Source organism: Bidens hawaiensis, unplaced genomic scaffold (assembly GCF_021521415.1).
Source record: "Bidens hawaiensis isolate Kalapana, Puna unplaced genomic scaffold, B.hawaiensis_p1.1 tig00010577_1, whole genome shotgun sequence".
Lineage (NCBI taxonomy): Eukaryota > Viridiplantae > Streptophyta > Magnoliopsida > Asterales > Asteraceae > Bidens > Bidens hawaiensis.
In genome coordinates, this window is record NW_027491810.1 from 276,529 (window position 1) to 420,707 (window position 144,179).

General features: G+C 36.4%; 2 protein-coding genes and 2 pseudogenes across 2 annotated transcripts; 3 read left to right on the forward strand and 1 right to left on the reverse strand.

The window, feature by feature from the left end:
• The first annotated feature begins 63,273 nt into the window (after positions 1-63,273).
• LOC143535729 (uncharacterized) lies at positions 63,274-65,749 on the forward strand. Its single transcript, XM_077029905.1, has 7 exons — positions 63,274-63,617; positions 63,688-63,769; positions 63,857-63,983; positions 64,074-64,333; positions 64,738-64,941; positions 65,031-65,201; positions 65,372-65,749. The coding sequence occupies exons 1-7, from the start codon at positions 63,274-63,276 to the stop codon at positions 65,747-65,749; spliced, it is 1,566 nt and encodes a 521-aa protein (XP_076886020.1).
• A 4,194-nt stretch (positions 65,750-69,943) lies between these two features.
• On the forward strand, positions 69,944-71,993 carry LOC143535720 (transcription factor MYC2 pseudogene; annotated as a pseudogene).
• Positions 71,994-87,251: 15,258 nt separating this feature from the next.
• LOC143535730 (uncharacterized) lies at positions 87,252-113,757 on the reverse strand. Its single transcript, XM_077029906.1, has 2 exons — positions 113,630-113,757; positions 87,252-87,630 (listed from the first exon to the last, which is right to left on the reverse strand). Exons 1-2 carry the CDS (start codon positions 113,755-113,757, stop codon positions 87,252-87,254), a joined length of 507 nt encoding a protein of 168 aa, XP_076886021.1.
• Positions 113,758-132,556: 18,799 nt separating this feature from the next.
• LOC143535731 (flavonol 3-O-glucosyltransferase UGT89B1 pseudogene) overlaps positions 132,557-144,179 on the forward strand; it is a 13,925-nt pseudogene continuing 2,302 nt past the window's right edge.

Here is a 144,179-nt window from a genome sequence, read left to right on the forward strand (position 1 = left end):
ACATCACCTGTTAAAGGTTCAAGGTATCTTATGATGGAAGATGTTTCATATCCAACATATATTCCCAACCTTCTTTGGGGACCCATTTTTGTGCGTTGTGGTGGTGCAATAGGAACATACACAGCACAACCAAAAATTCTAAGATGAGAGATATTTGGCTCATTTCCAGAAACAAGTTGTGTGGGAGAGTATTTATGATTTGCACTTGGTCTCACGCGGATTAATGATCCAGCACGCATAATTGCATGACCCCAAATAGAAACAGGGAGTTTTGTCCTCATTATTAATGGTCTAGCTATTAGCTGTAGGCGTTTGATCAACGACTCGCCTAAGCCATTTTGTGTGTGTACATGAGCAACAGGGTGTTCTACAACAATCCCCACAGACATGCAATAATCATCAAAAGCATGTGATGTAAATTCTCCCGCATTATCAAGCCTTACTCTTTTAATGGTATAATCCGGAAAATGTGCACGTAATTTGATAATTTGAGCAAGAAATTTTGCAAAAGCAACATTACGAGTCGATAATAAAGAGATATTAGACCATCTGCTGGATGCGTCTATTAAGACCATGAAGTATCTAAATGGTCCACATGGTGGATGAATTGGTCCACATATGTCACCTTGAATTCTTTCAAGAAACATTGGTGTTTCTTTATCGACTTTTAATGGCGAAGGCCTTGTAATTAATTTTCCAAGAGAACAAGATGTACATTGAGGCATTTTATATATTTTGTGGATCTTTTGACCTTTCAGTGGATGCCCATGTGTATTTTCAATGATCATTTTCATCATTGTGGATCCTGGATGGCCTAATCTGTCATGCCATAAGTTTATGATACCAGAATCGCAACAATTTTCTTTGACTGCCATATGTGCTTGAGGCACATTTATATATGTATAATGCAAACCAGAATGGAGCATTGGCAATTTTTCCAATATTTGATCTTTGCTTATAATATGCAAATATTTTTCATTACTAACAGTCCTTGACTGAGTATCATTTCCATTATGATATATGTTTCTGAAACTCAACAAATTTCTTGTTGATTTCGGGGAAAATAAAGCATTTTCTATTTTGAGCTTTGTACCATTTGGTAATGCTAAATTAGCTTTTCCCACTCCTTCTATCAAGTTTGTAGGACCTGATATTGTATTGATGCTCCCTTTTGTTGGTTTCAGTTTATAAAAATATTTTTTAGATCTAAGTATAGTATTCGTGGCTCCACTATCCGCTATACATATATCTTCTTCATTTGTTTGATCTTGTGCTCCGGTGATTTTCATTTTAAATCTTGAAAAATATTAAGAAAAAAAAATAAGTTTATAACGAAGACATATGATATTTTAATAAGAACTTTATCTAATTGAAACACAAGTAGTACATGAAAGAGAAACTACATAATTAAAGATAATGAGAACACACTTAATAATTGCATCTAATTATAGTAGTCAAGCAACTTTGTTTCAAAGTTCTACCCCAAAGTCTTCAACGCTCAGCTCAGCATTGATATTATTAAAGTTATCAACATGGTTCACTTCTTTCTCTTTTCCTTTTAGAGAGGCTTGGTACAGTTCACACAGATGTGGAGCTGTGCGACAAGCCTTTGCCCAGTGGTTTGTACTTCCACATCTAAAACATGAAATGCCATTGTTTTCGGACCTACCAGCTTCATTCCATTTATTTTGGTGGTTGGAATTGGTATTGTGTGTGACATGATAATTATTGGCTCTCTGGTTACGACCACGACCACGGCCACGACCACGACCGTAAGAGTTATTGTTCCATTTGAATGGATGCTTACGATCATTAAAATGCCTTTTGTCAAAATGACCACGTCCACGTCCACGGCCTCGTCCTCGACTTTGTTCCCATTTATGATCAGAATTTTTAAGAGAACTTTTGTGAGCAACATGTGCTTCTGGTATTGCCAATGAACCTGTGGGACGAGATTGATGATTTTTCATCAATAATTCATTATTTTTCTCTGCTACAAGGAGTAATGCATTTAGATCAGAGTATCTCTTAAAATTCTGCAAACGATAATGTGTTTGCAAGTTTAAATTTGATGCATGAAACGTGGAGAAAGTTTTCGCTAACTTTTCTTCCTCTGTTACGGGATACCCACAAAATTCTAGCTTTGAACAAATTCGGTATAAAGTAGAGGTGTAATCATTTACCCTCTTAAAATCTTGGAACCTAAGACTTTTCCATTCATCTCTAGAAGTAGGAAGTAAAACTTCCTTTAGATGACCGAATCTACTTTTCAAATCTTCCCATATCATATATGGGTTATCATAATTAAAATACTCATGCTGTAGTAATTCATCAATATGTTTATGGATGAAAACATCAGCTCTTGCTTTATCCTGGTCAGAGCAATCATTGTATTCTTGGATTGCGTCTAACACATCCATAGACTTTAAATGTCTTTTGACATTTGCTGTCCAAGACATATAATTTTCTCCAGAAATGTTGAGTGCTGGGAATTCGAGTTTTGCTATATTTGACATTTTTGTTGCTAAACATAATAGAGCAAATAATAAGATAAATATTAGAATCCATATATATCAATCAACAATGAGATACAATACATTGGTAGAGCTATAAACATATAAAAGAAAAAGAAAATGCCGAAATCTTCAGATGGGAGATTAAAAATTAGAATGAGAAGTAGTATAAGCATTATAGTGACCAACATCAAAACCGGGTGAATCATTTTGAGAATTTTATCTTGGATAAATTTAATAAGAAGAATGTTTGTTGTAAATGAAATGGGGTTAATGGTTGGTTATTTATAGTGAAAATTTATAACCCTTTTATAACGGTTATATTACCGTTTATAACGGTAACATTACCGTTTGTGTGTGTGTATATATATAATATATAATATTAATTATTTTAAAGTAAGATAATAAATAAGATATTAAATACAGTTTATTTTATAAAATATATATAATTAGTATGCACAATAATAAGAATAGAATTGTTAGTGTAAATAAATCTAACTTCTAAATGAGATATTAGTGTGCATATATAAATAAAAGTTAGAATAGTTATCAAATTTTAGTAACAATGTTTATACACATTATTGCTATTACTCAGTATATTAGTTAGTATATGTATATGCATAGATATATATCTAATGTACATAATTAAAGAAGTGTTTATGATGCTTATGTAGATACCTTTGTGTCTATTACCTTTCTTGGTTAGGATATAAGCGGCTCGTGCTGATAACGTGTTATAATATTAGCCCTAACTATAACAAGATTATTAGGGTAATGTGAGAATTTGAATAAAGAAACAAGAGGCTAAAGGGAAAGTGAGAATGTAAATTCTTCTGGATATCTTTACTCGTTATAGATACATCATATTTATAATGTCAAAACATTATTGAAGAAACACTATTTTGGGGGACAAAGCCATTTAATTGCTTTGAAAAAACGGTCATCCAAAAACATGGATAAAATTATTGTTGAAAAAGTGGTCATCCAAAAAGTGAAAGCGTCGGTGGATTCATAACAAATTTAATAATATTTGCGGATAAAAAAAACAAATTAAATGATAAACAATGATCACCCATTGGATTGGCCCATTTATTTATTTATTTATAGAAGAGGCATGCATAACCAAACCCCCACGGCCCATTTCTTTATTTACAGAGTCAATATAAACATATTCCAACTCTTCAAGTGTATAGTGCACAATTCCCTGGTCCTTCTTGAAAGATTATTCATAATCCAAATATCCCAACTTGATTCGTGTTACAGCTGCCGGCCACCAACAAAATTCACGTGAACATTTACATTTTATTCGATTTTTATACAAAGAAAAACAATTTGTATGAACACAAAATGATATGCTCATCTATCTATTTGTAACTTTTACGATATTCTTGTAGAAGTGTTATTAAAATTACACTTCACGTAAAAGATATGGCCTAGTGGTAGGAAGGCTTGGTTCTTCAGTAGAGACCCAAGTTTGATCCTTACTTGTGCCACTTTAAGTGGATATTGCCAATGAAGGATTTGTGGTAGGCCTTGTTTAAGGTTGTCAGTTCGGATTCCGAGCCCACTTGGGTTTTCGTCCCACTATGTGTTACGCTAAACTGCTAAAGAATTCTGCTCTTGTGGCAGCACAACAACTGTAAAGTGCCAACCGACAGTATGGTTTCCTGGGGAAATGACCAAGTCAAACTCTGAAGCCAACATGAGCCTGATTAAGACAACATAGTCTGGCCAGAGTGAGGTCCTCTCCAAATTTGGAGAGTGTGGTTGTCTAAATATAAGAAAGTCTTCGTTCTAAAAAAAATAAAGATATCATTTTAAAGGATTAAGATTGTTGAAGATGTGACATTTTCTTTAATTGCAATTCAGTATTTTATAAAAGGTTTTTACGTTTAATTGTTTTTATTTTCTTTGGCATGTGTTACGATTTTCTATCGAGTTGGGTGAATGATGACCGTCGTTTGACTCATGCAAAAACCTAATTAACCTAAGTAGCTAGGGTAAGTCAGGTATCGTATCCACCAGGAGTATGTGGTCAGTGTAATGTGCAACTAGTTTCTAGAATTATGAAGTGACTGTCAACAGTGCTGATCACACTAGCAATTGATTGGGTTTTAATAATAAAAGATTAACTTAAGCAAATATTCAATCAAACAAAACAAAGCAAATCACACCCGGGAATTCAAGTAAGTAACTAACAACAATCTCATGCAACCTAACAGATTAATTATCTCGTATCAACTACAGACTGACTAACCGGTTAAACCTTAGGCATCCACGCTCGCTAACACACGACACTGGTTATCAAACTGTCCCTGCCAGTGTGACTCAACTAAGGGCAAACGTATGCTTTATTGCAATTAACAGGTCAAACAATCCTATGAGCAATTATTATAGCAATCGACAAACTAATCGTTCTAATCGAAATAAACCTAAACCGACTGATTGTACGAACATACTAAACATCAATACTCATAGATTAACATCAAAACAATTACAATTAGTTGTTCTAGTACATGAGAAATAAACTGAAAGATTACAAACTATACATACCGGGTATGACTCGAAGGAACTAGCCATGCATCGGCATCTCTCGGGCTTCGGTTATGATCTGGTAGGCCATGTATGATGCTTAGAGATGATTGGAAGTGATGATGGCTCTCTCTTCTGCTCTGAAAATCGTCTGGAAGGTGTTGAATGGCGTCTCGGGTCGTCAAAACGTAATATAAAACAAAACCCTAACTTTCACGATTCTGGGGACCATCGCGTAGCGCGATGGTCCTCTCTCCTGGTCCATCGCGCTACGCGATGGACCAAAGTCAACGCCAGTGAAATACAGGGCATCGCGTAGCGCGATGCCCCACCTTCAACACCCATCGCGCTACGCGATGGGTCTCTTTTCTCAGCAATTCCATATCGATGTCTCGATTCTTATGCTGGACATCTCGGGTCTTCATTCCATGCTCGTACAGGTCCAAATTAAGCGCGTTAAGTACCTGTGACCTGAAACACGATAAACATATATGAAGTACCATAGTTCCTAAACTAAACAAGTAAAATGACTAAGTTAACATACTAAAATATGTACAAATAACCCGAACATCACATCCCCACACTTATCTTTTGCTTGCCCTCAAGAAAAACTCTAAAGTAAACATCAACCGCCATCATAGGTCAACCAATTATCACCACTAATATTAGCAAGGTTTAAGGTCATACCCAGTTTCCCAGACTGACACTTCCTAGATTGACAATCCACAAATAAAGTTAATGCTACCATAAAACTCTAGAATCGCCCAGGCAAGTGTACTTTGTTTCCGGTTAGGGCATACATGTTCACACCCCTCACACTATCAACACTCCACTCAGTTAAATATCTGGACTGACAAAAGATGTGCCAGTATATGTCTCTACCCTCAATATACCTAATAAGAGTTACAACTTAATATGCTTGCAGGTCAGTCTTATCTCCACCCATTAACCACCGGTTGCATAAAGACTCGGACTAAGGTTTTGCTGAGGCTTAGGTTTGGGTGCGGATTAGGCTTATTTAGTGACTCAGGTGGATGAAACTCCGTTAAATAAACCAATATACAGACTCACGAATACAAACAACTAATTACACAATCGACTGCTATTTACATACTCGACTGCTAATAATAACTGAAATACCAAACTGATAACTTCTTTTTGTCTTTTTACTGATTTTTCAATTTTTTTTAGACATCAATAACTGATATTTACAACTCTGAACTTTGCAACTCATCTGACTAAGTATAACTCGAAATATATACAACTCGATAACAAACTGGATTTCATCACACGGGTAAAAATAAAATAAAGGCCAAGGCTGAAATGGTGTGTAATGTTCAGTTTAACAAACAAAAAAGGAATATGGTCCAAACGGACTCCTAGGGGATAATGTTGGGTAAGGAATTTATTTAGTGAGGAAAATATGTACGGAATGGGATTTCTAAAGTCCTAATCTCCATACAGGTGGTGGTATTAAGATCTCGAAAAGCATGTGACAAGCAAGTTCTAATTCTGTAAAACATACCGGTTTCCCTCAATAAATGACATGACATGTTTTATATCTATTATATAATATGTGTATTAAGTGTAGGGGCCAATCTCACAATATGTATGGAAATATGGGCTGCCGATATGAAACATGTATACCCGTCCCCCTGACTTGTTATCCTGGCCTAAACGATTCCATTTTCAAACTTCTCATTTTAAAAACATTTGTCGGGATGACTATCGAGAAGCTGAAAAACCAACCATGACCAAAAACCTCTAACTTGGCATTAATAGCAATAAGTGACAGTTAACAACTTAAGTTTCTGAATACTGTTCGAGGTACTATCGGGCTAAAAATTTTCAATTTTCCCCCATCCCCACACTTGAGGTTGACATTGTCCTTAATGTTAAAATAATAAAATAATTAATAACCATTTGGGGGACGGGGTTGAACTGACAGTTTGACTACTTAAAAACTCTGGGAACAAATGTGATGACTAAAGCAAACTATACAATTACAATTCTAAAAACTAATATACAAATAACAAAATAGTTTATAAAACCGAAATCACCTGATAATAATGATAATGCAATGCAAACTCGGCCCACAACTCTCAACACACTTGTGACACGCGTCTCCACCCTAACCAATACTGTCTAACCAAATCTGCACAATTCTCGAGACATGTATAAGCAACCACTCACAAGTATAAGACTTAGGTCTTTCAAGAGTTAATATTATTATATTATAAAAATCATTACCGAGCCGAGTTAGTCAGTTTCATAAAAAATTTTGTTAACCAATTAAAAATAATAAAAGACCTAACTCACTTTCATAGGAATCACGGTTGCATTTAGCGTATACAACAAGCCCTTTAAACCCCCCGGTAGCCCGGGTGGACGAGTGAGGTCTTGTGAGGATTTATAGTGAACACACCCCACAAAGTTTCAAAAGAAACGCTAACAAATATACAAATATACAGATCAAATACAACAGATAAGGTGGGAGGGCTGTTATATATAAATATCATTATTATTACTTATTTATTTTAAATATTTTTCGTGTTTTTTTTAGAGATCCGTGGACCCATCGCGTAGTGCAATGGGTCAGGTAAGCACACGTCGCGCTACGCGACCCAATTAATTCAAATTAAGGTTTGGACCCCATCGCGTAGCGTGATGGGGTTGGTCTTGGCGTCATCGCGCTATGCGATGACGTCAGATGTCTGGGAAGTCCCAGCCAGCATCGCGTAGCGCGATGGTGAGCTGTCCAGGGCCATCACGTAGCGCGATGTTCCCCAGTGAACAGAAAGTTTTTGCCTATTTGGGGTCGGGCATTTTCCGACCCAGTCACTTTTCGACATCCCGACAAAACCCTGAATATGTTTCCGAAGTCGGAATTTGCAATACTTACCTGGAAAGCCGTGAAATTAACCTATTCCTTACCGAACCTCCAAGAGGCACACTGCATCAAAAGCCTCCCCACACTTGAGATATGCTGCACAGAGCTCGAGACCAAAGTCAAACAACGACTCAACGAAAAGAAAATAAAATGGAACACACTTACAAACCCCGGGTTGCCTCCCGGTCAGCGCTGAATTGTGTGTCTACAGCTCGACAATGCCCCGAATGCTTCAAGTAGCTTCATAAACCGGTGAGGTCACCATAGAACTCACCGATTTCTTTCCTCTCATTCCTTTCCTTGCTGTCGGTTTCTCTCCATCTTTCGTTTTAACGCCTCTCTCATTCCAACCTTTCTTCTCACTGCTACCCTTCAGGTCGTTCCTGTTAGTTACAAAACATCTCTCTCTTGTATGATTTGTGCACGATGGTACGCACTTGTCAACAAGAGGGTTAGTAGCATTTTCGAACAATAATAACCGCTTAACTCGGTTCCCACACTTAATGCCCAAAAATCCCTCAGCACAATCAATTACCGCATGTGCTATGGCAAGGAACGGCCTGCCCAGTATGACTTCAGATTGTTTAATATTACCCTTATCTTAATCAACAACTGGGTAGCTAAAATCGTCCACTTGAACCATTACATTAGTGACCATGCCCCGGGGGTGTGTATGAGTTTGATTCGCCAACACCACGGTGGTGTTTACACTCTCTAACAGGCCAAACTCATACTGATCATATAAACTGCCGGGCATGACACTAACACATGCTCCAAGACCTAGAAGTGCCCGATCAGTTTTGAAATCTCCAATTTGAATTGATAAAAGTGGCACTCCCGGGTCTTGGAGTTTACTTGAGGTGGTATTATCCTCCACCTCCTCATCATCCGTGTTGGTCAATTTGGCATTTAAACATTTTTCACAAATTCATTTTTCACAAAAAGTTGATTCATTAGAGTTCGATTTCAATTCATTTTGAGAAATTGTTTTCTTTTGACCAACACATTCATTATCATCATTAACATCATTCACCGCCTCAACAAACTGCGGTGGTGACTCAACTTCAACACAAGTAATTTCAAAATGAGGTACAAGACTTACCGCGTTAATGTGCATACCGTTACTCTTCTTCGAGCTTGAGCTGGCATGTTGCGGGTTTACTGTGGTATCGCTTGGTAGCTGACCCACGTTCTTCTGAAATCTCGCCACATCTGCTGCGAGCTAACCAATATGCTTTGACATTGCTTCTGCTGACTTGTCTCTCAACTCGAAATGTCTCTGCGTTTCCTTCTGATTATCAGTCACGAGCTTCAACAACGCATCGAGTTTCGAATGAATTGACTCGTCTGAATTTCCTGAACTACCCTTCTGCTGGTCCAGATTCTGATTACCCGACGAACTGTTACCCCGGTAACCATCTCTGTTATACCCCCGACTGTTATATTGACTGTTCGAACCACCCTAACGGTAGTTGTTCTACTGTCGGTTCTGACTGGACCCCTGAAAGTTCGGGTTCGATTGATTCGACGCATTCCTGTATTTGAATTCGGGTGATTCCTTAGGCCCGGGTGATAAGTATTCTAATTAAACTCTTGGTCCTTGGACTCCCCGTACGCATAACTGACTTCCTCCTCATCGGTATACTCGTCATCATCAACCCTGGGGCAATCTCTAACCTTATGCCTCAACTCGCCATAATCTGAACAAACCAGGAATTTAACCCCGACTTTACCAACCTATTTCTTCTTCTCTTTCCGATAACTCGCGAGTTCGTGTTCCAATTCTGCAATTCTGACTGACTCGCTCGAAGCTGATTTAACTGTTCGGGTAACTCCGACTTTTTGTCTTCGTTCAGCTGCTGCTTCTGACTTGGAATCCTCACACATAAACTCAAGGAAATCCCAATCATCCTCTTCTGGTTGGTTCAACAACATCCCATTACATGACGATTTCAAGTATTTTCTGTCCTCGTAAGTCAACCCGTCAACAAAACACTTCACTAACTCCCACAACTCAATCTGGTGGTGCGGGCATTTCCTGATCATCTCCTTATAACGAATAAATGCCTCATGAAATAACTCACCCGGTGACTGTGCAAAATGTCGAATGGCTTCGTTAGTCTTTGACTGCGAATAATACTCGTTAAGGAAAACCTGCTGTATCTCGGCCCAGCTCTCAATACTTGTGCATCGGTAGCGAGTTGAACCAGTGTTTTGCTTTGTCTTTTAATGAAAACTGGAACAAACGCAACCGAACCTCATCTTGATCATAAGTACCATCACTAATAGACCCGCAAATAGCTGACAAATTTGACAAGTGTGAATACGGGTCTTCTGATCCTAGTCCGTGAAAATGGGGAACTATGTTGATGTAGGACGGACGGGATTTAAATGTCGGCTGTCCCTGAACACGCACCTGTGGGACAATCGGTGATGCACCATCTGAAATTGCCGGTCTGAACTAACTGTTAACACCCTGAACCGGAGGCCTGTAATTCCTTTGTCTAGCCCTTGGTTCCTCAAAACCTCCCCGATTAACCTGAATCGTCTGTCTCTTTTCCTCCCGATACCTGCCTATACCACCTCGATCAAGATTCCTGTTCCTCCACTTGTTACCTCTCACCCTAACTGGTTCCTCAACCTCTTCAACACGCAAACCCGCATTGTCATTTCTCGGCTCAAATTCCTCCTCATCTCCATCTTCTTCGTCTTCAGTGTGAATACTGACATGGTCAAAATCTTGAATAATCGGCTGTCGGTGACGAGGGGTATTGTTCAGGGCTGATGGTCCGGGTCTGTCATGGTTTCGGTTTCGGTTTCTGTAGTGTCGAGCTGAATTTTGGGGTTGTTGGTTGGTTTGTATTGGTGGTGGTAGGTCATTATTTGGTGGGTTTTGATTATTCGGTGGGTTTGGTTCGGGTTGGAAAACATTAATTTCTGGTGGTGGGTCTTGGTTTTGGTTTTGGTTCTGGTTCTGGTTCTGACCTTCCATATCTGGCTGTCTGATCTAAGCTCGGTTCTTCCAAGCTAACCGTTCAATTTCTGGCTCGTAAATCAATGGAGAATTTCTTCCTGAATAGCGGGTGTGTATAAACCTGTTACCTGCACAAATAACACACCCCGCGTAAAATGTGAAAATAAAACTAAACTAAAAATAAAAACAAAAACTAAATTAAACTAAACTAAACAAAGAAATCAATTAATCACAAAAACACTAAGCGAACTAACTCCTTGGCAACGGCGCCATTTTGACGACCGTCGTTTGAGTCATGCAAAAACCTAATTAACCTAAGTAGCTAGGGTAAGTCAGGTATCGTATCCACCAGGAGTATGTGGTCAGTGTAATGTGCAACTAGTTTCTAGAATTATGAAGTAACTATCAACAGTTCTGATCACGCTAGCAATTGGTTGGGTTTAATAATAAACGATTAACTTAAGCAAATATTCAATCAAACAAAACAAAGCAAATCACACCCGGGAATTCAAGTAAGTAACTAACAGCAATCTCATGCAACCTAACCGATTAATTATCTCGTATCAACTACAGACTGACTAACCGGTTAAACCTTAGGCATCCACGCTCGCTAACACACGGCACTGGTTATCAAACTGTCCCTGCCAGTGTGACTCAACTAATGGCAACGTATGCTTTATTGCAATTAACAGGTCAAACAATCTTATTAGAAATTATTATAGCAATCGACAAACTAATCGTTCTGATCGAAATAAACCTAAACCGACTGATTGTATGAACATACTAAACATCAATACTCATAGATTAACATCAAAACAATTACAATTAGTTTTTCTAGTACATGAGAAATAAACTGAAAGATTACAAACTATACATCCTGGGTATGACTCGAAGGAACTAGCCGCGCATCGGCATCTCTTGGGCTTCGGTTATGATCTGGTAGGCCATGTATGATGCTTAGAGATGTTTGGAAGTGATGGGGGCTCTCTCTTATGCTCTGAAAATCGCCTGGAAGGTGTTGAATGGCGTCTCGGGTTGTCAAAACTTAATATAAAACAAAACCCTAACTTTCACGATTCTGGGGACCATCGCGTAGCGCGATGGTCCTCTCTCCTGGTCCATCGCGCTATGCGATGGACCAAAGTCAATGCCAGTGAAATACAGGGCATCGCGTAGTGCGATGCCCCACCTTCAACACCCATCGCGCTACGCGATGGGTCTCTTTTCTCAGCAATTCCATATCGATGTCTCGATTCTCGTGCTGGACATCCCAGGTCTTCATTCCATGCTCGTACAGGTCCAAATTAAGCGCGTTAAGTACCTGTAACCTGAAACACGATAAACATGTATGCAGTACCATAGTTCCTAAACTAAATATGTAAAACGACTAAGTTAACATACTAAAATTGTAACATCCATATTACGAGATTACCAAATAAAAGAAAAATATTGTTTCGTGTGAGTCGCTCGTTTAAATGTGTGCATGTTTTTATTTGGATAATGATTAGGATTGGTGAAGGAAGTGGGTGGTGGGGTCCATAGCTTTCTATATAAAGCCATCCCCCCATCCCCTCACCATTTCTTTCCACAACACACACACAAACACACACTCCCTAGAACACACACATACTCTCTCTCAAGATCCGAATCCGATTCCGGGCTAAAGTAAGGAAGATCTTGGTGATCAAGTGTCTTCAAACAATAAGAATCACGTCCAGATCTTCGAGTTCCCAGATCCGAACCAAACCTGAAGCCAAAGGTGAGTTTTAGCCAACAAGGTTAAGTTTTGTGGTTGAGTTCGACATGGAAATCGATATCTTCGTAGATCGGGTTGTAGGATGTAAGAAAAACATAAACTTGGTGAGTCTTTGCCTCACGAGTATGAAATAGGACAAAAAGGTGATGTTCGTACATCATAAAACACGGGTATACAAAGTGGGTACGACTCAAAACCCATAAAAAGGGTAAACCCGGGTCCTAATGAGGAAATAAGGAGAAAAATGGCTTTAAAATGGTAAAAACGAAGAAAAGGAGAAATTTCGCATAGCCATGCGAAGCGAAAAAGGTTATTTCGCATCGCATGACCATGCGAAGCGAAAAAGGTAATTTCGCATCCACAGCCATGCGAAGCGAAAAAGGTTATTTCGCATCGCCTGACCATGCGAAGCGAAAAAGTTCCATGCGAAGCGAAAAAGCATGCGAAGCGAAATTCCATGCGAAATTTCATGAAATTATATTTCTGATGCGTTTTTGTTAAAGGAACGTTCATGAAATTAATTTTCTCAACCCCAGCCAGGAGCTCTGCCCCTTGGACCCTGCTAGGGGCTGCCGCCCCTAGACCCCGCTACCAGGGGCGCTGCCTTCGGACCCCCGTTAGTTATGGGTTTCATTAACTTATATGTAAGAAGTAGTAGTAATGGTTAATTGACACGCATAATGTATTGTACAGTTAGCCACGCGCAGCTAAGGAAGGACATTACCATTAACGGCGAGAGAAATCATCTCCAGGTGAGTTCTAGCCCCATTTCTCTTTGAGATGGTTTCGGGGCTGTGTGCATACTTGTAAGAATAGTAACCTATATACTTATGTGCTTAACGTGAATGATTAATGCAAGAATGAAAGAAATATATATATCTATGTGATTAACACAAATGATTAATGTACGAATGAAAGAAAGAGGTTAGAACTTGTATATGTTAGTTGTTTAACTTAACATGTTTGTAAGAATCTAGAAGGAATGTGAAGTAAAAGTCAGGGTGGCAGGCCCTTCTAATACCTAGGCAAGAATAGTAAGAGTCAGGGTGGCAGGCCCTTCTAATACCTGGGCAAGAACAGAGTGGCCGACTCTACGATATCGGTGCAAGAAGTCGGGTGGCAGACCCTTAAAATATCTGTGCAAGAATGTATGAATAGTTGTATGTTTGTAAGAATGTGTAAGAATAATCTTGTAAACTGTTAAACTAGAACTCACTCAGCGTAGCTGACCTTTAGTATGCATGCAGGCAAATAGGCTAAGGCAGCTGGCGTGAGGTGGTAATGTGGTGTTATGTTAAGACAAGAATTATTGTTTTTTGTAATGTGATGGTGAATGTTTAATATTATGTATTCCGCGAAAAGTTTTTAATTAACTCTGATTTTAAGAACTATGTTTATGAGTAAATCCAACGCCAAGATAGGGCTTCCGGGAACGAGGCCTTACAAAAATATGTACAAATAACCCGAACATCAGTGAATGAGGCTAGCTGGGTTTATTCTGGAATTTGGGCTTGTAGCTGCACAATAAAGGTTGGACTTGTGGCTGTGCAATTAGGAGTCCAAGGTGTTGAAGTTTCTGAGCCTAAAGCCCAATATTCAATATTGGTGGTGTTGGGGTATTTTTTGCCCATAAGAAAACCCAACAAATATTATTCTACATGGGTTTATTATTATATTATTATTTAATAATTATGAAAAAAAATTATATATGTGGATTTATTTTTGTTGCTTACGGCAAAAAACCAAAAATTTGGTTTATTTTTGTTTGGTGAAATATTGGGGCCCACATGATAAAAATAATAATTTGAGCTTTGACCCAAACATGAGAAACAAGACAGAACAACAAATATAAAAGGTTTTTGGTTGTTGTTCGGCATAGATTGCAATTCATACGAAAATTAGAGAACCTTTTTCTTTGGAGTATTCTCTACTGCCGAAACAGATATTACGAAGGGAAGTTCTATGCTACAAGTTTTTGGTGTTTTTTTGAAGAGAGAAGAGACGTTCTAGAGACCGGTATTTTCTCATTGGTGGTGCCTCTTACTCGTTACTCTTTTGTATTTGGTTCAATATACTTGATGTTAGTTTGTGCCAAGTATATGATGATTTGTGTATGCCTCTAGTTTTACCTAGAGAAGACTTTGTATTGCTATCACTGGTGATAGTGGATTTGAAGCGGCTTAAGTAATCCCGTGGTTTTTACTCTCATCTTGAGAGGTTTTCCACGTTAAATTTTTTGTGTCCTTGTAACTTTTTAATTTTACCCTATTTGTTTGCATTCTCATTGGTTCATTTGGGTCGGGAAAAAGTTTAGCCAAACGAAGATTAATTCCGCAATTTTTGTTTACCGTTCGTGGCTAGATGGTCGTTTTTCCCAACAGAGTTGTATAAGAGCTTCGGCTCTTGTTCTTGGGTTAAGACTTGTTTGAACGATGGAAGCTAATACAAGTAGGATGGTGAATTTGAATGGTTCTAATTATCATGTTTGGAAAGGCAAGATGGAAGACCTTCTTTATGTGAAGGATTATTATTTGCCTGTGTTCACTACCGATAAACTTGAAGATAAAAGTGATGAAGAGTGGAATATTTTGCAAAGAAAGGTTTGTGGGTATATTCGGCAGTGGGTTGATGATAATGTTTTGAACCATATTAGTGGGGAGACTCATGCTCGTACTTTATGGACCAAGCTTGAAGAGTTGTATGCTTGGAAGACCGGGAACAATAAGTTGTTTTTGATTAAACACTTGATAAACTTGAAGTACCGTGAAGGTACGCCTGTTACTGATCATTTGAATGCTTTTCAGGGTGTTATTAATCAGATTGCAGTTATGGGTATTAAGTTTGAAGACGAGATACAAGGTTTATGGCTTCTTGGTACGTTACCGGATTCTTGGGAGACTTTTAGGACATCGTTGTCCAACTCCGCAGCAAACGATATTATTACTTATGGAATTGGCTAAAGGTAGTATTATAAATGAAGAGATGAGAAGAAAGTCACAAGGTCCCTCTTCACATTCAGATGCCTTAGTTACCGAAAGTAGGGGGAGAAGCCATAGTAGAGGTCCAAGTAATAGAGCAAGGCACCGCAGTAAGTCCAAAGGGAAGTTTGAAGAATTTGAATGCTATCATTGTGGTAGAAAAGGGCACACAGTAAAATTCTGTAGGCAATTGAAAAAGGAGAACAAGAAGGCTAATTACAACAATAAAAAGAACAACAACAAGAAAGACGACGGTGATGAAGGTACTTCTGAAACTAATACTGCCACCGAAGAGTTTCATATTTGTTTTGATTATGGTAGGATGAACATTGCACGTGATGATTCGAGTTGGGTTGTTAACAGTGGTGCTACTTGTCATGTGACATCACAAATGGATTTTTATTCATCTTATACTCCTGGTGATTTTGGGAATGTTAAGATGGGTAATAATGGGATATCAAAAATCGTTGGTGTTGGAGATGTTTGCTTGAAGTTTGATACTGGGATGGAGTTGGTTTTACACAATGTAAAACATGTTCCCGATATTATACTTAATTTGATCTCCGCAGGCACATTAGATGATGATGGTTTTCACAGTACCTTTGATGGTGGAATTTGGAAACTCACTCGTGGTTCGTTGATCGTGGCAAGAGGTGAAAGAACTTCAAACTTATACATGGCACATCCAAAAATTTCCAGGGACTCAGTTCATTCGTTGACGAGTTCTGATGTAACCGATATGTGGCATAAGAGACTTGCTCATATGAGTGAAAAAGGGATGTCTATTTTATTGAAGAAAGATGCCTTGTCTAGTGTGAAAGATGTTATTTAAAGAAGTGTTCTCATTGTATGAATGGTAAGCAAAAGAGAGTTTCTTTTCATAGTCATCCACCTCATAGAAAAGAAAGTATACTTGACTTGGTGCATTCAGACGTATGTGGTCCTATGAAGACTAGAACACTTGGGGGCTGCTTATATTTTGTTACATTTATTGATGATCATTCGAGGAAGGTATGGGTTTATACTTTGAAGTCTAAAGATCAAGTATTTGATGTGTTTAAGCAGTATCATGCCTTAGTTGAAAGACAAATTGGGAATAAGCTCAAGTGTATTTGAACAGACAATGGAGGTGAATATATTGGTCCTTTTAATGCTTATTGTAGAGAGAAAGGTATTCGACATCAAAGGCTACCTCCAAAGACACCACAGTTGAAAGGTTTAGCAGAACGGATGAACAGAACATTGGTTGAAAGGTTTAAGTGTTTGCTTTCACATGCAGGGTTGCCTAATCCGTTTTGGGGTGAAGCTTTAAATACAGCGGTACAAGTTATTGATCTTACTCCTTGTATTCCTTTGCATATTGATGTTCTAGACAGGGTTTGGAGTGGCAAAGATGTTTCATATCTTCATTTACGGGTCTTTGGATGCAAAGCATTTGTTCATATTCCCAAAGATGAAAGATCAAAGCTTGATGTGAAGTCCAAACAGTGTATATTCCTTGGTTATGGGCAAGACGAGTTTGGATACAAGCTATATGATCCGGTTTCAAAGAAGCTTGTAAGAAGTCGTGATGTTGTGTGTTGGTGCATTTTGTGACCGTCGCTATGCAATTCTGATCAGCGGAAACGAAGTACGAAGTTATAACAACTTCGCCATAGGCGAAGTTATAACAACTTCTGCCATAGGCGAAGTTAGAACAACTTCGCCATAGGCGAAGTTATAACAACTTCGCCTACTGGCCCAAGCCCAAGCCCGCGAAGTTGTTTTGTCCATATATATGTGTCTTGTTTAGGTTTGAGGATCCAGAAAAAATTAGAGTGTTTTGTGATCAGTTTAATTGTCTAAAGAGAAACCGAGAGGGAGAGTTGTGTGGGACGGCCCGAGGTAGAGCTCACCTCGGGTCGGCCGTCATTTGTTTTCGTGTTTGGTATGTAATGTGTTTCGGTTATTATATAAAAGATCTGCAGATGTGTTTATCCCATTCGTGTGTTTGTATGTGTGTAATCGTGTTCTTCGTCTTCTACACCAATAAACGAGTCTAGGAGGATTCCGCACTCCTAGACATCGTGCGGATCTCGTATCGATCGGCAACGCCCCGGGGGGACTTACAAGTGGTATCAGAGCCTTAGGCTCTTATGCTATGGTTCGAGATCTGCGTTTTGGTGTTTCTGGCACGTTTCTGATGCGTTTTTGGCCGAACAGCCGCCGTAGGCGGAGTTATGGGGTTCAGGCGAAGTTGTCGCTTAAATTTTAGGGTTTTGGCGAAGTTATCAGTCAGGCGAAGTTATGGACAGGCGAAGTTATGGAGGGGCGAAGTTAAGTAGGGGCGAAGTTGACTTTTAGGCGAAGTTGACTTTAGGCGAAGTTAAAAAAAAAATTAAAAAAAAAAAAATTGTTTGGAGTTTTCGTCTGTATGGCCAGGTGTACACGATTATTGTGAGACCTAAGACGTTGTTCCGTCAACGAGTCAAACTTGTTATCTCTTGGTCTTACGTGTGAACAAATACGTGTCAACTCTGGATTTGGAGTTGAGGTTGTGAATGGGATATTGATTAAACTGGATATTGACACATATTTGGGTGTTTGTGGGCAATGAAATAGTTGTTGTTCGAGGTTGACCAACTGAAGAAAGTCAAATTGAACTGAAGGTTTTCTTCATTACTGGATTGCGGTCAGAGCATATTATTTATGTTATTTTCAAGGCGTTCGAGAATTGGATTCTGAAACGTGATGCTTATTTATTAAAGTGAAAATTCTGGAACAAGTTGTATTTAATCGGGAATTAAAGTGTTTATGTTCTTGATCTTTATCCCTGGTGATTGAAGATGCTTCGGATTAATTAATGGTCATGTGTGTTAGATTCTGTTAAGGTGGTTTTGTGATGAAATTGATCACTTGATGTTGAGTAGTTGAAGATTAAACCTTATCGTATGCCGACGTGTTGGTGAAGTTGTGGAGGGAGCCCAACTTCACGTGTTGGTGAAGTTAGAAGAACTTCACGTGTTGGTGAAGTCAGAAGGACTCACGTGATTGGTTGAGATGATCAATTAGGCACGGGGATGCATGCATTTCAAAGACCTCAATCTATATAGTCGGAGAAGATTACACTGAAGGGGAGATCTGATATGGAAGACGCCGGGTGATTGGTAGATTTGTGAAGCTACAAGACAGTTTCAGACACGGCTGGTTGAAGGGCAAACAGAAGATCATCAGTTAAGAGGGAGTCTGTTGGTGCATGTTTTGTAACAGATGATCATTTGTGTTTGTTAGAATTGAGAGCAACGGTCAAAGGGGAGTCTGTTGGTGCATTTTGTGACCGTCGCTATGCAATTCTGATCAGCGGAAACGAAGTACGAAGTTATAACAACTTCGCCATAGGCGAAGTTGTAACAACTTCGCCATAGGCGAAGTTGTAACAACTTCTGCCATAGGCGAAGTTAGAACAACTTCGCCTACTGGCCCAAGCCCAAGCCCGCGAAGTTGTTTTGTCCATATATATGTGTCTTGTTTAGGTTTGAGGATCCAGAAAAAATTAGAGTGTTTTGTGATCAGTTTAATTGTCTAGAGAGAAACCGAGAGGGAGAGTTGTGTGGGACCGCCCGAGGTAGAGCTCACCTCGGGTCGGCCGTCATTTATTTTCGTGTTTGGTATGTAATGTGTTTCGGTTATTATATAAAAGATCTGCAGATGTGTTTATCCCATTCGTGTGTTTGTTCGTGTGTTTGTATGTGTGTAATCGTGTTCTTCGTCTTCTACACCAATAAACGAGTCTAGGAGGATTCCGCACTCCTAGACATCGTGCGGATCTCGTACGATCGGCAACGGCCTGGGGGGACTTACATTGTGTTTGTGGAAGATCAGAGTTTGAAAGATATAGAGAAGACACAGGTAGTTCCTCAGTACACTGATGATCTCATTGATTTGGATCCTATTCCTACTCAGCAATCTGAGCCACATCACGAAGATGGTATTCAAAATGACGAACAACATGGTACCGAAAATGTTGATAATCAAGTGCAGGCAGAGTTGGATGAGGATATTCATCCCGAGTTACCAGTAGATATGCCTGCATTTGTCCCACTTTGGCGGTCTACTAGAGACCGTCAACATTTTACTCGTTATTCGATTGGTGAGTACGTTTTACTCACCGATGGGGGAGAGCCCGAGTATTACAGAGAGGCTATGGAAGATAAGAATAAAAGAGAGTGGGTTGAAGCCATGCAAGATGAGATGGATTCCTTGTATGAGAACAATACCTTTCAGTTGGTGAAGTTGCCTAAGTGTAAAAAAGCTTTGAAGAATAAGTGGGTTTACAAAGTGAAGACTGAAGAACATACATCACAGCCTAGGTACACGGCAAGATTGGTGGTCAAAGGGTTCAGTCAAAGAAAAGGTATTGATTTTGGTGAGATTTTTTCTCCAGTTGTGAAGATTAGTTCCATTAGGGTGATTCTTGGTTTAGCTGCTACTCTTGATCTTGAGGTTGAGCAAATGGATGTCAAGACAACATTCCTTCATGGTGATTTGGATAAAGAAATTTATATGGAGCAACCTGAAGGTTTTCAGGTTAAGGGTAAAGAAGATTATGTTTGTAAACTTCAGAAAAGTCTTTATGGGTTGAAGCAAGCACCGAGACAGTGGTACAAGAAGTTTGAGTCAGTTATGGGGAAGCAAGGCTACCGAAAGACCGCGTCTGATCACCGTGTTTTCTTTAAGAGGTTTAGTGATGATGATTTCATAATTTTATTGCTTTATGTTGATGATATGTTGATTGTTGGCAAGAATGCGGAAAGAATTGTTCAGCTGAAGAAAGAGTTAAGCAAGTTGTTTTCTATGAAAGACTTGGGGCCAGCTAAGAATATTCTTGGCATTAGGATTACTAAAGATAGAGCTTCAAAGAAGGTGCACATGTCACAAGAGCAATACATTGAAAAGGTGCTTAGCAGATTCAAGATGTCTAAAGTTAATGTGGTTAGTACACCTCTTACTCCCAACTTTAAGTTAACTGAAAAAGATTGCCCTACTTCTGGGAAAGAGATTGAAGAGATGGATGGTGTTCCATATGCATCAGCGGTTGGAAGCTTGATGTATGCAATGGTATGTACACGGCCTGATATTGCCCATGCAGTAGGTGCTGTTAGTCGGTTCTTGTCAAATCCGGGTAAGAAGCATTGGGAAGCAGTTGAGTGGATCCTTAGATATCTACGAGGTACTTCCAAATTGGGTATAACATTTGGAAACGGGGAGTCGATGCTTGTTGGTTACCCGGATTCCGATATGGCAGGAAATAAGGACAACATGAAATCCACTTCTGGATATTTGATGTTATTTGCAGGGGGAGCCGTGTCATGGCAGTCAAGACTGTAAAAGTGTGTTGCTTTGTCTACTACTGAGGCAGAGTATATGGCAGCAACAGAAGTAAGCAAAGAATTATTGTGATTGAAAAGATTTATGCAAGAGCTTGACTTTATTCAACAGCGCTACGTGGTATTTTGTGACAATCAAAGTGCTATTCACCTTGCTAAGAATTCTATGTATTATAGAAGAACAAAACATATTAATGTGAGGTATCATTGGATTAGAGATGCTATTGAAGACAAGTTTTTTGAACTTGATAAAGTTCACACCGATGATAATTGTTCCGATATGTTGACCAAAGCTTTGGCAAGGGAGAAGCTGAAGATATGTTGTTTGCTCGCTGGGGTGGTGAGTTCTTTCTCATAGACAAAAAGGGAGAGATTTGTTGGGATATTTTTTGCCCATAAGAAAACCCAACAAATATTATTCTACATGGGTTTATTACTATATTATTATTTAATAATTATGAAAAAAAAATTATATATGTGGATTAATTTTTGTTGCTTACGGCAAAAAACCAAAAATTTGGTTTATTTTTGTTTGGTGAATTATTAGGGCCCACATGACAAAAATAATAATTTGGGCTTTGACCCAAACGTGAGAAACAAGACAGAACAACAAATATAAAAGGTTTTTGATTGTTGTTCGGCATGGATTGCAATTCATACGAAAATTAGAGAACCTTTTTCTTTGGAGTATTCTCTTCTGCTGAAACAGATATTACGAAGGGAAGTTCTATGATCCAAGTTTTTGGTGTTTTTTGAAGAGAGAAGAGACGTTCCAGAGACCGGTATTTTCTCGTTGGTGGTGCCTCTTACTCGTTACTCTTTTGTATTTGGTTCAATATACTTGATGTTAGTTTGTGCCAAGTATATGATGATTTGTGTATGCCTCTAGTTTTACCTAGAGAAGACTTTGTATTGCTATCATTGGTGATAGTGGATTTGAAGCGGCTCTAGTAGTCCCATGGTTTTTACTCTCGCATTGAGAGGTTTTCCACGCTTATTTTTTGTGTCCTTGTAACTTTTTAATTATACCCTATTTGTTTGCATCCTCATTGGTTCATTCGGGTCAGGAAAAAGTTTAGCTAGACGAAGATTAATTCCACAATTTTTGTTTACCGTTCGTGGCTAGGTGGTCGTTTTTCCAACATGTGGTTATTTGAGGGGAAAGAACTGATCAGTTTATTATGGAAGATATTTTTTTTTGTAACAAGCACTCGTTTTCACCTTTGTTTTACGATCTAGGGTTTGAGTCGTTTCGGTTTGTTCTTGAGCGATCAGTTTTTAGTCATCACATTGATGATTAATTTGTTACATCTTGTTGTCTAGATTGATTACTTTGATTTTATAGTTCTTCAGTTTATTTTAAACTGAAGATTTGGTTGTATTCTGGTTGTTTTTTTAGTTGAATAAAAAGATCTTAGTTTGTGACAAAGATATGTATTAAAATATAGTTGAAGTTACTTATGTTGGATATATATACTTTTTTTGAATGGAAATTTATTAGGTTTTTAGATAAACTAGTTGATACATAGGCTGTTTATTAGCTTCTAATAATAATAAACTCATTACATATTTCAGAGAAGAGTAGTTTGCAATCTATAGTTATGTTAGTTTGAGTCTTTGAGAAGCTACTGTTTTCTCAAGCGGGTCAAGCCCAAGTAATTGAGCCAATATTACACACAAACGGGCTAGATCAAGCCACAACTCAAAAACAAAACCCCATGTTATTTCGGTACGTGAGTTGTAGTCTAGCGGTGCACAAATAGGGTATATATAGTTATTGGTACTCGTTCAGTCGCTGACTTGCGTAACCGGTTTTGGACTTCTGGGTAGGAAACGCTATGGGTAGCGTAGTTAATAATTGGGTAAGGTATGTAACGGATGGCAATGGGTCGGGTTTAGGTATTCTCAAACCCATGCCCGATTATTGAATCTCGTCCCAAACCCTTCGGTTTAAATCGGGTAATTAACTGACAGGTTTCGGGTTATCCCATCGGGTTTCGTGTTTCTTATTAGTTTTGACAAAAAACACGTTGGGTATACCCAACTCAAAACCTATCGAGTTTCTATCGGGTTTTGACAAAGTATGACTAAACAATTACAACCAATTACCAAAAAAATAAAATGTCTCAAATAATTGTCATAATCAAGTTTCGATAAATAATATAATAAAAATATACTATATATAAATGTGTGTGTGTGTGTATAGATATATAATATAAAAAAAAGTTAAGTTAGGTGCATCGGGTATATAATCGGGTAAATGGGTCAATGTTATTGGGTAATCGGGCATATTACAAATCTCAAACTCGTCTCAAACCTACACACACAAAAAAAAATTTTAACTAACCCCAAACTCGTCCCTAACCCTAATGGGTCGAGCATTACCTGTTCTACTTATGTCGGGTTTTGGGTTTTCCGATCAGGTTCGAGTTTCACTATCATCCCGGTAACCGGATAGGACAGGGTATGAAATCTGATACGGGTATAATCAGGCATTGCTTACTAGTTTCAAAGAAACAAATAAAAAACTATGTTTTATATTAAAAAAAAGAACATTTGAATTTGCTTTAATCTTGTGGGAAAAAAATAATTGAAATTAAATTACCTTATATACTCACTTTTTATTTATTTTTAAATTTAGAAATTACAAAAACATAACAATGACAAATGCATTGCATTTAGGGTTTATTGGTGATTAATTGCTGTCTTTGTTGTTTTTGGTTGAATCGTCGCCCTCGTTGTTTGGCATCTATTTGTCACGTAGTACTTCATATAAGGTGATTTCTTCATCGCTTAGTGGAATCGGCATTACGTCCACTACCTCGTCCTTGTGCATTTCTTCCTTACACAATTTTCGCATTCAAGTGAAGAAACATTTTGTCTCTTCCACGCATCCAAGTGGTCTTTTAAAAAAATGCATTTCCTTTGATTCGGGAGTGAGCCTTGTGTATCTTAAATAATAGAATAGGCGAATTCTGAAACTACAGTAGAAGCTTAGACAGTTAGTAGATTGGGAATCATATCAAAGTTTTAAAATTCTTATTCGAAGACATTGTAAAATAATATGTTCCTACACATCTGCCGAGCTCGCTGATTGGGGTGTTGCCTCGGCCCACTTTACGTTGTCGCTGTTTAAAGTATTAAATAAACATAAATTTCTATTTCTACTACGGCTGCCACTTGAAATTGCGTTATCAATTAACTTATGTATGTGTGATCCGAACAATTTTTGAATTGATAAACCTCAAATAAATTGTATAGATGTTTGTTAAATTCGGCAATTGCGTTGATAAATTCGGTAAGGTATGTAACGGATGGCAATGGGTCGGGTTTAGGTATTCTCAAACCCATGCCCGATTATTGAATCTCGTCCCAAACCCTTCGGCTTTAATCGGGTACTTAACTGACGGGTTTCGGGTTATCCCATCAGGTTTCATGTTTCTTATCAGTTTTGACAAAAAACACGTTGGGTATACCCAACTCAAAACCTATCGAGTTTCTATCGGGTTTTGACAAAGTATGACTAAACAATTACAAACAATTACCATAAAAATAAAATGTCTCAAATAATTGTCATAATCAAGTTTCGAGAAATAATATAATAAAAATATACTATATATAAATGTGTGTGTGTGTTTAGATATATGATATAGAAAAAAGTTAAGTTAGGTGCATCGTGTATATAATCGGGTAAATGGGTCAATGTTATCGGGTAATCGGGCATATTACAAATCTCAAACTCATCTCAAACCCACACACAAAAAAAAAAATTTAACTAACCCCAAACTCGTCCCTAACCCTAATGGGTCGAGCATTACTTGTTCTACTTATGTCGGGTTTTGGGTTTTCCCATCAGGTTCGAGTTTCACTATCATCCTAGTAACCGGATAGGACAGGGTATGAAATCTGATACGGGTATAATCAGGCATTACTTACTAGTTTCAAAGAAACAAATAAAAAACTATGTTTTATATTAAAAAAAAAAGAACATTTGAATTTGCTTTAATCTTGTGGGAAAAAAAATAATTGAAATTAAATTACCTTGTATACTCACTTTTTATTTATTTTTAAATTTTAGAAATTACAAAAACATAACAAATGACAAATGCATTGCATTTAGGGTTTATTGGTGATTAATTACTGTCTTTGTTGTTTTTGGTTGAATCGTCGCCCTCGTTGTTTGGCATCTATTTGTCACGTAGTACTTCATATAAGGTGATTTCTTCATCGCTTAGTGGAATCGGCATTACGTCCACTACCTCGTCCTTGTGCATTTCTTCCTTACACAATTTTCGCATTCAAGTGAAGAAACATTTTGTCTCTTCCACGCATCCAAGTGGTCTTTTAAAAAAATGCATTTCCTTTGATTAGGGAGTGAGCCTTGTGTATCTTAAATAATAGAATAGGCGAATTCTGAAACTACCGTAGAAGCTTAGACAGTTAGTAGATTGGGAATCATATCAAAGTTTTAAAATTCTTATTCGAAGACATTGTAAAATAACATGTTCCTACACATCTGCCAAGCTCGCTGATTGGGGTGTTGCCTCGGCCCACTTTACGTTGTCGTTGTTTAAAGTATTAAATAAACATACATTTCTATTTCTACTACGGCTACCACTTGAAATTGCGTTATCAATTAACTTATGTATGTGTGATCCGAACAATTTTTGAATTGATAAACCTCAAATAAATTGTATAGATGTTTGTTAAATTCGGCAATTGCGTTGATATAACAAGGACGACCTTTTCTTGTAATTCCATACCAATTTTTTTTCTCATTTTACTTTCAACATTGCTCGTATTTATGCACGAGTTTAATGCGGATGAACAATTAACAATGGGGTGTTGTAAGACTCCCTAGACCCAAAAGGAAAACCTTGAATGAAAAGGGTATTGATTGCATCTTACTAGATATGCTAAGTGTCAAATGCATACAGGTTTTATGTTTTAGAACCGAATGACCATGAGATGCAATATTTGATGAAGAGAGGTTTTTATCAATACCTAGACCAAAGGACATGGTTCTAAGTTTAAACGAATCTCAGACAACAAACCATAAGAGTGGACACACCAACACCCGCTTTGTTATAATAAAGCCCTAAGTTGCAATATTTGACGAAGAGAAATTTATTTTATTAATCCCTAGACCAAAGGATGTGGCTTCAGGTTTGAAGAATTCTCAAATAGCAAATCACGAGTGGAGCACACACACCAAACTTAGGAGAGGTACTAGAGCTAGAGTAGTTAAATCACACAGTTCTGATTTTCAACTATACCTCGTTGAAAGATCAAGAATGGAGATTGAATCTCAATATCAGTAATTCTGTAATATTGAGGAGGATCTTTGAACCAATCATGAAGTTATATCTCATCTGGAAATAAACAATACAATACGAGATAAGATGCATTCAATTATGTAGAATAACACCTGGAAACTAACAAATCTACCTCCTTCTTGTAAACTTGTATGTTGTAAATGGATCATCAAGAGAAAGATGAAACTAGATGGTGCAATAGATAAGTTTAAGGTTGGAATTATTATCCAAGGTTTTATAGACAATAGGAAGTAGCTGACTACTTTGATACATATGCTCTTATGGACAGAATATCTTAGGGTGTTGATTGCTCTAGCAGCAATACACAACCTTGTGATTCACCAAATAAATGTGAAAATTGCATTCTTCAACGGTAAATTAGATGAAGAGATATATATGCAACAACCTAGGGATGAGCTTGGTACAGTACCTGTATATGTATCTGATTGTACATGTACCGAAAATCAATAAAAACGTGTACCACTACTGTAAAAATAAATATTTATATATTTATTTATATGGACATCATTATCATTTATATAATATTAGATCAAAATATTAATTATATCTTATTATATATTAGTTTGACAATTATTGATAGACCATATTACCTTTAATTAACTAATAAAGGGTTTCCCCTTGGGTGCATATAAAGAGAGATATAGATTAATATCATGACCTAATCACACACACATAACAATTTTATGTGTCTCCTCTCTCCTAAAGCGGGTTTCTCTTAAGAACCCTAATCTCCATCCTGAATTATACATCCTAAGGGGGAACAAGACAAGCTGACAACCATATCTCTACATCCTTCTCTGTTGCGGTTACTACTCTCCCTGCTGTAACAGGTTCATAGGTTTATTATTTATCATGTTTTCTATTGCTTACACTAAGAACTGATCAACATGTGGTATCAGAGCGATGCTAATTAATCAGTTCTTCATGTTTTCCTTAAATCTGGAATTAAAATCGAAAAACATGAATATTAATTAAAACCTTAACTTTTTTCTATTTTCATGTTTTGTTGAGAAAGCTAGTTATAATTGCTGAAATTCATATTTAAAACTTTAATATACTCGAAATCTGTTAAAAATATGCTTAAAATTTGATTCTAAAGAAAACTGACTAAAAATTCTTTGAATATGTTCTTCATGTTCATCATAAAATTCGAAGAATCATCATTATTTTGGATAAATCATAGGATTAAAACGTGTTGTTCCAATTTTGATTGATTTTTATCTATTAAAAATATTTGAAACATGATATAGTTTATCAATAAAATATTTCCAAATATAGGATACTATAATTAAAACATTTAAATTAGAAAACAAGATAATCCATAAAATTCGAATTCCATCGTTATCATAAATTAGCTTATGGATTTCAACAATAATTTATGGAATGAAATAGTTTATGTGTTAAAAACAGTTTATGGGTGATGCATATTAAAATATACATCTTTTAAGCATAAAATAATCTCCAAAATACCATCTTTTAGTATATTATCTAGTTCAAATAGCTACTTATTATGTTAATTTCTATTTTCAAGTTTATTCCAGCCTCAAACGAAGAAACAAGTGGATACACGAAGAAAAATGAAGAAATTGTGTATCAGCCAATTTAACGCACCCCCATGTACAGGAAGCACACCCCTATGGTCACATTTCCAAGAAAAGACAAAATTTGTTGAAGCCAACATAGGGCCGTGTCTCACCTAGCACACCCCCGTGGTCACCTTTGATAGAAAAGACCAAATTTGATGAAGCTGACGGGGTCGTGCCAAGAAAAGACAAAAATATAAGAATCTGGCATCAAAACACACCCCCGTGTCTCACCCAACACGCCTCCGTGCTAAAGTATCATATGTACGATCTGAAAAGCAATTAGTGCACCTGGATAGTTGGACATGGGGTGTGCCCATCTGACACGGGGCCGTGCCCAGTCACCCAGACAACCTATAAATAGATTGCATGTTCCATTGAAATGGATGTGCTTGGAGAGGGTTTGGATGAGTTTCTCACTTAAAACACTCATTTTACACTTGAATTGAAGATCCATTGAAGAGTTTGAAGGATTGGAGGCATCCATCATCCACCACCACCATCATCATCATCCATTACCATTAAAGATCGATATTCATCCCAATTTGGTTAGATTATTCTAGTTCAGTCATCATGTATTTGATATCTTCATCTTCTTTGATGTTCATTGTCATGTTCATCATGAGCTAAACTCCATTTACCATCTAAATCTATGAAGAAACTTAACTTTATTTGATGATTAATTGAATATGTGATTTAGTTTTTGTTAAGTACATGATTATTTTCCTATTATCCTTTGATGAAATACGTTTTGTCAGCATAATCCGTTAATTCAAGATTGGTGATTAAAATATATAATCTTTATAATCGTTCATGATTCACTAATGTTCTTGAAAACTAGGAATGGTAAAAAGAAAATATTGATATTTTATCCAAAAAATAATTCCTTGTGTTGGACTTTGAAAAGATGAGGTTGCCATGCTAGTTAAAGAAATCATATGTTAAAGAAATGTGTAATTATAGTCTACTTAAATCAACTAAGGGGAGGTTATCTGACTAAACCATAATCACCCGAAGATGTTAGAATTGGTATTTGAGAAATCGAAGCCAATCCTAATCGTTATACTTCACTAAAACTACTTGCTTACTTAAATTGACATTTTCGTGGTAGACATGAAGTTATGAGAGAACTTAATTGAGCCTTGTGGATCTAGTTCTTAGATGACAACATGTGATTCAGATTCAATACAATTAGATTGATTACGATTATGATGGAGATATTACGTATAGTGTGTGTAGTTGGAGAGAATTTGGCAGAGTAACAGTATGTTCATACAATTAGGAAAATTCTCATTATTTAGTGATAATGTACAAGGTATATACAGAAGATGAGTACATTCGTTAAACATACTTTAACGAATGACTCATTCGTTACATTAACATATACGAATGACCTTTAGTCATTAGTCCCTATTACATAAGACGAATAACCTTCATTCGCTATCACATTCATTATTCTGGGATAACGAATGTGACTTACATTATGCGAAAGGATACATTCCTTACAGGGTAACGAATGAGCCTTAAAATTAGGCGAATGGGCTTAATGCATTAATGACCAAAATACCCTTGATACATTAAACTAATATAATAATCAATATAAAGACCGAGACACTAAATCATGTATCAGCAAACTCCCCCTCGTCTCGTGCTCTTTATAATATGCAAAATACTTTATTTCTTGAACATCTTTGTAGTCCAATCATTGTAGCTATGAATCTTGAATGCGTAGCATACACGTACGACTCTCTGGAATTGCAAGATCATAGTCCTTAATGTCTACAAATCGGATCTGATTATGGAATAACGCGTCGTTATCAGACTCTGATAAGTTAACCAACCACATAGGATCGATCATGCGAATGAACTCGGTATTCATTCCTGATCCTAATACGATTACCGCTTCACTAATTCGATTATCGTAATACCAACGATTGAATGTAATGAACAGACTCTGAGGGAATGTTTTCATTGGAACCCTTTTCATTGTCTTAGGCGGTTTAACTTTTAGTATCATCTTTCTCCAGCCTGTGCGTGGATCGATCTCGTCGATGTATTTGTGTGTCGGCACCTGGGGCTTGAAGAATTTGAAACCACAATGAGCTTCATGTTGTAGATGCTCATATAACTAATTGGCCAATTGGTCTTTACCCTGATTAACAAACGGTCGGTTGGCCAAGGTTCTCACATCCCAATGCAGCATGGTTAATACATCACGAATACGCTTAAAATAATATATACCATGTTCCCACTTAACCACAGATACCTTAAGCTCCGAATCGTAAAGCTGTTGGGACCGAGATCATTGATCCTCAGCTCTCGTAAATGTCTGCCGCCAGGATCAAGGATCCAGTAAAGCTCAAGGATCCTTAACAGTTGTCTCCAAAAATATTATTTATCCTATTTGCAGGTGTTTGAACGTGTCTACCAACTACCCTATTTTCACGAAAAATATTTTTACTGAGTTATTTCACTGATCTCCCATTAAGCAATGGTCACTAAGAGATAGTGGAAGATCATGGCCTAAAAGATAGGAAAATTAGTTAATAGCCATTTGTAATTTCTCTTATATAATCGAACAAAGGCTGAAAACACACACAAGACACCTAGTTTACTTGAATTTAGCACCCCATATTTCCTAAGTCAAAAGTATCCAGGATCCTCTTATCATCAGCAGGGATCCTTGGATATCTTCCAAAGAGGATCCTATGTCCAGCATTCACAAGGATCTTCCATCCTTCAGCATGGATCCTCGAGTCATCACTTAAGATCCTTCGGCCAGTTCTCTCAAGGATCCTCCATCTTCCAGTATGGATCCTCGGGTCACCAATTACAAGGATCCTCAGTCTTTCAACTAGGATCCTTGGGTTTCCAGACAGAATCCATTGTTCATCATCAGCCAGGGTCCTACAACCCTTATGGAAAAGAACCTTTGAAGAAGCCACAATCATCATCATAGATCCTCGAGTCATCACTTAAGATCCTCCAGCCAGTTCTCTCAAGGATCCTCCATCTTCCAGTATGGATCCTCAGGTCACCAACTACAAGGATCCTCAGTCTTTCAACCAGTATCCTTGGGATTCCAGACATAATCCATCGTTCATCATCAACCAGGGTCCTACAACCCTTATGGAAAAGAACCTTTGAAGGAGCCACAATCAAGGCCAACTGTGGTTCATGAAGGGGACTTCATACCCATGCAGACCAGTGCTCCTGCTGGACCGACTCTCAATACTAAGACAACATATCCTGGATATAGCTATGGAATGGGATCTTTTGATCACACAAGAGGTAAAACTTGCAATAACGTATCTTTTGGCACTAATCATGGTAGTATGCAGGATACAGGAATCAATCAAGCGATAGCCAGAGAATTACAAAAACTCAATGATATCCAGTGTATCAGGAGTTGAGATGCCAGTGAGGAGTCATAACGTATCCAGATTCACTCCTCCAATCTATGATGCTGAAATACCAAAGCCCTTCACCACCCCTAGCAAGAAATTATACGATGGGCCTACTGATCATGAGGAACATGTAGCCTTGTACCGAGAGACGATGGAAACAAATCTTCTTCAAAAAAAGCTGAAAGAAGCTTGTTTGTGCAAAGGCTTCGGATCAACACTTATAGGATCTACCCTCAAATGGCTGCCAAGTATTCCTCCCTATTCGATTATATCTTTCTCTTATTTGATTAACCTATTTAATAGCCAATTTTCAAAAAGTAGATCCTTCGAAAAATTGATTAATGATTTTTATAGGATTTTCCAAGCTTGTGGGGAACCCCTTAGACAATTCCTCACTAAGTTTGGGCGAGAGGCCTTGGAGATCCCAAACCTGGATATCCCGACTGCTGTTGAGGCATTCAAAATGGGATTGCAAAAGGACTCTCCATTATATCAAGATCTTTTTATGACCCCTTGCAGGAACCTAGACGAAGTTCGGAATAGAGCTCTAAGGTTCATCAGATTAGAGGAAGATCAGAGGATACAAGATCAGCTGAACACTCCAAAGAAAAATGAAGCTCAAGACAAGAAACAAGGACCTACTTGTTGGGGCTCGGATTTTCAGTATCCTCAGCAAATATTATATTCAGAATGAATCCAGGATGCGGTATCCTCCAAGATAACAGGTATCCTAAATATGTTATATAACTAACAATTTGTTCGCAGACTTTCCTTGTTTACCAGGTCAAAGACCGCTGCTGTGATCTCCCGAAGACTCGCACTTGCCGTTATTAGAACGTGGCCGATAAGGAACACGTGTTAGATTGAATGATTAACGGCTAATTGGATTCGGCCTCTTGTTTCCTAAATTATAGGCCATATTGTTAGCTTTATATTTGTATAAATAGAGCCGAACTCGGATCACAAAACACACACTTTTTAGCACTTGAGACTTACTAGTACTCGCTTTCATTGTAATCACGATCCGATTAAGCTCCACCACTTGTAATCACATTATTATTAATAAATCGGTGATGATAGTTTTCACCATCCGGGGATTTTTTCTTGTTATCCTAAGGATAACAGGCTTTTTTCTCGCAACAAATCTCTGTGTTCAAGCCATGTTTACAAGCACCTAGTCTCATTTTACTAATTTGGTTGTAAAAACACACTTGTCAATTTTTGACCAAAACAATTTGGTGCCCACCGTGGTGCTACGGTGCTTCAATCCTTGAAATCTGTTTATCTCATTTTCAATCACTTTCATCTCTTTACAATGACCTCACAACCAAAAACCAGTTCAGCCTTTGCTCCGGTGGTCACCGCTGCTTCAAATGTCAGCCCAGGACCTCCACCAGTGCCGACGAAGAACACTCAGCCCAGAGGAGAACTTCCACCATTCGCGGGATCCTCTACACGGGGAGACTCGGTTATTTCTAACAATGACATTTTTGCTTTGATGAAACAGGTCAAAACACACATGGAGCAGCAAGAAAAGACCAACTCAAGGCTATTTTAGGTGATTGAAGCGATCAAAAAGAAGCCAGGGCAGGAGGCCACTCCAATCATGCCCAGGGTCCTTGATTTTGGTTCTCTAGGATCATTTATCCTTCAGAATCCCGGATCCTTGGGGACATAATCAGCAAGGATTCCGCCCCAGCAGCACTCAGGATACTGGGGAACCTACCCTTCGGTATCCTCGGAAATATCCAGACCTACGAGGCCAGTCTCCGTGAACATGCAGCCTCGTTCAACCATGCCAGCTGGCATATTCTCGTCAGGACCTCCTATGGTGTCCTCTGAAGTGCATATTGGAGATGACATCCCTATGCAGACGTCACCTTATCCTGAAGATACCCTATTTGGAGGAACTAGCCGTCAAGGCTCAGGATACCAGAGACCTAACCACGACCTCGGTAATAGTTTACTTAATGTCAATTTATACACTAACCGTGGACATGTGCAGGATATGGGGATATCCCCCGAGATAGCCAGGGAATTGCATAAAATGAAGGATATGATTTCCAATATCCCGGGGATAATAAGTCCCATAGCTGAAGTTCCCGCATGTAGCCAAAGGTTATCCAGGTTCACTTGACCTATATGTGACGTGGAGATCCCCAAGAAATTCCAAACACCCAGCATGAAGCTGTATGACGGTACTACGGATCCTGAGGAACACGTAGCTCAGTACCGAGAAAGGATGGAGATCAACCCCATACCCATTGACATCAAAGAAGCTTGTCTATGCAAGGGATTTGGTTCAACATTGATGGGGCCAGCCCTCAAATGGTTATTGAGTATTCCTTCCAACACTATTACCTCATTTTCCTATTTGATTAACTTGTTCAATAATCAATTTTCTTGTAGCAGATCTTTTGAGAAAATGACAGGTGATTTATACAGAATTGTTCAGCATAACAATGAATCCTTAAGGGATTACATAACCAGATTTAGCAGGGAAGCTTTGGAAATCCCCAACCTTGACATGGCAGCTGCTGTCGAAGCCTTCAAGATGGGACTAAGGAAGGATTCTCCTTTCTATGACGACCTTTTCATGACTCCATGCAGGAATCTTGATGAAGTCAGAAATAGGGCATTAAGATATATTCGGCTACAGGATGACAAGAAAGCTCATGGAAGCTCGGTTATCCCGAAGTATGAGTCCACCAACAGAAAGTCAGACATTCCACAGAAATTCTCTAGGCCCAAGCCTTATTCCAAGTAGGATAATCCCAGGATAAATGTTGTAGAAGAAGACGAAGATGACGAAGAGTATCCTAAAATATCCGAATATTGTTTTAACATTGATATTAGTGGTGTGATATGTGTCATGCATGATTTAGGTGACAAGGCCAGATGGCCTAAGAAAAATGAAAAGCCCGGATCCATCAAAGACAAGTCCAAATGGTGTGCATTCCATGAAGTCTTTGGCCATCGCACTGAAGATTGCATAGCACTTCGGAAAGAAATATGATACCTTATTAGCAAAGGATACCTGAAGGAACTGTTTGGAAGAAACAAGAACAAGAGTCAGGATCCTGTCAAGATACCTGAAAGGGCACCTTGTCCTCCACTCGGAGCTAAGGTGTATCCTTTATCTCCGGAGGATCCGACATCTGTGGAACCTCATATTCAGCAGCTAAGAAGCATTCGAAAGAAACAAAGATGGACAATGAAGAAAGACCACTCCGCACTTCCACTCTGACAACTCAAAGGATCATATCTTTCGACGAAGAGGATCGATGTGATCTTGTGGATCCCAACCATGATGGTTTGGTAATCACTTTATGTATAGCTAACTGTTTTGTGCGCATGATACTCGTTGATGGAGGAAGATCTGTGAACATTATCCAAATGGATGCCTTGAAGAAGATGGATATCCCAGAAACGGAGATTATTCCAAAATCCTCAGTTCTCGTAGGATTCAGTGGCAAGACCAAGAACACTTTGGGAGAAATCAAACTTCCAATATATATTGAGGGAACTAACTCTCTACAAAAATTTTGTGTTATTGACTCATTATCTTGTTGTAATGTGATATTAGGCAGGCCCTAGATCCACAGCAAGAAGGTAGTACCCTCAACTTATTATCAATGTGTGAAACTTCCAAGTCCATGGGGAGTCATCAAGATCGAAAGTGATCAACAAGATGCCAAGGAATGCTATGCTTCATCAATGAAGTGGACTACAAAGCCCACTCAGGCATAGCAATTACAGAAACAACCAGGGAAGGTCCTGCAGGCTAGAGATCAAGAAGCGAAGGAAGTATCCCTGGATCCTCAAGATACCGAGATCAAAGTATTATTAGGATCAGGTATGCCTGAGGATATTGAACAAGAATTGATATCCTTCTTAAAGAAAAGGAGCCTCTACCTTCTCCTAGAAGCTTGAAGATATGACAGGTATCTCTAAATCCATAATTACTCATATAATTGGTATAGATAAATCTTTCAGGCCGGTGCATCAAAAGCGAAGAAAATTTGCTCCTGAGAGAAACGTTATCATACAAGAAGAAGTGTAGAGACTGCTCAAGACCAAAATGATAAGAGAAGTCCAGCATCCTACATGGTTGGCCAATATGGTTGTAGTTCAGAAGAAAAATGAAAAGTGGAGAGTGTGTGTGGACTTCACAGACCTAAATAAGGCCTGCCCAAAAGACCCATTTCAATCCCACACATTGACTCAATGGTGGATGCAACTGCTGGCCATGAACTGCTAACCTTCATGGATGCATCCTCAGGATTTCAACAAATTCAAATGGAACCATCAGACCAAGAAGACACAGCCTTCATGACTCCCACAGGTATATACGGTTATACTGCAATGTCATTTGGACTTAAAAATGCAGGTGCAACATACCAGAGGCTAGTCAACATGATGTTCAAAGACCAACTAGGGGACACGATGAAAGTCTACATAGACGACATGGTGGTAAAGTCAAGAAAGGCCGAGGATCATCTCAAAGACTTGGCAACAGCATTTGATATCCTGGATGAATACAACATGAAGTTGAATCCAGCCAAGTTTCACTTTGGGGTCAAAGTAGGAAAATTCCTTGGATACATGGTCGCCAAGAGAGGAATAGAAGCAAGCCCTGAGCAGATCAAGGCCATCCTAGATATCAAATCACCAAGAAACGTTAAAGATGTCCAAAGATTGACCGAAAGAATAGCTGCACTCAACAGATTCATCTCAAGATCTTCAGAGAAGTGTAAAGACTTCTATGATATCCCGAGGAAGAATCAAAAGTTTGAATGGGGAGAAAAGCAAGAAAGGGCATTGGTATCCTTGAAGGAATACTTATCCTCAGCACCACTCCTGATGAAGCAAGTTGACGGTGAACCATTATCCTTGTACTTAGCTGTTTCTGGAAGTGCAATAAGCGCTATCTTAGTCAAAGATCATGAAGGTAAAAAACATCTAATATATTATGTAAGTAAAAGTCTACTAGATGCTGAATCCAGGTATTCTTATCTTGAAAAGTTAATTTTAGCACTTATAATGGCTTCAACTAAACTAAGACATTACTTTGAAACTCATGATATACATGTAAAAACTAACTATCCTATTAAAGTTGTTTTGAGAAAACCAGAAATGTCAGGTATGATGGCAAAATGGGCTGTAAAACTTAGTGCATACGATATCTTGTATGAGCCAAGGACAGCCATCAAATCTCAAGCACTTGCCGACTTTATGACTGATTTTTGCCAGGATATACTTGGAGAAGTAGAAAAAGAAGTTCAGCAATTGGAGGTCAAGGAAAGTTGGACCTTGCATACGGATGGTGCCTCCAACATAAGAGGAACAGGTCTAGGTATCCTGCTAAAATCGCCACAGGGGGACATTATACCTCTATCTATATCTTGTGAATTTTAGGCTACTAATAATGAGGCTGAATGTAAGGCCCCGTTCCCGGTAACCCTACTTTGGTGTTGGATTTACTCATAAACACAGTTCTAAAATCAGAGTTAATTAAAACTTTCGCGGAATAATTTAAAACTTCAAACATCACATTATAAAACATTCATTTTTGTCTTAACATACAAATTGTCTTTCCATAAACATTAATTAAAACATTCATGACACTTCTTCGTAGATGCCAGTCTCTTCCGTTCATGCCATGTGTCCCTCCTCAAGCCAGCTGCCTCAACCTATTTGCCTACGTGCATACTAAAAGTCAGCTACGCTGAGTGAATTCTGGTTATTCAATTAACATACATAACATTCATACTATACTCATACGTGTCCGGAGATACGTGTTCATACGTTATTTACTATTACTTCTTTCATACATACACACGTTCTTAAATACTTCCTTTCATAAAACCCTATGGTATACCATAAGCTATTATATCTTAAATGTCACAAATATTATAAGGGTCTGGTCCCTAACATGACAGATATTATGAGGGTCTGGTCCCTATCATCTCAGATATTAAGAGGGTCTGGTCCCTATCATCTCAGATATTTTGAGGGTCTGGTCCATTCTGTCTCGAATAACCATACCTTTATCACACATGCATACTTTACCTATCTTCTAGTTATAAATATATATATACATACTCATTCATACAATAATTATGTAAAAATACATTCAATACACCATCTTACACGTATCATTCACTTTACTAATCAAGTAAGTTTATTATCTACCACATAGGAGTATGCACACAGCCCCGAAAACATAACAGATAAAGGGGGCTAGAACTCACCTGGAGTCGGTTTCTCTCGCTGTTAATGGTAATGCCCTTCCTTAGTTGTGCACGACTAACTGTACAACACATTACGCGTGTCAATTATCCATTACAACTACTTCCTACATCTAAGTTAGTGAAACCCTCAACTAACAGGGGTCCGGGGGCAGCGCCCCTAGTAGCGGGGTCTAGGGATGGAAGCCCCTAGCAGGGTCCAAAGGGCAGAGCCCCTGGCTGGGGTTGAGCTGCTAGGTTAGCTCGGAAAAATTTTATTTTCACTAACAGTCCTTTAACAAAAATGCATCAGAAAATGAATTTCATGAAATTTCGCATGGAATAATTTCGCATGGAATTTCGCTTCGCATAACGGTGCGATGCGAAATTATTGATTTCGCTTCGCATGGCTGTGCGATGCGAAATTCCTGCCTTTCGTCGTTTTTACCATTTTAAACCCATTTTTCTCCTTGTTTCCTCCTTAAGACCCGTAGAATGGGTTTTGGGTTGTACCAACTTTGTATACCCGTGTTTCTCATAGTCCAGACGTCACCTTTTTTTGTTCTATAATACACCCGTGAGGCTAAAACTCACCAAGTTCATGTTTTTCTTACATTTCACAACCCGATCTATCATTACATCGGTTTGCATGTCGATTCTAACCGTAAAACTTAACCCTTTGGCCAAAGCTTACCTTTTTGGCTCCGGGTTCGGTTCAGATCTGGACAACCCCGAAGATCTGGACGTTTTCTTGATGTTTGCGATACTCGAACACCAAGATCTTCCTTGCTTTAGCCCGGATTCGGATTTGGGTCTTGAGAGAAAATGTGTGTGTTCTTGAGTGTGTGTGTGGTGGAAGGGAAGAAAGTGGTGAAAGGAATGAGGGGTTGGGTTTATATAGGGGACTATGGGCCCCACAACCCACTCACACTTCTAATTCCATTTATTATCCAAACATTAACACACCCAATTAGTTAACAACACAAAGTTAATCATAGAACTTTCTGTTACTTATAATTTAGCACAAGTTGGATGTAACACTGAATATGAAGCCTTAATAGCTGGTTTGCAATTAGCTAAGGATATGAAGGTCAGGTATCTTCAAGTTTATGTTGATTCTTTGTTATAAGCTAACCATTTCAATGGTTCTTATGCAGTAAATGCAGAAAACTTAGCAAAATATTTTGAAATAGTTAAGAAATTAACTATATGTTTCGAAACATTTGATATAGTACAGGTACCAAGGGAAGAGAACACTGAAGTAGATGCCTTAGCAAATTTAGCATCAGCTCTCAAGATACCAGATGATATCAAGATACCCATCGTTCGTATCTTGACTCCAGCAACAAAGGGGAACCACGAGGTCATGGAGACTTCAATGCCTGAAGACGATTCAGTATCCTGGACCCGTCCCATAATACGGTATCTTCAGGATAATGAGGTCCCAGAAGGAGAAAATCCCAGTGCTTTCCGAATAAAGGTAACCCATTATATTATCCTAAATGATATTTTGTATAGAAAATCACTTGCAGGTCCATACTTGAGATGCTTGGAATATCAAGAAGCACAAGAAGTTCTCAAAGACATACATGAAGGTGATTGTGGAAACCACACTGGGGGCAGAGCCTTAGTATCCAGAATACTGAGGACAGGATACTTCTGGCCAACAATGAAGAAAGACACAATGAATTTCTCCAAGAAGTGTGATGCTTGCCGAAGACACAGCAACATCTTGCATCAACCAGCTGAACCATTATATCCTATCATATCCCCGTGGCCATTTATGAAATGGGGAATGGATGTTGTGGGAAAGCTGCCCAAGGCTCCTGGTGGAAGGTCTTTATGCTGGCCATGATAAATTACTTCTCCAAGTGGATCAAAGCAGAGGAATTTGTCCAAGTTAAAGAAAAGGATGTGATCTCATTCATCAAACGCAATATCCTGACAAGGTTTGGTATCCCAGCGCAGATTGTTTGTGACAATGGATCACAGTTCATCAGTAGTAGAACAACCAACTTTTGTGAAAGTTGGGGAATCAAGATGGTGACTTCAACTCCAGTACATCCTCAAGCCAACGGTCAAGCAGAATCAAGTAATAAGATCATCATCAACAATTTGAAGAAAAAGTTGGGGTCCAAGAAAGGAAAATGGACTGAAGAACCACCATTTGTTCTTTGGGCTGATAGAATCACTTCAAAAAATACAACGGGAGAAAGACATTTCTCCTTGGTGTTTGGGGCCGAAGCTGTTATCCCTACAGAGATGGTGATCCCCACAACAAGAACCAGCATCCAAGATACTGAGTCCAACAACCAAAGCCTTACTGAAGACCTGGATACCATCGATGAACTCAGAGATCTCGCCAGGATCAGAATGGCAGCATACCAACAAAGAATAGCCAAGTCCTGCAACAAGAATATCAGGATTCGAAGATTCCAAGTAGGAGATATGGTATTAAGAAAGGCATTTCAGAATACCACTAACCCAACAGATGGAAAGCTAGCTCCAAACTGGGAAGGTCCTTACTTGATCGATTTAGAAGCAGGAAAAGAGGCCTACAGATTAATCACTATGGAAAGAGTCCCTATACCAAGAGCTTGGAATGCTATCCCTCTCAAGGAATATTTTTGTTAGTATCCTTAACTGGTATGTTCATATCCTCAACATCTTAGGATAAAGGTATGTTCCCTGATCTACTTTTACATTGTTTCATATTTAAACTTTATTATCTCTTTATCAAGTTTACTGACTTAAGCATCGGAGGGGTGTTAGCCAGGCTAACACCCACCCCTCATTAAGAGCTTAGTGTTTTGCACTTATCCCAAGAATATGTTATCTTCACAACAGTCAGAGGCTGATCACCTCACACACGAATAAGATATCCTTGATATCTTCTATGGTTTCAAGGTCTTCACCTTGCTAACGAACGCCTGGAGCGCACGAATAAGATATCCTTGATATCTTCTAAGGTTTAAAGTTCTTCACCTTTCCAATGAACGCCTGGAGCGCACGAATAAGATATCCTTGATATCTTCTAAGGTTTAAAGGTCTTCACCTTTCTAACGCCGCCTGGAGCGCATGATGATTCGGATATAGTTCGAGGCAGGCGGACCAGACCAGCTGATAATCCATTTGTTGTTGGCTATATACCAAATCCTTAAGATAAGTGGCAGACGTGTCACACATATGGTTTATAACATTTTCATGTTATCTAAGGTTATATAACATTTTCATTTTATCTAAAGTTTTGGCATTATCATGTCCATACGTTTGGGACTTTCCTCAGTTTTATCTCAAGTTTAGACATTTTCATGTCTCTCAAGTAAAGGCCTAGTCGTCAGAGAAAAGGCTTTATCGCCAGTACAAAGGCTTTGTCGCCAATAAATGGGCTTTATCGCCAGAATTATCTAACTTTGTTTTAACAGATCGGAAATCGGCCAGGTCGCTAAGTATAGAGATATTAACAATTTGTTTCTTAACTTAGCAAATCTCAAAAGCATGGTGAATAAAAAGACCAGCAATTGGGGACATCGTGTGTAAGTTTGTCAATTTATTATCATCTGCGCAGGTACATTTTTATGCCTGATCTTTCCTTTGCATTTTATTTGAAATATGATCTTTCAGCTCAATTGTGTCAAATCTCAATCATAGAGGTTTTAAACATATATTTTCTGGATGTGTTATCCTTAAAGTATTTTTCTAAATGTATTAAGGACATGTTCTCTACAATACACCAACCTCAAATATTGTATTTTTTAATATGATAAGTTTTGGGAATTTATTTCATAGATATATTATACTTAACATATCTTACTTTAGGAAGTTAAAACCATTTTGGATGTGTTATGTTAAAAACATATCAAATTGATTTTCTTAGAAATATTTGTCAACACTTTATATTCAAGGATATATTGTCCTTAAAATATTTTATCTCAATGCATGATTGAACTTAAAAAACATATTTTTTAGATATAATCCTTAGAATATTTTACCCTAAAGTATAAAGAGTTTAAGAAATATGTTTAGGATATATTATCCTCAAGATAGTATATTTCAAAAACTTAAAAATATTTTACAAGACATGTTCTAATTAAAGCATATTCGGATAAATTATCTAAAATGACATACAAAACACAATGATAAAGCCACAAGATCATATCATTACTAATAATAAGTGCAGGAGATTAAAAAGGCAACATCCGGGTTTCGTCTTGAAAAGCCAAGATCCCTCCACCCGAATATTGCTAGATGTCCAAAAGTCAAGATAACATGGGCTTCGTCTTAGAAAGTCAAGATCTCTCCACCCATGTATCCTAATATCCTAAGCATAATATTGTTTCTAGACAGAAAAGTAAATTGTTCAACAACCATTACAACCCAACATCAGACCAACAAACGCAAACACATAAAAAATTGGGCTCAAGCCTTTTCTTTACCGCTATCATCGCCCAATTGCACCTCGCCACCGACCGCCTTCACTACGTCCTTGATCGCCACCTCCATAGCCTCCTCCGCAGCCTTCTCCACTCCACTCGGACCAGCTCCCTCCACAGTTTCCCCATTAAGCTCAGCCAAGACTCTCTCCCAGCTAGCTATCCTGAGCCGAGACTGGAATACAAAGACAGCAGCCGACTTCTAAGCCCCCTCCATGGCCTTACGGACCTTTAAAAAGCACTCCGCTTCCTGGTGAATCAGCTCCTTCTTGGCCACTGACAGCTCTTGTTTCACGTCATCGAGCTCTTTGATCTTCTTGTCAAGAAGACTGGTCTTTGTGGTCCCTATCTTCACCAATTCAGAAATGCGGGTCTGGGCTTCATGAAGTTCAAGGCTCATGGCGGTAAACCGGGAGGAAAGAAACTCAAGGCCCTACAAGGATAAGGAATCCTCAATATATATTATCTTCAGGATATAGGAAATCATGACGAAAGGGAAAGATACCTGTTGAGTCTTACTCATAGCATCATGGAAATCAATGTCATGCACAGGAATAGAGTCACTGGTCTCTTGACTCTTCCGTTTCTTAGAACCTTTCGCACGCTGCCTTCTGGACGAGGGATAAAGCTAGGGACGGGTTCCTTCTTGATAGTGCTTCGGGTGGATACCATGCTATCAATATCGTCAAGAGCAAAAGCAGGAGCAGACTTGCCTACAAATATACAGGTTAGTATCTCTGATCCTAAAATTTCCTACTAATATCTCAGTATTTCTTACCAGATATTAACGGAGCTGGCGGACGGAGATGGTTCTTGAAGTCCAGACTAGAAATAAAATCTCCACTCTTCCTCGTCAATAAGAAAGAAATAAGCAAGCTTATCCTCGGTTTCTCTAGTGGGAGGGGCAATCTCGAAGAACTTCAAAGCTGCAAAAAAAATATCCGTTACAAAGATATCATCATATATCTTCAAGATAAAGTATCCTACTTTTGGAAACCCAGAGATAAGGAAGAGTATCAGGCCGTGGGAGAGAATCTCTCCTAACAAAGAAAAATTGTTTCTTCCACTGGTCGTTATTCTGGGTGTTTCTCAAAACGAGTGGGGTTCGGCCGGATTTGGTTTTAAGAAGATATCTTGAAGATCCGTGGTTGCGAATGTCATATACAGAAGCAAGCTCTGAAAGGGTAAAATCGAGGGCATGGTCAGCAATTAACCTCCCCAAAACGAACAAGGTCCTCCAAACCATGGGCATGGTTTGGGCAAAACTGAGACCGGTTCTGATAAAGAACTTGGTAGTAAAAGCAGGAAATGGATAGGAAAAGCCGATTTTAAACGGCAAAAACGGAAAGCAAACCCAGGTCTTAGAGACAAGGTCTGATAAGACGGCCATATCGAAGGGTCGGAAAACGGCTCCCAGAGGGAAGCAGCCTCAGGACTGTAAGCCTGCAATATCGTTGTTGTTGAACGTGCATATCTCGTTCACGGGGTTGGCCAGAAGATTTTGGGAAACGAAATCTTCAATACCAGAATCACGGAGCTTCGGACTCATAGTTTCCAGAAGATAAAGGAAAGAAATTAAGAAGAGATTACCTGGATGGAAGAACAAGTGACTGAAAATGTTATTTATCCAAGTGGCTATAAGGATGGCCTAGGGTTTACTCAAAGGGCGGACGACTGACACGAGCATCAAAGATCCACCACGCATGCGAAGATTCAAAATTCAAATTTCAAAAATTTTACAGCTGTAAACCATATCTACAGCTATTAAATTTGGGGACAATTGTTGGGGCTCGGATTTTCCGTATCCTCAGCAAATATTATATTCAGAACGAATCCAGGATGCGGTATCCTCCAAGATAACAGGTATCCTAAATATGTTATATAACTAACAATTTGTTCGCAGACTTTCCTTGTTTACCAGGTCAAAGACCGTTGCTGTGATCTCCCGAAGACTCGCACTTGCCGTTATTAGAATGTGGCCGATAAGGAAAACGTGTTAGATTGAATGATTAATGGCTAATTGGATTCGGTCTCTTGTTTCCTAAATTATAGGCCATATTGTTAGCTTTATATTTGTATAAATAGAGCCGAACTCGGATCACAACACACACAATTTTTAGCACTCGAGACTTACTAGTACTCGTTTTCATTGTAATCACGATTCGATTAAGCTTCACCACTTGTAATCACATTATTATTAATAAATCGGTGGTGATAGTTTTCACCATCCGGGGTTTTTTTCTTGTTATCCTAAGGATAACAGGTTTTTTCCACGCAACAAATCTCTGTGTTCAAACCATATTTACAAGCACCTAGTCCCATTTTACTAATTTGGTTGTAAAAACAAACTTGTCAATTTTTGACCAAAACACTACTATAGAAACAACAATTCCAAGCCATATTCCAAACCAAACAATTAGAGGGTCAATGATGTGAAGGAAGAGGAGGACGATGAAGATTGTCCAAATATATCCGATTACTGCTTCTCTGTGGATATGGGAGGAGTAATTCTCGCTATTAGAAACTTGGGTGATAAAGCAAGATGGTCGAGGAAAAATGAGAAGGCACCTGCCCCTAAAGATAAATCAAAATGGTGTGCTTTTCATGAAGATTTCGGTCACATGACAGAAGAATGTATTGCCTTAAGGAAGAAAATCAGTTACCTCCTCGGCAAAAGGTTATCTTAAGGAGCTATTTGAAAGAAAGAAATCGAGGACCCAGGATCCTAAGCCAGTTCCGGAAAAAGCTGCTCCACTCCACCAGATGACCAAGTTATCAACGTGATCTTCGGAGGCTCTGACATATGTGGAACTTCTTATTCTGTGGCGAAAAAGCACGCTAAGGAATGTAAATTGGAGAATGGTGAAAGGCCAATCAGAACTTCCACAACAACTGAGGAAAAAGTCATTTCCTTTGACGAAGACGATCGAGTCAATGTCCAATATCCTCACCACAACGGTTTGGTCATTACCTTTCGAAGGATCCTCATTGACGGCGGGAGCTCAGTCAATATCATCCACTGGAAGTGCTAAAAAATATGAATATCCCAGAATCCGAAATCGTCCCAAGATCCTCAGTCCTTGTAGGGTTCAGCGGAGAGACAAAGAACACACTGGGGGACATTAAGCTTCCCATCTACATCGAGGGAGTAAACTCTGTCAAAAAACTTTGTGTTATTGATACTTTGTCTTGTTGCAATGTCATTCTTGGCAGGCCTTGGATTCATGAAATGAAGGTAGTCCCCTCTAACTTGTAACACCCGTTAATTCCGGTTTCAAGAACTAAAGCTTGTAGAGTATGTATAACTCTCGGGACTTAACCAACGTTTCTCGAAAGCCTTCACGCCATCCCGGTACATTAAGAACCTAACTCTTCCTTCCATTTTGCCTTACACTCCAATCTAGAGGGACTAGAGTGTAACATATTATGTTATAACACAACCTAACCCTAGCCCCCATCTCTTTCTGCGATCGGCAGGTAGGAGCAGCCCCTAGACCCACGATTTTCTTTTTTGCAGCCAGTTATAAGCCTTAGAACTTCAATTCAAGGTATGTACTACGATTCCCCAAGTCTTTTACACGTTGATTGATCCTTATATTGCGCGTATTGATCGAAAAACGTCGTGTTGTAGGCTAACCGGGTGGCTGCCCAATTGAGCTTTTCCAGGGCTGTTTCGAGTGAGGTTTTTGTATCAACATCCTGCTAGGTATGACATGTACATCATATTATAATTTCATGGCCAATGGAGGTGTTTAGGTCGGTCAATCGATTTTAGTTCGAAAACTATGGTTTATCGGGTGTAGAATTGCAAATTGTTGAGTTGGATGCGTTAATTAATCGGGTGACCGACCGAATCAGTTTGTACAGCCCTAGGGGGTTTAAGGGCTGTGGAAAAATTATTTTTTTTGATGCTCGGGGCTGTTGGGGTTAGGGCTTCGTCAATCGAGTAGGCGGTTCGCGAAATTTCGTTTAAACGTTAAAGTAAGAGTTTTAAAAAGGAACCGTCAACCCTATCAACTCGGGTGCCATAATCTTGATGAATGAAAAGAGTTAAAATGGAATTTGGTCCATTCGGTGCTGGTTCGTTAATAAATGGTTTTAAGGTTTATTGCACGCGCATTCGCTCGATTTGACTATCTTTGGGCCTTGGGCCAAGTGTTGGGCCTTGGGCCAAGTTGTTGGGCCTCGGGCCAATTGGGCCAGGTTGTTGGGCCTTGGGCCAAGTTGTTGGGCCAAGCTTTTAGGCCTTGGGCCAAGTGTTGGCCTTGGGCGGCCCATTAGGCAAGAGTGTTCTTACGGTCTAATTTAGTAACGTGTTGTGTATAATTTACAGGCCCTTGCTTGTGATTTTGCACTTAGGGATTCCTAGCTCGTTGCAGGTGTTCGATTGATTTCAGGTGAGTTCATGATGCCCTTTTTACTCTTTTTACTTTTAGGCTAGCATGCACACCTAAGTGTTTTCTTACATGATGAAAGGTTTTAAACGAATTTATATAGGCTTGCTAGCATATGGTAGGCCTTGGATGTTATATATATATATATATATATATGTATGTATATACATTATTTCTTGGCCTATATCTGGCGATGTTGTCGTCGTTTCGACTACTGATGTTATGTATGCCTACTTTGTGTTTGCATGCACTGATGTTACGTGTTTGGGTTGTACGTTTGCTCGACCCTGATGTTATACGTGGATGTTATATATATAATGTGATATATATAGAGATGAAATTAAAAGGATGTTTACATATGCCTGTTTGCATATGTATGTATGAGGATGTTTAGTTCTCGGTAATGAGGACTTGATAGATGTACCCCTTTTACTTTTAAAACTTTTGGTTTGACTATCTTATCTATTACTACTGATGTCATTTACAAAAAACTTGAACTCACTCAGCTCAAGCTGACTTTGTGTGCATGTTAGTGTGAGTTTCAGGTTAGGAAGAGGATGCCTTATCGCTTGGACGTGCACGAAGCTACTTGGACGGTGAAGGGCATACGGGAATTGAAGTTTTACCATTAAACATTTATTTTTGAAAGTTTTTAATTAAAGATAACTATGTTGATTTTGGGCAAAATTCCCGGGTTTTGGGAACTTATTTTATTATTTATGTTTTCCGCTGAATTATACTATGAATTTCTTATTTTAATGAAAATAATTGTTTTTAAGTTTAATTATTTTATTAGTGTTTTGAATGTATACCAACTGTGGGGTTCCCGGGGTTCGGGGCCTTACATACATACCATCAATGTGTGAAGTTTCCTACTCCATGGGGGATAGCAAAGATTGAGAGTGACTAGCAAGATGCCAAAGATTGCTATACTTCTTAAATGAAGGCAACAAAGAAGCTAAGGGAAGCATAGCAATTACAGAAAACAAGGAGAAACGTCATGGAGACAAGGGAACAAGATTCCAAAGAAGTAGTCTTAGACCCGGAGGATCCTGATTGGAGTCGAAATTCAAGAATCTGTCGAGAAGGATCTAATATCCTTCCCTCAACGAAGAAGGACAAATTTTGCATGGAAACACAAGGATATGACAGGTATTTCTAAGAACATTATAACACATAAATTGGGAATTGATCATTCTTTCAGGCCAGTCCATCAAAAAAGAAGGAAGTTTGCCCCAGAGAGGAATGCAATAATCCAGGAAAAGGTATAGAAACTCTTGAAGGCAGGTATGATTAGAGAGGTAAAGTATCCAAAATGGTTAGCCAATGTGGTTGTTGTTCAAAAGAAAAATGGAAAGTGGAGGGTATGTGTCGATTTTACTGATTTGAGTAAGGCATGTCCCAAGGATCCTTTCAATCTCCCCCACATTGACTCTATGGTGGATGCTACCACAGGGCATGAAATGCTGACTTTTATGGATGCTTCATCTGGATTTCAACAAATCGAGATGGAACCATCTGACCAAGAGGGCCCAACATTTATAACCCCTACGGGCATATATTGTTATATTGCTATGTCGTTCGGTCTTAGAAATGCAAATGCTCCATATCAAAGATTGGTCAACATGATGTTCAAGGATCAACTAGGTGATACCATAGAAGTGCAGTCTTAGTAAAGGATCATGAAGTAGCCAGCACCCTATCTACTATGTAAGTAAAAGTTTCGTTGATGCAAAAACCAGGTATTCTACTTAGAAAAACTTATAATTGCTTTAATTATGGCTTCCAATAAGTTGAGACATTATTTTGAGACTCATACTATTATTGTGAAAACTAACTATCCTATCAACAGTGTTCTTAGAAAACCAGAATATATCATGTAGAATGGCTAAGTGGGCTGTCAAACTAAGTGCTTATGATATTTAGTATGAGCCTAGAAACGCCATCAAGTCACAGGCTCTAGCAGACTTTGTGGCTGATTTTAGTAGTGACTTAGAGGAACAAGCCAATCTTGAAGTTCAACAGCTTGAGGAGACCAAGGATCCTTGGACACTATTCACTGATGGAGCCTCAAATGTTAAAGCGACAGGATTGGGAAACTACTAAAATCGCCACAAGGAGACATACTACCCCACTCGATAGCTAGTGAATTCCAGGCTACCAACAATGAAGCAGAGTATAAAGCACTAACTGCAGGTATATAGTTAGCCAAAGGTATGAGAATCAGGTATCTTCAAATCTATGTGGATTCCATATTGATTGCTAATCACTTTAACGGCTCATACGCAGTCAAAGATGAGAAATTAATTAAGTATTTAGATATAGTAAAGTATCTTGCAGGGTCCTTCGATTATTTAAACATTACACAGGTACCAAGAGAAGAAAATGCAGGGGCTGATGCCATAGCAAACCTAGCTTCAGCTTTGAAGCTCCCCGAGGACATAAAAATTCCTATCATTCATGTCTTGTCTCCTGCAATATGAAGAATGCAAGGCAATGGAGGTAGATGAGAATCTACCTACAGATCATGAGGATCACCCTCATGACGATCCATCTTGGATCCTTCCAATAAGTAACTACATCAAAGATGGAGAGATCCCAAAAGGATAAAAACCCCAAAGCTTTTAAAGCCAAGGTATCTCAATTTACTATTATACATGATATGTCGTATAAGAAATTCCTTGCAAGTCCATACTTAAGGTGCATCGAAGAACCCGAGATCCAGGAAGTGCTAAGGATCGGGTACTTTTGGTCTACCATGAAAAAGGATGTTGTGGAATAATCAAAGAAATGCGACGCTTGTCAAAGGCTTGGTAACATCCTAAATCAACCGGTAGAGCCCTTGTACCCCATTATCTCCTCATGGCCATATATGAAGTGGGGAATGGAGATAGTTGGCAAACTCCCCAAAGCTCCAGGAGGGAATGTCTTTATGCTAGAAATGACCGACTACTTCTCCAAATGGATAGAAACTGAAGCATTTCCTCAAGTCAGGGAGAAGGAAGTTATATCCTTTATTAAACGAAATATTATTACTAGATTTGGTATTCCTTTCAAAATTATTTGTGATAATGGTTCCCAATTTATTGGGAAAAGAACAATTAACTTTTGTGACAGTTAGGGAATTAAGATGATCACTTCACAACCAGTTCATCCACAAGTAAATGGCTAGGCAGAATCAAGAAACAAAATCATCATCAACAACTTAAAAAAGAAGCTTGGACAAAGAAAGGCAAATGGGCTGAGGAACTACCCTATGTGCTTTGGACAGATAGAACAACTCCAAAGAATGCTACAGGACAGACACCATTCTCGTTAGTCTTTGGAGCCGAAGTAGTAATTCCTACAAAAATGGTCTATCCAACTGCTAGAACGAGCATCCGTGATCCTCAGACGAATGACGAAAATCTTATCAAAGACCTAGATACTGTTGAGGAACTTAGAAATCAAGCAAGGTTCAGAATGGCTGCTTACCAACAAAAAATAGCTGGGGCATACAATAAGAACATCAGGATCAGAAGATTTGAAATTAGAAATTTAGTTCAACGAAAGGCTTTCCAAAATACAATCAACCCAGCCGATGGAAAGTTAGCACCTAAGTGGGAAGGTCCCTACTTAATCGAATCTGAGGATGGAAAGGGGGCATATAGTTTACTGAATATGGAAGGTGACATGAATGTCATTCATCTCAAGAAATATTTTTGTTAATTAGGATCCTGGATCCTAATCGGTTTCATCAACTCGTTATTCGGTAAAACTTTACTTTATACTCATATTTATATTAACTATGTTGAACACTCGTTTTTGTCAAATACATCAAGTTTGCATAAATGCCGAGCAACAAGGCCCTCAAGTAGAAAAATGGGTTGGCCAACTCTCTCCTATGCTTAATTGGGCTTATCCCCAGGTTTATAAAGTTTTCACCTTATCGCGTGAATTTAGGGTTTTGACACCCTCTCCTAGAGCGCATGATTATCTAGGTATGGTTGGAGGCTGTGGGACCAGTGCACTATATGTGGCTGACAATCTCACGGCTAAAGATCATATCCTGGATCCTAAGAATTAGATGGTAGACGTACCATATACACAAGCTAAGGCCAACGCCAGAGTAGGCTCATCGTCACGTTTAACTGGGCCAACGCCAAGGATCAGTTCGTCTCCCGTATTATTGGGCTTCTCCCCACGTATTATTGGGCGTATCCCCACGTATCATTAGGCTTGTCCCCACGTATCATTGGGCTTGTCCCCACGTTTTAATGGGCATGTTCCCATGTTTTATTGGGTTTGTCCCCACGTTTTATTGGGCTTGTACCCAAGCTAATTGAACTTAAATCCAACTTTTCTAATTGATATGTTGTTTTCTTTTGGTTAATTATCTTAACAGGAAAGCAATTCAAGACAAAGCAATAAGGATCGAGGATCGTCTAATCTAGAACACAGATGTTGATTCAAAAGCATAAATAGTTACGTCATTACTAGCATTCAAAAGGGTTTGTCCCGGGCTTCACCAGCTAAACAGGGACCATCCACCTGGTTCAAACAGAGTCAAAGTTATAATATGTTCATGCAGGAAATTAAAAAAAAAGATGGCTAAGGCTTCATCCACAAAACAGAGGATCCCTCCACCAAAGCCAACTTTCATATTGTCTTAAGGATCTCAGATCCGGAGAAATACATTAGATATTGTTCAACAAAAACCACCATCAGCAAACACCAACCTAAACCTTCTAAAAAGTGGGCTCCGGCCTAGTCAGCATCATCCATCATCGCCCACTGACCTGCCACTCCTTCCCCGCAGCACCATCGCCACCATCCTTGATCACCACTGTATCATCCTTAGCCCCGCTAGTTCCAGAATCCTCATCCTTATTCTCAGCCCAACATCCTCACCTTCATCACCAAATCCAGCAAGAGTCTTTTTCCAAAGGGCCACATCGCAGTTAGATCTGTCGATGTTAGCATCTTCAGCCTCCTCCATTATCTTGATCCTCGCCATCAACACCGCTTTGCAGGCCAAACCTTGGCTTGTTCTGTGGCCTCCATCACCTGCTCTTGAGTTCGGACGTTGGAAAGGGTAAGTAAATCCTCCAGGATATCCTTTTGTACCTGAACCTCAGAGATCAAGTTATCCGTAAGGACAATGCCAGTACGGTACTTGGCCAACTCCTTCACAAGATTAACCACAGTCTCCACATGGAAAGCCTTGATACTGGCCAAACCCTATAAACATATGACAAACTTAGAAAACATATAAAGCTTTGCACCAGTAAATGAAGGATTTTTACCTCATACATTTGGTCAAACAGTTGTTGGGCATTGTTGACATCAGCTTCAGGATCCCTCTTCCTTTTTCTACTTGCCTTTGAGCGGGTAACCACAGTCTTAGGTGGGACGAGGCCTGAACTTTTCACGGACTTCTTGTCTGTAGAGCGGGAAGAGATCAAACTATCCACATCCTCTAGCTGAAACTGGGTGATGAGATTCTTAGCAGGCTTGCTTCCAGACTTGTGAACACCTGTACAAACAGAGAAGAAAAAGATAAGTTCTTTATAATCTATTCTCTTCTTCTTTATTTACTCCTTTCTATTTATTCAATTTGCTTAACTAAATTACTTGACATTTGTGAATGAGGAGGTCGCGGTTTCTTCCTCTGACTCCACAAAGGATTCTTCACCTGTAATCCTGAACGTCCGATCAAAAGGATCCAATGCAAGAAAACTCTTCGCCCTCTTAACTCCCCTAAGGTCCACAATAAGATCCGCGAAGTTGGAAACTGCATAAACAAAAATAAACTTCAAGTCAATAAACCATCAGTCGAAGAATCATTTATTCTCTGGATCCACTATCCTACCCTTAAGGATCCAATGAGTGGGTAAAGTCTTCCCATTTGGGATGGAGTCCCTCCTGACAAAGAAAAATTGGTTCTTCCAGCTTTGGTCGTTATGGGTGGTTTTGTTCACCGGAAGGGGTTGAGACGGTTTGCTTTTGAACACAAACCTGTTAGAACCATGGGTAACTAGGGTGTAAAGGCAAGAAAGGGCTGAAATAGTGAAATCAAGATTTTTCTCGACAATCAATCGCTCGATAGTATGCAAAGTTCTCCACATCATTGGCATGGCTTGAATGTTACTCATGTCGGTGAAGGAAAATAAAGTCTCAGTCAGATCATGGAAGGGATAAGAAAAGCTGAGCAAGAAAGGAAGTGCAGGGAAACAGACCCAAACTCTGGAAATATTGTCGCTTCTTACTTGAGGATCGTAAAGTCTAAAAACGGTTCCAGTGGGAAAACGGTGAGATATAATCTCAATTTCCTCATCGGTAAATTTGCAGATTTCGGAAACGGGATATTTCAAAAGATTATGGCTTCTAAGTTCATAAACGATCTCCCAAGGGCTCGAACTAAAAGTGGGTCTAGAGTTTTTCTTCGACATCGTCAAGGATTACGAGAGGAGATATAAAATAATGAAAGAAAGATGCGAGAGAGTAAAGAAGATACCTGAGGATTATCGCCGGAAAAATAGTTTTAATCTGGAGGAAAGATAATTATAAGGTGCCTTCGGTCTAGAAAATAGGGATAATAATGAGCCTGCAAATGACGGTCACATCACTTTCTTATCAACGGTTACAATTTGAATTTCTTGGGATAAAATATGATAGCTATTCTCCATTCACAACCATCATATTTGGGGGCAATTGTTGGGACCGAGATCATTGATCCTCAGCGCTCTTAAATGTCTGCCGCCAGGATCGAGGATCCAGTAAAGCTCAAGGATCCTTAACAGTTGTCTCCAAAAATATTTTTTATCCAATTTTTAGGTGTTTGAACGTGTCTACCAACTACCCTACTTTCACGGAAGATATTTTTACAGAGTTATTTCAGCTGATCTCCCATTAAGCAACGGTCACGAAGAGCTAGTGGAAGATCATGGCCTAAAAGATAGGAAAATTAGTTAATAGTCGTTTGCAATTTCTCTTATATAATCGAACAAAGGCTGAAAACACACACAAGACACCTAGTTTACTTTGAATTCTATGCAACTTACTATCGAATAGCTTATACATTGTACTCGTTTCAGCCAAAAGTTCTTATTTTTGTAATCAATCTTTGAGTATAATACAATCGGTAGTGATAGTTTTCACTACCCAAGGTTTTTATGCCGGAGATATACTAGTTACCAAGGGCTTTTCCTCGTATAAATCTTGTTGTTCATCATTTGCATTTATTACTTTTATCATTTCATTCATACAAGCATCAAACCTCACATATGGATTTGGTTACTTGATCCTTAAACCTATTTTTGACCAAAACAAAAGTCACGACATAATGTTACCTTTTACCAATCTCGGGCTCTTGTACTTCTTCATTTGGTATGCTGATGCTTGAGTCTTCGCTTGTATGATCTCTTCTTGTTCATTGTAGTGAAGGGTCTCGATCATCTTATTCATCTTATCGACATTATTCTCAAACATACCATCCAAAGCACGTTTCCTCTTTCTTTCCTTCACGGTCTCTATGCTCGTTTCAGCTTGCTTATTCCACTGATCTCATTCTTGCCTGAAACGTTCTTCTGCTGCGTCAAACTGTTCAGTAGTGAAAACGAAATACCAGAAGTTGAGTTGTTTGTCGTATACATATCTGGATATTCCTCAGCAGTCACGTCTTCAACCTCCACCTCATCATAATCTGGCACATTCCCACGTGGAATGCCATTATTCGTACTTTCCTCAAATTCAAACTCAACATCCACAATTTTTCCCAACTCTTCTACCTCATCCCCGTTCAAATCCAGAAGCAGAACGATTTGTTCTTTCGTTAACAAATGGTCAACAAACTCGCCCTCTTCAATCTCGTCCGCATTCACCATGCTACCATCAATCCCATCCATACCGACAAACAAAACCATATTAGCCGTAATTGTGTTGGTTGGCTTAACACTTGTATAGTCCTTGTACGGTATTATCTGCATCTTATTGCCACCACTACCACTAGCATATGACATCTAGGAAAAACCCATATTTATTTTGGACTAAAGTTGTCAATTTTGAAAGTTGAAAGATTAGAATAATCTCAAAAACAAGTAATGGGAAAATGAGATAAGAAAAATAAAACATCTCATAAGAAAATTCATCCCACATGAAAAGATGGAAGAAAATGGAAGCATTCCATGGAGGTATAAATAAGGAATGAAACTTTCATCCTACAAGGAAGGATGAAAAGAAATGGAAGCTCTTTATAAGAAGCAAGTTTCCATAGAAATGTTTTAATATGGCTAACCACTCTCCATAGTCCTAGCGGAGGGTGCGAAGCACCCGACGCGCACGGACACAGGCTTGGGCGATGGGCGATAGGCGTAATGTGGCGTTTTGATGGCACACTTTGCACTTCGCAGGCTCGCATCGCCGCATAAGGGCCACTTTAGTATTTTTGGATAGTAGAAGGACTGGAAATGAAGAATATAAAATTCATCCTTCGTGAGATGCGAAGGATTAGGCTTCAAAATCTTCACATTACGCGAAAGACAAAATGGTTAAACCGACTTTGAGCATCTTCGCGCGACGCGAAGTAGCAGGATCAGGATTCTTCGCGCGACGCGAAGTTGCATTTCTGCATGCGTGACACGTGGGGACGTGTGGAGACACGTGGCAGCGCTTGGTGACACGTGGCAACCCTACCGATGACTCAGCAAACCTATGACAACTTCGCGCGGCACGAAGATGCAGAATTTCAGCTATAAATAGAGGGGTGATCGGCATATCATAATTCACACCAACCACTTCACTTTTCACACGTTTTGCATCGTTTTGCGTGCCGCATCTTGTAGTACGTGTCTAGCCCCAAAGCTTTGAAGGTTTAATCTTTAGTACACGATATAGAGTAGAAGTGTCGCTCGATCAGTCATAGGAATTTAACTCCAAACACCCATACGAGGTAGGGGTTCTGATTAAGTTATTATTTTATTATTATAATAGCTTAGAACATAGTCGGGGGTATAGCCCGAACCTTGATCATTGTTAAGTATAATATAACTTTTCATAAGCAAAGGTTAGAGTCAAATTATAGTTTTTCATAATTAAGAAACGTAATCATTACATGCAAAGGGTATAGTTGAATATAGTATTTCGTAAATGATTAAGAAATACACTATTCATTCACACAGGTAATAGTTAAAGTAATGTTTCTTCTTGAAGAAGAAACCTGGTATAAATGTTTCTTCCTGAAGAAGAAACCTGACATATAATTGATTATTAAACAAAAGGACTAAAGGTCCAAATGTTTTATACAAACAAACGAATTGTCAAGGTTAAAGCTATACAAAACAGATTACAGGTCTGAAGCTAGATCGTTGATCTAGATATTTATACAAAGTTTATTCTCGTACTATAGGTCCAAGATAACAGACAATCAATCAATCAGATTTCAGATATAGGAATCAGTAACAGAAACTGGTTTACAGACAGGGTACAGTAACCGAAATTGATCAATATACATGAATCAGTGTCATAAACTGATTAAAATCATAAAAAGGTGAATACGCCCCAAACTTTTACAACTCTTATAGAGTCTGAACTATTTACATAGGATTTACAAATCCTTATAATTTTGTGTTATAATAATAAGAAACGGGCATACTCAGATTAAGAGTATACATGTGTCTGGATCCATATATACATGGTGACTCGGAGTTTCCCGAGGCCATGCATATCATCAAGCATGCCTCTGGAAGTCTACAGGACTATTCAGAGAAATGATACTGTGTATATGATTAATTATACATGTACTTAGGGTAATTTTAACCCAATTGAGTTGGGTGCCTAATGAGTATTGTTACAAAGGTATTACTATTGTTTATACAATGGTATTACATAAAGTCAGCGTTATTCACCGGCTGTGTGCTGACGTATTTCCCCCCCTCACATTTCAGGGAAACTGTAAAGAATAAAACTGACAAGCAAGACAGACTAGAAAATTGGAGATGTAGTCATTAGAGATAATCTGATGGCTCGGATATTTTAATCAAAGTATTATAAAGAAATATAATTTGTACTGACAAGTATTTGAATTATTAAAATGGGTATTCAACTCCCGAATTTTCAATATAACAATATTTCATCTAAAAAGACTTCCACTGAAATTTTATACAAAATTCAACGGGTATTCTAACCCGACATTTTTGAATATTATATTTTAAAGACCTCTGCTAAACAAACCCGCAACTCTGATATATTTTCAAAACATATACTAACTAACGGGCGTCGCACCCAGGCTCTGGATCGGGGTGTGACATAGCACTAGCCCCAGCTTGATTACTTACCGACGATGAAGTACCATCGCCCGGTTGCTTATCACTATTTCCGCCCATGTCAGGATCTTGATCATCATTCTTCAATTTCCTCAATTGATCTTCCTTGCAAGTCAACTATAATATGATCTCATCCTGCTTATCTAGTCTCTCCCCCTAAGCAGCAACAAGGGCTTTCAAATCCTTGTTCTCTTTCTGAATAAACTGGATGTGTCTATATATATTTCTCTGCTTAATACGGATCTGCTCCTGAAATACCCGATCAGTTACCATTTGCGTTTGTTGCAAATGTATCAAATTAAGCAATTGAAAATTTTGAACTTGAGGAGTATGTGGGCAGTGAAACATGAAACTAATTCATAACATTATGAAGTAAACAGTTATAAGTGCTTATCACACTAGCAAAAGAATTGGTTTTAATATCAAACACGTAGTTAAGAAAAATTCAATCAATTAACAAAGCAAGTCACACCTGCCAAGTAAGCAACTAAAAGTATTCTCATGCAACCTAACAGATTAATTATCCTTAGTCAGCTAAAGATTTTTTAACGAGCTAAACCATAGGCATCAACAATCGCTAACTCACTACACTGGTTATCAAATGGTCCCTGCCAATGTGACTCGACGAAGGAAAATTGTATGCTTTCTTGCAATTAACTATTCAACACAACCCTACAAGCAATTATTATAACAATCGGAAAACTAATCATTCTGATCGAAAAAAACCTAAACCGACTGAATGTACATCAATACTAAACATCAATACTCATAGATTAACGAAAGACAATTACAGTTAGTTGTTCTAATACATGAGGAAAATACTGAAAGATTACAAGATACACATTCCGAGTATAACTTGAAAGGATTAGCCATGATTCGTCATCTCTCGATCTTCAATCTCGATGTTATAGAACATATAGATGACTTAGAGATGGGAATTGATGGGAGAACTCTCTTCTACTCTGAAAATGGTGTGGTAACTACTTAATGACGATTAGGGTCATCAAAGTATAATATAAATGATAACCCTAAATTTCCTGTCCGTGGGACGCGATGGGTCTCTCACGCGATGGACCCCAAGTTCACATTATTTTATTATTTTCTAGCATCATGTAGCGCGATGGCCCCTCATCAATCCCATCACGTATCGCGATGGGTGGCTTCATCAACTGAACTTGTTTTTAGCCTCGTTTTACATGCTGGGCATCCCGGGTCTGTATCCCGTGCTCATACAGGTACAAATTAACCTCTTTAAATACCCGTGACCTGAAATACAATAAACATGTATTAAGTACTAAAGTTTCTAAAATAAACAACTAAAACAAGTAAAATAAACACACAAACTATCAAGTTTTTAACTCTTGTAAAAAAGTTATAATTTGTCTATATATAGTTAGTGTAACACCTCGCTCTTCCATTTTAACACCGTCAACCCAACCCCGTTATATTACACGTCACGCACAACATTTACACGAGTCACACACAAGAGTCGATCCGTACGCATTGGTGATAAATGTCAATCCCGTAAACGAATACATGTACGTGCTATGTGATTACTTGCTTTGCGTGTTCATACTTTGATAATTAATTATATATATATATATATATATATTTGTATGTATGTCTTTGAAAAAACAACACCCTAAAGATCCCCGAGCCGCGCGAAGGATGTGGCTAAACCCCTCGCACGGCGCGGGGCATTGCCAAGTCGTGATTTTTGTTTTAAAACGGTTTTCAAACCCTAAATCACTTATAATCAAATGCAGCCGTCTCCAAACGATTTCACACACTTCCTTAGGTGATTTGGTGTTCCTTGGTAGATTAGAGGTGCTAGGGTTCATAGCTTTCACCCATAAACTAATATACGTAAGCTATTCTCGTTCGATTCTAGTTTCTTGCTTATCTTGTGTTTTGATTGTTGATAGAAACCCTAGAGGTTATTTATTTTGAAATATGGATAATAAAACATGAGCATGATGATATGTGTTTGATATATAATTGATTAGAACCCTAGGTATGTCGTTAACATGATTCTTGATTGAGTTTTATTGAAATCAGAGGTCTGACAGATTTATACTTGCTTATTGTTTCGACTGTAACTTGATGATAAACGATAGTTTTTAATATATTCTTAGTTCTAGGATATAGTTCTTTTAGTTTCTAGAAAGTTATGATTTGTAATTTTTGGATATACAGAAGATAGGTTTTATGATTTTACAAGATTGCTTGTCTAATCTGATTCAGGAAGATGTTTTCTGGTCTAACTTCCCGACGTCATAACTTGAGATTGACAAAGCCAAATGGGTTGGTTTCACTTCTAGAGCATCACATTTTGAGTTAAGATTCTAACCCAACTGGTTTTCCTTTAATTGGATTAGTAGTTTAGCTTAGACAAGTCAATACATTTTTTTGTGTAATCTGCTAAAATGTTTGTACCTATTTGCAATGATTGAATTATTTTGAGCTCATGATAAAAATATAATAAAAATTGTTTGAGAAACCTAATCCATATATTCTACTGTGATAAATTTTTTAGAATATATCTTTGAGTTTTGCATAATGAATAAAATCAATTTGTACATGCTAGAATCCGTCTCGTGAACTGAGTGATCATAAGCTAGGTTGTATGATGAATATTTGGTTTCTTTGCCAGGATATGATGTGTGGATACATGTTAGGACTCTCTGATATAAGTTGACATTACTTATTATCACCAATGATTCGTCGGGTCAAGTTTGTGTTTGTGTGTGAGTCCATACGTGAATTTTAGAGTCATGTGTTATTGAACACACTCTCATAGCTTAAACACTTGTACTAGGTAACAGTTAACGAGTCAAGTGCATACATTTGGTTTGAGAAAAGTCTATTACATGCGTCACCAGGTGAGTTCATGCTTTTTCCAACTTGTTTTCTGGATTGAAAATAACAAAAATATTTTCGTATACTTGTTTTCTGGATTGAAAACAACAAAACTATTTTCGTATACTTGTTTTTTGGATTGAAAACAACAAAGCATTTTCCATACTTGTTTTCAAGATTGAAAAAAACAAAACATTTTCCTTACTTGTTTTCTGGATCGAAAACACAAAACATTTTCCTATACTTTTTTTCTGGATTGAAAACACGGACATACTTCCATACTGGTTTTCTGGAGGAAAATGCTGCAACTTATTTTGGATTTATGTACTTCTTATATATCACAAGTGTATACTAGATGCGCTCATATCACTTAAAGTCCTTACATACCTTGAACCGTTAAGATGGGATCGCTGGAATATTTAAGTAGTACTACTAGGTTTGACAAACCCCACCTACTATAACTCGACTGGAGATCAGACGGGTGTAAATCTCCTAACATACATCGCCAGTGTTTTGTGATAGACCTGGTAACAAGGCATACAAACAGTCAGCTTCGGTTCAAACATCTAGTAGCTAGTAAATGGGTTAGCTACCCTGTTATATTTTAAAAAGTGCTAAATCTACTTATACATACATTACTTATGCTACGTATATTGCATATATTATACATACTACTTTTTTACTACAACTTATGAATACACCAACCTCGTGTTGACCATTGAGTATTTATACTCGGCCAGGTTGCTAGATGTGCTGAGGAACGGGTTGTATTGCATATGTTAGGAGTCACACTTGTCGCATGAACTTTTATTTCACATTTTTTACATATTATGGGTTGAGCATGTTCAAACGCATGGTTGATTATTTATCTTAAAACAGTTACATTAAAGCCTTCGCAACACTTTTAAATTGTTCGGTTTGGATTTTGTTTTCTCATGTTTGAATGAGACTTAAATAAATGTTTTGAATACTTTAATTTGATTGTTTGGTATAACGAATGAGCTATATCCTGGTATGTCACACACCTCGCGGTAAAACTCAGTTAGTCGAAATTTGAGGGTGTGACAGTTCGTATCTTTATTTTTGATACATGAGCCATGCTCGAGAAACCCCTGTGCCCTGGGCGAGTAAACAAAATCCCCCCTAAAATTTAAATTTAGTACCTCTTATGCATTCTTTGAAAAAAAAGTAGAAAAGAATATCATCTACAGGAATTGAACCCAAAACCTCTTGTTTCATAGAGTAACACATTTTCATTGTACCATATAGTATTTTATAGACCTTTGCTTTAAAATAAATTTATAAATAAAATATATAAGTTTTTATTAACATTATGACTCCCCTTGGGAGAGTAGGCCTTTACATTTCCCCACCCCTGCACATGGGTCGGGTCGGCCTTGCTTCAAGCCTTTAATACAAACCAAGATCAACTTGATAAAACAAAATAAATTTGTATCATCCAACTTCTCTATGAAGGATTTTAAGAGAAGCTAACATGATCCTGGGCATTTGGATTAAGCATAAGAGCAAAAGTATAACTATAGCTTAGTAAAAATTGTTCTCCGATTAGCAATACTATGGATCTCAATATTAAGCTTTTCTTCGATAAAGGTGAAGTGTAGAATTCTATAAAACTATTTTCAGGGGAGGTGGTCGAATTAATGGTTGTGGTGGTTGTATTTTATGAATGAGGGAGAGAGAGAGAGAGGGAGAGGGAGAGGGAGAGGGAGAGAGAGATTTTAGCAAACTCCAATTATACATTTAACAAACAACTCTTCCAGTCAAAAATAGATATTAATTACGAACCAAACTCCAATTATACATTTATAATTTACTACAAACATAATGGATATAAGCGACTCTTCCTATCAAAAATGCACAACTGATCCTATGTAACTCGTGCTGCTACGTGCCACTCTAACTTGGTCCGTATAAGTTATCACCATAACACAAGTTTAACTTCTTTTTAGAACGACGACTTTTTTGTATTTAGAGAGGTTTGATGCTCCACTCTGGCTAAACTATGTTGTTTTAACCGGGCCCACACTGGCTTCATGTTGGTTATTTTAGTGTTATTGGATTAACTTGTTGATAGAGGAAATAATATCAGAGATTAAACAAGTTAGGTGACACGGGAGTGCTAACTCGATTTAATTCTAGTATTATTTGGGCCTTATTATTGGTTTAATATTTAATCAAGTTGTGCCCTTTAATGCCTTTAATTAAAATGGATATGAAATTGACTGTATAATAACCCAAATGTATGGAACAAGACCTGGTTCATAATATCCATTTTAGGATTTGTATTTGTTTTTTGGTTATCTCTACGTTTTTGGAAGACAGAGGCTGATGGTTTTTCTGTGAGATAAAACTCTCTCGATCAAAACATTACGATTATAACCACATCCACGAGCAGAACTTCAAGTTTCATTCCATGTGCAGAATTCTTTTTCTTATCCGATAAATCATTGTGTGTAACTCACATATAGGTTTATCTGAAAGTGATTCACGGTTCAGAGAAATAATCCATGTTGCAATTTCTTCATCTACAGTAGCATACAAGATTACCAGGTTTGTTTGTTTGTTCGTTTAATTGATTGATTTGTGTTATAGACTACACAATACATACCACAAAGATAAACCTATTAGGGTTTGATTTGGTTATTACTTATCAATTTTCGATTATGGTAATATGTGCGATTCTACTGGAAATTTTGTTGAAACCCTAACTCACAAATTGATTGATTTGTGTTATAGACTACACAATATATACAACACTTCAAAGTTTGGCTTGGGCGTTCCTTTATGAAAACATATAGCCGGATGCCACTTGGCAGTTGACAGGGTCGGCTCTTGGGTGGTGCAACCCGGACAACCGGCCGGGGCACTTACTTTTCCGGGGCATAATTTTTTTTATATTTTTTTTTGTATATATATATTTTTTTAAAAAAAATTATAGAATAAGAATAAATATTAATCCCCTTATTACATATTGGGCCCAATTTTTGTGTTACCATAATCCATTTGTGGTATTGGACCCAAATTAATTAAAAAAAGATGATAATAACTATAACGGATGACCTACCTGGTTGTGAAGAAGGGAAGACACGGAGTCACAGAGGACGGCGAGAGACACTCAGACACGAAGTGGTCGGAGACCGGTGAGGCGGTGACGGATGGACAGAGGAGTGACGGAGGGACGAGTCACGAGGTCTTAAAGAGGCAAAAGAGGGTTGAACTGTTGAAAGGTGGGTAGGTATGCAGCAATGACTTAAAACAATTATCCAGCCTTTTATTAGAATATATTAAACAAATCATTCAATCAATATATTATATATATTAATATTAATATATTATAAATATTTGGCTGTAAGAGTTAAAGATAGGTAGGTATGCTACTTTGGCTGTAAAATGTTCAGTATTGACTATTGAATTATATAACTATTATTTGTCTATTATTCATTAGTAATTTAGTTATATAATATATTGATTGAATGATTTCTTTAATATTTTAATATAGATATGTTATATTCATATGTATATAAGTACAAATGTATAATTGTGTATTATATTATTATGTATAATGTATAATTGAGTATAATTAATAATTTTGCTTTGAAATATCAAATAATAGGAATATGCATCCTAAACAATTATTCGGTGCTCAAAAACGTAAAAAAGAAAACGAGATGATGCAATAAAAAAGTTTCAAGCCGGTGCTATGCATAAACTTATACAAAAACCGGCAATTGAAAAGCCTATTGAAGAGCAAGAGGTTGAAGAGCAAGAACATGCTAATGAACAAGATCATGTGGAAGTAGAACTTGAAGAGCAAGAAGAGGAAGAGCATGTTGAGGCTAATACAAATGAAGAGCATGTCAAGCATAACCATGCTGATATATTTGATCCAAGAAGGTGGGAAGGACTTAATTCTGATGAGATTAAACTTTTGGTTGAGAAAGGTCCTAAAAGAGATAATAATATAGTAAATGGTCGGTATGATAAGCATAAAAAGACGATTCTTATCAGCTTTATATACAAGAACTTTATCAAATTTGGAGAAATGTGATCGCCCGTGGCTAGTATATTCGATAGAGATAGACAAGATATTTTGTTTTTGTTGTAAAGTGTTTAGAAAAGGGCCCCCGAATGGTAATTTGGATGGGGAAGGTTATAATAATTGGCACCATGCTTCCACTAGTGTCAAAAGCCACGAAGTTTCCTTGGATCATCTCACAAATATGAATAGTTGGTTTGATATGCGTAAAAGATTAAAGTTGAACGAAACAATTGATAAAACTTAGTACGAGCAATTCAAGAAAGAAAGAGACTATTGGATACAAGTCCTTTTAAGAATCGTTGCATTAGTCAAGTTTCTTGCTAAAAATAATTTAGCATTTCGTGGAACAAAAGAAAAGCTGTATCAAAAAGGTAATGGTAAATTTTTATTTTATTTTATTTTATTTTACTTCAGGCAAATTATAACTATTTGTGCTTCTTATTTGAATTTGTTTTTAATAGGTAATGAAAATTTCTTGGGTCTTGTTGAAATGTTGGAAGAGTTTGACCCGGTTATCAAAGAGCATGTCCGGCGGATTATAAATGATGAGGTTCATGTTCATTATCTTGGACACAACATCCAAAACGAGTTAATTTTTATGATAGCTCAAGAAATTAAAAAAGAAATCATAAAGCAAATAAAGGAAGCAAAATATTATTCTATCATATTGGATTGCACTCCAGATTCAAGTCACCAAGAACAGATGACTATAAACTGTGAGGTATTTAAAGTTCTCTTCTAATTCGGTTACTGTCGAGGAGTCCTTTTTAGGGTTTTTGGATGTTAATGATACCACGGGGAAATGATTATTTGATATTACAGTTGAGGAGTTAAAGTCTCTTGGTTTAGAACTGGATGATATACGTGGTCAAGGTTATGACAATTGAGCAAACATGAAAGGAAAACACCAAGGAGTGCAAACAAGATTTTTAAATGAGAATCCTAGAGCATTTTACACTCCTTGTGGTTGCCATTCTCTTAATCTTATATTATATGATATGGCTACCATTTCTACTAAAGGAAAGAGTTTTTTTTGGAAAGATCCAACGTATGTATACTATCTTTGCAAATTCTAATAATCGATGGCAAATTTTGAAAGATAATGTTAAATCTTGGAGTCTGAAGTCTTTGTCTCAAACGCGTTGGGAAAGTCGTGTCAAAAGTGTCAAAGCTATTAAATTGCAACTTGCTGATGTACGAGAGGCTTTACTTGAAGTTGGAGAAAAAGATGGTGATCTTGCAATTGCAGATGAAGCAACTACAATAGCAGAAAATATTGCTTTTGATTTTTTGGTATCAATTATCATAGGGTATGAAGTGTTAGACAAGGTGAAAATAGTGAGCAAAAGGTTACAATCGAAAGATATGCACCTAGAGATTGCTTTAAAGAAATAAAGAGATTGATTGACTTCTTCAAGGAATTTAGAGAAAATGGTTTTTCAAAAGCAATAGATGAAGCTAAGAAGGTTGCTTTTGAAATGGGCATCGACCCGATATTTGCACAAAAACATGTAATTAAAAGGAAAAAACAAAGTGATGAGTGTTCAAGTAGTCAAGAAGCTTCATTTACTCCTCAAGAGAATTTTAGAGTAAATTATTTTTTATATATATTGATCAAGCTATTACTTCTCTTGAGACAAGATTTGATCAATTCAAAAATTATGAGAAATTATTTGGATTTTTGTTTCCACAAAACTTGAGGGGAATTAAAGATGAAGATCTTAAGTTATCCTGTAATTATCTTGAAAATGCACTAAAGTTTGAAGGAAGATCGGATATTGATGGTGAGGAGCTTTATATGGAGTTAAGCTCATTAGACACATTATATACCATGGAATTTAGTAGCCCTATTGAAGTTTTGAAGCATTTGAACGAGACCCAAGAAAATTTCCCAAATGCAAGGATTGCATATAGAATATTGTTAACTATTCCAGTCACAGTGGCATCTGCAGAAAGAAGTTTTTCAAAGTTGAAGTTATTAAAATCTTATTTACGATCCACAATGTTCCAAAAAAGACTTAATGGATTGGTGATGATAGCCATCGAGAGCGAAATCTTAGATAGTATAAACTTCGAAGAGGTGATCAAACAGTTTGCTATCAAGAATGCTAGGAGAGCTTCACGAATCATCGGTTAGAGGTTAGCTAATATTGTATTTGAGTTTATTACTATATATTTGCTATTTTTATTGTTATAACGTTAATGTCGTTTAAAAAAACTATCTTATGTATTTTGTTACTCGTTAACTATTTGAATTCTCGGAGACGGCTTGGACAGTTGATAACACAAGTTGATAACACAAGTTTAACTAAACTTGATAAATTGATGCAATATTGTAATAGATATAAATAGTTTTAGTGAAATTTAATAATAAAAGCTTAAAGGCGTGTTGGACAATGGACACAAATAGAAACTTGGAATAGAAAACAAGGCTCGTGACAACATGGGTTTTAAATAATATATTCATAGATCATTACATAGATTTAAAAACTTAAAATACATGCATAGTCTCTCTTGTATGTTTGTATTGTGTTTTGATCCTGAAATTTGATTTATTTACATTCTTAGTCTTTAATATTCACTCGCGTATAACATAGATGATAGATGATATTTTTAGTGAATGTTCGATAAAATTTATGTTAAGATTACATGAAAAATCCAATTTATTTCTGTACTTAAATCATTAATCAATAATAACAAAATTTGCCAATGTACTTTCCTAATCTCCAAGGCAACTTCCTAGCCACACCACCACCCTTATCCCACCACCACCCACACCTTTGATATTTCACTAATCATAACACCAAAAAAGCACCATCTTTGACAAAATCCACTTAGTGTCCCCAATCTCTTGCCATGTAGCACCAACAAACCCTAATCTCTTGTTCCCTTCCCTGCCCCTTAGTTATGCAGAATCGGGTTAATAACTGATTAATGTTCTTATTAAACATGAAGAAAGAAATGGATTTCTGCCTCTCGATTCCCAACAAGCCAACATATGTCGACCATGACGCCTCTTGATTCCCACCAAATGCCAACTATTATGACCCTCGACTTTTACACACAAAAACAAAACGTCACTACTTGAAAATGGTTCCAAAATTCATTTTTCAAAAATTGCTACATGGCTACAATTCTTTGTTTGGCTGATTCTAATAACCAGAGCTAAGATTGATTTACCTGCGAAAGTGCAAATCAATTGCTTCATTTTTGTTCATGTGAGGGATGTGATGGTGGGTAACCAGGTTGGCAAAAATGAAAAGGAGTGATGGCATGTTTTATCCGATAGGTTTATTTGTGGTGTTTTTGCGACATATATGGATGTGTGACATAGAGAAGGGAATGACATCAAATTAGCATGAAGATGAAGTACTTGGAAGCATGCATAAATGACAACTATTTTTGGTTGTGTATATGCATGGGGTGGGGATATGAGATTGACGGGTGAGAATGGAAGAGTTCGAGACTTTCTTACTTTTAGAGGGTTAAATGAATAACTTCCTTTTCCTATTGTTTGTTTTCTTTAGATAAATGGTATGCGTTGGCTATTTTAAAGTTTTTAACAAGCAAATGGGTATCCACTTGAAGATCATTTGTGCTACAACCATATTAAACATTAGGTATCAAATATGCAATAAATCAAAGTAATAGACTAAAACTTAAATATAAACATAATAGAAGCACTATATGCGTAACTCTAGTTTTGTATTTTATTATTATATCCATTTCCACGCTTACATCTCAAGCAAAACGTGAGCTATTATTTTATTTAATATGACCATTATTAATATTATACTGATATTTTTTCAATGTCCATATTCGATGCATCAAGTAATAGTCCGACGAAGACAACTTAAGTGTTCCTATGAATTTAACCATTATCAGTCACCGAATCTTGGAAATTTATCTAATAGTTATACTTTTTTATTCTATTTATGGTTATTTTATTCCCTGAAAAGTATATTTATCAATTAAAAAATAGATTTTTATTGATTAAAAAAGGATTACTAAAATAAACATCAGAACACATATCATGACCTGACACGTATACACACAAATCAATTAGAACGAGGTTATACAGAAAATAGTCAAATACAGGAAGTGAAGTTAGACACCTTATTCGTGTTAGACCAACGATTGTAATTAGAGAATTATTCTTACATAATTAAAATTATTATAATAAAGAAAATTATAGCTGAGAAGTTGGATGGACCACTGGTTTATTGTTTTTGAATCAACTTTAATATATAATGGTCGAAACATATGTATGATATATTGACATTACAGTATTTTGCTAATGAATGAAACTTGTTATATGTGCTCCTTAGTAGTACAATAGTGCAATTTAATGCACTATAGTGCATACAATTAGTGAATTAAAATAACGTAACATTTTGTTTAGCTTAGTTTGAAATTAGAGTTGTCTGTAACGAGACGTCAACCTTTTGAAAACATCTAATATAATCTAATCTAGTCTAATCATATTAATAAAATAAAATAATTAGGATGACATGTGAATCTCACATTCATTCTTCTAATTTTTCTTCTTATTCCTCATACCTATCCGTATATCATTGCTCAAAACCATTTTGATAATTGAAGGAGTATAAAAGAGTCAAATTTTCCCTCATAATCTTACAATCTTTATCTCATTTGTTTCTAGATATTCGTGGATCATGGGTTAAAACCATTTTAACAACTGGTTTATAAAATATTCTAAGAAACTAAAAGTAAAACATTTATTGAACTTATTTAAATACCAATTTAACAACAATTGCAATTTATCATATGTTTCTAACTACAAAATATCAAGTCACAACTGAAGCTACTAAAACAAACCTAATTAAAAAACACGAAAAGTACCAAACTGTTTTTAATCATCAAACTTCGTTTCAGTGATTTCAATTTAACATAAAGATTGATTTTTCTTTCATCTTAATAGCTAGAGAATGATTAATTTCTCAACAACAGAAACACATCGGTACCGGATGTTGCTAACAAAGAAATCGATAATTGGCCCATTTAAACACAAAGATTTGATCTTGAATTTAGGTTTAAAAGAAGGATGGGGATGCTATAGAAAGCATGCTCTGTCCATGAATAAATTCAAATGAGGACAAAAGCACAAGGATGCCACGGTTTAAGTTGGTTTACAACGCTCAAAACCCAACTTGTCATCCACAAAAGCATATCATCATTTTGAATTTGCTCCATTGAATGTAAAAGAATAAAAAAACAATCGAATGGGCATAACAGATAAGTGTTAAAGATGTTCAAAAGAATATAATACGAACTTGATATGTAGAAAACACTCTCATATAAAACAATAAAACAACCGAACATCTATTCAAAACGAACATCAATAAAATGTATTGTTATATTTTTATAGACGATGATAGAAATCACGTTTGTAATTACATAAAATTTCAAACATACATAGGATATAATCTATATGTATCAATATATTATATGTTACTCTTCAAAGTATATTACATATTTCATAAAAAAAATATAAATAGAAACAAAGAAGGCTATATTTTACACAAGAAACTCTAGAAGTCTTATATTCATGTAAGCCAACCTGTTTTAAAAACTACTTCAGACAAGATGACTAACCATGAGAACACGTATCTTGACAACTAACATATATTTATTCATTTTATTTTTAACACTTTTGGTTTCCTCACGTCTGAAGTTGTGGACTTATTTACCCGAGTTCAACGGGTCATGCATAATAATAATGACTCCCAAATCAGCGAATGTGGTATTTAAAAGATTGAGTTTTGCAATTTAAAAAGGAGGTAACAACGCTGTTTGTTGCTTGCCTTCTGTTTCGATGTAATTGTTAGTTTGTTACTACGATCTTTAATTAAGATTAATAATAAGAATAAAAAAAATCATGTCTAATTTATTTTAGTTTGTTACATTATTCTGAATCTTAATCTTAAACTTAAAATCCCAAATTTATTTTTATTTTTAATTTTGCTTTTAATAGCTTAATCAAACATGAATATTAGTAACACAAAATCACAACTTAACTTATTTGATCTATTTAATACTTCTTTAGTTCATTTATCTACATTGTAACGTAGTGACGGTAGTATTCCGCCAAACCAGTCAAGATGAGGATGAATTAGACTTGTTTTATTATCACACTCATCTTGTCTTCACAGAATTAATTAAACCCAATTGAAACATTTTTCACGTCCGCCCAATTAAAATACTTTCCTATTTCCTTTCCACTTGTTCACAACAGAAGAAGTCAAATACCACCCGCCGGACCTCCGTTCAATCCATTTTCCGGCGTCATGCGCTCTTAACACTCACCCACAACGATGAACGTATGGAACATAGACGACAACGTCATGATGGACGCCTTCGTGACGTCAGACATGTCGTCATACTGGGCGACTCCTGTTATCCCTCCGGCTTCGGCTTCACCGTCCGCTTCAACTTCTGAAGCACACAGAACAGTCAGTGATCAACCACCTGGTTTCAACCAGGACACGTTGCAGCAACATCTCCAAGGCTTAATCGACAACGCAAGCGAGTCATGGACTTACGCCATATTCTGGCAGTCCTCCATGGTTGATTACACGTCACCGGTGTTAGGCTGGGGGGACGGATATTACAAAGGCGAAGTCAAACTTAATAATAATAAGCCCAAAACGACGTCGTTTGCGGAACAAGAGCATAGAAAAAAGGTGCTTAGAGAACTTAACTCGTTGATTTCCGGTACGCAAGTACCGGAAAACGACGTCGTTGATGAGGAGGTTACGGATACGGAATGGTTCTTTTTAATATCGATGACGCACTCGTTTGTTAACGGTGACGGGTTGCCAGGTCACGCGATGGCTAATAATCAAATGGTGTGGATTACTGGCAGTGAACGGTTGTTAGCCTCCCATTGTGAACGTGCACGCCAAGGCCAAAACTTTGGCTTGCAGACCATTGTTTGTATTCCGTCAACTAACGGCGTTGTTGAGTTAGGTTCAACGGAGTTAATTTATCAAAGCGTTAGTCTCGTCAACCAGGTTAGAGTTCTGTTTAATTTTAATAACGCCGTTCAGGATTTAACCCCGGTGAACGCGGATCCGACTGAAACTGATCCGTCGTCGTTATGGCTTAACGATCCCGTCTCTTCCGCCGTTACCGCCACCGTTACCGCGGTTGCACCTTTGCAATCAAATAACTTAATTCCAAAGCAGGTGTCAATTGAAAACCCTAACCCTAATTCTAGCTCTATAGTTCACAATTCGAATAATCGTCAATCGATTCAAAATCAAAGTATGTTCGGATTCCGATCTAGTTCTTGTAAGCCGGAATCTGTGGAGCTTTTAAACTTTGGTGAGAGCAAGAAGAACGGTGCCACCAACGGGACTGCGGTTTCGGGTCAATCGTTATTCATCGGTGGACAGGATTCTGGTGGCAAGAAGAAGCGGGCGCCTGTTTTACACGGTATTAATGAAGAAGGAATGCTATCGTTCAGCTCCGGTACTGTGGTTCCGCCCGTGGAGAACCAAAAATCTGGCAACGGCGTGAAGAACGGAGTCGGTTTTGACATAGGTCCGTTGATAATAAGAGAAGCGGAGAATCGGACGGCGGTGGATGCCGATAAACCACGAAAGCGAGGACGGAAACCGGCTAACGGACGTGAAGAGCCGTTGAATCATGTTGAAGCCGAGAGACAAAGAAGGGAGAAACTGAACCAGAAATTCTACGCACTACGAGCGGTTGTCCCGAATGTTTCGAAAATGGATAAAGCGTCGCTTCTTGGAGATGCGATCACCTACATAAACGACCTTAAAGCGAAGCTGCAAACAACTGAAACCGATAAGGAAGAACTGAAAGCTCAACTTGATGCGGTTAAGAAAGAATTATTAACCAAAGATTCACGACAATCTTCTTCATCGACCGTGTCACCAATTAACGAACTCAAAATCGTAAATCCTAAAATAAATGATTTGGACATAGATGTGAAGATAATCGGGTATGAAGCCATGATCAGGGTCCAATGTAACCGAAAACACCATCCTGCTGCGCGCCTAATGTCGGCTTTGAAAGAGCTGGATCTCGACGTCCATCACGCAAGTGTATCGGTTGTGAACGAGTTGATGATGCAACAAGCGACGGTTAAAATGGGTAGTCGGTTTTACACTCAAGATCAGCTTAGATCAGTATTAATGAACAGAATATTGGGATCTTAGGTAAGTTTATGGTGGGTAGTTTTGGAAAGGTACCCAAGAAGCAGGATTTTGGTGTAACATAAAACATAGTATAGGCTCTTGTTTCATGCTTCTGTTTTTAGTATTTAGCATTATTCAAACTATTTGTTTCTTTTTTACTTATGTGGGTACTGTTTCATGTTGGTTGTATATAACATTAGGGCTAATTTGCCCTCTTTCTTAAAACAGATTATTACCTCAATCTTTGATTCCATTTTATTCATTCTTAGAAACAGTTTTAAAAACTTAAATCTTTTAGCTTTTTGTTTTATATCGTGATTTAATTTTGTAAGGGATGTGTGAGTAGAGCCAGCATGTTAAAAGCGTTGCATTCCAAATTCAATGTACACACTGCTCTTTTTCTTTTTCTTTTTTTACCACAAAACCGTAACATTAAAAATATCCAAATGATTACAATGAGATGGCAGGTAAACAGACAAACTCTTTTTGAATAGCAAACTCAATCCTACTAAAACAAAGTTTTGGTTCGTAGAGGCCGATAAATTACTGTGCATGACCCTTTGAGCCCTGTTCAAAAAGTCAACGGCCTCCGGGGCTAAGCAACCAAATGTGTCAAAAGAAAAAGAGATAAACACGTGTTGATTCTCTAAAAAAGTTTTCTCGTGTTTAGCAACCTTTTCCGACGTCGTCTTCAACACAGTCTATCCCGCTACAAACCCATTATCCCGTAGCCCAACAAGCGGAGACACTCATGTGAGGTCCACACAAGCGTTTTTCCCTCCCACCCATCCAAAAACAAGTATATCGGCTGGTTGTAAAGTGGAAATATTGTTTTTCAAACAATATATTGTTTTTCGTAACGAAATGAATATGATCTTAAACTAAAAATCGCTTCGAATCTTAATATCTATATATGCAAAGATACTTTAAGCAATAATTATAGATTTTTATATTTATATTTGAATTGGGAAGCAAAAACAGTAAAACTCCAGGTTGGCAAAACTTCAAAATATATATACAAATCACAAATTCACAAGTATACATTCTAGATGCACATCAGATGCTATATGCCCGTATATATTTTAAAATTTTATTCTTATTTTATTTACAACTGCTGATAGTTTTATATATTAATAGTCCACACCCTACTTACTTTTAAGTAAAATAATAAACAATAATATGATATTTAATTTCTTGTAAATCTTGTCACTGAGTCTTGCACGGTGATAAAAATAACAGCTTAATTACGAGTTTATGTTAAAAGATTTCTGACAAATTACGATAAGTATATTATAGATTTGTTTATTGTATAGTTATTATATATAACTAAAATTATGTTTTTATACTTAATTGGTGATATTTATATTTTATGAAATTATTTTGTTTATTTAAAAATAAATGGCAAAAAAGAAAAACGTGTCACCATCAAACAGATAAAAAAATGTGTCATGTGCAAACACCCAAAAAATGTGTCACCACCAAAAATAAAGAAACACGTTTTTAGTTAAAGCTACCGAACAAATTGCACTATTCATGTGGGGAGCAAAACAAAAGTCTATTTCCTAATAATTAGTTCATATTACACTCATCTCCCCTAGACTCTTTACAAGTGACAGTTTTTTACCCTTAACTTTTTAGTTTTGTTCATTCTCGTCTAGGTTGGATTATTCTTAAAACATTTTGGGGTAGACCTTTTCTTAATATGCCCAAGTCGGTTTTCGCTTAACATGTAACTCTACTTGGCAAGTAAACTCAATCCTAAACATGATCTAAAACAGACTTTATGTAATTCTTAAAATACTTATATAATTGATAAAATAGCAAAATTAGTTCTTTATATTTGTATTTCAATGGTTGTTCTTTAGCAAAATTAATGACAAAGAGCATTCTTTAAGTTTCAAATCCCTATTATATTATGTCCTTTGTCACTAACGGAATTAATTTTTTTTTTTGTTAAATCTAGTCATGTGTTTTCCACTTGAGGTAACTTGGTCCCTTTTTTTTTATCTATTTATTAAAAAACATTTTAACAATTAAAACTCTTTCTTCATCCGCCATCTTCATATTCTCTCTCTCTCTCTCTTTATATATATATATAGAGAGAGAGAGAGAGAAACATGATCAAATACATTTTATTCTTAAGATGAAAACAGTGAGAATCAATTTGCTGTTATTATTAGGTTTATTTTTATAAGTGTTTACTGTTATTTTTTTGTTAGTATTTGCTAATTTTAAATTATGACACGTTATAAGTATTTACTTATTTATATTTTGTTTTTATTATTAGATTTTTTTCTTTTGCTGATATAATTATTTGTTGGTATTTGCTGTTTTTATTTTTTTCTTGATTTTGATTCTTTTGTTGTAATTTTTAGGTTTTTTTCTTTGTTATAATAAATAATTGTTTATGTAGATTGGTATTGTGGTTGGTATTGTTTCTTACGTTCTCATTTTTTTATAAATTGATATTATTTCCTACGTTCTCATGTTAATACTAAAATGCACATGAACCTTCCCATGTATATATATATATATATATATATATATATATATCTGTGTGTGTGCGCGCGCGCGCTAAAAGTAGTCTTAATAATTATTAACTAAAATGACGCTAATCTAAACACTAAGTAATAAATTCTAGACTCTTAAACTTAACTAAACTACTAACCGACAAGTGAACCGATCGACTCTAATACAGCTAAGTAAGTCCGGATATCGAACTCACGAGACTCTTTTAATTACGTATACTAGCTAAATTAGACTCAACTACAGACACGACTATTTATTTATTATTTGTGTAATGAGGGTTTTACTAATAAAGTAATTTTAAACTAATTTAAACTAATTAAGAAAACTAAAGTCGACTAAACTTAGAACTTGGACTTAATTCAGATGATGATGAGATAACTACCTAGGCTAGAATCCCCTAAACGGTTGTTAATTAATCGGGAAAATATTTAGTTATGGACTGGGATCGTATAATAGACACCTAAGAGAAAGCTCGAACAGGACCCCTGACCCTTCTCAAGAGACACCTATGGGTTTCTAATAAGTTTTAACGCACACCGGTATCAAAAATCAAGTTTCCTTACGGTCACCTAATTATTTATGACTTAGTTCCTTTATACGAAATCCTACCTTACAGCGCGGAAATCAAAGGCAATTTAAAATATTTAATTGATTCAGCAGACAATAATTAAATAATCAAACCTAGACGGACTCCTTACGAAGAACAAAATATAGCAAGATCAAATAATAAAGATCTATAACCTAGCACTTTACAGATTTAGGTCAGCAGTACACTTAGGTTTAATTAATTAATAATTATTATTCCTATGATCTAATCGTGAAATCAGTCATAAAATAGTCAAAAACACAAAGTAGATGACCTAATAGAAACCTATCATAATGACAAACAACAATCAAGGCAACTATAGAATAATAAAACTTAATTAAACAACCTCAAGCACACATGTGCATCAATTAAATATAATTAAACCTTTTAACTAGTTCATAAAAGCCATAACGATAAATAAATCCCAAGTCAAAATCAAACGTCAACAAAGGTTCATCATAAACCTAAGCAGTCTATAAAGTTTAGTCTAGCATAATAAAATCCAACAAAACAATAATAAAGGAAATCATGGTGAAAATAAATAAGAACGGAAGATTAAAGGTGATAAAACCCGTGGTCTTCGTCCTTGAATAATAAGCACGTCACCGGCTGATTCCTTGCCTTCAAACCCTCCAAAAGATCTCCTCTAGAGCTCCAAATTTTGTTTATGGCTTTCAGGTTATTCAGGTTATGATTATTGTTATGTTTATGGGTGTTTATATAGACTTTCAAGGCCCATAAACTTAAAATTAGTAAAAGATTCTGGAAATCTGAGCCCACATACTTAATATTTGTAGAAGATTCTAGAAACTGAGCCTAAAGCACGCACGACAGGCCTTCTCCCATTTTGCTTATTTTCGCCCTCTTTTCGACATGATTGTAACCCGGAACCTAAAATATTCAAATGAATTAGTAATATACAAATTCTAATAAAAACCAAACGAAAACTAATAAAATATTATATTAAATATACAAGGGATTTATATATATTTAGCCTTATATCAATATATATATATATATATATATATATATATGTCTGATTTCTTTTGAGAACAAATTTGAGTTTTAAGAATTTGAAAGAATTCAATGTAACAAATTTTTTTTATTTTTTGCATGTATGTAATATACGTAGGGTACTTGTACGTTGAAAAATTACAACATGTTTTACGCACCAAATCGACTTTTTACATAGGTGTAACAGACGTTTAAATTAATGTAATCACTGTACATCTTTATTTTCTCTCCTAAATTTTTAATTAGATTTAATCTCAACCACATAATCTAACCTATTTAATCAAATGCGTGGTTAAGAATGAAGTTCTTAAAACTCAACAACGCTCTTAAACTATCTCTCCCATATATATATATATATATATATATAAGGGAGATTTCAAATGAGAACCCTTTTGAGTTTTAAGAACTCAAAAGAACTCAGTGTAACGATTTTTTTACACATGCATAATATATGTAGGTTACATACACGTACAAAAATTACAAAATTTTTTACGCACCAATTCGAATTTTTACACATGTGTAACGGACGTAAAAGTTAGTGTAACCTCTTGCATCTTTATTCTCTCTTCTACTTTGACTTTTTTGCCAGATTTAATCTCAACCATATATTTCAATCTATTTAATTAAATGTGTGGCCAAGAATTGAGTTCTTAAGTTCTTACAACTCAACATGGTTCTCAAAATATCCCTCCCCTATATATATATATATATATATAGAGTTAGGATAAAATAAAACTAGTTGAGTTGAGAAAAACTCTAGAAACCCATTCTCAACAAGATATTTTTAATTAAAGCTTAAATTTTGTGGTCCACAATTAAAGTTAATAAAAAATGTAAAAATAAATTTAACCTTTTCTCTATCCTGAAAATATATGTAAAAGTTAGTAAAAAATGTAAAAAAATAGCAAAGCAATTTTTTTCCCCCGTAATTTATATTAAATGGGTTTAACTTTGATTGGAAAATACCGCCCTCAAAATATACCGCCAAAACTTCCACATTCGGTCGGTGGCAAGTTATCCACTTAGGAGGTAAGCCCGACAACTATAGTTCATCTATCTATGATTTTAATGGGTTTAACTTTGATTGGAAAATGTGGCTCACTAATAACCATAATCATAATTAGATTGGTGATATTGGGATTAATGGTGGGTTTAATACAGGATTTTGTTAAAAACATAGTTAGAATTCTGGTTTGCGTAATTGGTGCTTCTAGTTTGAATTTTGGGCGGTAATGGCGGCGGCAAGTGACGGTGGTGGTGGTGGCACGTGGTGGGTGGTTGGTGATGGTTCTGAATGTTAGAGAGAGAGAGAGAGAGAGAGAGAGAATATGAAGATGGAGGATGGAGGGAGTTTTAATTGTTCAAATGTCTTTTAATAAATAGATAAAAGAAAGATCAAATTACTCTCATGTGCAAGACACATGACCAAATTTAACAAAAAAAATTAATTTCGTTAGTGACAAAAGACGTAATGTGATAGAGATTTGAATTAAATGATGCTCTTTAACATTAAGTTTGCTAAAGTACAACCATTAAAAAAAATATACAAAGATAAAGAATTGGTTTTTCTATTCTAGTGGATATAGGTCATATATAAAACTAAATAATGAATTTTGTGTTGTAATGATGAGAAGTGCCTTGTACAATTTCTTTTTTTTTTTGTATCGGCCGTTTGTGTTGGGTCATAACATGACCTGTCATATAATATCTGGCTTTGTTTGCTTATGACATATTAGAAATGACTCGATTTAGGTGTTCTTCGAGTTATTTATTCGGGTTTCGGGTTGTTTGGGTCGGGTTGTTCAGGTTTGAGCTCAAAACAAATTGACCCAAGAACCGACCCAAATAAGTTCGGTTTGTTCGGGTTTCAGGTTATACGGGTCAGGTAAATTCGGGTTGGGTTTCTGGTTTAACCAATTAAAAAAAGTCCACCTTTAACAATATCATAAATTAAAAAACCAAATTTCGAGCCATTATAAAACCATAATATACAGCCATATTCAACAATAGCATATATTCTTTAGCAAAACATGAAATTTATCATACAAGAATGCATTTGACGGGATGAAGGAGCGTTGTAGCATGTGAATTAATACTTATGTAGATTGAAGAAATATGCTCAACAAATATTGGTTTAAATACTATACTATTTAAGTTTTTGAATTGAAGATACATTCTCAACAAGCTTTATGGTTATTAATACATTGGGATGCGATAGATCCAATATTAATTGAAGTCTTGAGAACAACCGAACAAGAATACATAAGGTCACTGTGCTACTTCACTGCTAAACTACCCTATAAAATTAGGGATACATGCATCGATGTATTATACTTCGGGTTATTCGGGTCAACCCAAATCTGGGTATTTCAACCCAAATACTGACCCGAATATTTTATCTCAGGTTCGGGTTAGGAGTTTATTCGGTTCGGGTGAATTCGGATTGGGTTATTTGGGTCTCGGGTCGCTTCGATTCGGGTTTATTATTCGAGTACTGTTAAAAAACACACCCCTAACTCGATTAGTCATTTCCTTATGGTGGTATTTGTTAGAAAAACTATTTTCCAATGATTTTCCTTTAAAGAGCGGCGTGAGAAAAACACATATTGGAAAATTCATTTCCAATAACTTTTATTGTATAACAACTATAAAAGTATGTTGCAAAGTTCCTACTATTTCCAACAAAACCTACTTTTTATTATTTTTTATTCATTTATTTTTCTAATTTGCTACTTTTTTCCAACAAAATTATAATATTACAGATAACACAAATAATTTTATATATATATACATATATATATGGAAAATATAGAATGAAAACCCATTTGAGTTGTGAAAACCCCATGTAACATCGTTTTTTTTGTTTTTTTTTGCACACGTAATATATGTTGTAACATTTAATACAAAACATCGAAACATAAAAAAAATTTGTTTTGCTATTTTTTAACATTTTTTTACTAATTATTTTATATGTTTTCAGGAGAGAGAAAATGTTATATTTATGTTTAGATTTTTTATTAACTTTAATTGTGGACCACATGATTCAAACTTTAATTAAAAACATGTGGTTGAGAATGAGTTTCTAGAGTTTTTACAACTCAAGTGGGTTTTTATTCTAACATAACCCTATATATATATATATGGGAGGGTTAACGTACAAATGAAATTAACGTGCTAAACATGATAATCAAGTAGAGTAATTATGTAATTACAACATAGAGTAATGTTATATTTATGTTTAGATTTTTTATTAACTTTAATTGTGGACCACATGATTCAAACTTTAATTAAAAACATGTGGTTGAGAATGAGTTTCTAGAGTTTTTACAACTCAAGTGGGTTTTTATTCTAACCTAACCCTATATATATATATATATATATATATATATATATATATATGGGAGGGTTAACGTACAAATGAAATTAACGTGCTAAACATAATAATCAAGTAGAGTAATTATGTAATTACAACATAGAGTAATTACATAATTACTCTACTTGATTCTCACGTCTAGCACGTTAATTTCATTTGTATTTAATCCAAACCTTACATATATATATATATAAAGACTTAAGTTCATGCGAGAAGTCGTCTTAATGCAAGAAATACGAGAAGAACATCTAATCAATCAAAAAATTTCTTTTTGATTTATATTTAATTTTATTAGAAGGGTATAATAGTAAGTTGGTTAACTATGTTAATTTAGTTAACTCCACTATTTTAGGCTTGTATCTACTATTATACATTTTATCTACCAAATATCAATTTTAAATTAATACTAGAATTCAACATATTTCTTTACTGCTGTTTGTTTTGTTTTCCTTTCAGTTTTTTTTCCTACACATCTGTAAGTTCTTCCTACGTATCTTTAATTTCATTTTACATATCTTCAAATTCTTATTTGATCAATTTAATAATTCTTGCTACATATCTTCAAATTCTTCCTACATCTCTTCAAATCATGACTTTTGGCATGCAAGTTAATTTTGGAGAATCATGAATGACAAAAACATAAAGTTGGCGGACTATCGGTAACCTCTTTACGTTTTAAAATGCCAACATTGCCCTTTTTTATTATAAAGCATTAAAAGCAACGACTCAACTATTACAATAATGTCATATTCATTGTAATCTACAAATCAATCTTAATCAACGGTTATAGTTCATTTCATCATATTTCTCACACTATGATGACTATCTCATGAACCATTCTCTCTCTCTCTCTCTCTCTCTCTCTCTATATATATATATAGTGTTACTATTTTGTTGGAGAGTTTGCAATACTTTTCCAACGAAAAATCGTATTGTTATTATTTCATTGCAATACCGCAACAAGATTCGGGCTATTTTTATTTTTCTTTTTTGGAAATTTGTTTTGAAATTTATTAGAATTACATGTTATAGTTTCCTAGGAAATTTTCGTAGAAAAATGGGCTACTTACCATTGAATATTAATGTGTCTCCCTTATTTATTTTTAGAATTCCCTGTTGTTAGGGATGACAATAGGTCGGGTTTGGGTCGGGTTTAGATATTCTTAAACCCATACCCGGTTATAAAAGTCCATCTCAAACCTGTCGGGTTTTAATTGGGTAATTACCCGTCGGGTTTCGGGTTTTAACATAATATCCGTCGAGTATACCCGGCTAAAAACCCGTTAGGTTTCTACCGAGGTTTTGACAAAATATAACTAATCGATTACAAAGATGGTTACCATAAAGGTAAAATATCTCAAATAATTGACATAAACAAGTTTTGAAAAATAATATATTTAGAATATAATATTTATATAATATAATAAGTTATATTGGGTACATCGGGTATATAATCGGGTAAATGGGTCTATGTTATCGGGTAATCGGATATATTAGAAATCCCAAACCCTAACGGATCGGGTATTACCCGTCCCATTTATGTCGGGTTTCGGGTTTGCCCATCGGGTTCGGGTTTCATTGCCATCCCTACCTGTTGTAATATCATTCGAATGTTGTTTATGTTTTTTTGCCAGGCCAATATTCGTCTGCACGTCGATGCTTATGCGTGGAGTTTTAGTACATAGTCTTCTTAATGGTATGGACACCGAATTTGTGAAGTACACATTGAAAAGAATTTGTTATGTCTAGATCAATCATTCTATAACATAGGTTTCATAAGGAGACAAATTTTGGGCCTCGTATCATGGTCTTATAGGTCTATTATTGGCCTAGGCGTTTTCGTTTTACTTTTTCTTTATGCCACCGGTATCCCTTCCTTAAAGTTGTAAATCATTTACTTTGGTTTATATCAATTAATGCAAGTTGATTTGGAACAGGAATACTTGTTTTTCAAACTTGACTAATCACTAAGTACCTTTTCTTTCTTTTTTCTTAAAAAAAAAATACGGCTCATACCGCGAATCTACCTCTATTAACCACCTTTAAAAAAAGGCTCATGCTACGACTCTAGCTCTATTAACCACCTATACATGTATTTTGCAAGATTTGAATAGCTTAATAACTTTGCATAATAGTTTTGCTAAAAAAGGCCCATAGTAGTTTTGCTACAACTTGGTATACATATTCCTAATATTTCCATGGGATGACCGAAGTCTAAACTTTTAACAAATTACAAATCCAACAACCTTAAAATGAGCACATGTAAATCTTTAAACTGATAGGTCTGGCTGATCCAATCCACCTGCCTAGTTGGTCATATGTTGAAAATGTAACTAGCATTCCGATTCACAATTTTCCAAAAAATATAAAAATAAAAATTAAAAAACTAGTACTCTGGGCCACAACGCCTCTAGCAACCATCCCCACTACTTGCCATAAAACCGTATATAAAACATATTGTAATACTTTTAATAAACCGACCCGTTTTAATTGGACCCTGTTGATCAGACGCAACCTATCCGGGCCGCATGTTTTAACAGATTACACACCTCATTTATTGAAGTAATTTGTCAGTCAAATGATCGATTTTATTTCCTAATTCAATTGATAAAATGAAAAAGAAAATTATTTCTTTTGTTTGTAGTACGGCTTTCCAATTTCTACCACTTGGGGCACTCGAGTGTCCACTTGGGCCACTTGTTGCAAACATTGCGTGAAGCTCATTGCCACTTAAGGAAGCTCTTACATTTATTTGATTTGGTTTACCTTTTTGTTTTTCTTTTAATAAACGTTCACACGGGCGTCATGTCTTGGGTTTAGTCATCTTGTTGACCATAGACACGGGATACAAGAGTATCACTGAGTTTCTTTTGGTCAACTTATCATCAAATTTGACATATTGACCATTTCGAATGAAGGTTGGAATTCAATCAATTAGGACCCGTTCGTTTCACGGACTTTTTTTAAGGATTTGGAATTGGATTTGGAATGGAAAGTTTAAGAATCCCTTTCATGTGTTTGGTTGGTTAATATGTATTGGAATTGGAATCTTCTTTATTCTCGGGTATTTTTTTTTTGAAGAACGAGGACAACGAAGGAAACGTTTTAGTTTTTTTTACATTTTTCGTTTTTGGTTTATATTTTGAGTTATGATTTTTTTATTAATTTTTTTGAATTTTTTTTAGAGGGGTTTTTATTTTCCATAACAATCCTTTAAAATATGTGAGATTTTGAAATCCCATGAAATGTGGGATTTGATGGGATTTAGTTTTCATTCCCATTCTTTCATTTAATGAAACGAACATATCAATTCATGGGATTTAAAATCTCATTCCTTAGAATTCCTTCAAAATCCTTGAAACGAACAGGACCTTAGGATGAGATGGGTGTTGCCTTTAAGTACCCTAGAGCCCATCAATTCCATACTAGGTTTTAACATACATCGTTTTAAATATGTTATTTCTTATATCACAAGTTATACGAGTGTCATTATTATTATGGGTGTTTACTAATTTATTTTTGACAGAATAGCAAAACTAGTACTTTATGTTTGTATGCTTTTACAAATGTTGTCCTTTAACAAACTTAATGACCAAAAACATCCTCTATGATTAAAACTCTATCACGTTATGTTCTTTGACTCGAACTCAGTTAACTTTTCTCGTTAAATCCCGTCATGTGCAAGGCACATGAGGCATTTTTGTAAGTTTGCATACTTATTTAATAACTGAAAATAAAAGAAATAATATTATATATATATATAGGGGAGGGTTATCCTAAAATTAAGTAATTTCCTAGGAAGAGTAGGAATAAATCATGGCCATTGGATCATGTTAATTAATGATTGAGATTTAAAATTACCAAAAACCGATATAGTTTCTTAGAATTACTCTTTCACCATTATAACCGACATTGTTTCCTAGAATTATTCTTTTACCATAGGTTTTAATGCCAAATGTCAAAAATCTATCGGTTCTTACCATTCCCAAGAAACTCTTTATTCTTATTTGAACCCTTATATATATATAGGGGCATAATAATCAGTTATCGTACATTAGGTACATAAATATTTTGAACATCGATTTCAATTTCACGCAGTGAAAAATATGTAAATAACCTAAATCTAAATTCGCGATCTAATTAATCGATTACAATCAACTAATTCATTGATCGTAATACCAAATTGCATATCAAATCATTTGGAAGAACAAATGCCGACCGTGATTCAAGAATAACGATTTCTCCAAATTGATCTGCACTCGCCAATTAATTGACGCCGACCGTAATCCAAATCACAGTTACAATTAATCCAAATCGTAATTCAAGAATAGATGCGGACCATCAATTAAAAGAGTATTGATTTCAAATTAGATTTTTGACTTCTTTTCCATTAATTTACTGTATTAGTGGAATAATATTACACTTAATTTAAAAGAAAATGAAGGTTAAATTTCAGCCGAAAGCATCCAAACGGAACATTCCAAAAAGCATATGTAAATTGAGTTCAATAAAAAGCACCTGAACATGCTTATGACAAATTTATTAAGGCAAAAATCGTATAAAAATGAATCACACACCATACACTTAAACATTTAGGCAAAAATCTAAGACGTTCGGAACAAATTTCTGATCAAAACTAATTGCACACTTAAAATGTTCAGGTGAAAATCTAATACATTCAGAACAAATTTTTGACCAAAACTACTTACACCCTTAAAATATTCAGACGAAAGTCTTATACATTCAACACAAATTTCTGACTAAAACTAATTACACACTTAAAACATACGTTCAGGCAAAAATCTAATACATTCAGAACAAATTCTGACTAAAAATAATTACACACTTAAAAACATTCAGGAAAACATCTAATACATTCAGAGCAAATTTATGATCAAAACTAATTACACACTTAAAACATTCAAGCAAAAATCTAATATATTCAGGCAAGGTTGTAAAAGTCGTTAGGCGGTCCTTGGCGGTTGACTGGGGAGTCGCGAGTACTCGGGAGTAGTCGGGGATTACTCGGAAAATACCTACGAAGTATTCGGCCGAGACGGGGAGTACTCCATCTAGGCGGGGAGTAATTGGGGAGTACTCGGTCGCCTACTCGGGAGTTTTATAACATTGCATTCAGGTACAAATTTATACATTTAGAAAAAAATTTACGACCAAAAATAATTACACACTTAAAACGTTCAAGCAAAAAACAAAGACATTCTGAACAAATTTCTGACTAAAAATGAATTACACATTGTATATTTAAATGTTCAGACAAAAATACATATTGTACATTTAAAAACTTGGTAAATTTCAATTCATGTTTAGTTCAGAAAATTGTAGTTGATATGAGGCTTGACTGATGATTTTTTTACATGATTTAGAATAATTTCCTATCTCAATTTTGGATCAGAGTTCATCAATTTAATCCACGAATCCTCTGTTCACGTTAAGTTCAAAATTGACCTAATTTGACATCTTTAGATCCAAAAGTGTAGCTTTAAGATAAACGTAATCATGAACTGATCGAACTTATTCACGTAGACGACTTATTAGGATGGATTCAGAATTGATGAAATTTACAATATTGCCACTGCGTGTTTTTTGAAATCGACGGTGTAGGAACTCGCCTATGTAATGCACGATTAGGGATTATTGTATTGGACCTATATATATATATATATTCTCCCCTCTCTCTCTCTCTCACCACTAGTGTAAGGCCCTGGACCTGACAGTTATATTTTGGCGTTGGATTTACTCATAAACACAATCTAAATTATCAGAATCAACTAAAACTTTTGTGGAATTATAAAAATATCAACCATCCATTACATAAATATTCAAATCTTGTCTTTAACCATCATTCAAAACTTGTTTTTAACAATTTAAACATAATAAAAAACATCATGACATTTTTTTTTCTTTAGATGTCAACCTCTTCATTCCATGCTACATGTATTCATCAAGCTAGCTACCTCATTTTATTGTCTGTGTTCATACTAAAAGTCAGCTACACTGAGTGAGTTCTAGTTTAACTGGCAACATGCTATACATTCACACTCTTTCACATACATATTCTGAAATACACATTCCATACTTGACCTATCAACCTTTCGTTCTTACATACATGCATTCTTACATACATACTTTCTTATCTTACTTACTGTATTTAGTACATATTCTTTCATAGATATTATAAGGGTTTGCCACCCTAACCTTCACATATATTATATGGGTTTGTCACCATAACCTTCACAGATTTTGTAAGGGTCCGCTACCCTATAAAATTTATAGAATTTACAAGGGTCTGCCACCCTATAACCTTCGCAGAGTTTATAAGGTTCTTCCACCTATAACCTTCATGGATATTAGAAAGGTCTACCACCCTATAACCTTCACAGATATTAGAAGGGTCTGCCACCCTATCATAACTATACATGCTTTTAATATATAAACATATACATATAAAATTCACATTCCATACACTTTACTAATTAGAGCAAGTGCATTAACTTATCATTTACGAATATGCACACAACCCCAAAACGTTTAAAAGAAAAATGGGCTAGAAACTCACCTGAGTCATGAGGCGTTCCGAATTAATAGTAATCCCTTTCTTTAGCTGAGCACGACTAACTATTAACCAATTAGTCGTTAATGGATGATTCTATAACTTAGTTATACTTAATTAAGTTGGCTAAGCTAACGGGTTCAAACCCCATAAACTTAACTAATTTTACAAACACTTACTAACATAACTAGGCTACCTATCATTTTTAATTGTCTAACAATAAGTATTCTCAATGTCCATTTGTAAAAAGACTATTCCCATTTGCAAAGAGCATTCCCATTTGCAAAAGAGAATCCCCATTTTCAAAGAGCATTCCCATTTGCAAGGAGCATCACCATTTGCAAAAGAGCATTCCCATTTGTAACTTAGTATTCCCATTTGCAAACTAGTATTCTATTTGCAACTTAGTATTCCCATTTGCAAACTAGTATTCCCATTTGCAACTTAGCATTCCTATTTGAAAATTAGTATTCCCATTTGCAACTTAGTATTCCCATTTGAAAATTTGTATTCTCATTTGGAACTTAGTATCCCCATTTGCAAATCAGTATTCCCATCTACAAGTTACTATTCCCATTTTCAAGTTAGTATTCATGTTTGCAACTTAGTATTCCCGTTTGCAACTTAGTATTCCTATTTGCAAACTGGCATTCCCATTCGCAAACCAGTATTCTCATTATTTATTATGAACCGAACCTTACTTGCTTAACACGAACTAGTCCAAATAGCTCATTTATCATAAATTTTGAGACTTTAAAAAATGTCTCATCCTGATATTTCATGTAAAACCAACTTTATCTACCCATCCTTTTACGAACCGAAACACTACTCATTTTACCCGAACTAAGCCAACTAACCTATTTGTTATCAAGTTCGTTACTTTATCATTAATCATGACTCGATCTATCATCCTACCAAGTTCATGCAAATTCGTACACGAAAAGTAAACCATTTTAGCTAAAACATACCTTTTTCGAGACCGGCTCATATTTGGATTCGGACACGAGTTTGATCTTGATCTTTATACTTGAATGCACGACAACCGAATACTAGGTGATTCTTGCTCGTTCCTCTTGTTTCTAGATTCGGATTTACATAGAGGATGGAGAGTGTGTGTGTTTTAAGTGTGTGTAGGCAAAGATGGATTATGAGATCTAGGGTTTTAAGGGAGGTTTAAGGAGCTTATATATGCTAAGCCCATGAACCTCAAGCCCATTACCACCTTTAGGTCCATGTTTTATGTCAAAGCCTACCACCCAACTTATTATTAATTGACATAATTAAATAATAACACATATTTATAAATAAATTTCCTTTATTTATTATTTCTACAAGAGTCGGATGTTACAAGTCTACCCTCTTTAAAAGAGGTTTCGGGTTTCATCCCCAAAACCTGTCACTAAACAAACTCGGGTAAAACTTTCGCATCTCCTCTTTAACTTCCCAAGTAGCATCTGATCCCTTACGTTGTTTCCATATCACCTTAACTAAAGGAGTGATCTTGTGACAGAGCTGTTTCTCTTTTCTATCAACTATTCCCAACGGTTGCTCAACGTAATTTGACCGTTCATCTACTTCAATGTCTTTCAATGGAACGAGAGATGTGTCATTAGCTAGACATTTTCTCAAATGAGAGACATGAAAGGTAGAGTGACTTCCTTCCAATTCTGCTGGCAACTCAAGCTTATAAGCTACCTCACCAAGATGATCTACAATCTTAAACGGTCTAATGTCCTTTGGACTCAGCTTTCCTTTCTTTCTGAAGCGGATAATTCCTTTCCAAGGTGATACCTTAAGCATCACGTTTTCGCCAATGTTAAACTCAATCATATGGCTTCTATGCCATACATTGGGTAAACCACACCGAGATCTGCGGATCGTTGTGGCATATAACTTGCTTGTTTGATTATTTCTTTTAGCAGGGCGATATCCTGGGATGGTTTAACTTCTAGTATGAGTTGGGGATACTTATGCTAGTTGCAGGTTTGATTGTGGACTTGGTATTTGATATACCATGATGTGGCAATTTTATTATAATGTGTCTTAAACTCACGAGCTCACCAACAATGTGTTGACGTCTTTTAATATGTACTTTTCAGGTAACTTAACCACTGAGGAGAGGAATCCGGTCATGCCCTAGTCACCTTAGTGAACTGTAGACGCTCTGATTCTCAATAACAATTAATGTAGTTGTGGAGGACTACTTGATAAATAAAGATGCAATCGTTAGATGGTATCCTAGACTAATTAATGGTGCTATGCACCTAAGAGAATTTAAGGATCATGGTTGACCCATTTGCTTTAGTCGTACCTTTGAATTTGCAAACTCTTAGCAAGTTATGAATTTCCTTTAAGTTTATTTATTTTTCGCTGCTCATGATTGATACCAGTTGGTCACGAAAGCCCACCCCCCCCCCCCCGGCGGTCAGGTGTGACAAATAATGAGCATTAAAGGCTGATGAAGATCTTGGAGCGGTTACGAATTGTGTATCTTTGCCATAAACTAATTGTAACAGCCCCCAACGTCCACAATCCTCAATGTTTGACCGAGTCTTCAGCCAGACATCAATTTCTGACCGCTGCCTGCAAGACCAAGTCAAGAGTGAAAGGATAATGATAATTAATAACGAAACTTACTGAGGATCCGGCCTGTCTGCGATCCTAAGACACTACGAGAATTTTCTTGAGGATTATGCCTGTTAGGATTCTTGAAAATTCTACCCACAACATTGTGGGTATTAATATTTAGGGATTTTGTTAAGCCCATAATAAGCGCATGGATCTTGAAAGCCCATAGTTAAATACTTGTTCATATTCTTATAATAAAGAATTCTTTATGTATTATTAATAATATTTTTTAACTCGTAAAGCAGGATGTTACAAAGCATTATTTTATATTTTATACATATACCAAGTATCCTCGTGCAACGAATTTCCGTAGCAACAAGTAAGAGAATCCAACTAGAATAATAAGTAATAGTTTATACAATTTATTTAGTATCATTTAGAGAACTATTTATTATTATTTATTTTTTTAAAAGGGTGAGGATGCATACATTATATATGAAACCTGGCTAGATAAAAGCCTAGATAAGATGAAGAAAAGGCCAATTAAATGATCAAGAGTTTATTTATACCATTCGATTCAACCTAAATTCACCTTGCAATTTCTATTATCCAATCACAAATAACACTTTATAGTTTACAGTCTTAACGTCTAGAGAATGGTGTGAGGAGTTAAGATGGCAATGGTGGGAAGAAACTTGATGAATCGTAGTGTGCTTTAACTTGGTAATAAAGGTAACAATGACACCTAATATAATTCTTGCATTCTCCAGAGGAATGAATACCATAGAGCGAGAGTCATAGACAAGTGCATCCAAGACTTTAACATATGGGTAGTAAGTGAATGTTGGTACAAAAGTGTTGCGCTGTTAGCAACTTCGTACATGCAAATGTAAAAAATATAAATGACTTTCCATTTTGAATTACTTAGAGATAACTACTTATACTCGATACCAAAGGAGCTAAAAGTTACCAGTGATCATAATCCACAAGAGAGAGGTGATAAAAATTAAAGACCTTGCCATGTTGATCTTTGTTTTGTTTATGTTGAATGACCATGAAATGAACATACTTATATAGGAGTTCTAATCTAAGTTCGTAAATATTTAATTAAACTAGGGTTTTAGGGATCCATAATGAATTTAGGATCGATGAGGGTTTTTGACTCACGATGTGATTAAATAAAATAAATTAAAGTGATATTTAATAAATGAATAATTGCATATTAATGGTTTATAAAACTTAAATAAATCTGAATACTAACAATAAATAGTTAGATGTTTTGATTTAAAGTAAAATAATTAAGTAGGTTGCCTATTAATTATTTAAAGGCTTTTTATTATTGAAAATAACGTGATAATTAATTTACTCAGTTAATTATTTAAATATTATAAGTCTAATGCTTTATAAATAATTTTCTGGTATTATTTTATTCAAAAATGTTCATTTGTTCAAATAAGTATAACTTGATAGGAATTTTAATAGATTAAATAATTTAATTAATTACTAAATTTATTAATTTAATTGGAAAAGAACAATTAAAGTAATTCAAAATATATTATATTAAGAGATAAAGCAAAAGATGTTTAAACAAAATTGATTTATTAATTATAGGTTTAAATATATTATATTCTTATTTAGATGAAGATTTCAAATTTAATAAATTTTAATTAATTAAATCAATCTAAATAAAAGAAAATACTACAAAATTGATTTTAATTTTTATGATTTGTTTTAAGAAATAAAACAACTTTTAAAATAATTTTATATATTTTTCTGAACATTAAAATGTGTAAAAAAAATTTTAAATAAAAAGTGTAACAAAAAGGGGGTAAAAGGCTTGAACACGTGCCAAAAACCGGTTTTCAAATATTTCTATCTTTTATACATTAAGTTCATGCATTTCATGTTTAATACCAATATTTCATATATGTATACCTCAATCTTATGTATTTATACCACCATCTCATGTATTTATACCCTTATTTCATGTATTATGCATTCATTTAATATACTTCTAAGTTAACCCTTTCGGTTATTAACTAGAAATCAAAAAAATTAAGCCGAAAACCGAAAAATTTACCGAATAAAATAAACCGATAAACCAAAGATTAATTGGTTAATTTGGTTGAGACTATTAAATGAACCACATCTCTATCTTTTAGGCATGACAAGCTTTGTATAATTAAACTTTTAAATTTTGCAATACGCATGGGAATTTTTCAATACATGTACTGAAACAATAACTCGCAATTTCACGTTCGTGAATTCTATTCGATTCAATCTAATAATCTTGTGAACATTATTTTATATTTTATACATTATCGAATCCCCTCGTGCAACGAATTTCTATGCAACAAGCAAGAGAATCCAACTAGAATAATAGGTAATATTTTTTTGCACAAACTCTATAGTGTCATCTAGAGATAACTATTTATTATTATTATTATTATTATTATTATTATTTATTTATTTGTTTATTTTTGAATGAGTGAGGATGTATATATTAAATATGAAACCTGACTAGATAAAAGTCTGGATGAGATGAAAAAAAAACAATTATACGACCAAGAGTGGATTTTATGCCATTCGATTCAACCTAATTTCACTTTGCAATTTCTATTATCAAATCACAAATAACACTCTATAGTTTACAGTCTTAACGTTTGAAGAATGGTATGAGGAGTTAATACGACAATGGAGGGGAGAAACTTGACGAATCGTAGTGTGCTTTAACATGACAACAATGGTAACAACGACACCTAATAAAATTCTTGCATTCTCCATATGAATGAATTCCATAAAGCAAGAAGCATAGACGAGTGCATCCCATTCTTTCAAATATGGGTAGTAAGTGGGTTTCGGTACAAAATTGTTGCGCTGTTAGCAACTTCATACCTGCAGATGTAAAAAAAAATATATCACTTTCCATTTTGAATGACTTAGAGCTAATTAGTTATACTAGAATACCAAAGGAACTAAAAGTTACCAGTGGTCATAACCCACAAAAGAGAGAGTGAAAATCAAAGACCTTGCCATGTTGATATTTGGTTTGTTTTGTTTATATTGAACGACCATGAAATGAACATACTTATATAGAAGTTGTAATCTAAGTTTGTGAATATCTAATTAAACTAGGGTTTTAGAGATTTGTAACGAATTTGAGATCGATTAGGGTTTTTTTGGCTTATGATGTTATTAAATAAAATGAATTAAAGTGATATTTAATAAATGTTTAATTGTATATTAATGGTTTATAACATGAATGATAACAATAAATAGTTAGACGTTTTGATTTCATGGTCAAATTATTCTACAAAGTGAGATAAAAATGAGAAGTATGGGAAGAATTTATAGTCACACAAAAAAAAAACCCTAAAAAAGTTATAAAAAATCATAACTCAAGTCTAATAATAACAAAAAAAGTAGAAAATAAAAATATTTCCACCGTCTTCCTCGTTAAAAAATTGTTGAGGGAAAAAGATCATTGAGTCTTTTTTGTTTATCATTGTATTTATTTTCGTCATTGATTGTGTCTTTTTTTTTTGACATTGTGTCTTTTTTTATATATTTTGTTATATTACTCAACATTGTGTTATATTTTGTTTGTGATTGTGTTATATTTTGCAATCTATTGTGTCTTTTATTAGTTATAATTGCGTCTTTTGCTCATTTTCGTCATTGTGTATTTGATTTCGGCATCGTGTCTTTTCGTCGTTTTTTTTAAAGAGAATGATTGAGGAAACATTTGGGTTTTTTCGTTTTTATTTATATTTTGAGTTATGAATTTTTTTTATTTTTATTTGAATTTTTTCTTGAGTAGTTTTTTATGTGGTCACAAATTATTCTCACACTTCACATTTTTGTCTTCCTTTGTATTTTAACATTTCCCTTGATTTCAAGTTAAATAATTAAGTAGGTTGTCTAATAATTATTTAATGTTATAAATATATGTTATTGTGGTTATCAATAGTTAATATAGATTTGACTTTTTCTCTAAGTTATCTTCTCATATATATACATCTCATTGTAATATACACATGATTAATGAAATTTCTATCTTTCTCTCTACAACTCTTTCTCATATTCTTGAGCTATTAGGCTTGTTTCATAATACGTTATCAACATGAGTTGCTGTTTGAAGTTAGCTCGAATTATCGTTAGATTTGGATACCACTTCGCCATAAGAGAAACTGAATCAATGACACGTTTTCTTATCTTAATTTATCTATCTAGTAACATTAAGGGAAAAAGATAATTATTAATGCTCTTAACTGAAAGATGTTATCAGTTTTTCGTTTGAAACAAAGGAATTTACGTTTTCCACAACGTCCATTATCTCAATTTGAAAAAAGGTTTTAAAGGACAATAAAAGTCATCAATGGGTTGAATATATGATTATTAGGATAGAGCCTCAGTGATACTCGGGTGATTAAAAAATAAAATAAAAAATTTAATTTAATAATATGCTTATTAACTTATCCTATTAATTCATAAGATATAAATACTTTCCTAAAATATATAGATTAGTAAAAACAATTTGAATTTACATTTTAAAAATTATAAAATGAAAGGTTGTGAATCTATATTAATTAAGAAAAAGAGAAGCCTAATATCAATTCATCCAAGTTGAGTTGGTAAGCGATAAACATTTTAAAAGCAAGGTAGTGAGTTCAATTTTCACCAACAACAAATTTTTTATTTTATCATTCATGAAGGAAAAATTATAAAAATGAAAACTTGCACACTTGGAGCTTATATGGAGGGTCTAATTAAATGACACGTGAAAAAAATTATCTTGCTTTAATAGTATAGGTAGATGTGATGCAAACGGCAGCGTATACTATTCCGATCCATTCCTGTCGTAAAAAGTAAATTCTATAAGGGTGCGTTCGTTTCATAGAATGAAATGGAATTGGAATTGGAATTTGCATAGGATTTGGAATTTAAAGGAATTGGATTTGGAATCTGAACATCCCAATAGGAATTGGAATTCGAAGGAATTGAAATCCAATTCCATTCTTGGTGTGTTCGTTTGACAAATGAATTGGAATCGAGATTTTTTTTCTTTCTAAAGAGGATTACGGCGGAAACACATTAGTTTTTTTAGATTTATTGTTTTTTATTTATATTTTGTCTTATGATTTTTTAAGGGTTTTATATTAAGATCAAAAACCCCTCAAAAAAATATTCAAAAATAATAATAAAAAATTCATAACTCAAAATATAAATCGAAAACAAAAAAAAATAAAAAAACCAAAATATTTTATTCGTTGTTCTCGTTAAAAAAAAAAAAACTCGACAAAATATTCCAACGAATTCACTTGAAATCCTCCACATATAAGAAGAATTTAGAATCCCTTTATTTAAAGGAATTTGAAGGAATTGGACTCCAATTCAATTCCTTGACAACCGAACGCATCAAAAGGAAATTAAGATTTCAATTCCATCGAAATGAACACGCCATGTCATGGGATTTTAATTCCAATTCCTTTGAATTCCCATGAATTCTGTGAAACGAACGTGCCCTAAAAGTTAAATATTTGTAGGAAAGAAGAGAAGAGACAAACTAGAAATAATAACAGTTATTATTTAGTTAGATTTAAACATTAATTGTATTGAATATGATTTTACCGGATTAACTTCTTGTTTTGTTCATAACTAGGTGACTTACCGAGCGCGTTGCGTTGGGCAGGTAATGTTTGGTTGTTTATATGCCAACACAAATTCGATCGGCATCAGGTTATGTAACCGGAACTAAGCAAAATAACATATTTAAAGCAAAAAAAAAAAAAAGAAAAACCCACATGTCGAGGCGGAGAACAAACGTGAATATGATATATTAGCGGCCCTTGTATAGCTTATGATACGAAAAATAACATATTTTAAACGACGTTTGTGTGATCGGTAAAACATGGACGGGCGACAGCAAACCGACGCGAATTCAATAGGGTTCGTTACGGCATCGATAATAAACCTAAGTAATAATTTTGATAGATTAACATTTTTAAATCAAAAAACAAAATAATAATAATAATAAAAACCAAAAAGATATTCAAAGAAAGTCTTCACATGAAAAAAAAAAATTGGCAAAAGAAACTTCTATAAGTGGGGCTTGAACTTGCGCACTCCTCACAATCTCCTTTCCTAAACTCTAACAAAAATATCAACAACCACCATACCCAACTTATCACAATTGGTAAAATGTCAAAATTGTGTTTATAAAAATAAAACTAAACTAATAAAATTAAAAAAATCTTTATGACACCAAACTTTTTAAATATACTAATTAGATAATATTTGTGATCGTCATGAGTATCTCTATCGGAGTTGTCGGATGTGTGAGTTACCAACAATTCGCTACTCTTTGATGATCACTTTAATATTGATTCTTCCTCCTTATGACTGGTATATATTTCATTTGCATAATACTGAACATATAATGTTTCTAATTTAAAATTCAATAAACATGCCTATTTATTTGTGGTTGGAGAAGAAAAGGAAATACGTTTTTAATTTTAATATGCATTTTAATTTTTTTTTCCTTGATAAAATTTTTAAAGGAAACAACCCACTCACAATATGAACCTTTTAATGTATATATTGCAACATTGGGTGATGTAAGTAAATAAATTATTATGAAATTGAGCTGATCGATCATGTTTTTATTAAGTGGATTTAGTGATATTATAACTTATAAGATTATATATTTTGTTAAACATTATAATTAGAATGGTTGACTCAATATAAATGACTCTAATTAAAAAAAATGAAAAATGAAAAATGGCTTATTTAGAGTTGGAGAAAAGTTACACTTTGTTTATATTTTGCTCTTATGTTTTCATGATCAATTTTCTCATTAAGTTTAATTATTATTTGGGTATACATGATGTTATAAACATAGTTATAAATTTATTAACTAAATAAAAGCTAATCTAGAAATTAAGTAGTAATTCTAGACTCTTAAACTTAACTAAAAACTACTAACCGGTAAGTGTATTGTTCGTCTCTAGTACAATTTAATAACTCTGGATATCGAACCCACAGACTCTTTAAATTACGTAAATTAGCTAATTAAACTCAACTGACTGACACAACTATTTATTTTATATTTATTAAGGGGGCTTTACTAAAATACTAAATTTAAACTAAATAAAACTAATTAATATAACTAGACACTACTTAACTTAATATTCAGATTTAATTCAATTAATGACAAGTAACCACCTAGGCTAGAATCTCTAATGTATCAATTATCAAATAGTTAAAAAATGTTATTTTACGGAACCGGGATCTTAAACTATTCACTTAATGGGAAATCGAACAGGACCCTCGATCCTTCTCAAGGAGACACCTATGAAACCATAATAAGATATTAAAATTACCGGTTTAATTAGACTCGCTCACGGTCGTTAATTTATTTTATGAAAAGTACCTCTATAAGAAATCCTACCTCACAGCGCGGAAATCAAAGGTAGCTTAACATATTAATTTGACTCAATAGACAAAGTTGACAAATCAAACCAAGACGGACTCCTCAAGAAGAACCAACAAAGACCTATCAAATAATCTATCATCTTATAACAATTTAGATTAGCAGCACACTTAGGTCTACTTGATTAATTATTATTGTTCCTATGGTTTTATTGCAAATCAACCACAAACTACAAAAAAAAAAAAAAAACACAGTAGATGATCTAACAAAATACTATTATATGAAATAATCACCAAAGACATTTTGAAACAACAAAACTCATCAAAACAATCCTAAAGACACATACGCATCGAATGAATAACAATAAACTTCTTACTTGATCATAAATCCATAAACAAACGCAAAATTCAACAAAAATAATAAATCAACATAAGTTCATCATACCTAGGCGGTCTATAATGTTTTGCCCGTCATGATTAAATCAAACAAAACATAAAAGATGGAATTCATGGTGAACATTAAATTAAAAGTAGAAAACGAATGAAAAAGGGTGATAAGACCTGTAGTCTTTGATCCCAATTGATTAAGCACTTTACCAATGATTCCCAGCCTTCAAAATCCTGAAAAAATTTCTATCTTGAGCACCAAATTCGTCCAAAAACGACAGAGGCCGTGTGTTATTATCATGGATATAATAATGATGTTTATATAGAAGATTAGAGGCTCAAAAACCTTCAGACGGACAATACCTTCTAAAAAACGGGCTCACTGCGTCGCATGGAGAACAAAACTAATTAGCTCGCGTGACTCCACTTCGAAAAACACCAAAAATGGGCATATATAGGCATGCCGCGTCACACGACCTCCTTCGGTTAGCTGGTTGCGTGACGCGTCCTACTCTTATTGGTCCAATTCTTGTGTCGGTCCGGTCTGTCTCATTCCTGGTTCGTCCGGTTCTTGGTTTTTACTCGTTTGAGCCGTGTATAAGTCCCGGGATCCACACGAAACAAATGAGTTAGTAATATAATAATCCAAAATCAAAACGAAATAAAAATAATCAAAAATGATATAAACTATACGGAGGAAATGATGCTTATTTAGCACTATATCAAATATCACCACACTTACTCTTTTTTCGCCCCTAAAAAGACTTATGCAACGGGATCATAATCAAAAAACTGATCTTAAAAACATATAGGTTATCTTAATGCTTAGATAAACGTAAAAACTATACGGAGGAAATGATGCTTATTTAGCACTATATTGTTGTCTACTTAAACTAGCCACCAGCCTATCAAGCCCTCACGCACATTAATCGATTAAGTTCATGTGATATAAAAAACCTATAGGTCTCACACCTTTAGAGTTATCCACTTACCCCCATCTCAAGCATAATAAAGACAATTAAAAATCGGGTTGAAATAGACTGATTCAACCTATCACCATAAGATAAGAACCACTAAATGTTAAGAAAAAAATGCACTTAGGTGGAATTTTTATAGATGATAGGTCAAGTGAGGTCGTACGAGCATTTCCTATAACTTAAAACTATATTATCGGATTTCGGCCCATGACTTGTTTCACCCGAGCTCTTACCCAGTATATGACGGTTCAAGGCCTTCACCCTTAATATTTCCTAAAAATACTTATTGACTAAAAACCTCGAACCCCAATAGTATATCCTCAGAGAAACCATCCCCAAGGTAACAGGTAAGCTCTCCGCCCTGTCTAGTATGTGTCTTTTGGCCTCTTTTTCTAACATTTTGTTTATAGTGAGTGCTTCTTTAGCATTTTCATAACTTTCTCGCTCACTTTGCACTTATTTCACGTTTGTGCACTCAAAACTTTTTGTGCTTTTAGGCATCTTTAACCCTAAATATATATAACTAAATTCTAAGCTTGTATAAATTGGAAATTACGGGGCATCACCACTCTTTATTTATTTTCATAATACGGAGTGGTGTGCTAATTTTAAGTGCATTTAATTCTCCCCAACTTAGGGTAATCAGCTTATGGTAATAGTCCCTATGCCTTATTGAATTTTAGCTTCACTATCCCCTCTTAGGATGAGAATCCACAAAATCTAAGGTTAATTAGGTTTGTTAAAAATATGCAATAAGAAACATTTCAAGACTAGTTGACCCTACCAACACATCCTAAGCTTAGTACCTGTAGGTTCCCGGACGGATCTTACACGGGATATCGCTATCTGCGCAGGTGCGGAATCCCTGCGTAGGTAGTTACGTGCGTAGAATACGTAAAACACGAACACACGATACAAACGAAACCACGTTATATTATAACTCGAACCACGTCTATTACAGACACTTGACACGTGAAATGATCACACACTATCACGAACTCTAAAACAAACTCTCAAAAAAACCAACCGTAAACAGTAACCCGTAGGTTACTTAAATACACGACAACTTCGCCACAGGCGAAGTTGTCAATAACTTCGCTCGTTGAACAAGTTCGCCTAGGCGAACTTGTCAGCAACTTCGCGTGTTCAACAAGTTCGCCTAAGCGAACTTGTTGACAACTTCGCTTACATACATAAAGATAAACTTAAACACAATTACATTACAGACTCGATTACAAACGCTAGACTATGAACTACTGACATCTATGTACCAACAGACTCCCCCTTGGCAGTAGCTTCATATCTTGATCTTCAAAGCTTGTGTCTTGTAATCTCTCGTCTTCTCTCTGCATCCCCTCAAGCATGCACTCCCTGTCTAACACATACAGAGACCAGCTTCTGGTACTTCTTAGCTTCCTCTTTCCAAGCAGGAATGTAGAAAATCTTCTTAGCGTGTAGTACCTGCAAGTCAGCTTGAGACAGATTGACTAAGTGCATAGGATCATACACCCTCATAATCTCTTGCTCATCTTCATCCTCCATGACCGCTTCAGCAGTCTCACAGTCCACGTACCACCATTTCAAATCTTTTAAGACATTCTTGGGCATCACCTTCATCGGCACTTCTTTTAAATTACGGACTGGTTTATACTTCATAACCATCCATGGTTTGCCGTCTGCCCTCATCCCTCTATCTTTATCTTCCACTAACTTCCCTTTCTGAGGCTTTAAAAGTTCAAACTTTTTATCTTTGATGGCCTCCTTCCAAACAATTTTCCCAATCATCCTCACCATATTATCATTACTTCTGTTTATCAGCCCCAGTCTCGCTAAGTCTTTCACCTCACACTCCGGTAAGGTATTCAGGGATCTTAACATCCTCTTGAAGTACTGAATGCCGTCGTAACGTTTGATCACAAATAATCTCAACTCTTCATCGTACAACCCGCATATGATTCCTTTCTTCGACTCTGCATATCCCTTTATATTGTATGACTTCTTGAACATCGTTGGTACTGCAGGCTTCTTCGTCTTTACAAACCACTGAGCGCAGCCTTCCTTCCAGTTTGGCTGTTCTTCCCACTCAGTGTTGTCAACCGCAGCATCTTTACATATAGTCGACTGTTCAACCACAGGGATCTCATGCTCGACATTTTCTTCAACTATTTCTCCTTCCTCTATCACATTCTCAACCACAATTTCTGCACCAATCTTTTCAATCTCACTGATTGGCAGAACATCTTCATCAAATAACACATCGTCGCTGAACAAGTCATCATCAAGTTCCTTCAGCGCATCGATCACGTCATCCTCCACCATCACTACATCATCACCACCAGCCGCTTCGGTAGACTCCCCCTCAGCTGTGGAAGCCCCAAGAGCTTGTGAGGTTCTTGGCAGCTCACCACCTGCACCTTCCGGTGCATTGGGATCATCGTCTCGGTCTTCTCTACGCTTGGTCCTCAACTCATCTCCTCTACAGCTCATCTCCCCCCGAGATGCCAAGAACTCCTTCAAGGCATCTATTATTTTCCCGTGCTCAGCCAGGAGGGATGCCTGCAGTTGATTTGCTTCCACTAGGCTTTGAATAGTCTTTGACTGCTCAGCTACAATCCGCTCTAGTGAAGCTATCCGTTCCGAGTCAGAACTGGGCGTGTCCGCAGGTGGTACCGTACCCGATACTCCTGCAGTAGTGGTGACCGTAGACTCAACAAATCGTGCTACTACCACCGATGGAGTAAGCGTTGGAGGTGGTAGAGACACAATTGCTGGAGCCGACGTCTGGACGGCCGTGACCGATGGAATGTCAGCCGACGATATAGCCACTACGGGAACAACCGTAGCGCTTGTACTCGATACCTGCACAGAGGTAGGAACAAGGGACATACCAGACAAGGCAGGTGGAGCAAAACGTGCAAACCTTGAAGTCTCTCCGGCTCCTAATCCCATACCTGTCGTTTCCCTTCGTGAGCGCTTTCTCACCAGCTGCACAGCTTCTTCTTCATCATCTTCCTCATCGTCGTCGTCAACAATTCTCTTCTGCTTACCCACCGTTCTCTCATGCCTCACCATCATCCTTCTCGCCTCTTCCATCACATCATCAAAATCAGCTTGTGGACCCGAGACTTGAATATTCTCATGTGGATCAACTCGGTCCATATCAAACAACCCTTGCCCGCCGAACATGGCGTCAAGATCAATCTCAGAAGCTGGCACAGCAGCAGATACAGCAGTAGATACAGCAGGCGCAGCTGAAACAGCCTGGGGTGCTGCCGCCTGTTGTTGTCTTGGGTCCCTAAACTCGTCCCCTGCCGCAGGCACATACTCCGGGTTTATAAGATACCCAAAAAGCGGAGTATGCCTGGGACGCAGCTCAGGCTTGCTTCGTGCGCTAGAAGTGCGACACTGAGCAAAGATACGTTTCGTCACACATTCCACGTATCGAATAGGGCGTCTTTGAGGTAGCGACGGAGCCACATGATTTAAAATCATCTGTAGGAATCGTGGATACATTGTAAACCGCTCACGTGCCACAGCCCTCCTCTGACGATCGATCTCGTAAAAGATCATCTGACTAAAAGAATATCTTTTATTATAAGTCAGGGCAGTCATAGCAGACTGCATCGTCGCACCCATTCCATCAGTGCCCGCCTTCCGTCCTGACATACATACTATCATGACGTGCATTAGGAAGCGCCACTGATCTAATAAAAATCCTTTCCTTCGCTGTGTATCCCCTAAGAGACCTGAATACCCCATCCTTAGGAACGCGCCATCACGAAAAGGAGCAACAAACTCCGTTGGGTCATCTCTTGTTTCTTCTCCAAATTGCAACGCCACCCGTATGTGTTCAGAGGAAAACTGAACAACTTGACCATTAACGGTGGCTCGCATCACCGGGGGCTCAACCCGGCAATCATACTCTACCGTCTGCCAAAAGTCTTCAATATTCGGTAGTGAAATAGGCAGGGTAGTTGTGATAGCGTGAAATATTCTTGAGCGCAGGAGAAAAGTAATAATCTCCCTGTAGTCCTCCACGCCTTTTGCATCTGGATCTAGAGTGATGAACTGGTTATGAGCTGGAAAGAATTGCCTCTGATCGTCACCGTCATCACCACCAGCTCCTCCAACAGCAGCCATATCTGCACTAAACGAAACAAGTTAGATAACCGTTAAGCAACTCACAAGTTCGCTTTATACCATGAGCGAAGTTGTGATCAAACATGTATAGGCGAAGTTAAAGATGAGGCGAAGTTGGGAACAACTTCGCTTCATCTGTAAGTTCGTCTAAGTAATTTTAAGTAAAATGGTCTAGGCGAAGTTGATGTTAACTTCGCCTTATCACAACATCGCCTCAGGCGAAGATAAGTGTTAGGCGAAATTAAGCTTCAGGCGAAGTTGCGGATAACTTCGCCTCAAGCGAAATTTAGCCCCAGGCGAAGTTACAGATAACTTCGCATAAAACCCTAACTTCGCCTACATCTGAATCGGCGACTGTTAGGATTCCAACCACCGGAAATCCGGTGATTTCGGTTTAGTCCGACGATCAAGGACATCAAAACACATGAAATTAAGGATGTTTAGATGAGAAGGATGTCCATGCACACGTTAACACAAGTTTTGAAAGTTTCGGTTTTGAAGGTCCGACGACCCGAGGTCTCGAACCGGGTAAAAACGACAATGAAAGAACATGTTTGTGAGGTATATCGACAACACGTACCCTCAACTAATAATAGAAACTGGAAACGAAGATCGAAATCGGAAAAAGATGATAAGTTCGCCGGAAAAGCTGAGCTTAAGTTCGCTGGATGATTGAAAATAATGAAGTCACTGTTTAAAAATCCTTATATAGGGTCAGTGTAGTTCAGGCGAAGTTACGGATAACTTCGCCTAGGCGAAGTTAAGCACAAGTTCGCCTGATTCAACAACTTCGCCTATAATTTCAAAATCAAACCTTTAAGTTTGAACATTTTGCAATTAACATTTGAAACTTCCAAAAAGAGTTAAACAAATATGATCATGTCTAAGTAACCAGTTATAAAATAATACAACTACAAAAATAGGAAAAACTTATAAAATTTAACGAATAAGGGATCAAATTTCAGTCTAGTCAGGGACACCACGTTTCAGAAAAGATCCTAACAGGAATCATACTAACTACGTGACTGTTACATAGATCCGTGTTTAGCTGTATTATGACATATAGAGACAGGTTGTAAGCAGGTAATATACTTAAGATGGTTTTCATCGTTTCTGTGATACGAGTTAGGTTCAATTAATTCTTAAAATTTAAGTGGGCAACAACTCAGAAATATTGATGCCTCCTATCTATCCTCAAAGCGTATTTGGCTTTCCCCAAGTCACCCCGAATTGACTTCGACCCATAGTGTCTGATTAACTTGTAAGTATTCTATGTCTGGAACCCGTATTCATTCTTACTCCATGATTGAGAAGTCTCGATATCTTGAACTCTCGAATGTTACAATAACTTCATAAGTACTAATAATTTTTTTTTTTCAAACGTTCTTATAGACTTCAGAGTAATAAGCAACTGCAAGTCCCGAATCTGGATCACTGCAGTGTCTTGAAACGCCTTCTTCACGTGAATCAGAACACTTACGGGCTCGTGTATGACTAGGTAATCACTTTTCTGCCTATCATTCGGAAAGATATACATGAAGACACGCAAAACTCTTAAGGAGTTTCCACATAAAATCAAGTAAACTTTAATTTGTATCACATCTACTTTTACGCACCATAAAAAGTTACCTTGACATACAATGATTGTCCTAAAGCCTTTTAAGCCTAATAACTTCACTAGTTAAGCACACAAAGTTAGTATATATATCATTTTCCAAGGTTGGATCAATTTTCTGTTAAACATACCAAAGAACTTCTTACGAAGTATTAGACTTGAAAAGTAATTTCATTTCCCACAAAAAATTTTGACTTCAGTCACCCCGATCACGTCAAAGTCTTCAGGTAAACGGCAATCCCGAAGGTCCAATGGATCAACTGGACCGACCACATACAAGTATGTGTCCTTCTCACTAAGGATGACCGACTAATTTTCAGCGACAGAAAGAAAACACATCATAACCGCCCCGGTCACTTTCAGTCATCTGGTTAATGGCGACCCTCATTCTCTAAGTAGAAACGAGGACCAAAACATATCCGAGGATATGTCCATCAAACTGAGGTAACCGACTAATTTTAAGCAATAGTGATGTTCAAAATTTTTTTTTCTTTTTTAAACACAAAAACATGGTTACTCGGGATTGATCATCCCGTTCAACTCAATTAGGTTTTGAAATCTGGATTTATCAAACGCTTTTGTAAATAAATCAGCGAAATTTTCCAGCGTATCGACCTTTTCGACCTTGATCAGTTTCTTCTCAGCACAATCCCGTATGAAGTGATGACGAATGTCAATATGTTTAGTTTTACTATGCTTCACGGGATTGTTAATTACTGAGATAGCAGCAGTGTTATCAATTAAAATAGGAGTGAGTAAGAAATTCAGACCATAGTCGCGCAATTGTTGCTGAATCCACAAAACCTGAGAACAGCAGTTGGATGCTGCCATATATTCAGCTTCGCACGTTGAGATTGCGACTGACGTCTGTTTCTTGCACTGCCATGAAACTAATCTTCCACCGAGAAACTGACATCCTCCTGTTGTCGACTTCTAACTCTGATTGCATCCTCCATAATCAGAATCTGTATATGCTACCAGTTCTACGTCTCCTCCCTTCGGGTACCACAACCCTAGCTTCGGCTTGCCTTTGAGATACCGCAAAATCCTCTTCACACCCTTCATGTGAGATTCCTTTGGGTTTGCCTGAAAACGAGCACAAAGACAAACAGCAAACATTATATCAGGCCTAGAAGCAGTTAAATACATCAAAGAACCTATTATAGCCCGATACTGAGTTGGGTCCACATCTGCGTCACCGTCTATTTCAGCTTCCAACTTGTGGTTGACGCAAATTGGAGTGTCAAATGGAGAAGAGTCCTCCATCTTGAAGCGCTTGAGGACATCATGAACATATTTTGTTTGATGAATGAACATCCCATCCTTCTTTTGATCAACCTGCAATCCTAAAAAGAACGTTAGTTCACCCATAGCACTCATCTCAAATCTTTTCTTCATAACGGCCTCAAAATCCTGACACATGGAGACTCTTGATGCAGCAAATATGATGTCATCCACGTAGACTTGAACTAGCAGGAAGTCACTTCCTTCTCTCTTCACAAACAAAGTACTGTCGATCAAACCCCTTTCAAAACCATTTTCTAGCAAGTAGTCCGATAACGTTGAATACCAGGCACGAGGTGCCTGATGTAATCCATACAGCGCCTTGCTCAACTTGTATACGTGATCAGGAAAGTCTGGGTCAGGAAAACCCGGAGGTTGCTCAACATACACAACCTCATCCACTTTCCCATTGAGGAACGCACTCTTCACGTCCAACTGAAACACTTTCATCTTCTTAAAAGCAGCAAACGCCAAAAACAATCGTATCGCTTCCAACCTGGCCACCGGAGCGAACACTTCATTATAGTCTATCCCCTCTTGCTGATTAAATCCTTTAACGACCAGCCTCGCCTTGTTTCTTATAATGATCCCCTTTTCATCTCTCTTGCACTTAAACACCCATTTTGTGCCTATCGCATGCACATTCCTTGGTTTTTCAACCAAAGTCCAAACTTCCATCTTCTTAAATTGAGCCAACTCTTCTTGCATGGCCTCGACCCACGAGCTGTCCTTAAGAGCCATTTGATAATTTTTCGGTTCAATCTGGCTAATAAAGCATGAGTACAAACATTCGTTCATTATACCCGTTTCTTTAATGCTTGTATAAACACAGGTGTGCTCATTCAAGCTACTTCTGGTTTGTACACCGGAGGACACATCACCTATAACATTCTCCAAAGGGTGATCTATGTGAATTCTCGTGGTCGGCACAGCACCGACATGCAGATTATCTTCTAAATTAGTAGAGAGCTCATCAATGGTTGTTTCTGGCTGAGAGTGAAAAGGATTGATAAACTCATCTTCAGGAGAGACAGTAGGGGAACCAATAGAATTTGATGAGGAAGGTTGACAATCATCAAATAGCTGTCTATGGGCCAAATTTTCCTCCTCATCTAGAATCATCTTCGTAGCAACACGTTCTTCTTCTTCTGTACGAACCAAATCAGGTATGTTAAAAGACTTGAAGAGCCTATCATAGTCGAAAATCCCAGGAGGTCCGATGCTCGGTCTTGGCGATCTGTAACTCGTAATGTCGGTGTTACATACCACTTCAACCTTGCCGTTCGTTGTATTAAAGACACGCCTGTTGGGAGTCCCAACTTCATAGCCGACTAAGATTCCTTCATCGGCTGCTTCACCAAACTTTGAATGTGCCTTTAAAATTGAACACGGGGACCCGAAAGCTTCAAGTCCACACAAATTGGGCTTTCTTCCATGCATCAGCTCGTAGCATGTTTTATTAAGTCTTTTTACCGTTAACACTCTATTCAGGACATAGCAAGCTGTAGAAACAGCTTCAGCCCAGAACACCACCGGAAGCTTCGAATCAGCCAGCATTGTTCTGGCTCCTTCAATTAAAGTTCTATTCTTCCTTTCAGCCACTCCATTCTGTTGCGGAGTATACGGAGCGCTGAATTGGTGTTCAATCCCTCTTGACAGACAGAAGATCTCCATTTCAAAATTTTTAAACTCAGAACCATTGTCACTTCTGATGAACTTCACTCGTTTATCCATAATGTTCTCAACTTTGGTAATCAGATTCTTCACCAGTTGAGCCATTTCGTCCTTTGATTTCAGGAAGTATACCCACGAGTATCGTGAGTAGTCATCAGTAATCACCAAGCAATAAGTTGTACCACCTAGACTTCTTACATTCACAGGACCGAAGAGATCCATATGAAGCAGCTCTAGTGTACTAGCAATTGAGTTTACTTTCTTGGTGAGATGGGACTTCTTGTGCTGCTTTCCCTTTTTGCACGCAAGACATTTGTCTTCAAAATTAAAACTTTTTAAGGGAACACCCAACACAAGCCCATGTCTGACAATATGGTTCATCTTCCGAAGATGAATGTGCCCCATTCTCCTGTGCCACAGTTCAGATTCCGATTCGCTTGCTTTCGTCAAAAGGCACGATTCTTCCGTTGACATTTCAGTTGAACTTAGATCCATCATATACGTATTTCGATCACGTGGAGCCTTCATTACTATCCACTCTTCTGGTATTTGAAAACCAGGCTTCAACACAATAGCATCAGTCTTCGTGAAGTGTACGGTATAATCTTTATCACAAATCTGCGACACACTCAGCAGATTGTGCTTAAGTTCTTCAACAAAATTCACATTTTCTAACGTCATTTTCCCGTTAGTTACCGTACCCCTTCCAGTTATTCTGCCACCACTCTCACCGGCAAAACTGACTCTTGCTCCCTGAACAGGTTTTAAATCTTGTAACAAATTCTTGTTACCAGTCATGTGCCGGGAACAGCCGCTGTCCACAACCCAAAGATTATTGGAAGCCCTGTTCAACTGTTCCTGCACAAACAAAAGAGATTATTAAAATTTGGGGACCCAAGACCTCTTGGTCTTGGGTCGACTAACCTCCTTATCAGAACTCACACACCTTGACTGACCATAGTTAGCATTAGGAAAATTTTCACGAGTCCTAACAGGATACCTCCTTGGAGACTGATAGTGAGGCCAACCAAACTGACGAACATTAAGAGAATTAAAAGAATTATAGCAGTTGGTTTGGTTATTAGTAGTGTGAAAACGAGATGTGTTTATTTGAAAACCGGTATTATATCTCAAATTTGAATGGTTTTCATTTTTAACATTTAAACGATTACTAAAAACCTTAGTCTCAGTTTTCTTAGGCCTCACCTCTCTGAAACGCTGCTTCAGAGGGCAATCAGCAACAAGGTGCCCTGTTTGATTACATCGAAAACAACATCTATATTCAGCTTTCTTTTCAGCAGATGTTTTAGGTGTGGAGGCAGTATTACCACCCGTACGTCTCACATAAGGCGGGACATATGGGTTGAGTGGAGTACTCTTTTGAGTTGATTTAACTTTTTCTCCACTAGTGGGTAATACTTCCTTCTCTTTTGTCTTACCCGACTCGGATGACTTATCCGAATCAGATGAGACTGGACTTGAAATTTTAATTTTTGAGACAGGCGAACTTGTTTCGCCTTTACTAACTTCCGGTACTTTACCAGTTTCCTTAGCAGTACCTGTCTGATCAGCTACACAATTAACAGATTCATGAACACTAGGATTGAAAGTGTAATTATGGTTATATGGTGGTGGAACCTCATGGTAACCAATTCCTCCCCTCTTAGGTGAGGAACCTTGATCACTGACGAGGTGATCAAGAATAGCAGAGGAATTCCGGAATTGCTTCAGTTTCCTATTTAGTTCCACCACTTTTACCTGGTGATCAGCAATCTGCTTTTCTTTCTCAGCAATTAACTTGGTTTTCTCTTCTAAAACCTCGTAGCTTAGATCGATCACATCAATTTTTTCAGCTAATTTTGTTTTTAAACTTTTAACGTCCTTTTCACACGCTTTAATTTTTATTCTATAATTATTTTCTCTTGTCTTTGTAAAATGATGATCTTCTTTCAAGGTTTTAAATTCGGCATCCAATTTAACATACTGATCAGTAATTGTTGCAAGCTGTTCAGACAAGTTCTCACACTTAGTACAGATAGGTTTAGTACATACCTCGGTGTTCTGATCATCAGCCATGAAGGCTTTTTCATTTTCAGCAGCTTTCACACATTCTTCAGCTGCAACCTTCGCCATGTGAGCTTGCTCAAAGAGTTCTCCAGAGAACATATTCCAGTTGTATTCACCAGCATCAGACATCATGGCTCTATTCCCATTGTTATTTCCACTTTGCTGTGTAGTCCTCCCCTGACTACGTTCTACCCGTGCATTAGTGCACTCTTTTGCAAAATGTCCATTCTGTTGGCAATTGTAACACCTCACCCTTGACTTGTCAAATCCTGGCTTTCCACCTACGAACTTTCTGCCAGTCTTCTTCATGAAACGCTTCACTCTTCTGACTATCATCGCCATCTGCCACTGCAGATCCATCTCCTCCAGATCATCAGGATCGATCTGGTCATAGTCTTCTTCCAAAACAGCAGGGTCCACAATCTTCCCTTGTATGTAGTTCTCTTAAGAAGCAATAAAAGATGCATAGACTGCAAACTGCTCTTCAGCAGATTTGACACTCATTGGCATCTTAGTGTAGTTATTGCTTGAAGCACTGGGAGAGAAACTACTTGTGGATGCTTGAGGTTTCGAAGCACTTGATCCTCCAGCAACAAAGCAAACATCACCGTTCATGTTTACTGATACATTTCCTTCATGAGAAGAGTTAGAACCAGACTCTCCTTTGGAGTAGTAAGCAGCAGATTCAGACTTCGAACTTGAGCCTGAGTTAACTTTGGCACCATACATACCAGGGTCTTGAATCTGATCTGTTGGTGTCTCTTTACGAACCATATTAAGCTCAAAGGTTCTGAGCTTGTTTACTGCTGTCTCCAAATCATAATTAGGAAAGTCTCTGTCTTCCCTCATTAGAACAGTGTACATTTCCCACTTCGGTGGGAGAGCATCGAGAAGCTTCTCAACTATTTCCTCTTCTCTGTAAGCAATCGAATAGTTGTTCAGCTCTGTCATTAGATGATAATATCGGGTGATAATATCATCGAGTGATTCGTTCTTCAAATGCTTGAATACAGAGAACTGGGTCTTTAACAGCTTAATCTTCGAGGCACGAATACCCACGTTCCCTTCGAATCTATTCTCAAGAGCATCCCAAAGCTCTCGTGCAGAAGTGTACTTCCTGAATGTATGGAGAACCTCTTGAGGAAGAGCCATAGTAATTGCAGCATGGGCCTTGCTCTCAGCCTCATACATTTTCTTCTCTTCTTCCTCCATCTTGCTGTACTTCTTAACCACATCACGACCTTCGTACTCCATTGTCGGTGGGATATATCCATCCTGGATGCACACCCACATCTTTGCATCCTGGTATTTAATATACTGAATGAATCTATCCTTCCAAGCTACAAAGTCAGTTCCTTTCATCAACCTTGGGGCCTTAGTAGCCGACCCCGCTTCTATTTCCATTTTGACTAATTCAGAGATGTTAATTGGCGACATCTTCGCGAAAACAAGAAAAACCCGAAAATTAAAAAAAATCTTCCAAACAGTACTATAGGCGAAGTTAAGGCTAACTTCGCTTAAGTGTTAACTTCGCTGAAAAATTCTTAAATTCGCGTGACTTGGCGAAGTTGAGAATAACTTCGCTTAAGGTAAGCGAACTTAGGAGGTAAGCGAAGTTGAGGATAACTTCGCTTAGGCGAACTTATGAGGTATGCGAAGTTGTGGATAACTTCGCTTAGCCTTATATCTTCGCCGAAACCCTACTTCCAGTGGCGGCAACTTCGCCTGAAGAACAGTAACTTCGCCCGAAGAACGCTGAAAATATTCAGATATGTTTTCGACGATTTAGCAGTTTCCTGTCAGTGTAACGGCTTGAATATGACTGTATAAGGTGAGTATAACACAATCCCAACGAAAACGTGTCCCGCGAATAGGTCAAACGAGACGTTTTCTACACCCGCGTGAAATCCCGAACCTCACAATCGAGCCTAAGCTCTGATACCAATTGTAGGTTCCCGGACGGATCTTACACGGGATATCGCTATCTGCGCAGGTGCGGAATCCCTGCGTAGGTAGTTACGAGCGTAGAATACGTAAAACACGAACACACGATACAAACGAAACCACGTTATATTATAACTCGAACCACGTCTATTACAGACACTTGACACGTGAAATGATCACACACTATCACGAACTCTAAAACAAACTCTCAAAAAAACCAACCGTAAACAGTAACCCGTAGGTTACTTAAATACACGACAACTTCGCCACAGGCGAAGTTGTCAATAACTTCGCTCGTTGAACAAGTTCGCCTAGGCGAACTTGTCAGCAACTTCGCGTGTTCAACAAGTTCGCCTAAGCGAACTTGTTGACAACTTCGCTTACATACATAAAGATAAACTTAAACACAATTACATTACAGACTCGATTACAAACGCTAGACTATGAACTACTGACATCTATGTACCAACAGTACCTTTTTTTTAAATTATCTCATATTATTAGTAGTTTGAAAAGGCAATATTTTTTCTATCATCTATCATTGTAGTGCAAAAATTTATATTCAAAGGACATTTTTCAAAACATTTTTGTCTATATATTTTCATTTTTTTATTTATTTGTTTTATCTTTTTTTAGTAAAACTCTTGCGTCCCATCCCCACATTTAAAATTTGCATTGCCCTCCATGCAAGGATAAGAACGACTTAAAATAAAATAAAATAAAATAAAGTCGGACTACAAAAACTAAAAACCTATAAATAATAAAAAAAAATACAAGCTAGATAATGGAAAAGACTTAACTGGTAATATGCGTGAAATATAATGCCAATGTCTTCTTTCAAAGATGCCCTCCTACTCTTAACATGCTCAGGAAAAAGTACCTATTTCTCTTACACACGAACGAAGCAGCAAAAATACGTTATATCAAATCTAAAAATTATCTCATCAAACCAACCAATTTAATAGATATAATGCATTCAAAATAGTTTCCAAAGATCCACACCAAACCAACCATCCCAATCAATAGACAAGAACAATAAATAGCAAATAATAAAAACAAAGTATACGGTTACGCTGCTGCTCCATCATCACACTTGTCTTTTTTTCACTCTACTCTTTCCGGAAACCCGTATTCTCGCTCAAGCTCCGTCAGTCCTGAAAAACTTAAAAACACAAAAACAAAGTAAAACTACAAAAAACTACATGATGTGCCAGAAGTAGTTATAAAATTATTAACTAAAATTACGTTAATATAGACACTAACAGCTCCCCGATCCGTTCCCTCTGATCAATTTCACTCAATACGCTCCAATAAATCGTTTTAAGTATAAGCAAATCCATACTAATAAGTTATCCAACTTTTCATGCTCATCTGAATCTTCTGCAAAACGGAGCAATAGACTTTCACAAATTTCTGAACTTTTTCTTATTAAGGTCACCATTCCTTCTCGATAATTAATAACTCTCTTCTTCGGCCTAGCAATCTCAACCACCGTCGGCCCGCTTGTGGACGTTGAACCGCCCCCATCTTCTTTTTGCCGCCCCTTGCGAGGAACGTTCACCTGACATCCTGAAAACACAAATAAAAGCCAAAGGGGAGAAAATTAATATCCGGGTACACAATAATTAAGACCTAACTCGTTCGAATGGAAATTGAGTACGAACGAGTGGCCTTTGTATCAAACGAAGTCAACAGATATCCAAAACTTCAAAACAAAGTCAAACAAACTAACCTACATTACAACATTGACTCAATGTACACTACCTCCCCCCGGCACTTTAATTGTCCCAATTAAGCCTAAGTGTTTTAAACCGAACATTGAGTCACAAATGAATGGAAAACCAAAATAAATATGATTTGTAAAATTTTGTTTTCCAAACTATTAACAATGAAGCCTCAGTGTTCAACAATCAACTTTCATTCTTAACCAAAATGCAAACCTGAACACCAAAACCGGCTCAACCGCACCCATATGTAATTCCGCAACACCAAACCATTCCACCCGTAACCAAAAATCTAACAAAGATCCAAACCAAACCATCCCCTCAACCAAAAATGGTATTCTAACTTAGTCCAACCCGCCACCAAAAAAACCACAAACTAACTCAAAAAACCGACAATTTCACACAAACCCGACAAAATATATTACAAAAACTAACTAATAAACCATAAAACAAGACTCAAAATACAAAACCAAGTACAAAAAATTACAAGAAATCATACCTTAATGTGGATAGTACAAGGAATATGAAGCAAAAAATTCATAATGCAAAGTGGTGAGTAAGACTTAAATGATAAAGATTAAGTGAATATTGATGGTGGGTTATGATCATATGATGATATGCTAGTGATTTGGATAAAAAAAAATGGTGGATTTGGTGAAAAAGGGGGTTAGGGCTCGTGGGTATTGAGAGGTAGGAGAAATGGGGTTTTGAAAAATATGAGAAAAAGTGAGAATAATATGCTAAAAAAATTGAAATATGCATATGGGTTTGGCCGCGCCACGCGACCAGGACCTTATCACTTGGCCGCGCGACTCGGCTTGGTGATGGTGGCCATGGACTAAGCCGCGCTACACGGCTTGGTGTTCTCCCCTCATTGTGCGGTGCGACGAGGGGTATTTTTCAGCGAGTTTCTCTGTTTTTGAAGCCATTTTTTCGCCATAGAAAACTTTTGGGAAATTACCAAGTGTTCCTTTGCCAATTTTATATTATTTTCAAATGTAAAACTTACCCGAAACTTTCAATACCTCGTTGATTCCCATCTCGATGTCGTAAATGATTCCTTGAAACGACTCAACGACACAAAACAAAACTACGAAAAACTATTGTTAGTAACTCAAAGAAATATAAAAATAAATTAAAAATAAAAATCTGAAAGAAATTACAAATTCTACACTTGAGTTTTCACTCAAGAATTTCGTGTGACGATTTAATGAGATGGATTGAGAAGAGTTTCCTCCATCTCGATCGAGTCCTCCGGTCTTCCAAGATAATGCCTCAAACGATGACCGCTAACCTTCCAAGACGTTCCATCATCTGGATTCTCTAGATCCACCACTCCATACGGGAAAACTTCTTTCACCAAGTACGGTTGTCCACTTCGATCTTAGTTTACCTGCAAACAACTTCAAGTGAGAGTTAAATAACAAAACTATATCACCTTTCTTAAACTCTTTACCTCCCTTCAACCATCGATCATGTAAGATTTTCGTCTTCTCTTTGATATTCAATATGCCGCATCACGAACCTCTTCCAACTCATGAATCTAAAAATACCTCTTCCTAGCAGCTTCGGTAAGATCAATATTAACCGTCTTCAATGCCTAGAATGCATGGTGTTCCAACTCAACGGGAAGATGACAAGATTTACCATACACAAGCATGAACGGTATAGTACCCAAGGGAGATTTGTATGCGGTTTGAAACACCCACAACGCATCATCCAACTTCTCCAACCAATCCTTTCGACTTACTCCCACCGTCTTTTCCAAAACCCTCTTCACCCCTCATATTTTCATTCTCGACTTGACTATTCTTTTGACGGTGATACGTGGTAGAGGTACAATTAGTAACCCCATATCAAGCCAATGCCTTCTCTATGATGGCGTTGCAAAAATGAGTGCCCCGATCACTAATAATAGCTCCCAGAGTACCGAAACGAGTAAACAACCTTTTCAGAAACTTCACAACCACCCGGGTATCATTAGTAGCCAATGCTTGGGCTTCAGCCCACTTCAACACATAATCAATTGCTACCAAAATATACTTATTACCATTAGATGTGGGAAACGGTCCCATAAAGTCGATGCCCCAAACATAAAAAATTTCAAGAATTTATATGGGGTTTTGAGGCATCTCGTTTTTTGAGGAAATATTACCAGTTCTTTGGCACGCATCACACATCTTCACAAAATCCACTGCATCTTTAACAACCGGCGGCCAATAAAAACGACAATAAAATACCTTTTGAGCTGTAGCAGGCGCACCATGATGACCTCCTGTTAAACCTTCTTGAACATGTTTGAGAATATCTAACCCTTCTTCTCTCGTCACTCACCTCCGAAGAATCCGATCATCACCAATTTTGAACAAGAACGGATCATCCCACACATACCTGTTAACATCCCAGAAAAACTTCTTCTTTTGTTGCGTAGTCATTCCCTTCAACACAACACCATTAGCCAAATAATTTGCAAAATCAGTGAACCATGGCATACCTTGCTTTTCAGTCACAACAAAATCGATTGACTCGTGAGGGAATGTATCTCAATTTCCTCCTCATGCATCTCTTCTCTCTTGAAACCTTCTAAACAAGAGAGATAATCAGCTTCTACATTCTCCACACCCCTCTTATCTTTGATCTCTATGTCAAACTTGGAAAGTAAAAGAATCCATCGTATAATACGACGCTTCGCATCTTTCTTCTGGAAGAGAAAACGCAACATGGAATGATCAGTAAAAAGGGTGGTCCTCAAAAGCACGAGATACGAGCGGAACTTGTCAAATGCAAAAAAGACGTCTAAGAGTTCCTTCTTGGTGGTGGTGTAGTTCTCTTGGACATCATTCAACGTCTTTCTAGCATAATAATTAGGATGAAAATATTTATCTCGCCTTTGCCCAAAAATCGCTCCAACTGCATAATTGCTAGCATCACACATGAGATCAAAAGGCAAATTCCAATCGGGGAACGAAGAATAGGAGCACTTACGAGTTTCTCTTTCAAGTACTTAAATGCCTTTAAATACTCTTTATCAAAAATAAACGGAACGTCTTTCCCAAGGAGTCGGGTCATCGGGCGGGTAATTTTTGAAAAATCTTTGATGAACCGCCGATAAAACCCCGCATGACCGAGAAAACTCCTAACCGCCTTAACATTCGTTGATGGAGGAAGTCTGCTGATAGTGTCAGTCTTCGATCGATCCACCTCTATGCCATCTCTTGAAATCTTGCGACCCAACACAATCCCTTCCATCACCATAAAATGGCGCTTTTTCTCAATTTAACATTAACTTCGTTACATCTTCTCAAGATTAGCCAAACAGTGATCAACAGAATCACCGTAAACCAAAAAATCATCCATAAACACCTCCATGGACGTCTCTATCATATCCTAAAAGATGGCCTCCGTACAACGCTGAAAAGTGGTCGGAGCGTTACATAACCCAAACGGCATGCGATGGTAGGCAAACGTGCCATAAGGACATGTAAAAGTCGTCTTCTCTTGATCTTCCGGTGCAATGGGAATCTGAAAATAACCCGAAAAACCACTGAGAAAATAATAAAACTGCTGACCTGCAAGACGCTCCAACATTTGATTAATAAACGGCAACCGAAAATGGTCCTTCCGGGTAGTATCATTCAACCTCTGATAATTGATGCACACTCGCCAACTGGTAACCGTACGTAAAGGGATAAGCTCATTCTCCTCATTCGTAACCACCGTTATACCCCCTTTATTCGGAATAACTTGGGTCGGGCTCACCCATGGAGAATCTGAAATCGGATAAATCATCCCGGCATCTGTCAACTTGAACACTTCTTTCTTCACAACCTCTTGCATTTCGGATTAAGACATCTTTGAGGTTGCACCACCGGTTTGTATTCATCCTCCATTAGAATTCATTACGTACAATAAGCGGGGCTAATACCTTGAATGTCGGAAAGTTTCATGCAATCGCCCCCTTATGTAACTTTAAAACCTCCAACAACTTTGACTTTTGTTCCTCGTTCAACTTGGAAGACACAATAACAGGCAAATTCGAACCCTCTTCAAGATAAGCATACTCCAAATGAGATGGAAGGACTTTCAACTCCAACGGAGCTGGTTTCTCCATGGAACCCTCCTCATTCTCACAACTAACCTCATTCACTTCCATAGTCTCGGGCAACCCCGAAATTTCTACTAGCTCATCACAATCCAAACCATTTCCAACCGAACCAACATAATCCAAACCATCAATATCCAACACACCATTACCCATGCCTCCAACAAGATCAACACCACAAATATAGTCAAAGAAACTATCCATGACTGCAATAAACGAGTTAAGAAAATAAAAAAATGGCATGGACCACTCAAATCATCTTCATCACCCGGATGTTACATTGATCTCGCAACATCATATGTAACATTCTCATCACCAACCCGAAGTGTGATCTTTCCGTCATACACATCAATAAGTGCCCTGGCGGTATGTAAAAACGGGTGACCAAGAATAATGGGGACTCTCTCGTCGGCCTCCGTATCAAGCACCCCAAAATCCACCGGGAAAACGAACTTATCAACTTTCACTAGCAAATTTTCAATAATTCTCCGCGGGTATTTGACCAAACGATCGGCCAACGACAAAAGACATGCAAGTCAGTGTAAGCTCGCCCAAATCCAACTTCTCATATAAAGAAAATGGCATAATATTAATAATCGCCCCCAAATCCGCCAACACTTGGAATAGTAAACACACCCGGATCCGACAAATTTTCCGATAACCGATTCAACACAACCTCCAAACAATCCCCATTAAGAGGAATTGATGAAACCTCTCCCAACCTATCTTTCTCTTAAACAAGTCTTTCAAGAACTTCGCATCCTTCAGCATGTTTTGGAGAGCTTCAATGAACGAAAGATTAATCTTCAATTGCCGGAACATGTCAAGAAAGTGCTCGCACTCCCTCGTTTATATTTGATGCTTAAGGCGAGCGGGACACGGGACACGAGAGTGATTAATAACATGTGATGGCCAGAATTCAACCGGCTTCTTCTCCACTGGTGGCTCAGCTGGTGTGGTCTTTTGTACCTTTCCGGAACTTCCATCTCTTCTTCATCCACCACTTCCTCATCTTCAACTTCAACCTCACCCTTGCTTCCCTCGGGACCCAAAACCCTTCTGCTACGAGTAGTAATTGCTTTTAATTGAGCGGGCGGATTCTGTTGAGTAGAACTTGAAAACTGTCCCGGAAGTCTTTCATCCAAATGCCGAGCAATGTCATCAACGGATTATTGAAGGTTAAGTAGTGATGACTGATAATTTTTCAAAAGCAGATCATGATCGGCAAGAGTCTTCTAATTGACTTGATCTCTAGCAAGAATTTGTTGCATCATCTCTTCTAGCCTTCCCATACCACCGCTCAAATCCTGCCCATTACTCGAACTTTGACTATTTGAACCCCGACTGTTATACTGACCTTTCCCATGGTTATAAGTAGCTTGGAAACTATGTGGTGCACCGTCCAGGTGCCATTTTGAGTTACCCTGATTCTGGCTCTGGTTCTTGTAATTGTTCCAATTTGAATTATTGTTGTTGTTGTAAGCATTTGGGAACCTGTTTTGACCAGCTACAAAATCCACCTCTTGATTATTCATCAATGGACACTCCAACATACCATGACCACCCCTGCAGAACTCACACTTGTCAACCTTAGCCTTCAACTCTTTCATCTCCCAGGTTAAATTCTCCAAAGCAGCAGCTACACCAGTATCCAGATTCACCTGGTGCACACCTGAAACAAATGTGGGTGTACTAGTTACGGGATTGGAATTCCCGCTAGGTGGCTTCTTCGCGTATTTTGATTGTGCAAAACTCTCGAACATCTCATTATACTTAGTCTCATTTTTCCTGTCCATTACATTACCCCAAGGAGCTGTGTCAAACCGAGCTTGAGTTTCATAGTTCAGCCCATTGAAAAACTTCTCAACAACAGCCCAATGAGTGAGACCATGTTATGAACAACGGGAAAGTAACATCTGAAAACGTTCCCAAGCTTGTTAGTATGGTTCATCCGGCTCCATGTGCAAGGAGTAGACTTGATCACGGAGACGAGATGCTTTGGCAAACGGAAAATATTTCTTAGTGAACGCTCTTAGAAGCGCCTCCCAAGTAATGAATTCCCCCGCTGTTTGCGAATCGAGCCAAGTGGTGGCACGACCCGCGAGTGAAAACGGGAACAAATGCAAGAAAATCGCATCTTCATTAGCACCTTGCAAATTGAAAGTTCTGAGAATACGGGTGAGACGGTTAATATGTATCGGTGCGTCTTCATCTTCATGGCCATGAAATTGATTGTGTTGGGTGAGAGCGGCCATGATGTAGGAAGGGGATCAGCCATGAATTAGGATTATTGATTTCGGGAATGACAATGGGCAAGTGGTCTCCGGTGAAACCCTCGAAAGCTTGCTGGTAAATGGTTCAGTTGTGGCCATTTGATTAACTTGAATGTTTCTAGGTCTTGATGGCGGTGAACTTGCTGGTGATGATTTTGGTGAAGTATCTATGTTGATTGGTTGCTTTTCTGAAGACGATGAACTAGCCTAGGACTTTAATGGAGTAGGTCCAAGACAATCCAACGGTGGTCCGTGCAAACGAAGATGTGACATATACCTACAAATCACACAAAACTAAGTAAATAGACTCAAATAATAAGACTCGACAAATAAAATAAACAATTAAATAGACTAAAAATTAATTAGACTCCTACGACTTGAAAACAATGTAAAACGAAACAAGTTGCACGCATGTAGCAAGTAAGTCTAATCAAAGCTAATAACGAAATCGCCAAGAGTCCCCGGCAACGGCGCCAAAAACTTGATGTGCTAAAAGTAGTTTTAAAATTATTAACTAAAATTACACTAATCTAGACACTAAGTAATTTTAGACTCTTAACTTAACTAAAACTATTAAATGGCAAGTGAACCAGTCGACTCTAGTATAGCTAAGTAAGTTCGGATATCGAATGCACGAGACTCTGCAAATTACGCTTAACTAACTAATTAGACTCGACTAACTAACACAACTATTTGTTTATTTTTTTAGGGGGGGGGGGGGGTTATTAAAAATATTAAAATTAAACTACTATTAAAAACTAATTAAGAAAAACATGTAATTTAAACGATAGACAATTAAGTTGATTTTAATCAGGTGATGATGAAAAACCACATAGGCTAGAATCCCCTAAGTTGCAGTTGGCAATTAACCGGAAAATATTTGTTATGGAACTGGTATTTTGAAATAGACACTTGAAAGAAAACCCGAACAGGACCCCTGACCCTTCTCAAGAAGACACCTATGGGTTTCTAATAAGTTTTAACGCAAACCAATTTTAAAAATCAAGTTTCCTTACGATCACCTACTTAATTATGAACAAGTTCATTTTAAGTGAAATCCTACCTTACAGTGCGGAAATCAAATGCGATTTAATATAGTTAATTGACTTGACTGACAAAGTTAAACAATCAAACCTAGACAGACTTCTTACGAAGAACTAAATCTAGCAATCTTAGTTAACAAAGACCTATCAACAATCTAGCACCATACAGGTATTTAGATTAGCAACACACTTAGGTTTATTTGATTAATATATATTATTCCTATGATCTTATTGCGATTCAATCATAAACTAGTAAAAAACACACAGTATATGACCTAATAGCAATCGATTATATGATAAACAATCACCAAGGAAACTATGGAATAATAAAACTCATCAAATAATCATAAGCACACATATGCATCAATTCAATATAATTAAACCTTTTACTACTTCATAAAACCATAACTTAAACAAATCCCAATTAAAAATCAAACTTTAACGAAGGTTTATCACACCTAGGCAGTCTGTAACGTTTAGCCAATCATTATAAAATCAAACAAAACGATGTTTAAATAAATCATGGCGAAAATAATTGAAAATGGAAGAAAATAGGTGATAAAACCCATAGTCTTCGTCTTCGATCGAGGAGAACTTCACCGGCTGATTCCTTGCCTTCAAACCTGACAAAACTTGCAATCCTAAGCTCTGGGAAACACCAAATTTAGCTCTGGTTTGTAAGTTCTTCTTAGGGTTAAGTTTAAGGGTGTTTATATAGAGTTTTGGGCCATACTGACAAAAACGTGGAAGTTTCTGGAAATCTCTTCTTCACGCGTCGCGCGGCTAGCACGGGGTCTCCTTGTTGCACGGCGCGGTGTGCCCAAATAGGGGGATGTTGACTGTCCCGGTCCGGTTAAATCCTAGTTCGTTCCGGTTCATTCCTGATCCTTTCGGTTCTCCATTTTATCTCGTTTTTCGCCATTTCAACCACAATCAAGTTCCGGAACCTACATTGCACAATTATGTTAGTATTATACAAATTCTAAACAAAAAGCGAACCAAAACTTAGTAAAATATTATATAAACGGGTGAGACCACCAAAATTTAAATTTACCTGGCATGAACCGGATGCATGGCATGTATTGAGAAGACCGGTCGTGCTTGAACTTCAATGGTTTTTTCTTTCATGTAGACCATTTTCTGACTTACAAATAGTTTTGATTCACAGGTGCTCTTTTCTGTGCCTTCTCCCGTGGTTTTGATTTTTGAGCGACATTTATTATTAGTGCCACAGACCATCTATGGTGTTCTTCCTCTACCACCACTTCCATATCTAAAACTTTCACATGTTGGTTTCCACACCTAGTTTCTTCGTGTTTTGTAGGGTCTATAACTTCTGCTAGTTTACCTTCTAGTAGGACTTCAAAAATTGCTAAGTCACCCTTCAGATCGAACTCACCTACTTCTTCGTACTCAGGCAAACCTTCTGACTCCAACTTTAAAAACTTATCCTCCTCAGACAACTTGTTTTCAACATTTTCCTCAACACCAAACATCAACTCAAGTGAAGCTCCCAAATCCACTTCAACCTCCATCACTTCTTTCTTCATTAACGACTTCTAATAAGCAGCCCACTCTTCTTCATCTATTTTATCAGGAGTCACCCCAATAATTAGTAAATATAACATATAATACCAGAGGTGGGACTTCATCGTTCATTTTCATCTTTGTTTCTTGAATGATCTCCTCATCTGACTCATCTATGTATTCCGTGAACTGCACTTCTTCTTCTTCTTCTTCTTCTTCTTCTTCTTCTTCCAGTCTCCTAGCAATATTATCTACTGTATGTTGGAGATCTATAAGAACACTATGTTGATTTTTTAGGATGATATCATGGTCAGCTAGCATCTTCTGGGTATTGGAATTTGTAGCGACTAATTGGGTTAACAAATGTTATATCTTACTGCAATCACCATCACTACCCCTAAGAGAGCTGCTATCAAAATATTTACCATAAAATTGACCATGGTTATGTTGATGCCGCAGATATGGATTATCATAACAATATGAAAAAGGCCCCTACGAAAAATTTTGTTGTGGCTGCACAAAGAGGTTAGCATAATAATGTGCTAAAAACCCCACATATTGTGGACATATTACGGTAAAATGGGGTCCTCCACAAATCTCACACATATTTAAAAAACTTAAACGAAATAAAAGACACGAACAAATAGACTCCTAGACTCAAAACAAAAATAAAGTAGCACATATGTTGCAAGTAAGTATAATCAAAGCTAATGAATGCAATCGCCAAGAGTCCCCATAAATGACGCCAAAAACTTGATGTACTAAAAGTAGTTATAAATTTATTAACTAAATAAACTCTAATATAGACATTAAGTAATAATTATAGACTTTTAAACTTGACTAAAGCTACTAACCGACAAATTTACCGGTCGACTCTAGTACAGTTTAGTAATTCTGGATATCAAACCAACAAACTTTTTAAATTACGTAAATCAACTAATTAGACTCAACTGACTGACACGACTATTTATTTTATATTTATTAGGGGGGGGGGGGTTACTAAAATACTAAATTTAAAACTGACTAAGGCTAATTAATATGAATACACCCGAATTAACTTAAGATTTGGATTTAATTCAATTAATCACAAGTAACCACCTAGGCTAAAATCCCTAATGTATCAATTATCAAATAGTTGGAAAATGTTATTTTACAAAACTGGGATCTTAAACTATTCACTTAATGGGAAATCGAACAGGACCCTCGACCCTTCTCTAGGAGACACCTATGAAACCATTATAAGATATTAAAATTACCTTCTTAATTAGACTTGCTCACGGTCGTTAATTTATTTTATGACAAGTACCTCTATAAGAAATCCTACCCTACAGCGTGAAAATCAAAAGTAGTTTAATATATTAATTCAACTCAATAGACAAAGTGACAAATCAAACCTAGACGGACTCCTCACGAAGATGATCTAATGAAATCCTATTATATGAAAAAATCACCAAAGACTCCGTGAAACAATAAAACTCATCAAACAATCCAATGCACACATACGCATAGAATGAATAACAATAAACTTCTTACTTGATAATAAATCCATAAACAAACGCAAAATAAAACCAAAATAAAAAATCAACACAAGTTCATCATGATTAAAAATCAATACCTAGGAGGTCTATAACGTTTAGTCTATCGTGATTAAATCAAACAAAACATAAAAGATGGAATTCATGGTGAACATTAAATTAAAAGTAGAAAACCTAAGAAAAAGGGTGATAAAACCTGTATTCTTCAATCCCAATTGATTAAGTACTTCACCGATGATTCCTAGCCTTCAAAATCATTAAAAATCTTCAATATTGAGCTCCAAATTCATCCAAAAATGGCTGAGGATGTGTGTTATTATTAGGGTTATAATAATGATGTTTAAATAGAAGATTAGAGGCTCAAAACCCTTTAGACAAACGCTACTTTGAAAAACAGGCTCTTTGCATCGCGCAGAGAGAGAAACTAATCTGCTTGCCTGGAGCCGGTTTAAAAAACACCAAAAACAGGCATATATAGGCATGCCACGTCGTCCAGCCTACTTTGATAGGCTGGTCACATGACGATTAACCTTTTATTGCGTAACGAACAAACAAATAACCAAACGAGTGTGGTTTTGACCTGGATATCTCGGGGACCATCTATAAGTGATATATGTATATTAGAAGCTAACCTATTGTTATTATGGCTTTAGTATAATAGCAAATCAGTGTAACGAAAAGATACTTGTTTAACTACCCGCTATGACTTTAAATGCGAAAGTTAGTTTCAAAACAAGCACTGTATCATCCGTAAAGTCGAAAAGGACTTACAAAGCATTTATTTTAGATGTTTTAAGTGACTTGTGAAATTATTTTGGAATTTTACGAATAAATGGTATGTTTTTCTAAATTTACAAAAATTTGACAGAAAATACTCGTTTTTCGCTGTTTGTTATGCCCGATATATTTCTTGCCAAAAACCAAACCTGAAATAAATTTAGACTTAGAATTTCACATTCTGGCACAAAAAACGAGGCTATTAAACCAAAATGGGGCACAAGGGGGACCCCCTAACTTGCGGTTGCCAATAAGGCCCCCCCTCCTTTTAACTTTCTTCATATTTAAGTTACTAAAGTTGGTATTTTACATTCATATCATCCTCAAACCTGGTGAAAAACTTCTGGACTCTTTCACATACACAGACCCTTAGGTAAAGCACCATTTTTTGATCATATAAGCTTGATTTAAACATGTTTAATTACATATAATTATAGTTTGATTACCAAAAATCATTACTAACCATGCAAAAACTATAAAAATGATCCAAAAACATATTTTGATCATACACATGGTTAGAAATCAGAATCAAGCACTTTTAGGGGCTGTTTAGGATTAGATTGTGATGTTATTGTTATTAGCTTGTGAAACTTCGCAGGGACATCAGGGACCACATATATGGTCCCGGTCCAAATTTGGTAATTTTTTGATAATCCAAGAATATTTGACGAATTTATTACCATTTGTTAGCGTTTGTTTGGGAAATATACTTAAGCAGCTTGAAAAATTATGATGTTTTGTGGAGAACTAAGGTAATGCACCAAATGATCACATATAAATTTTGGGGTTAATTCAAGAATCCTAGCTATGGTTTATGGATTTGCTTTTATTCGAGTTTTAACGCTCGTTTTTGGCTCAAAAAGGTAATTTGGAAAAATTTTTAAGTTATGGAAATTTTACATGGTATTTTGGAAGTTATTTGGATCACTTAGAAAATTTATCGGATTTTTCGGGAATCGTTTGGTATAAACGGACGATTTACCGGTTAAAAATAACATATAAACAGATAATTAGTTATGCTAATTTGAAAGTTAAACAAATTTAATTCTGATAAAAACCGGAAGTTTTGTAATTAACGAACCTGTTGGGATATCATAACATCAAAAGTGGTCAAAAATCATATTTTTGAGTTAATTGAATAGAACCGAATATTTTATGAGAAATCAAGACAATTTAGGTGAATTGTGCGCGTTTTTCTCCAAACCAGACTGAATAAAAAAAAATGAGCCTTGTAGCAAATCCAGACATCTAAACTATGATTTTTCTTTATAAATTTAATCATTTTATCAACCGACACGTTTACCCGAGTTTATGTGATCATACATGTTTTCTAAATGCGTAAACGATCAACTTGGCCCAACACATGAAACGATGAAACTGAGCCAAGTTCGATTTTAAACAGTAGACATTGAACAACGTCATAATCTAAGGCTACTGGTATGTTCTGGGTGTGACAGCTATACCCGGACTAGATATACAGCCTGGTTTAGTATGGAGACTATAATAATAATAAAATATTAATATTATTATACTACTGATTATAGGGACTGAGTGATAACAAGTGAAACAAACCGCGAACTGATATCGTGCTGATTACATACTATACAGTGAGTTTCATGACCCCTCTTTATAAACTGTTTTACGAACTTTTGGGGTGAAAAACATGTTATTTATAACTATATATCTGAAAACATATAATGATGTGAATTATCTAAGTGCTAACACACCGAAAGTCCCCACAATCACAGTGATTAAATTTGAGCCGGTGGCTTGTGAATAGTACTATTGGTTTGACAAACCCAAACGGAATCGGCATGAATGCTGTGACAGACTTTACACTGTTTGCACATGTACATAATCATACAAACATGCTATATAGTGTTAGATATGGCTACTTGGGGCATGTTGTGGGCGGAAATGGGGCCACAGTGGTAGATATTACCTGGGAAATGGAGGCACTTAGCGCAAACAAACAGTCGTGGCTTCACTGTAGCTTAGCATAATTATATCACATAGATACATACATGAGTACATAAACGTTCTTACATACATACATGCGTATATACAAACTATGATCGTTGTACGCAAACTGATTTGTTGAAACTCGTGAAACTCACCAACTATCTTTAGTTGACCTAAGTTGTTGGGTAAAGTCTATACATGGACCCACACTTTCACTCTCCTAACTTTTACCGATTACACACTCAAAACCCATACCTATATTGTTTTCTATCAACCCACTATTCAATCCCATACCATGCATAAATTTCAAAGACTTTTATGATCCTTCTTTTCCCTTTTTCCTAGCGCAAAACCAGCTTTACTCATACCATCATTTCATTTCAATGTTCAAATTCTACATTCTCCATCTCTCTCTCAATCTAATATGCACTAACCCAAATTCCACACATATCTTTTAAAAACTCTAAGCCATAATATATATGGACCTATATGAGTATATATATAATCTCAGCCTCCAAAACCATTTCTAATTCTTTTTAAACGATTTGAAGAGTTCCAAGCTTTCTCTCTTAAGTGCTCAAGCAAATTATCTAAGTGGGGTTTGAACCTTTTCAAGCCAAGAAATTTTTTATTTTTTTCTTTCACCTATAAGCAAACCAAGCTTACTAAGTGAGTACTTAACTTTATTAAATCTATTTATTTTTCTCTTTACATAGAAGTTTTAAGTTGCTCATGCTTTAAACATCCACCCAAGTAGCTAATTTGGTTTACATCACTTAAAAATAGGAAACTAAAGCATTTATGAACATCTAATAATACTTGACAACTTATAAAAATGGTTAAGAGTTATATGAGACAAGTTAAACATTAAATATCTTGTTAAAATACTCTAAAAAGGGAAAACAAATGAAAAATGATGAACATACATTTTTGGTAAATTCGTGGAGTTAATATATAAAAACCTTGTTATAAATGTGTTCATAAATAAGCGATCATTTTGATAATTGCACCAATATTATTCTTGTATAAAAACATGGCTTTTAAAACTATACAAAAGGAACTATAATGAAAATCATAGATTTATATTAAATGTTGCACGTATTATCTAAGATAATAAATACTGCATACTTGGAGGAAATTATATGAAGTTTCAACATGGGGAAAAATCTATTTTATACACATAGCCTTGATCGAGCTAATACAACGTTTCGAAAATAGTTACAAGAGAAGATAGTTATAATGATTTTTACATGAAAATAAAGAGTCATGTTTAGAACATATTATTCTATATAGTAAATATTTGAATTATGTATATTTATTAAATGATGCATACTTTAAAATAAATATATAATTTTTGATAAAATTATTCATATGTTAAAAACAAGCTAAATTTGGATTAAAATGATTATTACAAAGTACTTGACCTTTCTCAAAAGGACAAAAATTTATCATCATATATGGTAAACGAAATGTTCGGTTGGAGAAATCAATCGACACAAACAAAATAAACAAAACGTTCGGTTGGGAAAAGCAATCGATACAAACATAATAAATAAATAAACAAAATGTTTGTGTTCGGTTGGTGAAAGCAACTGACACAAACATAACAAATGAAATAGCTAATTGGGTGAAAGCGACTAGTATAAATCGACTTGCAAGTCGATAATGATAACTAACTGACCTTGCGCGTTTAGGATGTGAAGGCACCAGACAATGGGTCTAAACTAAAACTGCTAGCAAACCGAACATTGAACTCACGAGGTTAGTTCACGACCCCTTTTTACCATTTTACTATTTTACAACTAGGGGGAAACATACTTGCACTATTTTATGCGATAATTGAAAATACAAGATGTTGCTCATCATGTGAACATAAGTTGGTATCCCTAGGGATCGAAAGATCAGTCACTTGGGATCGAAAGATCAGTCACAATTCTAACCATTAACTATGGCTTAGCCTGAAATTATGTGAGTAGTGCTATGGGGTGAAATTATGTCGATACACATTATCGAGTAGGCGCATATAATTTTAAGAATTAATCATGGAAGTTGGGCATACTTATGATTAATAGGCCTTGTGTTGGTTATGGGCTTATGTGTTTCATATTAACTTTCTATTCCTTGCAAGCTTACAAAGGATCATTCATGGTTTGATTTAATTATCGCACTTATCTAAGGATTTCTTAATAAGAACTGTTTTGTTATCGTGTCGACTATGCCCGTGAACTCACCAACCTAGTGTTGACGTTTTTAAGTATGTTTTTCAGGGCAAATTAAGCAAGGAGATGTGGGCATTACAAGAATTTCATATAGGATCACTGCTTTTGAAGGTTTTCATTTTTATAATCAATAGCGTTTTAATTCATAAATTTGAAATTCTAAAGTTGTGTTTTGTAACACTTATAAATAAACTGGTTTGCAAACCTTAAACCATTTGGTGATCCATTAATCTAATGTTTTGTGTTAATCAATAGCTATGATTATCCATGAACGTCGCACGCTCGCGTTTCCGCCTTGGTGGGGTGTGACATCCCCTAACAGTTTAACTGTCCTTGGGGCAAGAGGATAATTTACTTAAGTCCTTGACTTCGTGGTTAATGACTTGGGGTGAGGAGGCCCGTGTTACGTGCTTGACCGAGGAAAATATTATTTTTGCCTTATTTTTATATTTATTAATTTAATTTTTTATAAATGTTATTTATAAAAATATGAACTCAATCAGCCTAAGCTGACTTTGTGTGTATGTTAGATTGATTTTAGGTTTGAGGAGACAGGGAATACCGCTTGGACGTGCTTGAGGCGACCCGAATGTTTGAAGGCATTTCTAGTTGAAGAACTTTTATGAAAATAAAATAGACTTTTATTTATTGCATAAACTTATTTAAGAATTTTATTTGGATGTGTTTCCCGGTTTGGGATTTACACTTGATAACTTTTCCGCTGCATGTCACTCAAGACTTATTTTTAATATATCAAAATCACTTTGACATTTACATATGAATATTATGGTGTGATTACCAACTATTTGATTCCCGAGTTTTGGGGTCTTATAAGTTGGTATTAGAGCCAAGGTTCGAGGGATCCAGGCATCCTTTGATGCTTGGACCCAAACTGTTAAGGGGAGGACTAGAAATGCCAACCGCGGGTAGCTGCACGACAAGAGGTAACCTTTTGTTTTTATAAGTATTAGACTTACTTTTGTGTGCATAAATTGTCTATGTTCTAGATATAATGCCAATATGGTTAAGAACAGGGGGTACTTAGGACAGGCGGGTAAAGTAAACGACTAATCACACTTGATCAACATTATTAGAAGTTTACCATTACTTTCCATGTTCTAAACACTACTTGTGCTTGATTGTGTTAATGTTTTGTCTTTGTAGGGATAAGATATGGCTAATATTCGTGCAGCTAGAAGAGGTCGTCCCAGCAGTCGCGGTCGTAGGCCGTGTGTCGACACTGAGAGAGAGAAACCGATTCCTATGCAGGAAGAGACCCCGGTTTATGAGAACGGGGATAATCCCACGTTAGATCCTTCAATGTGCGCGACCATCGCGGATGAGGTCTATCAAGTTCTTCATAGCGCTATTCCAGAAATTGTTGCGGAGGCTGTTAAGGCCATGGAAGAGTTTGTAGCTAAGGGTTCATGCAAGGGGGACAAGGTAAAGAGGGGTCGAGATGAAACCGAGTTGACTATGTCGAGTGATGCTGAGGAAGGGGTTCGTGCGGTTAATGTTACTGCTCGGGGTTGCTCGTATGGGGATTTTAAGAAGTGTGACCCCCCTAATTTTGATGGCACGAAGGATGCATCAACGACACACCAATGGGTGAGGGAAATGGAGGTGGTTCTGAGAATTAGTAAATATAAGGGGGATGACATGGTTTCTTTAGCTACTGCTTTGTTTCGTTCTGAGGTGTTGTGCTGGTGGGATAATTTTACTCAGGTCATGGGAGACAGGGTTGTTAGGAGGGTGACTTGGGAAGAGTTGAAGCAATTGGTTATCGAATAGTTTTATCCTCCACATGAATTGGATAAAATCGAGCAGGAATTCTTAACCCTGGAAGCAGGTACCATGACCCATCGTGAGTATACTACAAAGTTTAACCAAATGGCTCTTCTATATCCCGATCTGGTTACTCCTGAAAGTAGGAGGATTAATAAGTATGTGAAGGGTCTCCTGGTGGATATTTATAGAGGAGTGGCAATTACCGACATGAGTTCCTTTCGCTTGGTGGTTACCCTGGCTGGTACCTTGTTTGATCAGAGAGAGACGGTAAGCCTGATACATCCTAAAAGGAATTGGAACTGAAATTCTAACCCCAATGGAAAATGGTTTGGAGCAATGGTTTTACTCCGGCTGCGAAGAAAGTTAGGATTGAGGCGTCTAATTCTAGGGGGTGCGTTTTTTTTGAAAAATGTAAGAAGTGTGGAAGACCGCATAGAGGGGAGTGTAAATCTAGTTCGACTGCTTGTTTCCGTTGTGCGAAGACCGGACACCTCCGGTTCGAGTGTCTGACTTTGACTTGTTTCCGGTGTAATGGGTCTAGGTATTTGGCATCCAAGTGTACTGAAGGTAAGGTGGGGGTTCTGAGTGGGAAAATTCTTCTAAGGTAAAGGTGGAAGACAAACCCAAAGCTAAGGCTAGGGCCTTGAATATCTCTATGAAGGAGACGAAGGAGAAAGTGGACGTTGTTTCAGGTACCCAATTTATTCCTCTTATTCTTTAAATTCTCCCATTATATTTCTCATCTTTTTGAAAACTTATGTATAATTGTTTAGCTAACAAGTATCATACTTTCATTACAGATTCCTTTTTACTTAATGAGCTACAGGCTTCGGTCTTGTTTGATACCAGTAGGAGTTTTGTTTCTACCACATTTTGTGCTATGTTAAATAAATCACCCGAGCGTGTAGACGATGTGCTTGAGGTTAAAATATCCGTAAGGAAGTCTGTTTCCGTGTCTAGAGACATTTAGGGTTGTCTTATTGAGCTGTCTGGGTATAGGTTTCCAGTGTAGTTGTATTTAATGCCCCTGGGCTGTTTCGATGTGGTACTTGGGATGGATTGGCTAGCTAGTGTGGATGCTCATATTATCTGTGGTCAAAAACTCATGCGTGCGTCTCAAGGCTCTGGATGGGAGTCAAATCACTGTATTCGGTTATGTCCATGCATAAGGCGGGGAAACTCATGCGATGAGGTTTTGGGGCATATTTGGCGTATACTATAAACGTGAAACTGATGTTGCTACCGTCAGGGATGTTGAAATTATTCGGGATTACCCAGATGCATTCTCAAATGATTTGTCAGATGTGCCGCGGGATCATGAGGTCGAATTTCAGATTGACCTTGTGCCTGGTGCCAAGCCTGTTGCATGAGCACCTTACCGTCTAGTACCGAACGAAATGAAGGAACTTATGGCTTAATTGGAAGATTTTCTTGACAACGACTTCATTCGACCCAACATCTCACCTTGGGGTGCCTCGGTCTTTTTTTGTCAAAAAGGACGGCAGCATGCACATGTGCATAAACTGCCGCGAGCTTAATAAACTTACCATGAAAAACAGGTATCCTCTACCAAGGATTGATGACTTATATAATCAGCTCCAAACAGTTAGTTCTCAAAGATCGACCTTAGGTCTGGGTATCATCAATTGATGATTCGGGAGCAAGATATTCCTTAAACCGCTTTCCGCACTCGGTATGGGCACTATGAATTTCTCATGATGTCTTTTGGGCTGGCCAACGCACAGCGTTCATGGATCTTATGAACCGGGTGTGCAGACCAATGCTTGATCGTTCTGTCATTGTTTTCATTGATGACATCCTCGTTTATTTAAGAGCGAAGCTGATCACGCTCTCCATCTTATTGAGGTCTTGGATGCTCTGCGAAGGAATAAGGTATACGCGAAATTTTCTAAGTGTGCTTTCTAGTTACGCGATGTTCAATTTTTGGGTCATATTATTAACCCAAATGGCATCTTGGTAGACCCCACGAAAGTGGAAGCCATAAACAAGTCTGAACCTCCTTGATCACCATCTAAAATTCGTAGCTTCTTAGGTTTGGCAGGGTATTATCATTGGTTTAGTCCAGATTTTTCGGAAACAGCCTCATCGTTGACCAAGTTAACTAAGAAGGGTGTTAAGTTTGATTGGGGTGTTGATCAGGAGAAAGCTTTTCAGGAATTAAAGAGCAGGTTAACGCATGCACCAATTCTGGCTTTGCCGGGCGGCACCAAAGATTTAGTTGTCTATTATGATGCGTCTTATCAAGGGCTTGGGTTTGATCTTATGCAGCGGGGCCGAGTCATAGCTTATGCCCCGTGGCAGTTAAAGCCTCACGAGGAGAATTACCCAACTCATGATCTGTAATTGGCAGCGGTCGTGTTTGTGCTTAAGTTGTGGAGGCATTATTTGTATGGTATTCCTTATGTCATGTTCACCGATCATAAGAGTTTAAAATATTTCTTCGAGCAAACAGAACTGAACATGAGACAGCGTCGTTGGTTGGAGTTAATCAAAGATTATGACCTCGAAATTATGTACCACCCAGGTAAGGCTAACGTGGTGGCAGACGCGTTGAGCCAAAAGGGGAGGCCGAAACCTATTCGTGTGAAGTCTTATTAGCTTATTCTAAAACCTGATATTTTGAAACAGATAGCTAGCATTCAGAATGAGGCCTTGCAGGTGGAATGGATTGTGTCAGAACGTATGTTGGGTCAAGAAAAGTTTTTGGAAGACATCGGTGATGGAGTGAAGTATAAAGATGGTCGTTTATGGGTACCCATGTATGGGGGATTTAGAGTTAAAATTTTGGATGAGGCTCACAAGACGCGCTATTCTATCCATCCGGGCGCGACAAAGATGTATCAAGATCTGAAGAAGAATTACTGGTGGCTTGCTATGAAGTATGAGGTGACTCAATATGTGAATAAGCGTTTGACGTGTTTGCAGGTTAAGAATGAGCACCAAAAGCCTTTCAGAAAACTTCAACCATTGAAAAAACCCCGTGTGGAAATGGGAGCATCTTACGATGGATTTATAACTAAATTACCTCACACGCCTAGGAGTAAGTATGACACCATTTGGGTGGTTGTGGATAGGTTGACAAAGAGTGCTTACTTTTTACCAATAAGGAAGACTTATAATTCCGAGCAGCTGGCCGATTTTTTATCCGTGAGATCGTGACTAGGCTCGGGGTTCTTGTGTCTATTGTTTTTGATAGAGACATGTGTTTTACCTCCAGGTTTTGGGAAAAGTTTCATAAGGAGATATATTAGTACTTCTTATCACCCGCAGATGGATGGCCAATCCAAAAGGACCATACAAACTCTTGAGGATATGTTACGGGCTTGCGTTATCGATTTTGGTGGTAGTTGGGATCATCATTTGCCTTTGGCCGAGTTTTCTTACAATAACAGTTATCACGCCACTATTGGAATGCCATCGTTTGAGATGTTGTACAAACATAGGTGTAAAACTCCTATCTGTTGGGGCTCCATTGGGCAAAAGCAATTAGGAAGTTTAGAGGTGGTTGAGGCTACTACTGAGAAGCTTGATAAAATCAAGGCTTTTATGAAGGCTGCCTAGGACAGGCAAAAGTCCTATTCAAATAAAAGACGGAGACCTATTGTGTTTGAGGTTGGTGATCGGGCTATGTTAAAGGTTTCTCCATGGAAGGGTATCATTCGTTTCCGTAAGCGTGGGAAGCTTAGCCCTATGTTCATATGTCCGTTTCGGATCTTGTCTCGTGTTGGAGAGGTAGCTTATAGGCTGGAATTACCCGATAAACTTAATGGAATTCATCCTACTTTCCATGTGTCGCATCTGAGAAAGTGTTTGGCAGACAGGGAGGCCCATGTGCTTCTTAGTGACATTGAGCTCGACAGTAAGTTAAATTATATTGAGGAGCCTATCGCCATTCTTCACCATTAGGAAACGCATTTGAGGAATAAGGCGATTAAGCAGGTGAAGGTGTAGTGGAAGCACCGGAGGGGTTCCGAGGCTACTTGGGAATCCGAAGAAGATATGATGAGGCTCTATCCGCAACTGTTCCTGTCGTAACGAGATTCGGGGACGAATCCCAATGTAAGGGGGTGGACTTATAAGACCCGGTAATTCTCATTAAGGGCATGAGAGTTAAGTTTGTACAACAAACGGGATTTGATCTTTTAAGTTTAGGGGCCTCGTGGTACTTTTTGAAAGCCCATTTATTTAAATTTGAGAACAAGATATCACACTTTGCAAGTTGGGGGATTAGTTTTGTAAAACCATCAAAGTTATATTATGTTAGCCTCCCATTGTCTTTCTTGCGTTCGGCATTTAGTAGTCCCCCCCCATCAATTTTTTTATTAATCCAGCCAATTCCAAGTGATACCCATCTAATTCAAGGTTAGTTCCATGCCATGAAACATCTTTTTCATCTCTAATCCGTTTTTTATGCTCGTTATTTGATCAAGTTCATTGTTTAGGTCAAAACCGGAGGCTGTCCAATTAAGATATTTCCAGAATTAAAGAATTAAGGTTTCTTGTTCTAGTAACTCCCTAGGTATGTCATTTACATCATACTAAAATATCATGGCTATCGGAGTTGTTTTGATTGGTCAATTGTCGATAGTTCGAAAACTAAGGTTTTTCGGGTGTTTAGTCTTTAATTGTTGCAATTCGCTTGTTGGTTGAGGGAATTGCCAACCCATTCAGATTGTGTAGTATTAGGGTGATATATGGGCTATAAGAATATTAATGTTTATCAAAAGGTGGCTGATTTGGTTAGTGATTATTCAAACGGGTCATTAGAGCGCGAATTACCGTTTAATCATTAATTCGTGTGTTGTACAAGAGAATTGCCGACCCAATCAGCTCGTGTAGTGTCGTGTGGTCGTATTCGCTGTAATAACATTAAATTTTATCTACATGGGGCTGAATTGGTTGCTGATTACTTAAAGAGTTAGTTAACGCGCGAGTTCGGCACAATTAAGTTGAAACAGGTGTAGTTTGGGACCCTTTTATCCCGATTTTAATTAAGTGGAGTTTTGGTCAATTAAAGGGCCGGGGGGCTGATGCAAATGAACTAAGTATGGGTGAGGCTTCGGGTCAATCCAACCATGTTAGGGCGTTTCGTAGAGCGGGCGAGTCGATGCGGTTTATTTGGTGATTGTTGTGTGCTATAACTTGACAGCCTTTTGATTTTGAGGGACTACCTAGAGGTTCTCTAGCTCGTTGATAGTTGTGTGATCCGTGTTAGGTGAGTTTTATGATGCCTTTTTTAAATATTTTATGTTTTGGGCTTGCATGCACACTTCACTACGTTTTTACCCGTTTAAACAATTTGGATGATGTTGCATAGAATTTACTATATTTATATATTTTGAACTTATATATTTATTTATTGTCTATGCTTGAGGATTCTATTTAGTTGATGTTTGACTAAATTGTATGTTTGTGTGTGGCCACCGATGTGAATGTTTTTGTTAAGCCGTGATTCGGTCAAATGGAGGATAAAATTTCTTATACCCCTTCTGCGGGATAAGGTGAGGAGTCCCCAAACAGTTTAACTGTCCTTGGGGCGAGAGGATAAGTTATTTAAGTACTTGACTTCGTGTTTAGTGACTTGGGGTGAGGAGGCCCGTGTTACGTGCTTGACCGATGAATTTATTATTTTTGCCTTGTTTTTATATTTATTGATTTATAAATGTTATTTATAAAAGCACGAACTCACTCAGTCTAAGCTGACTTTGTGTATATGGTAGATTGATTTCAGGTTTGATTAAAGTTTGACGAAATTTATCAAAATTTTAGTCTTAAAGTTCATATAATCATAGTTTACAATGATGATGTGCACATCATCGAGAGAAACGTCCAAGATTTTAGAGGAAGAATTTTTGAAAGACCTTGACATGGTATGATTATTGCTCAAACTATAGTTCAAGTGTATATGTAATTATATGTCTATCAATCCATCAAAGTACAACTATAAGATGCTGACAAATTTTACCATGGACAAAATTTCATCCTTTTAGTATGTTAAAGGATGTCCAACAATTACTCTATATCATTTCCTAAAATAGAATGAAACATATGGGTTTAAAAGTGCCATAATGAAATGCATATGCGTATTAATATTTATTGCTAATAATACAAGATTTTTATATATTTTATTTATAAATATCGACATGTGTCCACCTACGAGACATTGGAATGTGTTAAAACATATATTTCAAGTACGAACGATATGAGATTTTGTTTTACTAACCCATCAAAACAAGTTTGGTTAGTCTTGTTGATGCAGAGAAATATAATAGAGTTATGGATACAACTGATATGTTTGACAGATGAAGCAATAGAAGTTTTCACGCGAAAATCATGCAACATTGTTCAACTTAAGGATGCACATGTCAAAGGATGAAGACGCAAATGATTTACTACAACAGTTTTGGGCAACCTTCACAGAAGATCGGTGTTTACCATTTTAACGGGTATACGAATCAAGGGGGAGACAATATGCACTGGACTCTTTTTCGCTTAGCTATGCGTTTGTCCCATGGGGTTTTCTTAGCAAGTTTAAAGAGGCAACATCTCCAAGTGTATTAAGTTGATAACCAACGGTGTGTTATAAATATATATTATTGTGGTTATCAATACCTAATGTAGATTAGGTTTTTTTTAGTTATCTTCTCCTATATATACATCTTATTGTACCTCATTATCATATACACATGATTAATGAAATCTCTATCTTTATTTCTATGTATTTTTCTCATATTCTTAGGCTATTATGCTTGTTTCACAATATTTAAAGGTTTTGGTATTATTAAAAATAATGCGATAATTGATTTACTCAATTAATTATTTAAATATTATAAATATAATGCTTTATAAACTATTTTTTCTATGTTATTTTATTTAAAAATGAACATTTGTTCAAATAAGTATAATAAGTTTATAGGAATTTTAATAATTAAATAAATTTTTAATTACTAAATTTATTAATTTATTTAAAAGAGAACAATTATCTTAACACCAACTTGAAGGTCCATGAGTAAGGGTATATAAACCCGTTAAAACCCTAAGCCTCATCCTATCCGTTTCCTCCCTTACTTTTTAGAAACACACACAGGCTACTCTCCTTGGCTTATCCCGAAATTTTAAAGAAAGAAATTGTTGTCGCTTAGTGGTTCCCGCATCAAGATGTTTAAGAATCGTTAATACCTCAAACTCGTTCCAAGATCAAGTAGAACCGAACCTAAAAGAAAAAAAAAGAGGTATGATTTTGAGTAAAGGTTGATCATTTGATGTGCAATAGCCTTGAAATTTAACTTGGTAATATGTCTAGCTAGTTAGGTGAAGTCAGAAAGTTGGTGGCTAGGTTCAAATAAAATCTTAGAAGCTAAATTTGTTGTCTAGGATTAAAGATGGTTACACGTAATACATAAATCTAGTAATGGTCTAGAAACATTCGGCTCATGAGGCGAATATTTCAAAAGCAAAATGGGTTGGGTAGGTGAGTGGGACATCTGCATGGAACATCCGCTAAAAGGCAAAAGAAAACTTACATTCGCAAATTAGTGGATGCGAATGTCGGCAAGTAATATTGCGAATGTGATTGGGTCTAGCTCATTTCCAATTGCAACTGTGGTGGGCCAGTCATGTAATTAAGCCCATTATTGGTATATGGATCCGAGTTCCGTGTCAATAAACATAGGCTTGGACTAATGCAATTAAGCCCATTATTGGTATATGGATTCCAATTCTCTAGTCATGTCTCAGACCCAATCGTTCCTTGCTTAGAATCCGTTTAGAAGAAATTATCCAATTCAGTTAACTAGACTAACCCGGTTGGCTCCGATAATTCAGTTTGCTTAGTTAAGATAGTTTGTTTAGCCTTGTTAATTCATTTAGCTTAGTTGACTCAGTTATTTAGTAGAGTTAGTTGCCTAGTTGACTAATTGACAAACCATATGTTTGATAGTTGGTCGTGCTCGGTTGAAGAAGAGGGATCTTGATTTATACAGGACGTAATAGGATTCAAGTGAGTTTCCAGCCCTTCTCTTTACTTGTTCAAGAATGTGTGCATACAGTATATCAAGTTGGTCTAACCGTGCCGGTGTTGTTTAAAGTTGAGATGTTAGAACGTTAATATATAAATACTGTTTGTATATTAATATATAAATACTGTTTGTTTATGTAATGTGTTCATAGTGTTATGTAACGTTAATATATAAATACTGTTTGTTTATGTAATGTGTTTATAGTGTTATGCTATGGTATTCCTATATATAAATAATTATATTATTTGTATAAATAAGCATACAAAGAAAAAGTGTGTATGCTTGTAATTATTTAAGTGCAAGAGTGTGTAAGCAGCAGCTACGTTGGGGCTTATTTATGCTTTATGCAAGCATGTACGTAGGAAAGTGTGTGTGGTCTATATATATATATATATATATATAATACTAGATTTTATCCCCTGTATTACAGGGGTTGTTTTATATTATTTGTTTTTAATATTTATATATGTATATTTAGATTTTAATTTTATTTATTGTAAGAAAATTAATAATTAATATACTTAAAGTTTGATGATGAAATGGTTTCACAAATAAATGATATGTTATAATCTGGTTTAAAAGTTATCTGGGTTTGGTGATACCCATTACCCGTTTATTTTTTTTTTATTATAAAATTGTTTCTTAATTTTAAATAATATATTTTTTAAATAAAATAGGATATTAATTTTTAGTATATCCTTATTTTATAGGATTTTCATATCAAATATTGATTAGATTAATTTTTAATATAATGAGATGTTATAACCCATTTAAGAGCTATCTGGGTTTGGTGAGACTTTTACCCGTGAATTCGGGTTAAATGCGTGAGAAACCTTCATTTACAAATAAAGCAATATGATGGCTCGAGAGAATGGTTGTTTTACATTTTTCATTTTTAATATTTATTTTTTGGATTTTAATTTTCTTTATTGTAAGAAAGTTAATAATAAACTTTGGGTTTGATGATGGAAATGTTTCATAAATAAATGATAAGTTATAACCTGTTTAAAAGTTATTTGGATTTGGTGACCCATGACCTATAAAATTTTTTATTAATTATAAATAATATCTTTTTCTTTTTAAATTGGATATTAAATTTTAGTATATCCCTATTTTATAGGATTTTCATATCAAATAATTGGTAAGATTAATTTTTAATTTATGAGATGTTATAACCCGTTTAATAGCTATTTGGTTTTGGTAATACCCATACCCATGAATTTGGGTTAAATCAATGAGAGACCTCCATTTAAAAATTAAGCAATCTGGTGGGTTCCATAAAAGGGGGGAGCGACCACATCGCGACACGTAGGATTTTAGGGTTTTCGTTTATATATATAGAGGAGAGTTTAAATAAGAAGTATCATTTTCCTAAGAAAGTTAAGAAGGAGGGCATTTTGGTCCTAATAAAATAAAAAACCCCATACTTCAAAACCCAAATGAAAACCATTCCTCTTCTCATCTTCTTCCACCATTCTCTGCCACCTTCTTCACCGGCACCACCACCTTCTCAGCCACCGACCCCTGCCGCATGCAACCTCCGTCTCCCCCTTTGCCACACCTACCGCCGCCAACTCTATAACCACCGTCAACCAACTCGGCAGCTCCGCCACCACCGTCACCCACCTCACCACTGTCTACCCCGATGAAGACGACGAAACTTAATAAAATCAGCTCGTTGGAATTCCTCACCGGATGATCGATTTTTGTTGTCGGAGTGAGTGGTTGAAGTGGCATTTGGTCAGTGGGGTATGATTGTGCAGTTCTCAATGTATCATTCGCCTAAACTTTCGATTCTTGAAATTGATGTTCTCGCTGGAAAAGCTTGACACCAGTTGCAGGAAAATCGATTGTGATGATAATGATGATGATCGATTGATAGATGAACATGTCTTCACAAATTGAAACATACTAAGCAGAAGGAAAACAATTTTAATTTGATTTAGGGATTGCAAGTAGATTTACGGATTTCGGTTAAAACACAATGGATACTAGTTAAAACACAATAATGGATAAAAAGGATTTTACTATCTTCTATGGTTAAAACACAATGATGGAGACAAAAGTTTTTGACGATGACATTAAATGTGTCTTTTCACCATGGAAAGGCACAATAAAACAACAATAACAAAAAATATACAATGAAAAAAAACAAAATGAACTATTACACACGATGAAAAAAATATACAATGTTAAAACATAATTGTATAACATAATTTGGTAAAAACACAAGTTGTAAAACATAATAGACCATATGAAATAACACTATTTTAAAACACAATTGTGTTTTCATAATTTGGTAAAACACAATGAATAAAAACCACCATAACCAAACCTACAAGAAAATTTATAAAAAACCCCACTAATTTTCTTTTTATGTTTATATACAAATATGGTACTCATATTAAAGATAAAAAACGCTCGTTATTATGGTGATTTTTTTATAAAAAAAATGTATTATTACATAGTTATGGTCGTTTTAAAATGACGGGGGAATTGGCATATACCTTGCATGTGGAGAGAGAAAATCAACAAATGTGTTATTCCCCTTATGCCTTTACCCTTATTTCTCACTTGGTTTACCTCAAAAACTAATCTCAACCATCCAAGTTGAAAATCAATAGACAAGATTATTTCTTATCCTTCCTACAAAAACAAGACTTCCTATTATAACCTAACCCTATATATATATATATGGTAAGGTTAAAATAAAAACCCACTTAAGTTGTGAAAACTCTAGAAACTCATTGTCAACCACATGTTTCTAATTAAAGATTAAATCTTGTGGTCCACAATTAAAGTTAATAAAAAATATAAAAGTTAATTTACATTTTCTCTCTCCTGAAAACATATATAAAAATTAGTAAAAAAATATAAAAAATAGCAAAACATTTTTTTTTATGTTTTTGATGTTTTGTATTAAATTTAACAACATATATTACATGTAATAAAAAAACGATGTTACATAGGGTTTTCACGGGTTTTCACAACTCAAGTGGGTTTTCATTCTATACTTTGCCTATATATATATATATATATATATATATATATATAGGGTTCAAATAAGAATAAAAAGTTTCCTAGGAATGGTAAGAACCAATAGATTTTTGACATTTAGCATTAAAACCTATGGTAAAATAAGAATTCTAGGAAACTATGTCGGTTATAATGGTAAAAGGGTAATTTTAGGAAACTATGTCAGTTTTTGGTAATTTTAAATCTCAACCATTGATTAACATGACCCAATGGCTATGATTTATTCTTACTCTTTCTAGAAAACTACTTATTTTTAGGATAACCCTCCCCTATATATATATATGTAAGTATGTATGAGACGAGTGTGTAAGTATAAGTATATCTTTATATATGCCAGAATGTGAAGAAGAAGAGAGTAAAGTCTACGAGTCTTGCATTGTGATATGTGTAGTAAGGATGGTAAATCCCTCTAACTAACTATCTTGTAAGTTAGGATGACAAATCCCTCTAACTTCTTGTAGGACGTAGACGATGTGTGTCATGAACGTTAGGGAGGACTAAGCCTCTACACATGTGTGTATATAAGTTGTGTAAATAAAGTAGTAGGAAGGGCAATCCTTCGGTATACTCTCGTGTATAATTTGTGTGGCGTAAGTATTAATGAGGGCAAGCCTATACATGCTTCATGTATAAGTTGTGTAGCTGAAGTATTGGTGTGGGCAAGCCTCTATATGCTTTCGTGTATAAGTTATATGATGTAAGCGCAAAGGAGGACTAAGTCTCTATATGCTTCTGTGTGTTATGATGTAAGTGGAAGAAAGCTCAAGCCTTTACGTACTTACGATGCACGGAAGATGCCAAGTTGGTGTGTATACAATTATATGCGTAAGTTGTGTTATATATATATATATATATATATATATATATATATATATATATATATATATAAGCATGTTAAAGAAGAAGTATGTGCCAAGATGTATCAAGTGGAGTCGTAAGCTACAACCCACTCAACGAAGCTAATTTTTAGTATGCACACAAGAGGTTGATTAACGAAAGTGAAGGAGCTTGGAGTGTACGCAGGGTTACCCACATGGTGTTGGTATCCAAAAAGTAGTTTTAAAGGGAAGTTTTACATAAATGTAGTTTTATTCCGCGAAAGTTTTCTGTAAACACTAATATTTAAGTTATGTTCATGAGTAAATTAAACGTTAAGTAAGGTTCCCGGGTTTGGGACCTTACAAAAGATGTTTTAAAAAAATAGATTTACTAATTATAGGATTAAATAATGGTATATTAGTTTTTATTAATCATAACTATAATCTTTTGGTCGCTGTCGGTCCCAATTAACAAATTGGCTGATAATGATCTCACATTTTATCATATTTGTTCCCTACGGCACGATTAACAGAATTCTAGCGCCGTTAGTTGCAGGTCACCAGAAAAATGTTTTTTCCTGGGAAACTCCTATTTTTATCAGAAAACTCAGCATTTTCCTCCCAAACATCTTTGTAACCTTGGATCAAACCTTTAGGAATATTTTTCTAGTAAAATCTCCAATTATTGAGGTCACCAGAACCCTAGAACCATCATCGAAATCGGTTGGTGGTGCTCAAGTGGTGGCGGTTGGTTGGGGTGCGTCAGTTGATGGTGGTGGCGGTGTTCACGTTGTGTTCAGATTGAGTTTTCCAGCAAAAAATGTGACTTTTCTGGCCAAAATCGTTTTCCCAGTGACCTATGAGTGACGGCTTTAGGATTTCGTTGGTCTCAAACCATTAAGAACAAGTACCTTAAAAGATGGGACTGTTATTAGTTAATTCGTTAGTTAGGACCAGCAATGACCAAATAAGATAGTTGAAATTATTAAAAACCAATATACGTTAAATAAATTAGATTTTTATTTAGATAAAGATTTCAAATTTAATAAATTTATTTAATTAAGTTAATCTAAATACAAGGAATAACTATATAAAATTGATTTTAATTTTTCTATTTTATTTTAAGAAATAAAACGAATTTTAAAATCATTTAAAATGATTTTATATATTTTTCTCAATATTAAAACGTGTAATTTTTTTTTTAAAAAAGTATAACAAATAAGGGGTACTAAGGCTCCAAAAAGTGTGGAACTCGAGAACCATTTCTTTTACATGTAAAAAAATAATATAAAGTTCGATTTGACATGTAAAAAAATTTGTTTTAGCATAAACTTTTTTGTAGTTTTTGCTTATAAATACATGTAGAAGACATTCCAATAAAAAAGTTTTAATTTTCTAAAAAAAATATATTTTTTAACTTCTTTTAGCCAATTTTAAAATAAAAAATAAATTTATGAAAATGACTTCTACATCTGTAATATATATAAACAAAACTCCTAGAATCCTACATGTCGCGATGTGGTCGCTCCTCTTTTTATGGAAGTTATCAGATTGCTTGATTTTTAAATGAAGACCTCTCATTGATTTAACCCAAATTCATGAGTATGGGTCTTACCAAAATCACATAACTCTTAAACGGGTTATAACATCTCATTAAATTAAAAATTAATCTTACCAATTATTTGATATGAAAATCCTATAAAATAATGATATACTAAAATTTAATATACAATTTAAAAAGAAAAAGATATTATTTATAATTAATAAACAATTTTATAGTAAAAAACATAAGCGGGTCATGGGTCACCAAATCCATATAGCTTTTAAATGGGTTATAACATATCATTTATTTATGAAACCCTTTCATCATCAAACCCTAAGTATATTAATAACTTTCTTACAATAAAGAAAATTAAAATTAAAAAATAAATATTAAAAAACAAAAAATGTAAAACAACCATTCTCTCAAGTCATCAGATTGCTTTATTTGTAAATGAAGACTTCTCACGCATTTGACCCGAATTCACTGGTAAAGGTCTCACCAAACCAAGATAGCTCTTAAATGGGTGTTATAACATCTCATTATATTAAAAATTAATATCATCAAATATTTGATATTAAAAACCTATAAAATAGGGATATACTAAAAATTAATATCCTATTTTATTTAAAAAAAGATATTATTTATAATTAAGAAACAATTTAATAATAAAGAAAATAAACGGGTAATGGGTATCACCAAACCCAGATATCTTTTAAACCGGATTATAACATATCATTTATTTGTGAAACCATTTCATCATCAAACTTTAAGTATATTAATTATTAACTTTCTTACAATAAATAAAATGAAAATCCAAATACACATATATAAATATTAAAAACGAATAATGTAAAGCAACCCCCGTAATATAGGGGATAAAATCTAGTGTGTTTATATATAAATAAATGCTCTAAAAAGATTATGTAAAAATGTTTTTATACATGTAAAAATGAATTTTTTATTATTATGTTTTTTACATGTAAAAGATATGGTTCCCCTCATCCCTACTTTTTTGTGGATCCCTTCTGAACCTATTATATATATATATATATATATGTGTGTGTGTGTGTGTGTGTGTGTGTGTGTGTGTGTGTGTGTGTGTGTGTGTGTGTGTGTGTGTGTGTGTGTGTGTGTGTGTGTGTGTGTGTGTGTGTGTGTGAGATCAGGATCATTTGAGAACTTTTTGAGAATTGAGAACTATGAGAACCATTTTGGACCACAAAAAGTACCCAAAAATAAAAAAATCATAAAACAAAAAAAAGAAACAAAAATAAAAAAATCAAAGTTCTTATTTATCATCCCAGTTTCTAAAATAAAAAAAAGTAAAAAAAAATTATCGATTTAGCTAAATTATATACATATGTATAGTATGTACATATATGTACACACATGTTTATTTTTCCTATACACATATGTATAATTTAAGGTAAATGATAATGCACATATGTATACAGGTTTAAGTTCGGGAGAGAAATGAGATTACTGTGAGAAATATGATAATTGAATATGGGCAACTACTTTTATTTTATGTTTTAAATGTTTAAAAATAAATAAAAAAAAGTGTAAATGCAACAATAAATGCATTATCTCTCTTTAATTAATCCAACTAATATAACCATAATAAATCACTCTATAATTATGGATACACATATCATATACGTGTGTAGGTAATATGTTTTAACAAGTGTATGTTATATGTTTTTGTTTTGGCTGTATATTTTTTATTGACATTTAATGATAATATATGTAAGATAGTTTTTTGTATTATTCATCACAATGTACCTGCGTGTTGATTCATATTGATATATTGAGTTGGAGAAATTGGTTTTGGATAG

Excerpts from the sequence above, each read along its gene's own strand:
- LOC143535730 (XM_077029906.1), bottom strand. The coding sequence starts at position 113,757 with ATGGGACCGTTTCCCACATCTAATGGTAATAAGTATATTTTGGTAGCA. Across the intron at positions 87,631-113,629 it reads GTTGTGAAGTTTCTGAAAAG|AAAGAAAGGAAAGCTGAGTC; the intron begins GTTGTTTACTCG and ends TATCCGCTTCAG.
- LOC143535729 (XM_077029905.1), top strand. The coding sequence starts at position 63,274 with ATGCATAAACTTATACAAAAACCGGCAATTGAAAAGCCTATTGAAGAG. Across the intron at positions 63,770-63,856 it reads CTAGTGTCAAAAGCCACGAA|TACGAGCAATTCAAGAAAGA; the intron begins GTTTCCTTGGAT and ends GATAAAACTTAG. Across the intron at positions 65,202-65,371 it reads CTCCTCAAGAGAATTTTAGA|TTTGAAGGAAGATCGGATAT; the intron begins GTAAATTATTTT and ends AATGCACTAAAG.